Below are 121,896 nucleotides of genomic sequence, written 5' to 3'. Positions count from 1 at the left end.
CCATGTGTTCCCCTCAGGAAGAGCACAGCTTGTCTCTGTATTTACAGCACAAGATCGAACAGATAACAGAAGCAATAAGAGGTGACGTCCAACGCCTCAGGTTATCCTTATAGCACATGTATTATCGGATGGTCTTGAGTATTAAATAAAGGCAGGATTGGGTTCAGTGTGGGGAACAGTCTCAAATGACCAACAAAGCTATCATGGAATTTAAATGAAAACAACAGTTCATTTCAACTTGGGCTTTATTTTCATGGCTTTGGCAAAATAGTCTCAGGCATGATAACATCGAACTCACCACAGTAACTAGTTAAATTATAGAATGCAGAGACATTGATAAACAATATAGGTCCAATGGGACAGCAGACTCATTTTGAAATGTGACAGTAGGAAGAGCTCAGGTAGGAATAATGAAATAATTGCTGCTGAAACTGTTTCCGCTTTCTGCAGAGGTAACCAAAAGGTAGTTGCGCCACGGCGAAAATTAAATCTCACCAGAGTTTTATCTGTCGAATATGTCACAAATACAATTTTTTTTAGTATTTACCCATTTCAGAATAAAAGCACAATCTTTTTCTCATTTTCTGTGAAAGATTATTATTTTAATATTATTAAAAACATTGCAACAGTATGTTTCTAAATTATATCCTGTTATTCAGATAAACTGTGCAGCACTAAAAATTCTCTCTCTCTCAATTTAATTCAAAGGGGCTTTTTTGGCATGAAAGTTTTCCAAAGCGAATTAATTTAATCATAATCTCTCTCTCTCTATCAAGGTGGCACGCGTAGATGACCCGTTGCCGTATTTTATAACATCCTGGATTTTGCTGCCATCAATGCATATGTGCTGTACCTGAGCTGCATACGTGACAACGTCCCTAAAAGGATTTTGAACGAGTGTGGACAACCATGCGTGTTTGACAACTACAGGTCAAAGCTAAGGCTGTAACTTCACCTTTTCTTGACTAACGTGACTTACAAATATCACAATTTCTTGTCTCTATTCAGACTGATACACATGCTGCCAGTTAAAGAAATCTTGGGGGTCTATCTAAACAGATCAACCTGTGTCAGCTGACCCACTGTCAGGACTGTCCTCAGTGGAGTTGGATGCTGTGTGGTTTTGTAGAGTTGACGTGAACTATCCAGGACCAACAACATGAGTTTACTGTCACTATCTTGATCACGCAGAAAAAGTGTCAGCAGGACCATGACAACATATTTTCTCTTCAATAAGTTCTGTCTCTATTCATGTGCTTAATTGACTTTGCAAATGTAGCATTCAATTCTACAGAGGCACAAAACAATTACTGTGAAAGAATTAAGAGCACCACTGTCCATTTACAAATTCTGCATATGCCGTAAGGCTGCAAGAAGAATAATCAGATTTCATTTCAAAACAAAAACTATATCTGTTTATATTAGCATTTCAGGTTTAGTATCAGAAACAATACTAACACATCTGAGAAATGCATATGATTGGACCAATCCCATATACTGAACACGCAAGTGCCCACGGAAATCGTCAGCACTAAACTTCTAAACTTAAACAATAGCTTCTCTCCTGTGTCTGTAGACATATGTAACATTATGAAATAAAGATTTAACAGCTGATGAAATGACATGTTAGATACATTCAATATTGAGTGAAACTAAATAACAATGGCCTCCATTTTAAAGCAGGTTTACTTTTTCATCATAACCTTTAAAAGAGCTAATGTGCCAAGTGTACTTGGTTGCATTTTGGCTTTACAGTAAGTGATGGTGTCCAAGTCGGACTAAAATGTTTGCAATGAACTTGGTAATCAGCATCGGTCAATACTAACTAATCATCAACCACAAGTTGGGTTGAATTTGAAAGAAGATATTCCAGAGAAGAGCAGTGATCCATCAGAAGAAATGAAACTTGCAATTCTTGGTTGTTAAACTCCTACAGTATTGTGTTAAGGATGCTTTGCTCATGTTTCACATGCATAGTGTTTCAATAGATCACGATGCATTACAGCCACAATCATGGAGCATTTTAAATAGTGTTGCTAAGATCACAAAAACTTTCCTTTGTCCTCATATTCCTCAAGCTGTCTCATGGGTTTTGTAAAAGGGCATTCTAGGAAACTTAAAACAGAAGAACGTGGTTAAAGGCAGATTTAACGGAACCAAGGGCTTTGAACTCGTATTCTGACACTTGAGTGCAAAGTAACTCTCGAGAACAGAGGCTGAAAAGTGTACAGGATGCAGTGAAGGAATCTTTTGGGAGCTGTTTTAAATTCTACCATGTGCATACCGTAATGACAAGGAGGATGTAGCCCGGGATGAAGGGGGTGATCAGCATGCTCCCGTCTCCTGGAGGAACGGACATCAAGCAGGTGGGAGAAAGGGCACGTCTTCCCACATGATTGAGGTGAGGCGGAGCGGTCATTGGACGTGAACGTCATGTATGAGAGATCAATGGAGTGACAGGAGCCAGTGGAGAGGCACTGCATGCTGTCAGCCACGCCATGAATATTTACAGCTTCGCCTTTTCTCTGTGTCCGCAGGAGCCCAGCGCACCCGCTCCTCCCTGAGTTTGACACATACGGCCTGTCATGTATGTAGAAGTCAATATGTGTCCTGACGAGCAGCTTTAAACAACAGACTGGTGCATACTGTGCTGTTTAAAGTTCATGAGGCATTGGGTTGCACTGAATAAAATGTAACGGTATAAAACTTTTTACTTCTGAGTTATTTTATTCAACCTTTATTTGAACAATCTCATACCAACACTGATAGTCCTTTTTTGAAAGGTCAATGTTTAAACTTAACTATTAAGTTTGTATTATTATTATTATTATCACTGACTTTTAAAATGGTGAAGAAAAAGCCTTGAACTAAATATAGTTCATGGTTCTCATATCCCAGATTTGATCTTTGAGTTGTGTTTTGGGGGAATTTTACTTATAAATCTTTAATATTGTAAGGTATAATGTAAAGTGCCATATATTGTGATTTGCTATACAAAAAAAGGGAATTGATCTACATTATTCTTAGCTGGGGGCTTTATGTTTTCTGGGTGTTTGTCTCTGTATGCTCTGACACTTGTAGGCAACACTGTACAATTCACTCTTCATCGTCTTTCGAGTTGGTCCCCAGGTTCCAACATGTCTGCTTGAATTACTCATATATTACTCATATTTTGGGGGCCGCTGTGGCTCAGGGGATCGAGCAGGTCGTCCTCTAACCAGAATGTCTGCGGTTCCATCCCAGTCTTGCCCATTTGGGGGAAGTGTCCTTGGGCAAGATACTGAACCCCCAAATTACCTGACTGATCTCATTGAGAAAGTGCTGCACATAGATGCACTCAATGAAAGTGTTTGTGAACGGGTGACAGGCAGAACCTGTACTGTAAAGTGCTTTGAGTGGTCATTAAGCCAAGAAAAGTGCTATTTAAATACAGACCATTTACCATTGTGTACCGTACACTGGCAATACAGAAATGTGTTGCTCATCAGAAAGAGAAGAGAGGGAGCAGAGAGGGAGCCATGAGCGAGCGGGTTAGGGGTGGGTTGAGATGGCGCATTTTTTAAGGCCATTAATTTTTTGTTTATTCGATTTCCAGTGAAAAAATTTGCTTTTACTTAAATAACAAAATAAAATTATTATAAAAATATATAAAAGTTTCAAGTCACTGCAGCTTCTTTCTATAATAAGCCAATATCATTTTAAAGGTCCAGTGTGTAAGATTTAGGTGAAAGGAATTTTTGGTACAAATAGAATATAAAATAATCCTAGTGATGTTTTCACTGGTGTGTTTCATCTAAATTATATGAATTGTTGTTTTGTTTACCATAGAACTTTATAGTTACATGGAGAGGGGGTCCTCTCTGTGGAGGCTGCCATTTTTTTTACTGTCGTCCAAACGGGAAAATGACAACTGAAGTTCACCACAGGTTCTCTTTCATGTTGGGAAGGGGAGGGTGAGATGAGGAGTATTCATCTGCAACATACAACTTCACCTCTAGATGTCACTAAATTCGACATACTCAACCTTTAACCCAAACAACCAAAGGGTTTTCAGCACCAAAAGAATTTACCAAAAATGTTACACTGTTGGGTTCACAATTAGTGGATGTTGTCCTGAAAGACTGCAGTAACCTCAGTATCAACATTTCTGTGACTTTTGGGATCAGTTAGATCTCAGTGTGGATGATGTCAACACATTAATACGAGGTATAAATGTAACCAGGTCAAAATGTCTTGATAAAAGGGGCTAAAATAACATTAAAGAAAGTTGTCGATGTATTATGATAATTACAAATCGTCCATCCACCCATTCATCCATTATCTATAATGCTTGTTCTTTGAGGGTCTTTGGGGGAAGCTGGAGCCAATCCCAGCTGACATTGGGGGTGGGGTACAGAACAGGTCACCACTGTATCACAGCCCCCACATACAGAGACCAGAAACAATTCACTCTCACAATCATACCTGCTGTCGATTTAGAGTCTTTGAGAACAGAATTAATCATCAAATGCAAATTCATTGCAACAATGTAAAAATCAAATTTTTCCAGTTTCTATCGTTGCCTCCATTGATTCTTCAAATGTCACATCCGACTATTATGCAGCAGGTTTCAGACTTAACAGGCTCTTTCTTATACCTGGCACAAAGCAGCACCAAGCATGTGGCAAGTGTTTTCTTCTTGTTTAAATAGCAAATGCATTTGTGCCCATCTGAGCAGCCTTGAGCTGGCATCACCGTTGTAGCATTGCTATCTGGAGGCAGCAGAATGGGATTGTGCTTTTGACCAACAGCAACATGGTCTGAAGCCTCCAGTATTCCACTGTTATTGAAAGGCTCATTATCGAGAAAGTCATATTTATTTATACACATTACACAAAACTCCGCTATCACACACAAACGGTCTTCTCATGATTCTTTAAGAGACTAAGCACAATTCTACTGAGCCATGAGCCGGGTGCAGCAAACCTTTTACTCCGGTTAACGAAAGTGGATTTGGATGCGTCCTATCTGCACCACAAGCTTAGATCGTCAAAACAGAGCCCGCTGTTTAGAATCAACATGCACTGTGGATGTGCACATATAAATTTGTTGAATGCAATTAGCTGACACTTGCAGTCAAGACCAAGTGCAATTAGAGTAAGGATCTCCGATTGGTTACATGCTCTTCACACAGGTTGTTTTGTGGAGAACATAACCACCTTGTTTTCCTCTTGAAAAGAGGCCCTCATGTAAAATTGGACCTCTTACTCAAAATGAGCCTCGTGTCTGAGCTGTGTGTACGAGTGGGACAGGCCTCTCGACTGAAGAGGTGATATTAACCCATTTCACATAAGAAGCCTCCTTCCTAATTTTGAGCGTTTCTTAGCGGAGGAGGCGAGCTCGACAGCTTCGCTGTATCGCCACTCAGCCACAGATCAAAGCGCCAACCCCCAACTGGATTAATGGGCCACTCTCAGGGTGATTACGGCACACACACTCAGGTATACACACAGCACGCTCCATGTGAAGTGGATTTCTTCATCTTGTTTTGAAAGGATTAGCCCCTCCACCACCCAACCAACCCACAATGTGACGGCAAACAAAAATCTAGACGACACCACATCTGCAACGCTCAGTTCGGATCATCTCAACCTTGAAGACATCTCAGCCTCCTACAGCCAGTTTAAGTTGGAAGCAAATGTGGAACATACATCATCCCTAATGTGGAGATATATTATACAGCAGTATTTGGTAATGGCGTGTATTCATAGTGTCAATGGCTGTGTTAAAGTGACGGGAGTTATCCTGCTAAATTATGGTTGTAATCATGACCCCTGCCATCAGTAAAGCTTCACTCTAATATCACTAATGGCCAGTGTAGGTAATTGAAGCACATTAAACATCTAAGGATCCACATGATGTCTTTCAGAAAATTTATGACAATGTTTTGTTTTATGGCTTTCCACCGGTTCTTGTCCAACTTAAGTCATTTCCATAATTGTGTCTGACACACTCTTAGTTAATGTGATGCATTTGAGAACGGCACAGACGGACGCTGTGTATCTATTAAAAAGCTTAACTGCTTGTTTCTGGATGTGCCAGCGCTTCTGTAAGCTTAGCATTCACACATAAAAGCTGGATCAGGTGAATAATTTATGATTCTCATCCCTCTCTGTGAAAGCGTAACACACTCTGAATCTGCTCTAAAAAAGAAATCATTCCATCGCTGCAGTAAATGTTGAGCAAGGCCTAAATTGTGCATTAGAGAAATTTCAATGTGGAGTTGCGTAACTTGGTAGCATCTCTACAGCAGCTGCACTCACTCATCTGCTGGTGTTTCCCAGCGCAGGAAGAGGCCGGCCAAGTTGTCTTACACATGACGGCTTCAATCTGCTGTGGGACGGCTGAATAATTTAAAGTTCTTACGCAGGACCATCTGGCAAGTCCTACGCACGCGTGCAAAGACACACAGCCTTCTTCAGATACCTTCAGTGACGCGAGAGTGGGATGAGGCAGCGGGACCCCTGCACAGGCAGATTGAGCTGCTTACCAGCAAAGTGAAATGCTGTGTCAGACTGACAGTTTATCTGGGAGGACACAGGCAATCGGAGCGGGAGCTCACATACTGTTGATATGACATGAAATCCATTTTTATTCCACACTCAAGTTGTATGTAAGCTGAAATGCTGAATCTCTTCCTGTCTCTTATACGCACACACAGACACACACACACGCACACACACACACACACACACACACACACACACACACACACACACGCTTCTGTTTGATCAGGAGATTGCAGACTAAGAGAAACATGATATAATATCATCTCCACATTGCAGAAAATGTGAGGGGGGGAATAGGGGAAAACAAAAATGCTGTATCTGCAGACAGCAGGCACACAGACACACACACACACACACTGTAAAAATGCACATACATTTTCTAAAGAGGATGTTTATTCCCCCACACAGAAAACAAGTGCGGTGGTTGAACTTTTCATCTCACTGCAGTGATGTATATTCCTGAACACACCAGATGTACATCGACCTGCAACGCTTTAGCAGCTGTCAAAAAAATTGACAGGAAAAGAACATTTTATATTTCAGGAATCAAAAAATAGGGGGGGGGGGGGCTTTAAAGCTTATAGTTCACTACACTTCCATGTCTGACTAATATTCAACAATAGATGTGACCCTGTTAGAGATGTGGAAACCAACGACTCCCTGCTGCTCCTCCAGAAACTTTTAACCACCTTCACAATGAGCTGAGCATCTTTGCGCATCCGCCCTCCTCCCGTCTCCTCCTCCCGCCCTCCAGGAACCCGCCCCGGTTCTCCCAGCGCAGCCTCCTCCAGTCAGTCCGCGGTCCACAACAGCGAGCGCCACACTGGTCCGCGGTGCAGGAGGAGGGCGCTCCAGTACGCGTGGACTTGAGAGGAACTCCTGTTTTGTTTTCCTCCACAGCGCACCGAGACCAGGCGCACGACCGGACGCACTCTGAGTTCTATCTGTTGTTGCTTTTTTTGGTGTGCGCACCTGGCTGCTCCTGCGCGCACATCGAGAGGAACCACAGACTTGGAGCCCCCTTGACTTCCACACCTCCGCCACTTGCCCCGCACGACCTGGGCGCACGATGTGGAGAAGCTGCCCGACCTCCGCTGCATCCCGGCTCTTCCTTCTGTCTGCAAGGGGATAGGCGCCGTATCCCACTGAGGATGCTGCACAGGTAAACACATCTCTTCTTTTATTAAGAATTACAATCAGCCAAAATATGCTCTTTGTGCACAAGATGCATGATGGAGCGCAGTGCAAAGATTCCACATCCACACAGTGTTCAGTGTCCATGGTGAGTTTAGTGGTCTCCATACTGTTGTGTATAATATTCATACTGAAACAAAAGCCTCACATTGTCAAGATGGAAACAATCTTCTAGACAAGAAACTTGAGTGACCCTCCTTGCAGGGTTGTTCTATTGCAGCCCTTTGATCAAACATTTGGTGGAGACACAAATAAATCTTAATGTGCACCCAGCAGAGCGTGAAACAGCTAGAACTCACACACTGTTAAACTATTTCCTGTGTATTTCTCATGAACCTTCCTCCACATCCATTGTCAGCACTGTCACAGTGTCTGTGCAACATTGTGCATGTTGCCACATTCATCCTCAGATCCTCCACCTTGGTATTTCAAGAGGTGCAGCGCTAAGAAGTCCAGTTCAACACATTTCCTGCCTCAGTGTTCACCATGTATTTCTTCCCTTGTGTTGGTGCGCTGTCTCTGGGGATTTATTGCTGTCCCAGGCGACAGGTGCTATTTCCAGTGCTGCTCCCTGTCATCATTACTCTGCATTAACTATCTAAGATGGCTTTTGTTATTAGTTAACTGCCCAGAGCTCTCTCTCGCAGAGAAAAGGCAAAGAGCGGAGCAATGAGCTCTGTAAGGTGTAGCTGCGTGTTACAGTGCATCGGTGTAACACCTACACCATGGAGACTCTTCTCTCTTCCAGTTGTGCACTGTATCTGCATCTGAATACAAAGAATCAAATGCAGTTTCTCTTTGTGCTATAATATTATTTAGTATTATTTATTTTGCTTTACACAATCGCTTTGTAATCCCAGACTGTTCTGGCCAATAGATAAATGAAGGAATCAACCAATTAGCAATTTGGCATATTTAGCAATTTCATGAAAAATCTGATTGCAGATGAAATTTGATTAATTTTGAAATTTCTGATTCAGTCTGTTACAGTGTGGTCATATTCTATCATCATTATATGTGATAAAGTGATACCAGGTAGCATTTACACTGTTCCCATGCGAGAACCACATGTAGCTGATAAATATAAATATACATAGATCCTAAGTTAAAGTAGTGCGGTGTGATAGAACAGCTTTCATGAAAGTTATAATCAGTTTTTATCAAAAAAGTTTTTTGTGCAGCGATGTGTTGCCTATCTTTAGTTACTTAATGACATTTATTGATCTAATTGGGGTGGAAAAAAACATAGTAGTTGTGTGTAGACCTTATGTAGCACAGTTTGTGTTGGATTTTGTGTTATTCTTGCTGTACAGTATATCTGTTCCAAGTATCGATTACCGGTGTCCCTGATTAGTAATAATCAGTATCTGCACTGATAAAACCTGTTTGGTCACACACTTGACCTGTGGATAAGGACATTGTGACAAACATGCTGTTGTGTTAGCAGGAGTATTGCTGATCGTCTCTGTGAGCTGAAGACAGTCGTGATATTGCCTTTAGTGTTGACTGTGATCTATGACTACTTTTTAAAACACGACCAGCATCTCCCTTCTCATTTACCACAGTAGTTCACTTTTCCTAGAGTTGGTCAATAAGAAAATGCTCATATGAAGCATTATTTGAACCTAGGGAAGTTTCTAAAATTCCATCATTTCTCTCGTGTGGACAGGTTGTAGGGCGTTCACTACCGACATCAGCGCATTTAATCACTGCTCAGTGACGCTCTTTATCCTGACTCATTTGTCCTTCCGCTGTGAGGGAAAATATTCCTAACTTCACTTTCCACTGCTCTGTCCACTTTTATTTCCCTAATATAATGGTATTCCTCCTCAACCATTAACGTAGGAAATTACACTTATTTATATATTATATCATATATAATCTTCTCTTCATTCAGTCCATCCAGACTCCGCTCACTGAACCTTTTTCTCTCAAGCTGCACACACACAGACGTCTCTGATCCGCGACATATTTTTAGTTTCTCAGTGTCCATATGTTCATTTTGTTTGTAACCACGATATCAACACTGATCTCCACCTAATGATTGATACATTTCTCTCTTTCTCTCCCACTCGCACTAACACACACGCACTGACACACATCGCCACACGCACACAAACACAGCATCATTGGTCACATCTGTAAACTCCCACTGGGTAAAAACAACATAATTTGGTCTTCACAAACACAAACGACAGGCTTGATTATTTGCATAAAGCGTCAGGAAATGTGTCTGCAAATATGTAGTGCTGCAAAAGATTCTAACAAAGACAACAAGATAAGTACGTTGGGTTCTTCGTCTTGCTGGTTGTGTCCAATGTAAAGAGAAAATAGTTGATTTTCATTCTGCACTTACTGTAATCTGGTGAAAACCAGGATGAGTCAATTAGAGAATCTACCGATGAGAGACACTACAGGACAGTGGAACGCTCACGAACAAACCAGTCTCAGGCGCTGCAAGACACTTTCACCTGTGAAGATGGAAGACGACAATTAACATGGTTGAGAAAAGGTTTTAGTAGCAAGTAACATGTATCGTAAACTGGATATGAAGCAATTTATCTCAGTATATGAGATATTCATGTTGCACACACCTAGATAAAGGAAGGATTGGTAACCGAATTAGATGATTGGTCAGGTTGCAGTCCTGCAAGGCTTTTTTTCCCAGAAGACTTTTTTTATTGACGTGAAGAGGATTTCAACAAATAAGATAAAAAGTAAAATCAGAAACAACCACACGTTTTAGAGTGCTTTGTCTGTGCATCTGTTATTATTCTATTCGGTGATGTTGACTGTCGTTATTTGGCTGTTTTGACTTTGTTATGTTGAGGCTTAAACCTCATAATTATCAGGAAAAAATACACTGAGGTCGTGACCTCAGGGTCCTCATCAGTAGCTACACTGCATTCCACTCACAGATCACATTTACCCCCAGTTATCTGCCATCTTTCAGCTCAACCCAAAGACAACTTCTGCATCACCTCAGTGTGACACCCATGCATCACAGTCTTCGAGTATTGCTCTCATCAGACGATAGCAGTAGATGAGTTCCTGAAGCTTCCAGAGGTCACGGCGGCACACACACACACACAAACACCTCACACGCACACACACCTAGCAACGGCAGCCAGGAAGCCATATTGTCCTATTCATCTTAATGACTCCAGTGGGCAGGGCGGAAGCGGACATTGAGGAAGGGCCTGAAAACGATCTTCAGTGACCTTCTGGGAGTAACAAATGGAGTGCCTCATGCCTCGTGCCTCGTGCCTGGCAGACGGTCCGGCCCAGCTCGGCACGGGAGGCTGCCAACTCCAGTAAAACTGTGGAAAGAAACGAGCGAAGGAGAGAGTGAGTCTATCTGTCTGATTTTACAGCAGCCTCTCCAGTGCGTCAGTCCGGCCGCTTCCTCACGTCCATGCCAGTTATTGCATTTCACTCACGTTCGCCTTTGCACTAATTAAAGTCATCCAGTATTCAGGCCCACCTATACTGCACCCACACGACCTTGGTTGAGGCTTCCTGGTTACTTTAGCGAGCAGGACTCTTCGGCGAGAAGTGAGGCCCTGTGACATGCTGTGTCATCACTCTAGACTCACTTTGGTCAACCTGCTATCTCTAATTTACAAAGACGTGTTTGGGTGCCTTCAACGTGGATTAATTTCTTTCTTAGCAAGCAATTATAGAGGCGCCGGTGGGGTGGGGGGGGTGCGAAGAGGAGGAGGGTGGCTCTGTGGGACTGAAATCTGAGGATGGTGCAGAAATTTGTCAGGCCTCTGTGCTGACAGACACCCTTATCCAAGTCATCTTCTCGTGGATGGTGATATATTACTAAGGTGACCGTAATCATTATTCACAGACTCGTCTTCCTCTCCCTGGCACCCCTTCCTCCTGCGTCTGATCAAGTGTGTTCTATTATCCCGCCGTAATGATTTGTGGAGGTCTGCGGTGCTGTAGCAGCTGAAGGGCGGCGTGTTGCAGAGCCTTCCAAAACAATACCATAACCCACATCCATTAACCATATGGGTTCCATTCCCCAGATTTGCTTGATGCAATTTCGGTGTCCTCCCACAGCGGAGCCACACTGCTGTCCTGGGATTCATTTAATTAGATGATTCTTTTTTTTCCCTCCTCCGCTTTCTACAGCTCGGCTTTCTAAAAAAAACACTTGTTTCAATTGAATTTGTTCTGTGGTTCAAATAAAGGCCACGGTTTAGTGTTATTCATATCAGTGATTATGAGTTTTCTTAGTTTTCTTTTTGAGGAATTTAGTCGATAAATATTAGAATATTCTGATTTCCCCAGTTTTTTCAGGACAACAGCCAAACAGAAGAATATTCAAGTTACAGCGACATAACACTGAACAAAAGCTTCACATAGTAGAGGCTGTTACTAAATAATATTTAGCTTGATTTTAATGACTGATCATCAAAGATCATTTTCAGCTGATTGAATACTAATCAAACAGTCGATTCATTTGGTGGAGTGTGTGTGTGTTAATGAACAAGGACACATAGCGCTGATAGTGGTGAAAACTCTACAGGGCATCTTTGTTCATCTGAACGATTCCTGAGAGTTTTGTGAAGGACCAGGTCGTCCACGCAGATATGGAGCAGCCAGTTAACCAGCTCCAACATATACACTCACTTCATTTCGACCTGTCCACCTGCCCGTGCTCTCAGACCAGAGTCGTCAGCCAGTGAGTCATACACTGAAGCAGAGGCGACTGAATGAGTCACAGAACACTCGGCATCCAGCAGTTGTCATTCATGTGTTTCGGGGGCGTAGCGTCGATGAGAGGACTGATGGGATAGGTTAATATGTATCAGTGGCATATTTTAGCCTGCTCTTGGTTACTTTTCCAGGATCACCTGCCTTAGCCTTAAAACATCATTTGGGACCTTTGGCATTCGATCATAATTGCTCAGAGATAAACAGTAAATGACAGTATGAAGCTGAGGCACATTGTCCTCCTATGGGAGAGACATGGTACTGTGACTATTTTGTTCTAGTGTGTTTACAGTGTCTTAGAGATGCTCTGCTGTAAAAAGCACAATGTAGTTAAAGCTCATTCATTCATTCATTCATCCCTCAGGCTTTTCAACGGACTTTCTCTCACCGTGATTCTGTCAGCTTGGAGCCAGAGGACGTTCAACGAGGACGTCATTTTTAATGTGACTAATATTAGTCAGGACAAAACTTTGGAGCTCGACACACACACACACACACACACTCACAGAGCATATACATTTTACAAGCATGTGCTTAGAAAATGTACATGGACAATCACAACTTGCTAATCAAAACTCTTTAGAGTTAGATTATTTTTTTATTCGAATTAAAGTGACCGTCTGGACTCACATGAGTCAGCAGCTTATGGAAAGCTCTCAAAGGACACTTCCATGATTTATTAATATCTGTTCTGAGTCCAGGGTAACTCCTGTTTGAATTGGAATATAATTTAAGTTTGTCATCCCAAATTGAGCATGGCTTTGTTTCTTTATAGCATATACTGGCTTCAGTAATTATTCAGACCTTTTCACTCTATGCAAACTTTGTGTTTGACTTAGTTTTGTTGAGATTTGAGTGAAAATCTGCTTTTAAAAATCTGCCTGGAAGAAACACACAATGTCCCGCAATTCACATGAGGATGTACAATACATCAGATCAAATGATCTTAAGAGGGACTTTCAAATCATGTGAAGACCTGGATGCGGAGCTGATCATGTTTTATGTTTTGTTTCCTTTCTCCTCAGTTCTTTTCCCTCTGCAGCGAATGCATTTTACAGCCTTTGACTGAAGCTGTGATGGAGCTTTGCTTGGATCCATATTTATTACTTGTGCTGTGTTTGCTCTGTAATTGACTTCCGAACACGTAAATAATGGCCGTGGTTATGGCTTCTACTTCTCGTCCTTCTTCACACTGGGCCTCTCCCTCTGACTGTCCATCCTGTCTCCTCTGTCTCACCTCTACCTCCTGTCACTGCTGCTGCAGCCCTACACAGAGCACTACATTTGAAACCGAGGAGTAAACAAGCCATAGTCCAGGTGGATGAGGTGTCTGGAAATGAAACATCGTCTCTCATCTCCCCGTGACCATTGTTTATGGGCCCTTGCTGCTCAGTGGATGGAGGAAAGTGCAGATGTGGCCAGGGGGGGGGGGGGGGGGGGGGGGGGGGGGGGGGGGGGGGGGGGGGGGGGGGTAGTCGTGCTGAAGATGTAAACAGTCAAGTGCTTGTGTTCAGTTTGCACGGTTAAACTCACAGACAGGGTGAGAGTAGAGCATCCTGCATTTTGAGAATGATACAGATACAGAATTTACATAATGTGATGGGACATTTTCAATAAGTGTTAAGCAAGTGATAAGCACAAAAGATGAAAAAAAAAAAAAAACCTGTGATGTAGCATATGGGACATTTTATTTTAAGCATGAAATATTAAGTTGAGTAAATTCTATTTGGAAAAAATAATTAATTCATAACTGAAGGGCCATTTACATTTTTCCAGCCACATGTTACTGTCCGCATTTAGTGGATGGAGTTCGATCATTTTATAGTTGATAAATCCAACGCCAACAGTATAAATGAAGGAATGAATGACTAAATGAATAAATCTTAAATAGTAAACTTTCTTCTATCTTGAACTTGAAGTGTTTTTGCACCATTGCCTTATCGTAGAGCCCCAACACTCACACACACACACATAAAATAAAAATGTTTTACTTAAAAAGTAAAACATAAATGCACACATTATCTGCATTGTTTATTCTGTAAAATGAATGTTTTAATATTGTAGCATATCCGCAATCATGAATGCAAAACGGAGGAATGTATATACACTTTGGGTTGCGATATGTGGTATGGACCGTTATATGGCCTGTGTACACAGTCCTATTGATTAAATTTAATGTATTACTTAGAAATTTGTCTGAAAACCCTCCTGTGTCTACAGGCTTTTAGGCTTTAGATGCCCTGGGGTCCTTGGGCCTTAGAACATTTCGGCCAGTTGGTAATCCAGCTTTGTATTGTCAAATGTCTCTGATAAGCTAAAATCCACCAATATTACAGAGCCCTCGTTTCTTTCTCTGGATTTCTCTTCACTCTGAGCTCAGCGTTGCGTCAAGTCTTGAACTGTTTTCTGAATTATTTCTTCCCCATTATCGGTCTGACTCTTTCATTACTGCCTGTACGTCTAACCACGTCTGTTACAAACCCAGTCAAGAGTGAAGAAAACTAAGACCAAAACCCTGCAGTCCTCCTGTCCTGTCTGTGCGAGTGTTTTCACTGAGCACTGTGTGTTGACAAAAAAGCTGATGTCTGTCCGCCCCAGCTGTCTGCAGACAGACTGCGAGGCTGAGGCACCACTTTTCCTTCCAGCTTTGGCTTCTGTTGTGCCATGGCTTCCTCTCTCAAGCCATTCTCTCCAGAGAATGCTTTCTCTCTCAGTGATAGCCCCACTGCAACTGCTGAATCACGGCCATTAAAAAGACCTGCCATTCGGGTTTTATCGTCATGCCTGGACATAACGCTGCCAATGCTAAATGCAAAAATCATTCATAATTATATTTCAGCAGAGTAATGAGATCTCTTACTAAATGAGAGGCAGGCCCATCGAATTTTTTGGGAAGTGGGGTGATTTAGAATCGGTTAAAAAAAAAGACAGAATGGGACTTTACAAGCTAAAGGACGAGATCATTATCATTATCTGACATAAATGTACAAATATAAAAAAGTTTTTATTTTTAATGGGTGAGCGTGAGGTCAAACATTTTAAGATTGTCTCATGCATTGTCCCAGCTGAGCTACTGTATATCTAAAGCTTTGACTGGCACACACACGGTTGTGCGAGTGGCGAATGTCTGGCCGTCTGTGTTTGTCTGCACACAGCACCATTGATCTGGGCCTGATGCTTAATTTTCTGCAGCTATCTGCTGCTATCAATTAAAGCCTTTATGGAGAGTTGCTGTCAGCGTTACCATGGCAACCAATGTCTTTGGCAGTACACGGCATCTCCTTCAGGGCTGCGGATGGAGCGCTCGCAAGTATCACTGCGTAGAACATTTTAAAGATTCAATATCTTCAGCACCTGGGGACAGAAACAATAAGCATGAAATGCTTAGCAGTGTTGGCAAACGTGGTGTTTGTGGACCCACTTTCTCGTCAGCTTCTTGGCTTTGTGTGAGTTGCTGAGGCTATTTCGATTCCTAACGGATAGCACTGACAATCTGAGAAAGTTCCAAAAGTGTCTAGCAGGCAGGCTTAGTAATTTACTGGAGGCAAGCCCACAGTTATACAGCATATACTTACAAGTTATCTGCTCACATACGTTTACAAGTGGCTTTAGGATTCTGTCAAATAAAAAATGTCGGCATTAACAAGTTCTTCTCTTCTACATCACACTTTATGACCGGTCATGACCTGATTGAGTGGAGAGTTTTACATTAGTGCTAAACTGAAATATTCTGAAGAGATGGATCCGAGCCACTGGTTGTGTTATGCTTCCAGTTTAAGAAATAAGACATGGTCTATGATCTGATACACATACAAACAAATACGTTTATTTGAATTGGCAATGATTCAAAATGTGATTTGCTTAAATTCAGTAGCTTATTACGTGTTCATTAAAATGTATTATTATGAAGTAGTTCAAGAAATAAGGTAAATGGTAAATGGTCTGTATTTAAATAGCAGTTTTCTAGTCTTGATGATGACTCAAAGTGCTTTACAGTACAGTACTCATTCACATTTATATAAGTTCAACTCAAGAATTACAGTTTGCCGTCAAATGTCAAGGTCGCTGTAACCTCACAAAGCACTTTATGCCTTGTGAATGCATTATCTCAGAAACGCCTTCAGGGATTCATTTCAAAGTTGTTGCAAACATTCACTTTGACTCACGGATTAACTGATTAGAATTTGGTGTTTAAAAATCAAACATATAAGAAAAGACTGCACTGACTTTCTTTTGGTGCCTAAAATCCTAGTTATGGCCCTGTCAGGTGTCAGCTGATAAACAGTGGTCAACCTCAACCATCCTGTTAGAGGAAGGAAGCATTTCGAGTGTGTGGCTCTGTGTCTGTGGGGAGGGAAGCTGATGAGTGGTAATCTGAACCATCTTCTGAGTGAGAAAAGCGGCAGCAGCCTCTTTCTCTCCCAGCGCTGAGTTATAGCTCTCCTTTATCTGATGGAGCACTTAGTCTCCAGCCCAGCCATGTTTTCAAGTATTCTTTTCACTTATGCCAGATCGATTGCTGTGTTAATGATGAGTCATATTATTGAATGTGATGACCTGCGGCTGTATTCTATTACCTTGCCTTCACGCACAGGTCCTGTGATGGAGGTTCAAGTAGCCAGAGAAACGGGCGGGAGGCAGAGCTCAATTAAAAGTAATGTTTGCATGCATTGCTGCCAAAGTGGAAATGTTGAGCGCGTAAAGAGTTAATGCTTTATTTGTTTCTGCCACTTGATGATTAATGATTGCTTTAAACTGATGCTAAGATAAAAAAAAACTGCTTTACAAGTGGCAAGATAATAATTTACTGAAAAAGTGCACTCCCCTTTTTAATTCATACTGATCTCATTGAGTCTGTCGGGAATGTGTGGTGAAAAGTCTCCGGTCTGACCGAGGGGTTTGTATCCTCATTCATAATGTGCTGTGACAAAGCAAGATGTGACAGTGCATTATAAATAGGCTCTGTGCTGTTAGTGCTCTGTTTATAAAATGAGCAGTTAAAGCTCAATTTTTATCAGCTGAAAGGTCAAAGGTCAGTGAATCTATTCACACTGACTGCCACAGGGGACAATAAAACCCCAGGATGGAGACGTCTCTGCTGCTCACATGTGGACGTCTCAGATGATGCTGGAGTGACTTTCATTTATTGCCAGGCTGAATTATTCACACGATAAGAGCTAATCAAACCCTTTTATTAGAATTAGTCGTGTCAGGCTGTTATTGCCTCGGTTCTCTTTTTATGCATTCTTTCCCTATGAACCTGAAACTGGTTTAAGATTGTATAAATTATAGATTCACTACCTTGTGTTACAATGGAGTCTTAGAGATAAGGAAGCTAGATTAAACAGACAGAGACAGACAGTTTTATTCAATGTTGTGGTTCATGGTCAGAACTTAAAACTATGGTGGCCTCAAGGGTCAAAGCATTTTCACGGAACACAACTTCATTTGGCAAAAACATATCAATTCACGAAACACAACGAATCAGGTCATCCCAGGTCAGCTGGGGTCTTTATGTGAGGAGTTTGCATGTTCTCCTCATGTTTTTGATGGCTTTCGTATCCAAGTTCGTCACACAGTTCAAAGACATGCAGATGGGGTTAAGTTGATTAATTAATCAAATTGAGTCTATATTTGTGTACACTGATGACCTGGCCAGGATGTACCATGCCCATCTCCTAATGTTACTTGGGATTGGTACTGATTATATAATGCATGCAAAGATTCTTGAGAATTTGTCTTAGTGAAATAATAAAATTACATATGTCACCTATAAATTCAAATATATATTTTATATTTGTTTGCCTGCCTTTGGTTGAGTTCTGCAGCAACACTAGTTGTAAAGATGTGTATGTGTGTGTGTGTGTGTGTGTGTATGTGTGTGTGTGCGCATATGCAGCCCAGTACCAGGATGAGAGGACAGAGATTCATTGCAAAAGTGGGTGAATGGAAATAAGGCTTTGTAATGAAATATGGCAAATTATGCAACAAAGAGGCTGCCCCAAATCTAACCTGTTACCTTTTGCAGTTGTGGTAAATAAAGGCCGAGGTCGTTATTGAAGCATAGACTTCAATGAGTAGTCAGCTATTTGCCGACAGACAGACTTTATTTACCATTCCATTGATGCAGACTTTCCTTTGCTGATGGATTTATTTCGAGGCACCTCAGGTTTATTGCAGTCTCAGGTCAGTTCTCCAACTCTGCATTCAAGTCAGATTTCAAACGCTCGGAGGGATTTAATAAAGGAAGTGTCAAAGGCCATAAAGGCAGAAAAACTAGAAATATTCTGAAGTGAAAATATGAAAAACCTATTAATGTTTAATGTGTCCCACTGTGTAAAGGCTGCTTGAAACAGGCTTTTCCATTTTTTTGGCCAATTAACTGTGTCAATAGTAATCATGTACAGACCTTCCTGCTGCGTCAGAATGATGGTCAATTTTAGAGGCAACAAAACCGAGGACTGGTTCTGGTTTTGCTAACCAGACAGTGTCTTATTTGAGATGTGTAGCAGCACACTGCTGCACTGCTGAATGTGGAGCTTGTGGGTGTAGAATAAAGAAGGGAAAGATATCAGCATATCATTGTGCTGTAGAAAAAAAACACCACTCTGTGATATATACCAAGCCCACCCAGTCAAGCTGCAGTTGTCTGTAGACACTCATATAATGTAAAGAAGACTTTGAGGGAGTTTAATTTTGGCTGAATGGATATTATTAATGATGTTACTTTGTATGATTCTATTTGTAATCATCTATTTGTGTTGCATAGTAGACCAATGAATCTAACTCAGGTAAACCACACAGTTGAAGCCATGACAGTGGATGATGCCTATAATACGGAAGTTTCGGCAAATTGTAAAATGTGGCTGCTTCTCTCACGTCTTCAACCCAGCAGCACCGAGGGTCCATGCAGTCACCCCAGTTTCAAAGTGGGAAACCAAGATTAGTGTCACCGAGTCAAATCTGAGAGTCAAAACACACTGCGAGAGGTAGTTTATGTTGTGGTCCAGCAGAGGGCACTGTTAAAATTAAATATTAGCTATTTGTTATTATTTTTTTATATTTAGGCTGAAAAACACTGTTTACCCCTGAAACGCCAAAAGTTTTGTGGACTCAAACACTTCACTCACCTCTCCATCGCCACAGTGGTGAGAAGATAATGAGTGAACGTTCATTTTTCGGTGAACTATCCCTTTGAATATATATTTTGATGGAGGTGAGTCATTTTTAAGGGAAGAATAAGTAACAGATTTTTTCTGCATGTTATTCTGAATTGTTTTCCTCTCTGAACATATACAGTGATTGATTCTTTTGTTTCACAAACAGACCTTGTTTCTAATATTAGTCTTTACAGAAGGCCTAAGTTCAATCCAGACAACTTTGACAAATACATGTTCTGGTAGTTAATGTTTTCAGTATTGCATCTTTTCCCTTGTACTCTTTGAAAAAAAGAAAAGCCAGAATGGTTCAAATAATATTCTCTTCTCAAAAATACACCCAACTCTAGCTGGATTCCAAAATCCAAAGCAGAGCAGAGTCTTGTGTCTGCTGTCAGTTTCCCCCTTAACAAGCTGTCACTTTCCACCGTAACTCCATGAAATCTTCAGTAGTGAAAAAAAATATCCAACATTATGCAACCCTTTTCAGAATAGAGAAACAGGTGGGAAATGGTTTCTGTGTCCCCTCAGGACAAGACTTTCTCCTCCGAATCACATACAGTACATCACAGCACATCTATGATTTTTTTGTCACCGGATAGAATGAGGTGGAAATGTGTTTCAAGTCAGGGTACAGAAGATCCTCTGGGATGTAACCTAGATGTTTTATCTGCTCAGTTCAGCTCTGCTGCCATATCTCTGACTCAATGCTGCTCTGTTGACCTTGGGGGGGAAACAGAGGAGGATGGGACACATATTAGCCCGCAGAGAGAAATCCCATAAGCTTGGAGCCTGTTTGTTTCAGGTTGTATTTGCTCACACATGGGGAGAACATTTGAACGAGCACCTTGAGACTATCTGTCTGGACGATGCTCCTCTTGGGGAAGCTCTGGTTGTATGCTAGATAGTATAAAATCTCTGAGACTGCAGTTATAAGTGCTGAAGGAAACATGGCCGGGCCACAGTCCTCATTCTTCAGCGCTGTTCTGCTGAGTCTCTGCTTTCACTTTGCTCTCACCTGCACTCAGAGTCCTCGCTTCAGTTCTGCTTCATTCAGCAAATACATCGTACTTTATCACCTCGCTGTAATTTACCACTAAATATATCTAAGACATATTAATGCGTGTGCTTTGTATTAGTATCATTACTCGTTGTGTGTCAAAATTTCAGCATCTCATTAGACGGTTATCCTTGTGAGTCAGCACACAAGCAAACAAAGACAGGGACCAGTGGACTTAGCGTCTTGATGTTGTTGCACATTTCTGATCCATTGTTAGCAAGCATTAGCTCGGACAATCAAGATATATTATTAATTATTTCAGATAAATTACTTGAATATTGCTGTCATCCTAAATGTCTCGCCAAAACCCATTCAAAAATCTGGCAGTTTAACAAAGTCTAGATTAACTAAAGTGGAGTGAATCCTCAAATATTCACATTAAACAACTAAATCTGATTCGACAGACTAAATTGTTAGCCGGGTTAGTTTAGAGGATTATGAGTGGGATTGTAGGCTGCTGCACACTAGAGGATTTTAAAAATGTGAGAGACCACAGACATAATGACAGATTTAACTGACTTGTGATCTTATTTCCTTCAGAACAAACACACTGGACCATTTGGCCAAAACGTCAGACCACACACTTGCCAATACTAGGAAACATTTCATAGTGGTAATTCCAGAGACTTGGAATCTCAAATAACTCACGAGACTCTTCTTCTTCAGTTTTTCATAGCAAACAAAACAAACATGGCAGAGGACCGATGTTGTGTGTCTATTTTGCAGCGATAAATAAAAAAGGAGTATTATTTTTGTATTTAGTCGCAGCTGTACAAGAACGCAACATCCGGTTGGTGACGCTTACTCGTCACCTTGCTCTCATTGGCTAAGGTGGGTTTCTGTCGGATTATCGTGAATATCAATGTTTGATATTAGTGATTCGAGATCGGGGGGGCTCTGAAGTAATCGGTAGCATTAAGATTATTTTGTAAAATCCTCACACTTCTGGATTTTAAAGAATATTAGAGACTGAATCAAATTGGGCCATGAAACTAAATGATTTGGCCAGAAAGAGGCCAAAACCTTCCCCAGAGACGAGGGCAACTTCAGAGCTGGGAGAGAAACAGGATTCATGTTGTACTTTCCGACCATTTGGTCAATAGTTCATGAAAAATATTGATGAGTGCATTTTAAGTTTGGCTGTTCAGCCACCATCACAACGAGTACCAAGGCCGACACTATGGGGCCGAGACGAGTGAGAGCCTCCAGACTGTCTGGGGAGTTTCTCCGACCAGCCCCTCAGTAAAAACTCCGAATGTCTGAATCAGTTGATGGGAGAATCCTTCGCAGGATTCACCGTGAACGGGTGAGCTAGTGATTTCTAACATGCAAGAGATGAAAAAATGAATTAAAAAACATACAAACAAAAGGAAAACGAATATCTCAAATTAAAAAACGGTGCTTCACACGTAGAAGACACAGACAAAGATACCAAGAGAGCTTTTGTTAAAAGGGCTGACCCGCTATAGCGGAATCACATTTACATTTATTACATCACATCCTGCCTCGGCCCACAGCACCACCCCTCACCTGAGCGCTCCGGAGATGTCTGTGTTGTTAATGTGTCTGAGTGTCGAATCTCCTGCTACGTTGTTTATGCGTGAAAGGCAAACTCCAGAGAAAGTCCTAGCCCTATTGTGAAGACATCCTCCGAAGTTCATGTCAGAAAGGACTGAATATGTTCCCTCACATTTATATAATAATCAAATGCTTTTATTGTTTTAGAAGCTTTTGACTGTCTACGCCAAGAAATGTCCCTTTTAACCATGGGACATCCGTGTTGTACTAAACTCCTTCAAGACTGCTGAGGGCCGAGTTCATTCTTTTATTCACCACAGTGAACAAATGCAGCCATCTTTCATCAAACATTTGTGCGGAGGGTTCTTCTTCTCAGGCAGGAAACATGAAAAATGAGCTTACCGATATCTGTGCTACATTCTGTCACATCGACTTCATCCCGATGAACACACGGCAGAGCTTCAACTGTACTGACATGGACACACACAGCAGGAGAGCCTGTCAAAGGAGGGACTGAAGCCCAGCCTCAACACAGGGACACTCCAGCGTCCACGTCCACTGGAGGCAGAGGTTTGGAGCAGAATGTGCTCACCTTAACCACAGTCTTTCTTTAACCTTATCCACGTTGTTTTAGGTCATTTATTTAGCTATGCCAGTTATCCTTTGCTGAGGGATTCCCAGCTGACATTGGGTGATAGACGGGGTGCCCCCTGGACAGCGTGTCTATCAAAGTGCTGACATTTGGAGACAAATATTTATTCATGCTGTGGGTAATTCTAAATCAGCTGGTATGTGTTTGGACGGTGAGAGGAATCCAGGGCTTCTGGAGAAACCCCCCTCAGACACAGGGAGACATGCAAACACTACACAGAGTATTAACCCAGAACCTTATTGTTGGGAGGCAACAGTGTGAACCACTGCATTTGCTGCCTGTAAGACACGTTGGACATATTAGACCTATAGTAACTGTGGTGCTGGAGGAAGAGGCAGCATGAGAGTCTTCTGGGGATCATGATTATTCATAATACATTCCATTCCACAGTGAGATTCTGCCCTTTACCAAAGTGTTAGACTGCAGACAAGAGACAATCCCAGTATATAATTCTTGCAGAGCAGCATCTCTTTTTATTTATAATACATGTATTTTTTTTGCAGAGTGATAAATGTGCTGCACAGCGAACGCCTACAGTCCCAGTGGCATGATTATTTTCCACTCCACTGATCTGACTTGGGTTTAATGAGGCTGACACCTTCACGCTCCACATAATGAACCCACCTGTGACTTCACTCACTCACGCAGTTTCGATCTTAACGTGTCTGTGGGAAATACGTGCTACTGCATTGCATCATGGACATTGATCGCACCATGCTCTCACTAGACACGCGAGCCTGGGACTTCAACTCTGTCAGGGGAAGGTTGGTTCTGTGAGTGTGTTTTCATCTGTCTTTCTTTCAACATATCTTTTTGCCTCTATATGAAATTAGATTAGTTGAGTGAATTGGCCCAGAGTCAGCTTATGACAAGATAGTCCTCAAAAAGGTTTATAAACAGGACTCTGAGGTGTCTCCCTGCTCAGATCTTTAGCTGGGAAAGAAAAGCTTTTACCTTCATGTTAGCAGTGCCAGAAGGATTTGACAAAAAGAGAGAAAAAAAAATGTCTTCTGACAGACTGGAGGCGCATTGTGTGTTTGGAATTAATACAATCAAAGTTCCCTCCGGGAAGTGTTGAGTAAAGTCTGCTGCACTGTAAGCTGTGAGTGATTCCAATCACGATTCTTTAAGAACAGTTTGCTTGTTTTCTGTTGTTTATCATTCTTCATCTGAATTTGTTTTTCATTATGTTATTGCCTGTAGGGAGATTCATTACATTTGGCCCAATTCCCATTGACTCACAGATGACCTGATTAGAATTTGGTGGTCAAAGGTCACTGTGACTTCTCAGACATGTGTTTTGCCTTGTAATGTATGCAATATTTATTTCAGGAACAACTCAAGGGAATTCTTTCAAATGTTGTGCATATGTTCACTTGGACTGATTAATTGATTAGGTATGGGTGGTCAAAGGTCAAGGACACGGGGGCCTCACAATACATGTTATTGGCTTCTTAAATGTGATTTCTCAACACTGCCTTGAGGGAATGTCTTCAGCTTTTGATCAGTTGGACTCAAAGATACATCATTAACATTTCTGTGGCCAAAGTTAAAGGTCACAGTGCCCCTATATGAATCTGAAAAAAGAGCATATATAGAAATATGTTCACAGAAACTGCACTGGTCGTCGGAGGCATACAACCACAGTGTGGTAATTCTAGTTTTACTGAACATTTCATTTCTCCCCAAACACTTTCTTTTTTCCATCCGGCTGCTGACATCCAGCTGAGAGGAGGTGATGCTGAGTCACATTCAGCTCCCACATGCACACACAGCAGTGAATGAGTGCCTGACAAACTTTAGTTTGACATGTCCTCATTAGAGTCTGACCCACCTTACTGTTGCACTACTCAGGGATGAAAGCCGTACTTCTACAGAGACACTAGAATTGACCATAAATTCAAACATAATTTAGTAATGGATAGACACAGAATTTGTCATCAGAAAGCATCAGGTCGAGGAGAAATGAAATTGTCATTGCAAATGTCGTGTGCGGTTATAGAGTCATGCATGAATAACTCCACTCGCTGAGGACGACTGTGAGGTGAGGCTGAAATCACTGGAAAAGCTCATAATTGGGCCCTGGGTTTCTTGGCCCCATTTGACATAGCTGCACTGATGTATGGTGTCAGAGCTACAATGAAACGTCTGTTTTAATATAATGAAAATTCATCATCAAAATAGTTGTGGAAGATTTCCTTATCATTCACATTCTTTTTCAAGCAAATATGAAGGAAGCATTTGCTCCTTCAGTTTCCTACTGAAGAAATCCAATGTGTCTCTGGTTTTACAATACAAAATACACGTTTTATTGAATGTTTTTGAATGTCATGCTCTCAAGCTCTTGTGACTTTTTATTGTTTCCAGAATTTTTAAAAGACTCAATAATTACTCCAATGAAATCATTATTTATTATTGATCATTATCACTAGTTTAACGTTAATATATCTCTCCATGTTTCAATTAATTTGGAATTATCCTTCAAGAAAGAACTTGGGTAACACTTTATATTAGGGAACACACAAAGTGAACATATCCAAGCACTTGGTTGTAATTCATGTACAACAACTTCCTTACTTACCATCAATTAGCAGTAATTAGGAGGTTATTAAGGGAAAACTGTTAATCAATGGAGTAGTTGCAGAATAAGGTCATTAATATGTGCTTTATAATGACTAATAAAGAGCCAATATGCCTCTAATATCCATGCTAATAAGCAACTAGTTAATGGTTGATATGTGTTCCCTAATATAAAGTGTTACCAAACTTGTAATGGGCCTGTAATAATGTGAAACAACTTATTGCTCAATTTAAATCAGAGAAAAGTGTGAACAGTCTGAAGTGGACACACATATATTAGGAGATGAGAAGTTAAAGAACCTGATTTCTGTGGAAGTAAATATGAGTCAGGTCTGGCAGAGCTGCTGTCCGTGGTGCTGAATCAGCCTCTTCACACTGCAGGCCGACACACACAATGAGAGATTAAGAGCTGAGGGCAGCGTGCTCAACGGCTTTGTGTCACAATGATGAGTTTTACCTTTTAAGAAAATTGATTTAATGATTCTTCGCTTATCACCGTTGACAGGCAGGTATTTGTACAGTCAATAAAAACATATTCTTAATCCAAACATGGCAGCTCATCAGCATTGTTGGTCAAATTGCTGTTACTGTGCAGAGAATGTACCATAAAGCAGGCTTTGTTTGATAAAAACACTATAGTGAGTTGGATTCTGCAGCCAACGGGCACTGCTGCACTTCCTCTCAGGTGTTTTTGCACTCCGTACCCTGAGGCAAGTTTTATTTATCAAGCATTTAGATTCAGGTTGTTGCACAGGAACATTGAAAACACGGAGAGAAAACGAAAAGGACTTCATTTAAAAGCAGAAAGCAGAATTGTGCTGTTTTTTCAAGCACAATAAAACAGATAAAATATTGTAGAATGACAGGTAAAGTGAAGATAAAATAATAACAAATTCTAAATCTTTAGCAAACATTAAAAATAAGTTTCGGTACAAAATATATATGAACATAGAAATATGGAAAATAATAAATAAAAACAGAATCAGGGAAAATTATGGCATTACCACTGGCATTACTCTCCAGTGATCTCAGGGGTCTTGCAAGGTTGTGTTGGACTATCATGTTTGTTATGTATACAGGGGCAGCTCCATTAAGAAATTACAAGTGATCAGTATTCGCTAAGCAATAAGAGGAGATAATTATGTATCGTAAATAGATAAGTTCAAATGTGACATGAGCTGCACATAAAGTGTTGTAGAGAGCAAATCAATGGCGATCAAGGTCTGGGTTGTGAGACAGAGTTAACCTGAGCTTTGTGATCACTGGTATTCCTTTTTAATACTCCGTAAATAAAGTGATCGCTCCAGACGTCATGGATGGACGAGCCTCCAAAGTGACCATATTTTATGAATCCATCTTGAGTCAGTGTTAGTTTCAGCAGGATCCCCCCCCCGACACACACACACACATAAGCCAAGTTTCTTCTTCCTTTCTGTCATATAACAGACCACATGAGATTTGTTTCTGTTGATGATGAAACAGTTCAATATATGGGAGAGTTGTTTCTATCTGACAGTGAGATGACAGGATAAATTTCAAATTGATGTTTGTGTGCTGTTGTATGCAGCTGGCGTCACTATGTGGTTAACCAAGCTTACACAGAAACTGTAAGCAGGAGTCAGTCTGGCTCTGTCTAGATTGTAAACTTGTGTCAGGATCCAAGTCGGATCCATAAAGCTCCCATGAAGCTAATCTACATGCAAACAGAGGACTCCTTTTAGGAGTTGACTTGCAAATCACTGTCATGATCATTTTATGGTTAATTTTCAAAACTTCATCCAAGTTGCTATTATTCAATAATCTTAATTCAGGTCCAAACACATAATATCAAATCAAAGACTAAAATACACAAAGTCAAATTGAAGTTCTAAAAACAGACGTGAACATGCAGGAGTTAATCTTAAACAGGGCTGAGTGCTGACTCCAGCTCTGTACTTAACCTGGAGACGTGACACTGGCACCAGTTTACTTATCACTCTTTTATAAACAGAGCAAAATCAATATCTTTAAAATATGTTAACCCACACCTTTAAAATCATCCTGGTATTTAACATCAGGAAGTTGTGCTTATGTGTAGTTGTCACAGCAGGCGGTGAGGTGTCAGTGGATCACTGACTTGATGTGTGGCTGTGATTAACACTCCCCCCCCCCCCCGCACCACCACACAGCTCATACCCTCCACATTTATTTGTCAGCACAGCAGAGCTTTACTTAATGAGTTATTCATGCCTTATTAAACTTACAGTCATAACACCGGGAGGCACTGGGGAGGGAGTTGTCTCGTCCTCACATGGTGAAAAATATCCCTTTCAAGTTGCTAATTTCTCATCTTGACTTAGTTTTGCTCGCAGGATGTGACATGATGAGAAAGTTGGAACAAACTTCCAGGAGAGGGGTTATTGCCAACGGCCTGTCTGCCTGCTGGCCAACTGTGTTACTTAATAGGTTTGCATCAGTCAGGCAGACGGGGCGTCAACTCTGGCTCGCATACCCATCCCCATTTATCTTTCCTGTTGATGTGCATTTACAGAGCTTCACGCCTGATGATTTCAGCAATCTGAAGTTATCACCACCTCGCCAGCGAGTGCAGTTATGCCAAACGCGCCTGCCAACTGGACTTCAGCTTCTCCTGCCACTTCTTATCGTTAGGCGCGGCTGTCCGCATCAGCGTACAGATATGATCTCTGCTCAGTGTGCGCGTTTAAAGGCAGACACAGGAGATAAGAGCGTCACCTGAGTGTGGCGTGATGTTGCACCATCTCAGTTTGGATGATCAAAGACAAGAAAAACAAGATAATTGGCACTCTCCCGAGAGTCAGAGCTGCAGGGTAGATCCAGCCTGTTTCAAAACAGTAAATATATTCTCTTTGAAATTATGCAATGCTTGAGTATGCAGTGGTGTACAGTGTGCTGCTGAAGAATGAAGCCAGAGAAACAATGGTAAAATACTGAAAGTTTTCACTGAACTGTAGAATAAGTTGGACTCTGCACGATACAAAAAAAATTCATCCGTCTTGTTAGAATCTGCTGCTTTCCTGTGTGTTGAAATGAAACTTTAGTGTCTATTGTTGTGACTCATGAGCCCACAGGAACTGCTGGATCCAGATTAATAGGGCCACACGGCTTGCTTTACATGTTTCCTCACTCAACTGTACACTCCCTCAACTCGACAGTTGTGCTGACTATTTTTCAAACCACTTTATGTTTTTACTTGTTTTGCAGTCATTGAACTACATTTTTAAAAAACGGGCAAAAACTTTATGCTTGCAGAAAAACTGATCTGCTGGGCCCCTATTAAGTCTGTGTTCCTCCCCCTCTCTGTGCACAGTGTGGAGCGTTCCTATGCCGGAATATTATGTGCCCGCAGGTTGGCTGAGTAATTTGTAACACAAATGAATTGAGGAATATGCAGACTCTAAGCATAATATCATCTCAAAAAACATGAAAAGTCGAAAGCTAAATTTTGTCATAGCCGCCTACATGCTCTCATGAGGTAAAATGGTATTTATTATATTTATTAATGTGGTATTAATTTATTTTTTTACCCATAATATATAATGGTTATCCTGTAAGGGCTCAGTGTGTAAGACTTATGTGGAAGGGAGATATTGGCAGAAATTGAATGTAAAACAATCCTAGTGATGTTTTCACTAGTGTTTCATCTAAATTGTATGAATTGTTGTTTTCTTTACGATAGAATGAGCCCTTTATATTTAAAAACTTAATCTTTACATCGGGAGGGGGGGGTCCTCTCTACGGATATTTTTTAAAGTAGTCCAACCCGGACAGACTAAACCCCTTTTGAGTGTTTATGACAACTGAAGACTGCCACAGGTTTGTCACAGGGAGGGTGAGGTGAGGGGTATTCAGCTGCAACATGCTACTTCACTGCACCTTTAAAGACAGTCCATTCAGTGTTTAAATACATGTACAGCCAGTTGAATTACTGCTAGCTGCCATGCAGGAAAAGTGAGGCTTTTCTTCCCCGTTCTCATCAATCACAAAAAAGATTCAGTCGTAGATCCTTATATTTATATTTTTAATCACTGTGTGTGGTCTGCAGCCTTTAAAAACAAGAAACGACCCAGTTAGCACCTTTTCTCCGAGCCCAGATTTTAATTAAAGGTCTGGAAGGCAAACTGCACATGAAGCATTTCTCTACAGATGCTTATAAACTGTAAGAAATGGACGTTGACTCCAACAGATGGACATCATTTCCGTGTAAAAATACAAATGTTTTGGTGTAGAATTGATTTGCTTGGTGAGGTGTGAAGTGATACGTGTTGGTTAAGCTGCCTTGGGCAAATAGGAATAAATAAGATTATTTATTCCGATTTTAGATTAGAATAAATGCATAATTTTTTTAATTCTCAAAATCAAAGCCAAAATATTCAGCAATATTATGAATGCTTGTATTTTGTTCTTAGTTAATAGGGTGAAATATGCAGAAGTGTTCCAACGTCAGACGTGGTCTGACGCCCACACTTAAAAGCTAACAGGCCCAACACCTCTGTCTCTGAGTCTGACTTTACCACAGTTCCCCGTTAATAATCATCAGGTCTGTGGCAGGAAATTGGTTTGAATAAAAAATGCATCTGATAATGAACCTGAGTTTTATATTTGAACAGAACTGATGCACAGTTTCTTTGATCTCACTTTCTTAGTTGGTCCCTGCTGATTTTAACAAGATGAATGAGATCGGAGCAGATGAGAAACCTGAGGTGGGGTAGACCGTTTATTTTAGAAACAATCAAACGTATCTTAAGTAGCAATTCATCGATGAGATATTTTACTTTAAGATACTGTTTCTGATGAGTTTGTGCAGCTATTAGTTATCAGATGATTGATCACAATAGCTGTCTTGACTCTAGGCTGGATCATTTATAATTGTCTCTCGGGTTGTTGGAGGTGATGATGATGAAACATCCATGAACATCAGTCATGGTTCTTTCAACAGCAAACACTAGTGAGGTAAAGGGACTCTCTCCATAAATAAACTCACATTTTGGGCAATTTAAATGTCAAAATTACAAACGGTGCCTTTGCACTTGTTTGATTTGATGTCTGTCAGATAAAGCTTGAAATAGAGAAAATGGCAGGAATCAGGAAGATTGTGGCATGAAGATGAACAACCAACAAAACTCCAAAATGAGGATAAAGGCAGACTTTGCATCTTCATAATCCACAGAGAAAATATATAAAACACTATGTGCTAACTGATCCTAAAAATAGCTGCAAAGCTTTCCCATCTCTCCCTTACTCTGAGTCAGTATCGCCGCCTGTCGATCCAGCCCCTCCAACACTGAAGGTGTTATAAGGTCACTCCTATTACATGAATGTAATCATATCTGGGGAAGGGACGAAGACGCCAAGCTTTAATTATGTTAAATAAACTTTTTCAGTATCTTGCCCAAGGACACTTCAGAATGTGGAATGGGGGAGACTCCACCCCTGAGCCACAGCCGCCCCAGTCACGTCCAATCCTGATGGAGTAGTTAGGTCTGTGGGAGAGGTTAGGCTAGTCTCATTAGCTCAAGATGGATTGTAACTCTGAGATCACAGGCTCCTGTGGACACTGAAGTCAGCAGTGTGACTCGCTGCTATTAGCTTGCTGATGTTAGCATTTCGCTGGAAGTACAGCCCCAGAGCTGTGTGCATGCCTGGAAACAATAGATTTTCTTTCCATTCATCTCACTGTTAATGCACTTTGAATCACCTTGCATATGAAATGCTCTGTATAGATAATGTTGCCTTGCTCTTCAGCGATCTCCATCAATCACCATCCTGCAGTAATGCATTTTCAAACCCTTCCCTCTCATTGTGCAGTGGAAAAGCCACTGTGAGAAGAGAAGTTTGTTTATACAAGCGTATTCAGATGCAGTGCAAGTGCCTCCGGTCCCCTGCCACTCCAGACTTGCCTCCAGACACAAACCACAGTTAAGCACAGGTTAAGAAGGCACTTTTAAATTTCCACACATTAATCTTCTGTGTGAGCAAAGCAGACAAGCACAAACGGGGGGTGGCTTCTCAGTTCTAATGGGTCCAAATGTCAGGAAACAAGAGTGGGAGCAAGAGCACGGCAGGCTGCTGTCATACTGGTAATAGTTGAGTGGCAGGTCCTGTCTGCCACAGGAGCCGGGCAATTATGTGGGCAGACTATCTCTAATGAACACTTGCAGTCGCTGTTAGAGCTTCCACGTGTGTCCTGGCAGAGAGGGTGGCAGCGGATGCTCGTCGTCTCTGTAGATGGTTACTGTGAGGGGTTATGAGAGGTGGTGAATAAAGTTGGTTTACAAGTTGTTCTACAAATAAAGGGCTGTCAGTCTGATTATCTTGGACTGTTTAAAATGAGCACTACCCCTCCCATTACAGTATCAACAGAACAGTTTCTCATAGAGCTCAACTGTTCTCAAAAATATAGCAGATTGTATAATTGTATGACACAGACCAATGATTAAATTATTGATAACCACAGCACACCTAATATACTCCTGCATCTCTAATTAGTTGTAATGCAAGGAATTACTTTTCAATTATTGCATGCTCCAATGAGGAGGGTCTGATCATCGCTGCTTTCAGGTCCTAGATTTTAAAATCTATCTCAGATTTCTGCCACAACGCAGATACAGTCCAAAAAAACGGTATTTACAGTGCATTCACTCGGGTTATGGCAACTCTTCCCTATATTCTATCTGGATAAAGAAAAAAGGCATTTCAGTCAGACAACTCATGTTAGTGTTTGGTGTCTAGGCTCTGACTCAATCACTCCCCAAATATGATTAATTAGATATGATGGGAGTGACGAGCAAATACTTGTAACCCCCCCAGTCGGAGCCTACAGGTGGATGCAGGGGTGGTGGAGGGGCTGAAGTAACTGGTAGTGATACTGCAGCAGCAGTGCAAGCAAAGGGGTTGATGGGAAATTTGTCTCTACTTAAATAGGCCGTCTAATAAGGTGGGTGATGACTGTGGAGGATGAGGTATGTCACATGTTGTGTGTCACATGATTGGAGCAGCGCAGCTCGAGTTGGCTGCCGGAACATGCTCGCAGGCTTCACTCCATTTAAATGCGAGGTGCAAATGCATTCAGACATTGTGTTTGGAATGCACTCAGATTCTCCCATCCATTCTTTAAGCTCCTATAGAAAAAAGCCACATTCAATGTTAAATGAGGATGACCCAACACTGCCTCTTCCTTCTGCCTTAACAAAGCCAAGCAAAATTCTAGTAGTAGCCTGGGACGCACCACTTTTGTTCACCAAACCCACTAAATTTTATATCGGCATCCAATCGTAATGTGAGCAGAATGAGTACCTACCAAAAAGGACGCTTTTGAATACCAGGTATCAATGCAAAATCCCTCAGTCTTTTATCCTTATCCAGACAATGTGTCCATATTAAGTGTAAATGTTACTCATTCGGCACAGAGCTGAATAAAATATTGAAGATTCAAAAGCTGTGAAAATGAAACCAAAACCATCAGAAAGACCAAAACCCACCAAAGATGAGTGAGAAATATTGTCTCCCTGTGTGAACTGACCCTTTAAAGAACAAACCCGCAATCAACACATATTCACATTCTAATCAGGCTGCCAGACTTATCATCTGCGTGGTAGATGAGGTATTGATTACTGACAACACTGTCCAATGTTCATTTATTCATCCATTGCATCCCCATTATGCTTCCCCATGCATCCTTTAGACCTCAAACTCTATTAGCAAACAAGACAATTGAGAACAGACCTCTGCTTTGACTGGTTGCGTCTACATGCCAAACAAATTACATCAGCCAATATCATTACCATGCATTAGTGTGGAAATCTGACACAGCTTAGACAGAGGAAGACAGAAGTGCTGGATGATTATGTGGAATCTCACTGCAGGCCTATTTGTCACACACACACACATACACACAACTGAGCAGAGGAGCATGGAGATGATGAGGAGACAGAGCAGGTGGGGTTTATCCTCAGTGAAGGCGGTGCAGTCCGACTGAAGGATGCTGCAGGTGACAGGGCAGCACAGTGTGATTGACTGCATGCCCTGTGGAAACTGTCACCGGGGGCTGAGGAATAAAGCAGAATAAGCCCGGTGCTATCGCGCGTCACCATCCCCTGTGTGGAGGAATACGCGTGTCAGCCCAGTCTGACAGACTTTTTTGAGCAAATGTAATGGTGCCGTCTGAGATAGTGTGGGATTACATTTTTCATTAAAGCCTGGAATGTTAGCAGCTCAGCACATCAGCGAGAGGTCACATCATGTAGTGTGATGCCATAAAGTACATCCAGCACAGGCAGGTAGGGAAGGTCAGATGTTGGTCACTACAGAAACATTTTATGGTGGTTTTTTTAAGATTCTGCTACCACATTGTTATTTAGACTCTTTTGTATCATTTCACATAAGCCTATAAGACTGATCGGGAAGGCCAGCTCAGTTCTGGGATTCCCCCTTGACACTGTGGTGGGGCAGATTATGTTGAAGCTGTGGCTCAGGGGTTAGAGCGGTCGTCCTCTTACCAGCAGGTAGGGGATTAATCCCTGTCTTCCCAATTCCGAATGACGAAGTGTTGTTGGGCAAGATACCGAACCCCACAGTGACCCTTCTCATTGAGAAAAGTAATGCACATATGCACTGTATGAATGTGTGTGTGTGTGTGTGTGTGTGAATGTAAAACTGTACTGTAAAGCACTTTGAGTGTTTATTAAGACTAGGAAAGCTCCATATAAACACAGACCAGACTATTTACCATTCTCTGATGGACAACCAGTCCCACCCCCTGCAGGACACCATCACAATACTGGGCAGCTCTCTCAACTTTGCAATATTCATTCTGTCAGTGCAATAAATTGGTTCATGTGCACTTCATGCACTGGACATATCTTCATCTTTTTTTACATTTTATATATTAGTTTTATATATTTATATTTTCTATATTTATTTACACTCAAGTATTATTAGTCTTACACTTAAGTATTGCATGTTACTTATTGATTGAATTCAATAGATCCTAGAGTTTTATTTTAATCTGTACACAGTCTGCTAAACATGCCAGATTTTTTAAAATAAAAATCCACAGTCCACCACTCTCTGAAATCAATGGAAATGTTGCAAAATGCCCTATTTTGCAACGTTAAAGACAGTGAAACAAATATGTATCTGCACCAAAATGTAATGAATTCCTACCTGACCCATGTAGCCACCAAGTTATATGGTAATCTGTCCAGTAGTTTTTGTGCAGTCCTGCCAGCTAACATATAAAGATACAAACAAACAACACAGAGGTATGGCAGAGGTATAAATCTCAGATGTAAAACAAGATATCAAGCATAAATATTACTATTAGGCGAATCAATACTATGTTTTTATAAGAAAACACAAGACCAACTAGTTCCAGAGCCAGTGTGCAATGACAGCCAAGCCTACAGGTAAACTACAGGTTCTTGTCTGAGGACTTTAAGCAGCACCCAGGTGAAATATGGAGACTGACCATGAAGGGCCGTGAAAGTAATGAGCAAAATCTTAGCCCTGCACTTACTCAAGAGGTAAAAACTCACCACTTATAAATCTAGATATAGAAATATAGCTGTGGTTTATAATTTTAGCTTGCCTCTGCTCTTCAGAGACTTCCATCTGATGATCCATCACAGATCACAGTAACTCACTGCTACTGTTGTAAAATACATTTACATTAACTGAAAGAAACATTGGGTCACATCAGGATTCATTTGAACTTGTCAGTTTTTAAGAAGGTGGCAGATGTTAAAGTATCCTCAGGGTCCATTGTGAAATGATTTCCCATCCGTCTCAGACTCTCTGTGAGTTCATTTTCACACTGTGAAATGAACTGTACAATAAATGGAAGGTAAGTAATGTATGCATGTAGCATTGGATAAATGTATCGAGTTAAAGTTTATAAAATGAACCTTGTTTTAGTGATTTAATGATTTGTCAATGCATAAATAAAACTACCACTCCCACTCAGACTATCAATTTATGTAACAACCTCAGACACGAAGCTGGTGGACTCAAAATGCATGACTCTGTGGCAGTAGTGAATATAACAAAGGTTTATTTCTTGAAAAGATGCACGAACAAAAGGCGCTCTCTAGGAGGATATGAAAAGTAACAATAAACACTCACAAAACTGAGAACCGAAAAAGACCATAAAATTGAAAATGACCATAAACTTGACCTGACAGTGATACTCCAATAAACACTCGTGGACAGAACAAGAGGAACTGGCACAGGAAACAGGGAGACGAGGACTATTTATACATGAGGAAGGGGAAAACAGGTGAAACCAATCAGGGGCGGGGGAAGACGATCACAAAGGCGGGAAAATCACACAAAGGGAGGAAGTCAGGGTCTGAAACGAGAGGGAAAAGGTGAGTACAAAATAAAACAGGAAGTGCACGACGAGACTAGAAGTGAAGTTTAACTAAACTAAGGCGTGACATAACTCTAAACATGAACATGAATACAATTAACATAATTGAAAAAAGTACAGCATCAAACTGTATTAATTCGCTGACTTTAGGAGAAGCCTTTAGGGATTATAGGAAGTCACTGTAGCGTCCTGTCTGCCCTTTAGAAGTAGCTCTGCTCAGAGGGCGAATATAATTTATCGCCTTATAAATGCAAAACTAGATTATGTTCTTTACAAATGTAAAGAGAGTAGTAGAGAAACATACATATTGCACCGTTCAGCATGTGACAATTCAGCATGCTTCCTCCAGTGTGTTCTCATGTTGCCAACAAATTTGTTTTAAAAAAAATCTAAATTGAAATGGATTGTCATTGCAACACCTATGCAGTAAATGGACTGTGAGCTCATAAGGGATCAGTAAACCAGGCGCCACCTTTCACTTGCTGCCAGACAAGAGCAAATGAATCATTTCAACCTTTTTAAGTCTTTATGGAGGCTGCCAAGCAATCGTCTGCCCTCTGTTATAAGTCTTCTACTTGTCTGGAGGAGACCAACCATCTTTTATTTGCCCAATTTCAAAAGGCCGTCTCATGGGACTGGGTCATGCACCCTCCTCAACGTCCCATAGGAGGGACAGCCACTGGGAGACAGATAAAGTTGGAGGATGCTTTCTTGATGAATCCTTGGCTGATGATGGTAGAGTGGGCGTTGCTTGAAGGTTTGTCACTTTTACAGCTGACCTTGAGCATAGGTCCTCTCTGTAATTTATGACAAATAATGTTCTTAAGAGTCCCATTTCCAAGATTCACTGTCACTTTGCATTCAACCCTTCCTCTGCCTCAAAAGACAATCTGCACTCCTGACAGGGCCGTCCCATAAGAAATATTACTTGGTGCCTTGGCATTCTATCTAATTATGTGAAGAGGGAATTAATACCCTAAAAAGCTGCTGTTTTTGAACAGTTATTGCAATTCATGCTTCTAGTACCTCAGGCACATAAGACTGACTGACTTGATGCTTCCTGTGTGGAAGCCAACATGACAGTTAAATGATGTAATCCTTGCAGAATATTCAAATCCTTCTCCGACCCAAGTATCATTGGCAACATGGCGAGCTGGAGCTGCTATACTTTTGTCATGTCTTGGCTGAGCTTTTTGCTCTTTATTACTGTCACTCATATTTGTTCAAATATAAAATTACCTTTCTGATCACTTTTTGACTTTTTTACGAATGATGACAGTGTAGTACCAGTTATGCTGTGGAGAGAAATTACCCTGATGGCAAAGCCTTTGATTCACAGGCAGGTACAAGCAGCCAAAATGAGTTTCCTTCACAGCTGGCTCAGCACTGACTTTTTTGATTAGTCTTGATTAAGGTGAAGCTTCTGATTAACTAGCCGATCTGATTCCAACACCCATGGACACTTTGGGGAGTAGCCCATAAAGTAATGTGTACAAGTAGCTGAATTGAGGTTTATTCACAGGAAACTTGCCTCAAAAACACATTGTAGAGTAATGCATTATTAGATCTGGGTCAGATTTTCAAGCAAGTACAATACAGCTGTTTAGAAGAGTTGGTTTCAACGCCACAAAGCAGCAGCTAATCCTGATGAATTAAGGAACCTCCAGAGTGTGAGCTTACATATTGCATAATGGTTGTGGGTGTTTTGCTTGTTCCGATATCTGATACCAGCTAATAACTGTGCTGGTCTTTATAATTATGTAATATCAGACATTCAGATGGTTAGGTGCTAAAGTTTTCGGGCGGTTGATAAGGATGCGGTTTGGGTGCCTTGGTTTTAGAGACTTTCCAAACACATTCAAGTTGAAGGCGAGCAAGGTCAAACCCCGAAAAAGCTGATGGTGGACTGCATCACAGTCAGCATGAAACTTTTTTTGTAATTTCCCAGGAGGAGTTACTATCTAAGAACAAATCATACTTGCATTGAATCAAAGTCGTAGGTGCGGTATGGGCATGGCATAGCCACGTATCCTATCCAGTATCCTGAGATGCATTTCCTGAGAAATGTAACTAGTCAGGTGGTCACACACATCATCTGCTCCAACGACTTCTCTCTTGTCTGTGTCTGCGTTCTCAGTATACTGTTCAACAGCCTGGTTTCAACTCCAACTTGATCCATTCTGTTTCCATCTATATTGTACACACGCATTGACACAGAAACTGAAATCGACTCTTCCGAACCTTGTCTTGTCACTTATCTTGATTATCTGTCCGTCTCAAAATGGCATCTGTACTGAAGAGGGAGACATCTCTAATGACGCCACAGTTGTATTTTGAAATGTACACTGAGGCTCACTGTGTTTGACTGACTCACAATTATTTTCACCTTTTGGACATTTCTATTTCTATTTGTTCTTCCTTTCACTTTCTTACTGCATGGATGCTGAATGCAGGCTTTTACTGAGGTCAAGGTTGGGAGCGTGCATCGAAATCTATTCTCAATAAATTGTCATGTAACTTTATTAGTTCAGCTAACTTCTACTATGCTCTATAGAAATGGGCTGGAAAGAAAGACATAGTATAACCTGTTATAACACCTTACTATTCAATCATCACAAACTGCAGCTTCCAAAATTAAGTTATATTAAGTCAAATCAACACCTCTAAAACTATTTCAGTATGACATTACCAGTGTAATTGGGTCTGCATTAGTTAGGGTTAGCTAGATAGGTCACATGCCTTTTCAGAAGGGCTTGAATGATGTTAGGAGTCACAGAGCCAGCGTGTTAGAGCAGACACTATGCTGCTATGTTACGTGTCACATCTCAGTAATCAGGAACACTTGCTTGCTTCTTAACGTCACACAACAGAGGCATTATGCCAGCGTTTTTTGGCTAAGTATCAGCGAGCACAGTGGTCATAATCAGTGGTCGCTTAAGTAACAATATGGCAGGATCTGTGTTTAATATCTATTTCAAGTTGCCATATAGAGTCCGCCCTTTTCTAACTGAGATATCAAACACCTGCACATGGCGCCACACAGCTCGGGCTTTGATGAATCTGGTGAGTCTCATCCATTAATAAACAATTGGTCACAGGCGGACATCTGCTTCCCAGGGCTGTATCAGCGCATACACAGTAACTTGATGCAAGAGGTCTAAAAGTGGACTCATGTGGTGACACTGCAATTTTTCACACAACCAACCTCTCTCTCTCTCTCTTTCCCATGCTCCCCCTCTCAGCTGGATGCCAGGTCATGTTATAAATTAATGCATTAGCGCTTTTGGTTTGGCTCCCATGGCCTGATAAAAACAGGTTGCAGAAGAGCGAGATCTCCACAGCTGTGGAGGAGGGATAAGAGCCAGTGGACACGAATGTTATTTGTCATTGTTAATTATTTTACTGCTACAGCCCCACAAACAACATCCAAACTAATTAACAAACACAACTAGGAGAGCAGCTGGGGATGTCATGGACGCACTGACACAGGGGATTGTCTCTGACGTTCTTGAGAAAGAGTTTGACTCCAGAAAGCTGAATGACTTTATAAAGTAAACTTTACTTTGGGAACAACATTTGACGACTTATAATCCTTTTTATAATCCAAGAGTGTCATTTTTTCAGTGCAGACAAGTAACTGTCTTTGCTTTGTCTTTGCTCTATTTTTAAATGATGCTTCTCTTAATGAGAGCTGTCTGTTTATCATATTATTATTTATATTGCAACAGTTCCAATCCACAGATGCAGAGCCACATTCACTGAACACAGTGCAGGTTAATCACACTTCAAGTCTCTGGTGTCCACTGTTAGTGGCGTCCTTGCTCTGTGGTGCAGTGGTTTTGATTTAGTCCTCACAGTCAGATGTCCACATCATGTCTGTTTTCTTCAGAGTGAGCTCTGAGCAGTTCAACTCGAAAGAGAAGTGGCAACAACTGAGATGATCTAAGCTGACTTAACTTGAAGTAAGACGTTGGGAGTAACTTTGTGGTTAACTGATACTACGAAAGGAAGTCAGGTTTAAGCTGTGGTCTTTACACTGTTTAACATGCTTTGTTTAAATACTGTAAAGAAGATCCAGTCTCCTGCAGTGTGACATTGATTTAAAAAAAAACTGCAATGTAATGTATACAGATCACTTGATATTGAATGTGTTTATATTTCACCCTGATTTGCTGCAGGTGAACTTTCCATTGTGGTTGCAGCTAAAATTAATGTTAAAATCAAGTAAATACTCACATTGCCGTACTCAGACAGTCTAAGGACCTGATCTACTAAGATCCCAAATAAAGAATGCATGTGCATTATAACAGATTGCACATTTGGTTGGTGGGTGATCTACTCAAAGTAACTGTGTAAATGATGGTAGAGGCACTAGTATGTAAATGAGTGTTTCAGGTGCGTTACTGGTTTCCGCCATGGAGCATTATGGAGAGCAGAGTGACTGCAAACGCAAAGCGAAATTAATCTGACGATGGCCATCAGTGCCCTTCAGTCAATCCAAACATGCTAACGCAAGCAGAGAAAACACATTCTCAGATCCTCACAAGCTATTTCAAGAAAGCAAAAAGACAAAGGGACAGCACCCGTAAACCTTGTCTGAGTAACACATGTCAACAAACTGACCCAGTTTCTAGCAGTGTAAGATAGTTTGACTAATACAAAATTCATGGTGCAAACTAACACAATTCAGCAGTAACACACAAGCAGCATGGCTGGCGAGCCAAGTACAGCCGCCATGACTGGCAGGCAGGCTTGGTTTATATACTCCTCAGGTTCCTGGCACAAAACTGCACAGAAAAAGGGTTGGGTGCAAGAGGTGGCCTTAACACTTGTGGAAGCAGGACAGGCAAAATAACATAAATAAAGACTTTCAATCCAAGCAGCAGTAAGGCATGACAAATTGACAGTGAGGACTGGAATTTATTTCGTGTGTACAAGAGGAGTTCAAGATGGAGAAAAAAAATGTGAAGGACAAAGAATGAGAGGCAGGCAGGAGAAAAAAACAGGAGAGCGATCAGAATCAAACACAACACTGAAAAAAAAATCTCCTTTTGACTCACGTTGTGTGCCAGCCACGGGGAAACGCTTCTGTTCTGTTTCACCCATGTACAACATGGCTGTTAATAATTAGATAGGACATGTATGCAGCCGATTCACCAGCAGAACAATCTGTTGCACACAGAGCGGTCTCCTTTTAATAATTAAAATGAATCTACTCTTGTGCATATTTGCATAAATTAAATGAATATTTGTTCTGCAAGGCTTGGCAAACACATGCCCGTCGCCGCAGTGTGTAAGCATGGACATGATTGGCAGAGTCTGATGTCCTCCAGGAGCAGTAATTTCCACACTGCGGCAGTGACACAGCCCAGTTTCACTGCTGTGTGTATGTGTGTGTGACCCTATCATGTGTGATTTACTGGATTTCCTCTACATGCAGCCACTTTTTTATGTGATTAAAGTGGTGCACAATCCTTTTGGGTTACGTGGGCCTGTGGGGTTGGACCCTGCAGCCCCTGACCTCTGGGCCGTCTGTAATCACAGCATATCCTGGGGGCCATCTCTATCTCTGCCTCACCGTCCCCTTTGAGGGCAGAACCAATGAACTGAGGCACAATATAATTCTTATTGATTGCTCTGTGCACTGACTTCAAAATTGATGTTATCATATTCTCATAATTGGGTGTTGCTGCACTGCATAACTCTGCATGAGATAATTTATAGTATGATTTGAAGCAGACAATCAAAAAGAAGTGGCCTGTGAATAATTTATGTCTAGTTTTGGAATAATATTTTTTTTCTCAGAGGCACAATTACTGCCGTGTCCTTAGTAGGTGGGTCAGGAAGGCATGGACTCTTACTACATACATAAAGTATATAGTTTTAGAACAACCAATTTTCTCAATTTTAAACCAAGCAGTTCAAGTCCAGTAATTGACTAAATAACTTTAAATGGAACAAAGGTCATTTGTGAACTGAGGGGAAAAAGGAAATAATGTCATGTTTGTGTGAAACAAGGCTTTTTCAGGGATTAAGACACTTTTAATCTAAGGCCTTCCTGTGAACAATAATTATTTTATTTTTGCTGATACTGCACCCACTGATGCAACATTAGGACAATTCAAATTGTAACTAGACTGGTTTGTCAGAGGGTCATCCTATAGCAACGCAATGAGCTAATGCATTAATTAAATCACAATTAGTGTAAATTATGTACAATCATAACGAGTTGACAGCAACAGTAAATTTATAAGTATATTTTGAAATTACTTTTATCTAAAAAGGAACAAAACTATGTGCCATGATTAGAACCTTTCGAACAAACAGATTTGTTCTTATAGGGGAACTTGCTGCATTCACCAATTTCTTCATATATAAGGTAATTCAGATAATATGGACCTAAACTTCAGTCTGTTTATTTCCTTTTCTTTATCACATGACTTCAATGGTCCAGACCTGTTTTCGCATGAAATTAGTCTCCTGTTATTCAGATGATGGTTTTCTCAAAGAGATTAGAATAGATAGGTTTAAACAATATCGAAATAAATATATATACAGATATATACTGCATGTGGTAGAAGACAACTAAAAACACAAAATCTAATTTCGGTTGAACTTTGAAAGAATGTGTAAAGCATTGTAACATTTTACAATAAGGCTGAAATCCTGTTAAAAACTTGCTAAACAAACGAAACACATTTTATAAAATGTCTTTGATTCAAAGTGTGGTCTTCAAATACAAAACATCCTTAATATCATGACATGATAAAATGACAAATGCATTTTTGCAAATAGAAAACCTTCTTATAAAAGAAATACACAACATATTGCTTGCGCATCATGCTTCAGACAGATATAGAGCATGTCTTATTGAAATATATCATGTGACATTTGGCACAATCAGAGCAGAGCAAGTTGAAAAGCTGAAGATGACGGCGTACAGCTGAATGTAGGACAGCGGTAAATTTAGGTCCAGATCTTTGCTTCTTGACCTAGATTTTGGCTGCAGTGAGATTTCAGTTCAATGGGGCCTTTGTCATTGAATGCATGTTCCCACGCAAGAAATCTCGGTGTTGTCTTTGATTCTAGTTTAATGTGGGATTCAGACTTCTGCTGTGTTCGATCATGTACAAAATTGTAGTTTCATTTCTTCAGACATCCTTATCTCACATGCTGCTGCTTCTAAATGCCGCTGTAAGATTCCTCTCTGGCACCAGGAAGAGCGACCTTATCTCTCCTGTGCTGACCTATTTCCATCTGCTACCAGTGAAGTTAAGATGATTTCAAGATTATTTTATTTGTACTACTCCACAACAGGACCCCTCTGATCTGATGACCAATAACGTCTTCCAGCGTTTGTCAGATTCTTTTCTTTATGGCTAATACTAGAACCACAAATCCTGGGAACTGTTCTTCTTATCAGCTTCACACTTGGCAGTTCTATTGTAAATGTCCCAGGGAAGTAAAGTTGGTGCGATTTAGACACACAACACCTTCAGTATTGATAAAAAAGAGAACGAACAGGTGACTAGCGCTCTGGAGTAGTCAGTGGGGGTAGAACAGTCTGATAACAGTCCGTCTGATAATTTTGGCAATTTGATAAATTTTATTTCACCATAATGGACTGACTCAGGCATTCATGGGAGCTGTTGGTGCTGATCTCCATCATGGCAACATTCATTGAATCATTTCCTCTTCAGCAATTTGTCTTCAAAGTAAAAACACATCTGTTTTGTTGCTGCATTACTTTATATTGAGCTGAATTACATAGCTTTTATTTTGAAAATGTTTAATTTATGAAAAAGTAACAGCAGTTTAGCAAGTCATTCAAACGTTTATATGAGCCACACACGTAAAGAGTAATTAAGCAAATTCAGTTTCATTTTATGAATAGCATAATATACTAAAATAATAACTCTATATCTTCGTTGCAGATAAACCAGGTAGGATGAACGCAAAGTTTTCTAACTATATTATGTTTGAGGAGGACTCATTAATGAGTAGGAGTATTAACACAGGCCTATTCCAAACAGGCAAGTTTAGAATGGCTACTGGACCAGTTTATTCGGAATGATGCATTCAGCACTTATGTTTTTAAGTTTATTCATTATAATCCTATCTCTCTGTAAAGTGCTTTAACACTTTAACATTTGTGGTTTTTACTTTGATTACACGTTGATTATTCTTTCCTCCACTGTGTTCGCAGTACTAGGACGGACATTCTCCTCATCACTCAGCCCAGTGGGGCACTGACCTCCTGATCTTAGTATTAGTGCTTTGCTCCTCCAAGCAGCACAATTACGATAAACTCAACTCTCACACTTTCCTTTGAACCACAGGAGGACGAGCTCCGTCTCCTAACCTGAAGGAGACCACGTTCTGTGAGGCAGTTATTTGAGGACAGAGTTCCTCATGTGCAGCCTTGGCTCAGCGGTGGTCACTGTTTACATAACCGGGTTCTGACTTTCAGATTTAAGACCCCTCTCTATCCAGGCGTCCACACACTCAGTGGGCTGGTTTTAATTAACTGAGGAGAGGAGCAATTTCACACTGACGCGTTGTGTTTTATTCTCATCTGTGGGTACATTTCAACTTAGCACGCAGTTTCCCCACTGGATGCCAGGCTCTGCAGCCCATTTGTCATGCAAACTAGAAACTGGATGAACCTTTCCCTGGGCTGAGGGCTGAAAATCAGTCAGTGGGTTTGTTCAGACATTTTCATGGTGTGATAGTTTGTAATTCAGGATGGGTGGAGGCACTACATTTTTCCATTTCATTTTCTGCTCTATGTAATCCTAATCAACTTTCCCTTGTAGAATAGATCTAACATTTGTGATTGTACATTTGATTTTAGTGTGAATATCTCTTTCTGCATTACAGATACAGGATCTGCATATGTGCATAAAGAAGTATCCAGGTGCTAAACACCACCTCTGGCAGTCATGAGGAATAGAGGGTATGTATTGAACTCTCATTCACATGATACCACATCCGCATCCAGCTTGCAGCCGAACAAAATGAGTTTTGCCGACAAAGGGAGATTTGTATTGTATGGATGTGGCCTTTTTAGTATCTTGTATTCCAGACACTGTCCAGAAGCACATGGCAGCACTTTATAAAGGTCAACTCATCTCAGTTCTCGGCGCAGTGAGCAGAAGCTTCACAACACACCATATACACACTCATGTGCAGGAATGGTAAATGGTTTGTATTTTTATGGCGGCTTCTAGTCTTAATGACCTCTCAAAGTGGTGCAGTTTTGCCATTCATGCATTCACACGTTGCATCTATGAGCAGCACTTTCTCTATCACATCACACACAGCCGGCACAGCCATCTGGGGCAATCTGGGGTTCAGTATCTTGCCCAAGGACACTTCAGCATGTGGAATGGGGCAGACTTGGATCGAACTGCCAACCTTCTGGATGAGCCACAGCCGCCCAAAGTAGTGCACAAAAGTTATTTATCTGTGCTAAGACGATTATTGGAAGGACCATTTTCAGCAGACTGGATTATTCCTTCAAGGTCCAGTGTTTAAAGATTTAGGTGAAAGGGATCTATTGGCAGAAATTGAATATAAATTAATCCTAGCAATGTTTTCATTAGTGTAGTGATAATCTAAATTGTACAAATGGTTGTTTATTTACCCTAGAATTGCCCCTTTATATTTAAATACTTTATATTTACATCGTGAGGGGGTCCTCTCTACGGACACCACCATGTATTTTACAGCTGTACAGACTGGAAAAACTAAGCACCTGTTGAGTTTCATAAAAAAGTCTACCACAGGTTTTTTTCATGTTTGAAAGAGGAGGGTAAGGTGAGGGTCATTCAGCTGCAACAGGCAAACTCACCACTCAGTTCTACACACTGAACCTTTGAATAAAATCCTTTCCATTTGCTTTCCATTTAGTTGTTATGAAAGTGACACTTTTCAACCTTTTTATTCGAAACATGTTTCAGATTCTTTGGCTAAAAGGCCTAAAAAATATTTGTTTAATAATATATTTGGTTGTTTCCTTGGTCATTAATGTGACTTTGTGGAATATTCAGGAACATTTTTTAAAATCTGCACAGTGAGGGTGGACCAGCCTTGGCCTTTAACTTGTTTACCGGTCTTGCTTTCGGTGACTTGACCTGCTGCTGCTGCCTCGTGCTGTTAGTTTAGTACTAACCTCAGCTAGGTGGGGGTGGAGTTGAGTGTAGGTAGACAGAGCAGTAAATCCACACCATGCTCATCCATCAATGTATGTGTGAGTTTCTTTGCTCTCTCGCTCCCTCTCTCTACCTCTTTCCCTCCAGCTTAGCTGAGCTATGTCCCTGCTTATACACATTCTGTGGCACATGATTAATCCTACCTCTCATATCTCTTCTCATGTGTCAGCACCTTTGCTGCTTTATAGGCTTATTCTGAAATGAAGTGACAGTTTCACCCTGAAATATCATCAAATTAAGACTGCTGGCATGTGTAAACAACGCAAATATACACTGAGAGCCATAAATCAAATGTAAGGGCAATGCCTAATTCTCACATTAAAAGTTTGTTGACCCTGTAATTCTGAGAGGTTGCTTTGTGTGCTTGGACATTTTTAGCTGGTATAACGTTAGTTATATCTCAGCTTCTCTCAGCTGAATAGTCATAGTTGGTATTTGTGACGCTGTATGCATTACTCCCTGAAAAGCTGTTTTCATAAATCACACATGGATTTATTGTGTGGTCACAGATAAAGCCTGGCATTTGGGAAACAATGGATGTTAACAGGCATTTCGCTCTAGTGATTGCTATTATGGGCAGGATAATATTATATGACAAGTAACAAAGGTGTCAAATTAAAATACAGTTAGCATTCAAATTTAAACTATGAAAACATAAAAGACAGAATCCCCCAAAATTTAATCTTATGGTTTTAATGTATAGAGTACTTTAACCTATATTATTATTTGATATTCACCATTTTGCACATACATTAAAGTTATCTTTATGTAAAAAAAATAACTATAAAATCTAATCAAATTATTTTGATACTTTGATTTTTGTGCATATTTTGTAATTTTTCCAGAAGAATACAATAACTTTTTGGGGACATACGATATTTTGTGGAAACTGACTGATCCAATCACTAGCCATGTGTAGCCTAGACTGTTTATTTCAAAGTATTCTCCTGCCTTTTTCAACAAGCCCATGTATTACAAGTTGGTATGTAGCCAGTGCATTTTCAGACGTCTGTCCTTTCACAACATTTTAACATGGAAGATGATCCCTTGTGCTTTAACTTTGTGCTGTGACCATTCTGCCCCAGTTCTGAACTATGAAGAGACTTTTTGAGGGATTTTTTGTTTACTTTTGTGAATCTCTGCCAGATGTTATGGACTTTGGGTTTATATTTGGATTTATTGACCTAGATTGTTTGGGCAATTTTTTTGTTGAATTGAATAATTTGATGGTTTGCCTCCTTGAGAATTCATTCAACTCTATAAATAAATAACCTAGAAACTCAAAACTTATATATATATATATATATATATTGTATTATATATAATATATAAGTTTCTCTCTCTCTCGCTGGCTAACGTGCAGACATATGCAGACACTGATGTATTTAATCCCTGTGTTTCTCCTTCCTGGGTATAATTTTGGTTCATCATTTGCTCTCCTCTCAAAGCACAAGCTAGATCGCTAGGCAAACTAGTTTTATATCAGAAAAAGTAAGTTCCATTCTCTAAACGGAGGTCAGCATTGATGCCCTCTAGACATGATTTCATTCAAGTGATTGCAGTGTTTGCTAAGTCATTGAGAACTTCCACACGCTCAGTGTTATGTCTCTCCCTCATTATACAGAGATGGGGTCTTGCAGAGCAGTAAATCCACTCTCCCTCTTTCCCTCCAGCTAAAGCAGCTGTCTCTCTTTCATTGATCCAGCTCCGTCTATGGCAACTGTTGAATGTTAAGTTATTGGTACTGAAACCATGAATTATTTATAGTGCCCAACCACACAGATGTTCCATCAATCAAATAACAGCACTGACAGCATCAGTCAAAGCCAGAAAGTCAAGCTAAGTACCCGAATCACAGCAAACACAAGGGATGTGTACAGATGACAGAGCAAAAATGTGTTTTCATGTAATTTTGAATTTAAAGGTACTATAAGTAAGTACACACTTTTTTTTATTGACAGATGAGGGCAGATTGTAATGTATCTTTAAAAAAATCTTGGTTGCTTGTGGACTGATTTTTATGAAAAGAACTCTGTATATTTTCCAGGAAAATCCAATGCTCTCTTCATATGGGTAGTGCTTTGTTCACGAGACCAGTCAATAAGAACGTTTCCTTCTTGGGAGGGTGCACGACCTTGGTATGTCATGTTCAGTCTTGTGTATGTCATGTCACTGTTTTTATAGCTTTTATTGTTTATAGCTTGTATTGTTTTGCCCAGGATGTTTGCTTGCGCATACCTACTGAGTGCAAACACAAACGAGTGGGAGCGAGAGAATAAAGACATTACAAGGGTTTTTGTGACGGTTACCTTCAACACCAGAGTATTAATATTTATCCCTTTATAGTTTTTGTCAGGCGTATGGGGGAAAAAAAACGCAGTTTCAAGTAACAATTAGTTTTTCAGGTTTGTCGAGCAAGTGCGTCACTTGAATGGTGATGAAGAACAGGAAAACTATCTCTGGAGCTGTGGAGATCTTTGTAGGCAGCCTGCTAGAATAAGTGAGCGGAAGACCAACCGGTGGAAGCAGATGGCTGCCAACATTTCTTCCAGTTAACGAGGGAGTTTTTTTCTCCACAGTTGCCAGTGCTTGCTCATTGAAGGAATTGTTGGAACTGTTGAGTTAATGTATATTATGATTTGGCGCTATACAAATTCATTTGAGTTGAACAGTTCTCTGAAAATCTCATCTAGCTCCTTGATTCTCAGGCTGACTCCTCTGCATATGCATGAAGTCAAACGCAGTGGATGTAATATGACAAGTGTCATATAACCATGCACATATGGGCTCAACATAATGCACACATGCAGACATCTACTCAAATGTGAGGTGCAGCTCTGAAATCAGCTATTCCACTGTGTTTAAATCATCACCTGTCAGCACAAATCTAGGCTGCTTCTGAAGGGGCTGAAATTTACATTTTCAGACTTGCCATAGAAATCACCTGTCTACCTGTGTGTGTTGCTTATTGCACTATATAGGAAGTCAGCAATTCAATCAAAGATCGAAACATTCCTCTCTTCAACAACATATTCGACAATAACATGACTTAATGTTTCCCCACCCTCACAGAATTTATTAGCAGCAATTGAATTTGTTGTTGAAGCTCTGAAATGAAATGATTCATGTCCTATTTCTTAATTCAAAGGTTACTAGAAGCCGATAGTTGTTGTAGTTTGAAGGACAAGCTGCCATGTATTTCCTGTTTGACAAGTCTGAAAGGACCAATGTCAGCTAGTGTGTCCATCAAGTCAGGAGCAGAGAGAGTTCATGTTAAAATTAGAGCGCAAAAAAGAAAAGAGCCATCACACATCTAGAGTACAGTTTAGCCAGGGGCCTCTCCAGACTAAATCAGGAGGCAAACTTCTAACATGGGTATACCAGATTAATTCTTTCTGGTCATTCACATTGTTTGTAAGAAATAGGATTCATGTATCACATGACGTTCTGCTGTTTTAGCATTTCTAATTAAGAAATAAAATATAACGAGTATCCAGGCCATTGGTCTGTGGCTGTGAGGTGGGTGAGGTTTGCATCTTTCTCCCAGAGGCCCCACAGATGAAAGCAGATCAATAGCAGGACATCCTCAGAGGAACCATCATTTTGATCCTGGTTGTGACTGCCTGTCCTCACTCATGTCTCTGCCTCCTGTGTAGGCCACTGGCAACAAGAAAGTGGAAATAATTCCAATGACATAATTACCTCTGATTCAATGCAAACACCAAATGCCACCTTACATCCAGGGCGCTCCTATCAGCCGCAGGGCATCAAAGGTGGCTGCCCTGTCGTGGCTTAAATGTTTCAGGGTGACTATAAAAGCCGGATCGCTCACTGCTCACACACCTTCAGGCACCCAGATATTTCAACCCGACACAATAGAAGATGTTGTGTAGTCGGCTTATTTATGGATTGATGCGGCTCCCTTTCAGCTCGCAGGGCAGAGCTCTGCTACGGTCTAATGAGGCAGAGGACAACCTGAAATCAATACCTGCTCCCAGCACAATGGAACAAGAACAGTCCCAAAAGAGGAGTCCAGTAATTAAACGAATTTCACAGCACATAACGTCTGGCTGATTAAAGGTTGGAGAGCAGGAGGGTTGTTTTGTAGAATCCGTCTGCATATAATATATAGACGCCTATTTTTAGCTCTGACTTTTACCAGCCGCAGAACCATTTTCGGGCCTTTTTAATCTTAACATATACAGGCTTAGTGCATTTTCTGTAATAGGCTCTGATGCCAATCCCAGATCTAGCACAACTGAATGCGAGTGGCGTAGTATTTACCTTGACAAATACACGCTGGACATGCGCTGGCTTTAGCGCTCACTCACCGATAATAAATGGGCGGCTTTTTAGCTGCAAACAGGTGTCTGCTGCTGCTCAGGACTTAGAGTGTGTCTGCACAGCAAGCCTTTTCAGCCATATTGTTCAGTCAGACCATTTCGGATCGATGGATATCCAAAATAACGCTGCCCACTTCACTACTCAGTACATGATCACACTTTCATTACAAGGCAATCAGATCCCTCCTGTGTTGCTTGTTCAATGAATCAGATATCGATCATAGACGTATTTCAGCTTTAATTTCTACACTGCGTAGCTTCACTCCAAGCGAGTCCACCCTTGCCTCGAATCTGGGAGGAAATGATGTACGATAAAATACTGCTCAAGAAAAAGACAGACACCACTATCCATTTATTCACCATCACTGTCACTAATAGTTCTTGTTTAATCGTTAAAATGGTTTATTCATGTTTGTGTTTACAGTGATTATTGTAGAGATGTCCCCATTGTGAAAACGTATGAAATAAATAGAAGAAATGTGCTGATGAAAGCCACACAAGATGCCATAATTGAAGTTAGTGATATTAAAGCACATAAAGGCAGGGTCATGTCAGCCAGCGTAACTGCCGTCACCCTTACTGTATACATAACAAACTATTTCCACCGGGTTACACAGGGAGCAGGAACACTCACATAAACCACTGGTCTTTTCACAAGCCCTTGACTTCAGTGCTTTGGCATAATGAGAGTGTCACCATATAAGATGTGCTCACAGGACAATAACTTGAAGGAGAGTAAAATGTGAACATCAAGCTGTTTGTATGCTACTTGAACTGCTGCATTGCTGAAACACCTGCTGGGCATGGGACAAAATAAAGCTCCACCATCATTATTTTTCAGCAGCATTAATCTTTGGCCATGCTGATATCAGCCTGTATTGTGCTGATGGGGTGATTCCTATAGAATATAGAAAACAGTGTAGTTCAGAGCTAAAGGCTAAAAAACAGGTCTGCAGCAACACCAAGGCTTTACAGTCTCTATAGCCACACATTTCCAGGGCCACAAATATAATATCTTTGCAATTCTTGTGATGCATCATATGGTGCTCTGACTCAGTCTATTTCTAGAATCATCTGCTGTAAAATGTCAATCTGGCATAGAGGTCAATAAATTTAATCCAAAGCCTTTAAAAGTATTTTTTATGAAGACAAAACTACAGCCTTGAATCTAGTTTTACTTGTTTTAAGCTGTTTGATGTGCTCATGAAACAACTTGGTTTGCTTTAGAAAGTTAGAGCACTTCCTTGAAAATCAGATTAAAGCCTCATTTACTCCGTAGGTGCTTTGGAAATGTGATTAAACTCGAATAAATTGTGATGCGTCATGTCTCAGACTGGCTGCTGGAATCACATTTACAGCTGCGCGTGATGGGACTTCACAGCACTTAATTCTAATATCAAGTCCAGAGTGTGGTTAGCTAGACATGACATCATCAGCCTGTGTTGCCGGTACTGTGAGATTTATTTACCTGAAACTCTATGAGATTACGCTGAGATCATTATTTGAAACTCTATATATGTGAGAAACATTCACACCCAAAAGAAATATGTTGATTACAGACACTATCATGGCCCATTAACCCATGAAGAGAATGGAAGCAATTCTAAATGGGATGTCATCTGCCTGTTTCCATTCTGTAATGTATCTTACTCTCGCTTGGCCCTTTGGAGAAAATCGATTCATTTTTCAAAAGAATAGTTATCCAGACCCCCCTGTGCCACTACAGTTCATCAGGTTTAACTCTAAACCTTTAGTCCTACACAGCCAGTCCACTTCCGCCCCGGGGTAAATCACCATGGTAACTTGTGCTGGACCACTAAACCTGATCTGGGGCGGTTCAGAGGATCAGATGAAAACCTGTCCATCAGCCCAACTGCTGACCAATCAGATCACTGGTAAACCAGTCAGGGAGGAAGTGAGAAACGATCGAGCTGAGCAGATCATTTTATAGACGACTGAATTAGTTTAACTTTCAATGTGTCCACTTTTTTAAAACAGAGCTTCCAATAAAAATATGGGGAGAGTTTTTAACACAAAATAAATACATCACGATTGTTGAAGCTTCATTTGAATTCAACACTGTTCTTTGATCGTGACAGAATTCCTGACAGTGTCAGTGCTTTGATTCTCATTCTTTGAGTGCAGCTCAAGATACATGATGAAAAATAAAAACAAATCCATCTGTTGTCTTTTCTTAAAATGATAGATCCACACAATGTTCATGATTACAAGTTAACAATCCGATTGACCTCATCACACATTCACTACCCCTCTTCCCTCCGCACCTGCAGAAACACTTTGACAGTACTTTGTTTCTATCTGCATCACATGTTCATAATAGCTTGTTAATCATCAGTCCTTTGTGCTGTCCAGAGACTCATCCATTACTTAAAGTCACCCTCACAGGAATGTCAGTGTCGCTGTACAGGATGTACTGTATGTGCACATTTCCTTGCCTCATAACAAAGCCCATCATAGACCAATATACCACTGGAAACTTACTGGTCACACACACCGAGAAAGGACTTCTCATTGAAGCAGGAGACATCTTGTGTAGCTTTGACTTTTGAAGTTAGATATATACATAGATTACATTAGCACTTTCATTTTTGCCAATAAGGGAGAACTGGCAACAGCCATTGTTTTCAGGTTAACCGTTCGTCCCAACGCTCTGTGGGAATTTTTTTTTGGCTCATGAACATGTTAAGAAAGCTTTGAGAGGATCAAATGTGTTCAATTAGATCCACAGATTAGCTGATTAGATTTAAGTTGTCAAAGGTCAAGGTCAGAGTGGCCTCCCAAAACATGTTTTTGGCTTCTCAAATCTGGCTTTGAATTTTGACCACTTGGACTCAAAAGTCACGTCAAAATAGAAATGAAATAGAAACTGAAACTGCAATGGTTGGCAGAGCCATACACAGCGTGGTATTTCTAGTTTCAAGTATATTTTAACTATGCAATCAACGATGTAACTCAGTTATAATGCAGAGGATGTTTTATGTCTGGGAATCCTTATATATATAATACTTGCCTTTATCTGAGAATTGATGGAATTAAAAATTCATGAAGCAAACAAAGTTTCTGACCAGGCATTGCTGAAAGCAGCAAGTTCAAATTGTCATTTAAATTAGATTCTTCATAAACATAAATAAACAGGAATAACATCCCAAGTCTACATTACTCCTTCAGTCCAGATTTCCCCTGCAGTCTAAACAAGGTATCTGCATCGAAGCACTGCAGAAGTGAGAGAAATGAATAGATTCAAGTGTTCGACACGGAGAGTCATGTTGTTTTGTGGTGTGGTGTGTATTTATTTATTCTTTCACTGTCTCTACCTTGTGTGTTATAATGAATACTGTTGAGATTAAAAAGAGCCAATATGTAGCTCAGCCATGTTCAGTGAGCTCTGTGTTGATGCACAAAAGAACACAGACGGGTTCGTTAACATTCAACGTCAACACATGCCATCTAATATTCATGATCCTTACTCGCTGCAGTCTTCATTGGTGGTAACAAGGCATTTCTGTCTGCCCGCGCTCTGATGGCAGTGCTCCTGCCCTCAAAACACACACACTCGCACTCACACACACAGTCCATGCCTGTAATGTGAAACTGTGGATTTTGCTAAGTTAAGGCAGTCATGAATTATTAATTGTAATAAGTAAAGCTTCCAGGCTTGTGTTTTATTGCATCCTCCTTCGCCGCTGTGCGACATCACAGAAATGGCAAATGTGTCTGAGAAAGACAATAAAGACAGAGTTGTGCTTTGTTTCATCTGTAACTGAAGACCTCTCCACACTCCAATCAGACTCCCAGTGTCTGGCTGTGTGAGACCTGGAGCATTTTATTTTCTTCACCTTCATCTCCTGCATTATAATTGCATCAAGTGTTTATTTAAGGGCAACAATACTTTGCAAAGTCCAAAGGCTAATTGCAAACCACTGAAATGGAAGTGTGTGTAGCTTAAGGCATTGCGAAAAACACCTGAAGATCTCCAGCACAGTTATCTTTGTCTTTTACAAAAGATGCATTATCATCTGTGGAGTGCAAGGGCTTGGTTTTTCAAAAGGATTTTTCCGTTATTGTAACTTGCGTAAATGCTTTCTCTTAAGAAAGCTTAATCACGAGAGGGAACTACAAAACAAGTCCAAACTCACAATGGATCTGAGCGCAGGTGTCTGTGATTTATTATCCTTATCCTTAAAGCTAATATAAGCCTGAGTTAAAGCAAGTACAACCTATTGTCAAAGACACAAAAGTACAAACAGTACTCATATACTTTCCATATGGATTTACACTAACTCTGTTCCAGAAACTGCAGGGTCAGGTATAGACACAGCACAGACTGTGAGCAAGTCTGGGTCCCAGGTAGCAGCAAGGGTGAATAAATATTGTATCATGACTGACATTCCAAGGACAGCAAAACATAGGTGTGTATAATGGATTGCATTATGAATGTAGAATCAGTATCTGAAGTGTGTAGTAAACTATATGCTCCTGGCATAGCTGAAAATGTGTCATTTTTCCTGCTCACGAATTATACACAAGATTTCACTGTGATGTTATTTGTCAAGAAAATAAGTGAACAGACAAACACAATGATTTATTGGTACACTTTTTCAAGACCCAATGATGAATTTGTAAAACTTGGGCAACAAGTTTCTTCTTTGGAGTTGTGTTTCTGCTTATCTGAATAAATGAATGGTTACTCAAGCTGATTTACGTTTCTGTTTAATGTTTTGCACTAAACATAGAATTTATTCCCCTGTGCACAAAGTGCAAGTGTTTGTCGATACACAGCCGCAGTGTGTGAGCGGCGCGTGATGGCTGCGGCAGGGTTTGGGACTGCTGCGTGACGCGGTTGTCTGTTGTTCACACAGGCTGGTCTGCTGCAGAGTTGCATTGTGAGGTTTCTGGTATGATCACTATGTTTGTAAAGGTACGACTATGATATGAAGCTGTGCATCTTCTGGTGAAATAAAAATTAACACCTTGTTAAACCAAATGAATGGATTCAGTCAACAGAAACGGAAGAGTGCTTTTACCTTGACACTTTTAGAGAAAGCGTTGCAAACATTTATGCCAGTGTGGCCTGGCATAGCTGCCAATACTACAAAAGACTAGATGGCTGCTAATTTCTTACAGCTAATTGCTTAAAAATATTAATTCTCCTCGTGTTTTCCCTTGAATAATGGATGGTCTGGGTTTTACCATGGACCAGGCTCTTAATTTTGGATTAACATGTGTGATGGAAATCTGAAAATACAAGAGGCTGGATACCAAATTCGTCTTTGTGTATTTATTAGGGGCTTTCTGCAGAAAGGATCAACACAGAGAGTCACAGGGATCTCAGAGTGCCGATGGAGAACACTCAAATGCAAGCTTATATATAGGAGAACTAAGGCTGTTTGACTGAGCCAGTTCAAACATATTTGCACACGTTTCCTTGATAAGATAAAGCATAATCCCTTGGACAGTCAATAAGTAATAGAAAGGTCATAAAGGTAATAGAAAGGTCATTCAGGTTTCAGCTCTCAAACAGTTCAGGTCTTAAAAGTCTCATACGGTATATAAAAGTTACTTTTCAAATGCAAAATAGTTTCCCACCACGCTTAGTTATTTTTCCGCTACACATGTTTTAAATAAATATACAATCAGTTTATGGTGTATTTTGATAATAATAATACATTTTTTTAAACAGCACCTTTCAAAACCAAAGCTTCAAAATGCTTTACAAGATTCAAAAATTATAACAATATTAAATTGTTAAAAATAAACCCTAACAGTCAAAAATGGGCCATTTGATAAAGTGAGTTTGAGGAACAGATTTAAAAGAAGATACTGAGTTTTTTCATGAGCAGTACATCTATCAACATGGTGTAAATGTTTCAGGTCGAACATAAATGTCAGGATAACAGAAGTCAAAATTGCAAAAATGTCCCACATTACCTGAAATTAGCCGATGTGTTTTGTCACTGTGTCCTTGAGCGTGACCCTATTCTTCCTGTACACTTCACAGTACATCTCTCTGGATGAGTGGCTGCAGAATATAATTGAAATTCCGAGGATGATCAGACCAGCCAATCTGTGACTGACATGAGACAATAATGTGACTTGAAGACTGTGATCGACACAGCTCTGGTCTGGAAACTCATCTAGCTAATGTGAATCTCAGTATCAACATCATTAACTGCAATGAAGCTATCACAAGCTACATTGTGTTCACAGTAAGGATGTGTGCAGACTGCAGTGCTTCCATCCAAGTCTCTTTAGTAATTCAACTTCTGTGCTCCTTGCAAACTGTTTCCTGAACCCACAACAGAAAATAACTTTAAACCTCAAGGTTTCATTGGTATAATGACACCTTATGGATAAAATGTATTAATACTTTGAAAGATCAGACTAACAAAAGAAACCACAAACAAACAGCTGTCTACATAGATGTTTCCAATACATACAGACCTATCAATTATAAAAATCAGTTGTTAGTCACAGCCCTAATCGGTTCAGTAATAATCCATAATTGCAGGAAAAGTGTTTTTAACATGTTTTTTTTAAATGAGATGTTTCTCTGATTCTCTGATTTGGATAATTATTTTACAATTAGTGATTTTTCTCTCCCTAATTAATTTGGCATTGCAGAATTTTTTATGCAGCCAAGCTGTACTTCTTTTAACAAATAGAAAAAGAAAGCACAACTTCTAACAATTAACTACTTATGTATGTACTGTGAAAAAGTGTTTTTACTTAGACTAACTACTTGATTCTTGGTTATACTTCTTATTAATATGTTGCAAACAGATATGAGAATGGTATCAGTCTTTCCACCGAAAAGCAATTATCCCAAAACGTCTAACTAGTCCTTCAGGTAATATTTGCAAACCACCTTGGACAAAAGCCAACCATTACCACCCACTAATATCTGGCTTTTATCTTCAGTGTGAAAGAGACGTTCTTTGCCAAGTCAAATTATTCTTTTGAATTAAGAGCCTCCTGCTCGGATCAGCAGAAATGTAACCATGACACCAGGGTCCTATACCACGAAGCAGAATTTGCAATTATTGTGGTAACTTCAGGTCACTTGAAGTTTTCAGTCCTACAACACTTGTTCCCTTCTTATCTGGGTAAATCACCATGGTAACTTATGCTGCTAACAGCTAATAGAGATAAAAGATCAACCCCTATAAAAGCACAGAGCACTGACCAATCAATTCCTTTGAAACATGACTTCACTGTTCTTAGAGGATCCCAGGAAGGGTCTCTGAGGAGGACAAGGGTCATCAGAGAAATCCTTTGCTAATGAGCGCCTTTATGAAAGATGTAAATGGTTTGAATGGTCTGTATTTATACAGAGCTTTTCTAGTCTTGATGACCACTCAAAGGGCTTTACAGTTCAGTTTGCCATTCACCCATTCATACAGTGCATCTATTAGCAGCACTTTTTTCTATGCGGGGCAATATGGGGTTCAGCATCTTTCCCAAGGAAACTTCAGCATGCAGATGGGGAAAACCGGGATCAAACTGCCGACCTTTTGGTTGGAGGATGACCACTCTACCCCTCAGCCAAAGCCGCCCATTAGATTGAATGATATCCCAAAGTCAGCTGCTGGAGCTGTATACATACAACCTGACAAATGTGCTCATACTGCCACAGACTGCACAGCTCTATGTTTCTTTGCTTGTGGGAGTTACTTGTTGTTGTTTTGCTCTGAAGTGCTCTAGAGCCCACCAGGGTTGCACTTGAAAGAATAAGGCTAAAACTCTCATCCACAAAATGAGAATCTGTGTAGATTACACTTTAATGTTATGGAACACAAACAAAAGTATAGTCAGAACTACCCTTGTCCTAATGTAAGGAGAGTTTTACTATAAAGACATTGACTTACACATTCAGGCTGTTTTTTTTTCTGGATAATGCGTTTGCACTTGTATTTGTCTACTGACATCATACTTGACCATGACAGTAATTGGTCATAGGCAGTAAAAACCACCCCTTTCATATGAACACGCTATATTTAAATAAGGAAAACTTAGGTTGAACTACAGAATTGATAACCAACATCGTGCTTCCACTTAGCCTTATTGGATTTGTTAGGTTAAGTCAAGACAGATAACGGAAAGATATCCTGTGTGTCTTGAACTGAAATCGTAATACAGGCCCGTGGGTGAATATGCTAACTCTTGCCCACTTTCTTATGCTGTGAGAAAAAAATTGTGTGGCAGTAATGACGTATTCCAAGCAGCCACTGGCCAGGTGGTAGGTCATCACTTAGACGAACACACCCGCTTACTCTATTTCATACTTGTTTTTGTATGATGATGATTCTGATATAGTTGATATTATTTATTACATTTTTCAAAACTGGCACAATATGTCGAGAAAGAAGAGTATTGGACCAGCCCAGCAGTCTGAGAAAGGGTTAATGAAACACTGAAGACAGCTTTGTCCTTCTGAGTTGTGCTACTTGCCAGCACTCCAGTGGAGCAATGATCCCGGGCAGTGATAGGCCTCTGCTGAGAGAGGTGGATGAAATTTTAAACACCCAAGCTGTCATCTTTATGCAAAGCAGAGCAGAGGGCCTGTCAGAGGGAATCACAAGGTGCTTGATGGTTGGAAACAGTTAAAAGGCTTTTGCGTAAGTGCTGTGTGGCTAATTAGCCGCATGCATATGTCTTCTCCCACTGCAGGGCTGCTCCTACACCGGGAGCCTCCCTTGCTTCCCTCAGCCCTGTCTTCAACAATCTGCAGGACATTCACACAGACTCTCAAACTCTTGCTAACATCATATCTGCGTCAGTGTCACTTACAGTTGAGAACAGCGGATGGACACGCCTTGGCTCTTGATATGGTTTCCAAAGGGAGCATGCATACTGTAAAAGAGCTGCTCTGCAAGGATGGGCCAAGGTTGCTGCAGTTCACACCAACAAAGAGGAGCTGATCAGAGGCTGAGCTGACAAACAAGGAGGTGAATGGTGTGAGAATGCTGTATCTCAGGGAGATATCTCAGCAATCCCAGCAGTGTTTTCATGACTCAGAGACTCCTGCCTTACACATTACTCAGCTTTAACCTCTGCCTGCCACCTCCCTCCCTCTGTTCTCCCCCAGGGCCTCTGCTAGTCCAGCTATGAAATGAGGTGACAAGATTTTTCCTGTGTGGATGGGCCCCCCTTCTTCAGCCGTAAAAGAATGATGGCATTTGGTGTGTCTGTGTGTGACCTTGTTTTATACATTTGTGGTAAAACTGTTACAACTTTGAAGTTATAATCTTTAAAGCTGGACCAGTTTTTATTTTTCACACCAGGTCAACACTCTGCAACTCCCCAAAACTCCACAAAGTGATTTCCAATCCCTAATTGGAAAATAAGTATTGATGGTAGGCAATCAGGACCACAATAATGTGTGATCAATTGACTGACGTTTGTCAGAAATATGAAAAACATCATATAGGATATTTCCTGAGATGTGATGCCAGGGACAATGTTTTTCCCACAGCTCTAAATTAGACTTTGACATCAGACACCAAAATGAGCACTTGACTGGTTTATATTTAAAGATAACCAGAACCGTCGGGCACTAAATAAAACTGGATTACCAGGTGCCCTGGTGGGCTACGTTGGCGATTACACAGGGCTGTCTAGTAGCAGGGGGCTGCTGCCCTGCTGTGCCCATTATTTAACCTCCAAAATCTTCTTTCAACACACATGTTGACTTCAGACAGCAGAATATCAAGTTATCCTCTCCCCCTCCACCTGAGGCTATATACATAAATATGTTTTGTTTGAAAGGCATCAACTCTCCACAACTGTGTTTTCGTCTGCACAGGCAGAAAAAGAGACCCTGACCACTGCTTCCCTAAATGGGTATTTGCTGATTTGCCAGCCTCCTATCACATGACCCCCTTCTGGAAGAAAGTCAAGAACCATTTTGAACTGAAGCAAAACATTTGAAATTGTTGAACAGCAAGGAGCTGATTAAGATGTTCTGAAAGCATGAGAGAAATCTATGCGAACTAAGGCATTAACGATTACAGACGAGCTGTCCAGTGACCTCCTCTTGCACTGTGGGAACCTCAGGGTGTAAAATCAGGACCTAGGTCGTCTTGGTGATGCAGTTGCTGTGGGGACAGAGCATGCTGCTAATATGGTGTAGACTCGTTCAGTGTTTTACTTTGGTCTTTGTCATGTTTACAATTATCAACAACGCAGTGTCTTGACCAGAAGTGTGCTCATTGCTCATGAACTTGAAATGCTGAGTAAATCAGACTTCAACTGAATATCTGGATAGAGAGCGTCTCAGAAGGATGTCTATTCTTGTAGCTTCTGCTGTTTGTACATGTTGAGCAGCAGAGTGCCCCAATGTGGGGAGCAGCATGTCGGGGTAAAAGAGGAAAATCAGAAGCCACAGAGGCAAGGTGCTGCAGGGAGTTATGGGACTTGAGTGAAGACACGACAGGTGGAGCTCCGAGGCTTGGCAACAACGTCTGTCTGTCTGCCTGTAGGGCCACAACCACACAACAGCAGTCCCCTGTTCCTTCCACAGCTGTAGGTTGAACCTGTTAGGACACAGTCTTTTCTCTAGGCGATGGGGAGGGGGTGGTGGTTCACCGGCTGTTAGAGTCACACAGCTGCTTCAGAGACCACTCTGCTAGCAGGTGTTTGTACCTGATGTGATTCAGGATCTCCCAAGAGGTGGAGAGACCAGAGAGTCCCTCCCATCACACACACACACACACACACAAACACACACAGCTTTTCCACCATAACCCAAGCCCTCCGCTACCAAGTGCACTTAAAGGTTCAGTGTTTAGAATTTAGTGACATCTAGAGGTGAAGTTGCGTGTTACAGCTGACTACTCCTCATCTCACCCTCTCCTTCCAAACATGCCAGAGAACCTGTGGTGAACTTCAGTTGTCATGAAAACTCAAAAGGTTTTAGTTTGTCCAGTTAGGACGACAGTAAAAAAACATGGCGGTCTCCACAGTGGGGACCCTCCTCCATGTAAATATAAAGTTTTTAAATATGAAGAGCCTATTCTATGGTAAAGAAAACAATAATTCATACAATTTAGATGAAACACACGAGTGAAAACATCACTTGGATTATTTTATATTCAATTTCTGCCAAAAATCCCTTTCACCTAAATTTTACACACTGGACCTTTAAATTTAAGAGTAAAAACAGATCTTCTTAGTTAATCTTACAGGGATGCTCTGCTCGAAAAAGTTGGATTGCTCCCTCTGAGTTTGAGGTGAGTTGCTCCCCAAAGTGAAAAAGTTGAAATATGGTTTGTATGCCCTGGAGGCATTATGTTTTGGGGTTGTCCATCCGTCTGTCTGTCCGTCCGTCCGATTTCTGTGAACATGATATCTCAAGAATGCCTTGATGTAATTTCCTCAACTTTGGTACAAAGATTCATTTGGGATCAAGGATGATTAGATCAGATTTTGATGGTCAAAGGTTAAGGTCACTGTGACCTCACAAAGCACATAGCTTTGCCTTTTGAAGGAAGGAATCCTTTCGCATTTGGCACAAACATTTACTTTGACTCAAGATATAAATCACTTGATTTTGGTATCACAAAATATGTTTATATCACAAAATATGTTTATATCACAAAATATGTTTATCGTAAGATCAGCTTGAGGGAACGTCTTCAAATTTGGTACAAATGTTTACTTGGACTCAAAGATGAACTGATCACATTTTGGTGCCTGGCAGTCAAAGGTCAAAGTGAACTCACACCCCTGTGAAAGTGATATTAGGACTGCCCGTAGGGAATTTCATTATGTCTGTCACAATTCACTTGGACTCACAGATTAACTTTCAGTTGTCAAAGGTCAAGCCCTCAAAAGGTTTTGGGTCTCTTGAATGTGATGGTTTGAGTCTGCTTGAGGGAATTTCAACTTTTGATCAGTTGTCAATTGTCTTTAAAGATGAAGTGATCACATTTCTGTGGTCAAAGGTCCCAGTGACCTCATACGACTCTGGAAAACAAATAATGTAGAAATATGTACATGGAAACTGTACTGGTTGTCAGAGGCATACCGCCACAGGGCAGTAATTCTAGTTTTCACAGGTGAGGAGATGTTGGAGCAGGTAAAGGACATGCAGACCATTGTGGTGTCAGCAGTATTATAAACAGGGAGTTGAGCCGTAAGACAAATCTATTGATTTAACAGTCAATTATGTCCCTCATCTATGGTCATTTGTGATCTTTGTGAGTTTTAGTTTGATAGCATTTAACAGTGCATATTTATGCCTATTTGAAATTTCCCAACAAAATCACTCAGAATGTGTTATTGTAGGTTTTACCTTTAGCTCCCTGGAAGCAAGGTTAATGGCAAGGAGTTGCGAGACTAAATCAAAATTGTAAAGCTCCACCAAAACAATTAGGTAATCGATGCTAAAAGGCTGTGTGGGGGGATGGGAAGGGACAGTTTATATAGTGGATTGATCAGAGACTTTTAACTGAAATCAGCTGCCTGCTCCAACTAGAACACAGAGAGTAAGGTTATGGGTGGCAAAACCAACACAATAAACAAAAAGAATCTTAAAAGCTCTGTAAAGCTGACAGGGTGCTGGTAGTTATTTTTTTATGTGGGTCACTCGATTTCACATATTTAGATTCATATTTCAAAACAAAAGCCTTACTCTGTGCAGCTTTGATAATGTTGATTGATTGAAGTGATTCCCTTTGGTCCTGGTTGAGATCCGACCCCAGTGTTAGCCAGTTGCTGGGTGCAATGAAAATACTTGATTTTCTCGTCTAGATCAAGTGCAGTTTTGCTCACCTCTCAAACCTACCTCGGGAGTGTTTTATTCCATTTTGGCATATTTTTAAAACCAGAGATGGCATCTGATGGCATAGTAACTAGCAGTTTGATGTTTGAAGTGGTATGTATTGTATGCTGTCTCACACCTCTTAAAAGGCTTTATCTCAGTATTCATCGGAACCTTTCGAAGGAGCGCCCTCGTCTTTGTCTTTGTGTGCCTGCATATGTGTGGGTTTTGTGTGTTGTGTGTTAAAATGGGAGTAGCTTAACACTCTACACAGAGCCTTGAGATAAAACAGCAGAAAGCTTGAGGGGATATGTCTCCCAACTCAAAGTTTATGACTGCCAGTTTATTTTGTGTTTGAAGGTCACTGTTGGGAGTAAAGGCAGATTTATTGGTTTGGAAGTTCTACACTGGGTTGACATTCTCTGCTGTATTCCTGGTTTCAATGTCGTCACATCAGAGTTTTGTGAGACACACTCTTGGGCTCATTGTTAAATTTAGTAATTGGCCAGTAGGTGTTGGGGATAAAATGAACTTCACTCAGTGTTCACATGGCAGGTGTCTTAGAGATGTAGGATTTGTGATAACTGTCTCTATAATGAGAAAGTGCAACACTAGATCATCCCCTTTTTCACATGCTGACAAATCTGAGTGTCATGACAGCGCTGTTATCATGGTACTCAAGTTTGTATTTTACTCAAGGCATAAAAGAGACAGTGTGATACAGTTTGAAGTCTATCAAAATTAGTGTTGCATAAGTCATATTCAGTAAACTGTTCCCCCGGGCATTTGTATGTTATCTTCATTCAGGTCATATCTAACATAAGACTTTAATCACTCTAGGAGAGAAAATTACAACTTGAACTTAAATCTGAACTTGTTTCCAGTGTCTTGAATGAGGTAATTTACTGAGGAAGTACACTGTACATCAGCACAAAAGAACAGGAAATTAAAAGATTCAGCAGAGAATTCATAATTTCTTTATATTCATAGGTTAGAATGACATTGTATTTTTGCTATTGTGTTGTATTTATGACTATATTATGTGTCACTCATTTCAGGTAAAAAAATTAATAAATAGATAATCATGATGTTCTTTGGTATATTTAGCATTTGTTTATTCTGGATGTCTTTTGATGGACAAATATATACAGAACTATTTATAAACACAAAAGTTTTGGAAATAAATTACTGGGTGTCCTCCTTCTTTTTTTCCCACTGTCTTTGTCCACCAGCCAAATTCTTTGGTTTTTGAGCGATGGAGGTAAATCGGTGAGCACAGACCTGTCCAAAGAGTACCTCGCCTCTCACACTGGGATTGACGAACAGTCCACCATATTGTAGTGTTCATGGCCATGTGGTTAAGATGATGAACTAGAAATCTATTAGGGTATCCCCACATGGGTTTGAATCCTGTGGAAAAATTTTTGATTTCTTCAGTGTTTAGAAACCAACTCATAACCATACAGCGGCACCATCCTTGTAGAGAGATGCTCTTACAAAAGGGAAATGTTGAGTTCTGTATTTCAAATACATAGATGCACACAGCTTTGCAAAGCATGTGCTCTGTCAATAACATTAGGTGCATTAGGTTAGCTTATTATTCTCTTCTCCTCATGGGCTTCTATTCTTGTCTCCTCTTTCAATTTATTCCACAGCTAACTTCGTCATCAAACATCCAAATTTCTTGTTTTTGGGGCACCAGTGGTAGAGAAGTGGGCATAGCTGCCTTCCAAGTTGTCGCAGGTTAGATTCCTGGTCATTGCGCTTAGTTTTTGTCTCAATCTCTTTGATGTATTGTTCCCCAAGGGTTGTGTAGGAACATCGTTTTGTTTTCAATCCACTTACAGAAAGAACACCAAGTGGAACATGAGGAGATATCTGTTTGATTTGATTTTGTATTAGATTATGTCAATGCTGCACAACAAAAAAAGTGTGTGGTGCCAATCCAGGCTGAGATTGGACATGTGTCGGGGTACACTCTGGACAGGTTGCCAATGTATCACAGGGCTAACATATACAGTCAAACAACTATTGACACTCACATTCACCAAAGACTTTATTTAATCTCACCCCTTATTTGGAAAATAATTAATTAATAGGATGTTGCTCAGTGTTAGGATGCATGCTTTGAATGTTGCTCAAACTGGATAGGGGTCAACCGTGAATTAGTTTGTTTTTCATCAGTGTCAATACGTTGATTGTGTCAGTCAGTTGACAATGACGAGAAAAAAAACTAGTGCATTGTTGAGCCCTAACTTTCTATTTTGAAAGATTATGAATTAATATATAGAAAACAGAGAACTCTCTCTGTACAACTATGAAACAAAGACTCTGTCCCTCACACACATACAAACACTCTCTCTGACATACTACCGCTATGTACGTATATATATCTTACCATGATGTTTCTTATAAAACACATATTGTCACAGGATAAAATGATGGCAGTAGACTTGGAGCCTAAGGGATCTGTAGTGATGGGTGATAAATAATGTAGGTGCAATATCACAAAATGGACGCCTAGTTTAGAGGAGTGGGGTGGAGGTCGGTTAAGGGTGGAGCTCTAAGCTGAACAGCAGAATCACTCCCTTGTGCATCAATAACAATAATAAGGCACATAGTGGTGAATTATTCATCAGTGCTCTACCCTCTCCATGTCTCCCTCCACAATGTCCTCAGCTTACTTAACTCCAGCATGAAAAGCAACATCCATCCGTCTCCATCCAACTTTGAAGAATACATTTTCACTAACAAAGAACCAAATGTATAATATTTCTTTTGTGCTTTTCTTACATGTAAATGTTTTTTGATGACTGAATAACTTAATCCTTCATTGCCTTGGAGTGTGCACCAGTTCTGTCACAGTTGTAAGGCTGTGTGAAGTCGACTGTGGTGGTGACTGCCATTTATAGTCAAGGCTCGCTCCACAAATCAAAGATGAACAGTCAGCTATGTGCAACAATAATAACTGTTCAAACTGTGAAGGAAAAAAAGATCTGGGTCTTGATTTTACAATTTTCTACAACATTGTGTGTATGGTGTATGATGACACTACTCATCACCTCTGTTGCAGAGAGGAATAGCAAATCAGCCCAAAATGAACACTTGAGTTGAAATCACCTCAATCACCTCCCATTGAAGTTTGAAATCTCTGGGGTTGCATTTTAGTCAGGACTTGCAGAAACAGAGACGCCTGCGCATAGGCTACGGCCTAGCTCCGACACAGAAGCATAACCTTAATACATTGCCTTTCTTACTCCAACAGAACAGCAAACAAGCAAAGGTTTGTGTGTTTATAATAAACAGACTCAGAGCTGCAGGTGAATGGCTGCTGTGTGGGAGGAGATAGAGGCGGGTTCAAATGTATACATTAATAGATCTGTAAATACTCACTGAGATAAAGGTGTATAATTACATCCAAGCCATTTTAATGCCATGAATGTATTTTTTTCCATTGAAAAAAACCTCTTAATGTGTAATTTTGAGGAAAATAATATGACCTTTAAGAAGTTTAATCAATGCCAGGAGAGGAAATCTAAAATTGTAATAAGGCTTTAGACTTATTATTATGACCATCACAGTTCTTTAGTTCTGTCATGTCCCTGTTCATCTGTATGGATACTGTGTGCCTCTATAAACATTAAGAAATCAACAGCCCACTGTTACAGCAGAGCCCCTCTGAGTTATGTGGGTTGCAGAAAATGGAATTGATCTGACTTGATAGATTTGTGCACAATATAGCATAAGTCTCTCCAAGGATTTTTCCTGCCACACCGGCAGTTGTTAATACTGTTGCTGCTCTTATGACTGAGGCCCCAGGCCCCACAGTTTACAGTAAATGTGAGTGAATGAAGGGGTTGGTGGTCTTCTTCCTACAGCGGTAATTTCACTCACACCATAACAGGATAGGAAGTAATCTAAGATGCAATGGTATTTTATCAGTCCCCACGAGTGCTCATCTAAAATTGAAGTGTAGATTGTAGAATTTCACATGTTCCTGAATTTGGAAACTAATTAGTTCCTATCAGGCCTGTAAACAGTAGCACTTTTCAGTGTTTTAATTACACATATAAAAAGCCAGTCAGCATTGCCTACTGTTTTTTTTGTAATTGTTTTCTGCCGCGCTCCTTCTGAGCCCATTAGCCCAGAACACTGAGCTCATGTATAGTTTGATCAGTAATGACATGTCACTGAAAACTGTGTGTGTGTGTGTGTGTAAATGGTCTATATTTATATAGAGCTTTAATAGTCTTGATGACCACTCAAAGTGCTTTACAGTACCAGTTTTTGCCACCCATCCATTCACACATTCATTCATACAGTGCATATATGTGCAGCAATTTGGGATTCAGTATCTTACACTTCGGCAGAATGGGGAAGACTGGGATTGAACCGCCGACCTTCTGGACCATTGCTGAGCCACAGCCGCGTGTGTGGGTGTGCAAATGTGCTTGTCACTTCTTTCCTGTTTTGTGTGTGGTCAAAGTGAATGAAAGCAGGGTGATGTGAGACGTGTAGAGGTCAGGAGCTGAGATGAGAGAAAATGAAAATTTGACAGAGGAGTGTGATCTTTGTTGGAGTGGACCGGAATTTTAAAATGATTGGAAATGTTATTTTGACATTTCTGACATGAAATGCTTGTAAAGTTACAGAAACAAGGATGGGGATGTCAGTCATTTTGCTCTCCTACATTTGACACCTGAAGTTTATTGATCCCCAGAGGATGATTCTTAATGATTTTTGTGACCCACTGACCTTTTGTTCAGAACTATCATTAGATCACAATTTCCACCTGACTAACACTTTAAAATTGGTCTCCATGTTCCCATTAGATTAACAGTAGATATTCATGGTTCTCAGAAGATGAATATTTGTCCATGGGACCTCTGGATTGTTCCTCAGTCAAGTCAAATATGTTTCCATATTTCTTCTACAAGACGTTCTAATGGTTAGTAATGATTAGTATGATATACATTGAGCCCATTCATGGTTCAAAGAGGATAAACCAATTTAAGTTTAAAATCTCCATTGTGTTAAAACTAAAAACCAGTTTATGTTTCTAGGTTGGAGCATGTGTAACTTTTGCACAATAATGGTCACCTTGGCCAACAAATGCAGGATCATCACTATATCCAATAGTGCAACACTAATCAGAAAACTACTTTATGAATTCAACTTTTGACTTGTAAGATGAAGAGAGACTCACTTCTTCTATTTCTTCTCTGACACAGTGCCACTTTAAAACCTCACAAGGTCAATTGGCGTCCTGGTAATGCTGAACACCCATTAAATTTCAATGACTTCATGAGCCTTATATCACTGCAACCCTCAGGATGAAAGACTTTACATTATAATAACTTAGTTCATTCTTTGCATCACTGACTATATAGATGGATGACACGTCTCCACTTCCTCCCACTCCAAAAAAAAGCCAAAATAGCTCAGATACAGGCGCTGCCAACCTGCCCTGGTGATGTGATTTTGGAACCAGAGTCTGCACAGTTGTGATTAGGAGGGTCGAATGGCTTTATGACCTATACTGCAGCCTGTCACTAGGAGCCAATCAAAGTGTATTGGCTTTACTTTTGGGATCTATCACTTCATCCATCTTGATGTACTGTATAAAATGTAATTTTTAAACTGAGCACTAGCATAATTCTTGCAAAAGTCCCACACTAATGCCATCTCCCCAGAAAAAAAAAAATCAGCAGAACTTTCCAAGCACTGAGGTGTAAAAAACTTTTCAAGTGCGATTTTTCTGATCAGACACCCTGTGCCCATCTACTGCAGTGAGATTTCCCCCAAAGAATATTACTGACAGTGCACTTCATTCTAAAGCATCTGCAGACATTTTTTATTTCCCTTGCTGAGCAGTTCTGTGATCACGGCATCATGCCTAACATCTGTGAAAAACATTTTTACTATTTTCTCAATGCTGCTACCCTCTGGTTGTCTGCTCATGACATGCCACTGTCTTTAAGTTTATTTACTGAGTTTATTTAGGTAACACTGCATTCATTAAGGACACGATAAATCCCTTCTACACTTTGGCAGGAGCAGAGGTGTCAATTCACAAGTGAGCAGCACGAAACACTTTACCAGCTCTGCAGATTAGCAGATAGTAAATAAAAATTTTATTTCCTCTATAGTACTGCATATACCTCTCACTAATTGTATAGCAGAGTTAAATATGCACACACAAAATTCATAGGTTTGTCCAAGTGCATAGTTTATAAAAACAAACTGCTCCATAATTGATAATTCTGTACAAATCCCCTCTTGTGCTCATGGCCTAGCACAGCTGTTCTGGCTGCAGCTCCTTGACAGAGCAAATAATTAATTTCCATGTATGCTTATAAATAAGTCATAAAGAATATGCAGGACGTGGTACTTGCTATTCATTAGTAGGACAGAGTAGTGTCTGCAGAGAGCTGCTATGGGTCTCTGCAGGTCAAAGACTCTGGAAACTGTCTACACAGTCCAAAAGAGTTTCCATTTTAATGAGTTTGAGTGTTTAGTATTTAAAACAAGACTATGCAACCTGTGCTGAATAGTAGTGTGGCCTTAAAGGGATAGTAAAAAAATGTAAATTCACTCATCATCCACTCACCACTATGCCGATGGATTGGTGGGTGAAGTGTTTGAGTCCACAAATCCCTTTTGGAGTTTCAGGTGTAAACAGAGCTGCAGCCGAATCCGATTGAAGTAAATGGTGAAATACACCTCAGACGTAATAAAACAACAGAAAAAAGAAATAACCATACCTCATTGAAAATCTTTACTGATGTACATTCGATAATTTGTTGAACGAAATGATTTTGGGGGTTGTCTTGATTTTGCTTCTCCATTACACCTGTTGTCACTTTAATTTGCACTAAAGGTGAAACTGATTCATTTTCACTTGTACTTCTTAAATGGACATATTGATATCCCTGAAATTTAAATGATACTCCAACCATTAAGTGTTCCCTTAATTTTTTTGAGCAGTTGTATATCTTTGGGCTTTGTTTAGGGTGATATTCAATATCTCAACAGTTTTGAAGGTAATTTTTTATCAGCTCGTAAACAAAAGTTAAAATATTGCATGAAAAATAAGCACAACAAGCTCACTATATTACCTATAGTATCAAATTAGCATTACTGCTAGTCCATAGCTAATAACATTACTTTGTGGGATTATAGATTACATTTAGCTATCATAATGCCACATGTTTAGGCATTAAAGCATATGTTTAAGACTCTTTGCAGGGTTCAGGTTTCCATCAAAGTCAGCTAGAGACATTATAAACAATGGCAGAGATGCATATATATATATATATATATATATGGTGATGGAAATGCAGTGAGCCAGTGATAATCTCCAAAGAAGATGGTTTGTAGGTCACATACATGGCTCCAGACTAACTTTGTTCAACATCATCCCTAAAATCAATTTTAACCATCGAGTGAATGTAAACCGTCCCAAAATCATTGATGTTTCTTTACTTTGTTAGTGGCAAAATAAAAACACAGTTAAAATGTTGAGAAAATAAATTAATAGATTATTTCACTCTGTTCAAGAAAAATATCTTACACTGGTTAAGACAGAATTGTGTCATACTGTGTCATAAACTGAACTGGAAATTTAAAAAAAATAGGACACAGAATTTACTCACAGAACTTGAAGGGAGAAATCTGTGTTTCAGTCTCAGTCTTTGTATTGAGGTCTTCAGGTTATAACAAACGTGGTGTCTGTAAACTCCTAAACAAGAATTAAAAAAATCTTCATTCCCTGGAGCCAGTACTCCACCACTGGGTCACTGCTTTCACTGTGCTGTGCAGGAAGGCCATGAACAGGAGACAGTTGAGCATCTCATTGGACAGACAGGACCTCCAGTCTGACTTGATCCCCTTCATACTGGAGAAGCCATTCTAACAGCAAGGGGAGTTCATGGGGAGGACGAGGGTGATCTCTGCTACCACCAGCGTGTGCTGGAATTGGCCTGAATCAGACGTTACCACAGCACTTGGGAATTTGATTGCCTGTAGTGACGGGCAATTAGTTTCCGTGTGCAACTGGAGGAGGTCATTTCTATAGCAGTGATGCACCCTCAGTCCTGCTGGATGCTGTGTATTTCCCTCTACCTCTGTTAGGTGTTAGCTCCATTAGCTAAACACACCAAGACGCTATTTATTTTTCCTAGGATGCTAAGGCAAGTCAGTTCCAACTAACTAGCTCTTTTGATGATTTCAATACCCTTCTTAACATGCCAATTCTGCCATCACCACATCCATAAGATAACACTTTCTGAATAAACTCATAACATACATCATAAAGTCTGTAGCAATGTGTTGAATTTTTGAATTCATTGTGTATTGAATCAATTATGGATTCAACCTTTTATTACCTATAGGAATAAAAACTATTTTTCAAAAACAAAATCTAGGTTACAATCTAAGTGAAAATATAATCACATTTTCTTGAAATACATTAAGCTTAAAGAAGGTGGATTACTTTAGAAGTAATGTGTCCTGCCCCTAAAGGAAACAGAATGGACAGTATTTCCATTGGAACCTACTAAATGTATGGCTCCCTCTTGTTTCAGAGATACTGGATGTAATGAAAAACATTTCTTTTCCAAATGGGACTCCACAAACAGGGCTGGCCCCTGGCTAACTGGCTTTATTCTTTTGTTCTGTCAGACTGATGAAATTGCAGATGCTTTGCTGGTCTCCCTTCTTAAGTCACCACAAGGCAATACGAGTGAAATGTTTTCCAGTCACACTGGGGTCAAAACCTCTCTCTCTTTGTTTATTAGATGGTCTTGAGGATCTGCTCTATTGGTAATGAGAGGCAGTATTAAAAGGATGGATTTGAGTGCAACTGGCCCTTATGTAATAGTGCTATGACTTCAGTATAGATCGGTTATTCCATGATGTGATTTTCCCAGTCACACTGTGGTAAGCCCGCAGATGTCAGAAGTTATTGAGCTGCAAAAAAAAACAGTCTGTTCTCTGCAGAATTAGCAAACATTTCAGTATGAATGGATACAGTGCCCTCTTTTGGAAGAAAATATTTAATCTTGTATATTTTATTTTAGGATCAAAAGAGCAATAGGCAATACATAATGTGACCATCAGTGCACTTCTTTTGTAAATCCATATCTGTACTTTTTGGGGTTTAAGTTTTGGAGATTTAGATTTTTAAAGTCAAGAGGAAAACCGATCTAATATCTAATAATAATAATATCTTATGATAGTGATTTTACATTACAGCTTGGAGCATAGGGATTTAGTCACTCTGCAATATAACTGGGGGCCAGGCCGTGCTGAGCTTTAAAAGTCATTAAAAGAATCTAAAGATCAATCCCGAATTTAACTGGCACCCAATGAGAAATTAAATGAAATGAGCCCTATGCTTGGTATTGGTTAAAATGCCAGGAGCAGCAGTCTGCAATAGTGGTAATATTGATGATAATAAAAATAATAATGATATAAAATAATATAGAGTCACCAGCAAAAATAATAAGTAATACAAAAAGAATGATTGATGATAATGATTGTTTGATGATAATGTACTTGTGGAGATTTTGAAAAGAAATCAGGGACCAGATTTTGTGAAATGTTGTTATATAACTGAAGGGAGATTCCTGTGTAGTATATCAAACTTTTAATATTACACATTAGTCATTAATACTCTCAAAGCAGGGCTCTTACAGTATGTCTGTATATAAGATCTATCCTCCAGTTGTCAGAAATAGACAAATAAAAGAACGTAACAAAGTGGTGTTGAGCGTTTTCTGTAATGGCACTGCAGCACTTTTCAGGCCCGTTTGAATTGGGCTTAATCACTTGTAAGACTTGATTGAGTGTGTGTTAATAAACATTAGGCTGTCTCTCTTCTCCTCGTGATTAGTAGTTTATGTGCTCTGCTTTCTGCAGGCTGAAGACGCAGTCCTGAAGATTGATGGAGGGCCATGCTATTCAAACAGCAGGCATTGCTGAGACAAAAGCTCTTCGTTCTGGGCAGCCTCGCTATCGGAAGTGTCCTTTATCTCGTGGCTAGGGTTGGGACCTTGGATAGGTAAGTCATCATTGGCACTCTTAGGAATACTGCATATTAAAAGCATCTTTATTTAATCTTGCATCGTTATTTAATATTGTGTGGATAATGTAGCACAGGTTAAGTAAGTTCTTGAAGTTATCTAAATGTACTTCTAGAACTTAGCTGGTCTTAGGACAAAAGGTGAAATTTGTACAATGTCATGTCTGACACATACCCAGTTTTGCGAAAGGAACAGAAAAGAAATGCCTCCTGAGAGCCCAAACTCAGGGCAAGAATTTCATCAGTGGAGCAGCAGCAACAGAAGTTTATATGAAGAAACTGGAAATATTGAAACAACATTAGGAAAAGTTGTTGAAGAGTTGTGCTTTCAGCTAATTACCGGAAAATGTCACCCCACATATTTGGGTTGTGGCTCTTGAGGAAGCTGATAATTATCCCATGTGTCGCTTCCTTGTAGTGACTGACTCTGACTCTGAAGCTTCCCTCAATTTTATGGACCTTTTTAGCATCTCTTAAGATCTCTTTGGTTTTATTGCCTGCAACTTTACAGCTACTTTCAGTCTGCTGCTCTCATCAATGTTGTTTTTAGCAATAATAGCTCTTCCAAACCCATGCTTCTCTAGCACCAGACAGTGGAAACTGGTAACAACCATATAGTAAACATGGTGGAGCATATCACAGCTACAGAAGCTGGTATTTTGGTGCTGACCTGTACAGAAAAGTACTTAGCAAGGGAGTTTTGGACTTAGTAGCCTAGTTTGTTACTTGATTGGCCAGAAACCACAAACACAACTCCAAAGTATTGCCAATTTTAAAAGTGTAAATAGATGTTTGCTAACACATGACACAACACATAATACATGATAATACATCAATGCTGTGTTGTCAGGTTTTTGTGAAGAGAATGCAATTATGTTGCATTGTTCAAATTTTTGTACTTTAATAAGAACAAGAGGAAAAAATAATAGCAAATTAAAAATAATAATATTATATGTCATTTGGAATATAATTATGATTAATAATTACTTCTGTAGATATAATGCATTATTAATATGGACCATATACTGTCATTATCTTGCTGAACAGACAAAGAGCACACCTAGAATCTGTTTTGATTTAAACTTAATTTTAATGCAAATGAGCTAATGGCTGTTTCAGGGTGTGTTGTACAAAACCAAGTTGCACTCCTGTTTTAACCAGGCAAGACATTTCTTTACAAATGAAGCTAGGAGTCATTGTTATAAAAAAAAAAGTTATAATAATATATTTTTCAATCCTCTTGTTTTTTCTCTTTCAGGCTACAGCCCATTTGCCCCATTGAAGGCAGACTGAACCCGCCTGAGCCAGAGCAAATCCCTCTCCGCACCCTGCAGTTTAAGCGTGGCCTGCTCCATGAATTACGAAAGGGCAATGCCACCAAAGAGCAAATCCACCTGCACAACCTGGTACAGCAGCTGCCTCGGGCTATCATCATCGGGGTGCGCAAGGGAGGCACCCGCGCCCTGCTGGAGATGCTCAACCTGCATCCAGCGGTGGTCAAGGCTTCACAGGAGATTCACTTTTTTGACAATGACCAAAATTATGCCCGGGGAATCGACTGGTACAGAGGGAAAATGCCCTTCTCCTTCCCTCACCAGATCACCATTGAGAAGAGTCCAGCGTACTTCATCACAGAGGAGGTCCCTGAACGCATCTTCAAGATGAACTCCTCCATCAAGCTGCTGATCATCGTCCGCGAACCCACCACTCGAGCTGTGTCTGACTACACTCAAGTTCTGGAGGGCAAGGAGCGTAAAAACAAGACCTACCACAAGTTTGAGAAGCTGGCCATCGACACCAACACCTGTGAGGTGAACACCAAGTACAAAGCTGTCCGGACCAGCATCTACACGAAACACCTGGAGCGCTGGCTCAAGTACTTTCCTGTGGAGCAGTTCCACATTGTGGACGGGGACCGTCTTATCACGGACCCACTGCCAGAGCTGCAGCTCGTCGAGCGCTTCCTCAACCTACCCTCAAGGATCAGCCAATATAATCTGTATTTCAATGCTACCAGGGGATTTTACTGTCTGCGATTTAACATTGTCTTCAACAAGTGCCTGGCAGGCAGCAAGGGCCGCATCCATCCAGAGGTGGACCCGTCAGTGGTGACGAAACTGCAGAAGTTCTTTCACCCCTTCAATCAGAAGTTTTACCAGATCACTGGTAGAACATTCAACTGGCCATGATGAGCTTTGAACCTCTCAAATGAGATTCCTGGATTGGTGTGTTCTTTTTTAAATTAAAAAAAAACAACAAAAAAAACACCTCACTTCAAGATCTCAAAAGATATTAATAGCACTTTGACTGAATTTGATACAAAAACAACATTGTGACCAAATATAAAAGGAACGTGATGTGAGTTTGTTTTTACATGTGTGAAACATAAAACAAAAGGGTTTGATTGGTTTGACTAAAAGATTCAGTTCAAAGCACTTAATCTCACGAAAAATATTCATTGTCTGTCAATGTTCCCTGAGGAGAAAAAAAAAACTGTTCCAAACTGTGATTATTTTTGTTGCTTTATAAAAAAAACTATCAAACACTTACATTTATGCTGTTAAGATAAGCTTTTAGTGTGATGCTTTCTTTTCATCATAAAACCCCATGAGAAATGACATCTCATGAACAAACTGTTCATTCATTCCCCATCATTGCTGTGATCGGTCCATTAGAAGATGACCTCTTTTCTTTCTCTAACGTCATTGAGAAAAGGATCATCACAGTAGAATAAAGTGTTTCAAGTTTGGCTCAACACCTTGAAAGCATTTTAGACTTGAGCTTGTGCTTTATTGTAAGTATGTTGTTTCTACCCCTACAGCATTCTCATTGGTTAGCGATATACCTGGCAAAAAGCCATATTGAAATGTCCTGTCCGCTGCCGTCAAACCAACAGCTTATTCTTAGATGATGAATAAAATCTATCTGTTCCTGTGCAGATATTTATTCTGTATCATGTGTGTTGTTAAAAAAAGGTTAAATTAAAAGAACATGTAGACATTTGTCAACTGATTTATTGTGTGTTGTGGTTTACATTTTGGTATTGAAAGAAATCTTTTAACATTTTGGGAAATCAATGAGAAGATAGTTACGACTGTCCCATGTGTATTCAGTATAGTCTGGAGGGGATCAGCTTAACTTTTGAGCTTTGGACAGAGCCAGGCTAGCTGTTTCACAATGATTCCAAGTCGTTTTGCTAAGCTAAGGTTTGTATTCATTACACACACAAGAGAGTTGTAGTCTATTGGAAGAAACTGGATATAAAATTTGTAATAGCTGTTTCAGACATGTACTAAACCAAGGTTATTATAGTTTTGAAATTTTCATTAGTTTTTATTTCGATTTAGTTTTTCAGTTTGCTTTTTTATTTCAGTTTAGTTTTAAAGAAGTTCAACAAGTGATTTTGTAGTTTTAGTTTAGTTTTTATTTCGATTTAGTTTTTCAGTTTGCTTTTTTATTTCAGTTTAGTTTTAAAGAAGTTCAACAAGTGATTTTGTAGTTTTAGTTTAGTTTTTATTTTGAGGAATCGACTAGTTTCAGTTTAGTTTTTATTTAGTTTTAGTTTTTCCAGGTATTAAGAGAAAGCTTCGACTTGTAGAAGCTGAAAAAGGATGAAACAATGTGTGACACCAAATATGGTTTATCAAGTCCTTTCATTTCATTCTTTAACCATCACCTGCAGGACAGGCAGGAATCGAGGGGGAAAAGAAACGAAAACGAAGCTGAATTTATCTGCAATTCAGTTTCGTTTTAGTTAGTTTTGCATTGCATTCAGTTAACTAAATTATTTTATTATTGCTAGTTTTAGTTTTAGTCTTAGTTTTCGTTAACTATAATAACCCTGTACTGAACTGAAGATAATCTGACATTCTCCAAAGGGGCTTTTTGCGAGAACGTCAATGTCAGAGAATCCAGACTTTTTCAGGAGTTTTTCCAACCAGCGCCCTAGAAAATACTCTGCAGAATGTCAGATGTAAGAACACAGCAGGAGATCATCTGCAGGATTCCCTGTGAGTGAGTGGGTGAGTCAATGATGTTTCTAACACGCAACCGACAGAAAACTGTCAGTTTTTCTGAGATTTTTAGAGCACGTCTGAGGAGAAAATCTGCAGCTATGTTGTTCACATGTGAAACACAAACTCCAAAAAAAGTCACATTTTATGGACAACGGTTATATTTGAAACTAATTGATTTGTTTTTGTTCCCTTAGAATGAGCCTTTTATATGCACATCGGAGTCTGTCTGTATGTTTCTACAGTACTCCAGAATGGCCAAGGTGAAGTGCATTCATCCATCCACCCATCTTTTATCTATACTGCATATCTTTGGAAGGCATTGACTATTCAGTTTTTTGGAAAATACAACTTCAACACAAGAAGTGACTACATATTTCACACTGAACCTTTAAATCATGCTAAGAATTAATCTAGTAAGAAAAGAAGAAGAAGGTTCTGGGTTTGAAGTATTTCTGTGTGGAGTTCTCCCTTTGCCTTCGTCCAATCCAAAGACATGAAGGTTAATATGTGACTCTTGTTACCTGTTGGTGTGAATGTGAGTGTTATTGGTTGTTTGCATCCATATGTCAGATCATCGACAAAACAATTCAAATTTGACTTGAAACAGCATCATTTACACCATGTTTTTAGCCTAAATGTCCTCTGTTATCCTTCTCCTAGTTCCTGCTGAATTTGAATGTGAATGTGAATGGATTTACAGACACTAGGATGACACACGCGAGCAGTATGGAGGCATGGTATGTATCACTTTCTGTTGTTTGAAGAAGAGGTCACCATTTACTTCAATTGTATTGGATTTGGATGCAACCCTGTTTACCCCTGAAGCTCCAAACGTTTTTTGTGGACTCAAACACTTCACCCACCCCTTCATAGTGGTGTGGAGATAATGACTTTGGGTGAACTATCCCTGCCCCTACTTCTTTATATATTGACTCTATTCTGGATTGAATAGAAAGATCTTCCTTTAGTTGTTGCCACTGTTGACTTGCTCTCCTCCACACTATGCTGTTGCTCTCTGGTTTGGATCATTTGACGCTGACCTCCTCAGTTCCAGCCATGATGATCTCAGCATGACTGTGTCCAAACTTCACAACCACTTCAGTATAGTGGTCCTGAAGTATAACCACAGACTGTTTGTAAGAGTATAACCACAGACTGTGTATAAGAGTATAACCACAGACTGTTTATAAGAGTATAATCACAGACTGTTTATAAGAGTATAACCACAGACTGTTTATAAGAGTATAACCACAGACTGTGTATAAGAGTATAACCACAGACTGCTTATAAGAGTATAACCACAGACTGTTTATAAGAGTATAACCACAGACTGTGTATAAGAGTATAACCACAGACTGTTTATGAAAGTATAACCACAGACTGTGTATAAGAGTATAACCACAGACTGTTTGTAAGACTATAACCACAGACTGTTTATAAGAGTATAACCACAGACTGTTTATAAGAGTATAACCACAGACTGTGTATAAGAGTATAATCACAGACTGTTTGTGTATAAGAGTATAACCACAGACTTATTATTAGAGTATAAGCATAGACTGTTTATAAGAGTAGAACCACAGACTGTTTATAAGAGTAGAACCACAGACTGTGTATAAGAGTATAATCACAGACTGTTTGTGTATAAGAGTATAACCACAGACTGTTTGTGTATAAGAGTATAATCACAGACTTATTATAAGAGTATAAGCATAGACTATTTATAAGAGTATAACCAAAGACTGTGTATAAGAGTATAATCACAGACTGATTATAAGAGTATAACCACAGACTGTTTATAAGAGTATAACCACAGACTGTTTATAAGACTATAACCACAGACTGTTTATAAGAGTACAATCACAGACTGTTTATAAGAGTATAACCACAGACTGTTTATAAGAGTATAACCACAGACTGTTTGTGTATAAGAGTATAACCACAGACTGTTTATAAGAGTACAATCACAGACTGTTTATAAGAGTATAACCACAGACTGTTTGTGTATAAGAGTATAACCACAGACTGTTTGTGTATAAGAGTATAACCACAGACTGTTTATAAGAGTATAATTACAGACTGTTTATAGAGTATAAGAGTATAATCACAGACTGTTTATAGAGTATAAGAGTATAACCACAGACTGATTATAAGAGTATAACCACAGACTGTTTATAAGAGTATAATTACAGACTGTTTATAGAGTATAAGAGTATGATCACAGACTGTTTATAGAGTATAAGAGTATAACCACAGACTGATTATAAGAGTATAACCACAAACTGATTATAAGAGTATAACCACAGACTGTTTGTGTATAAGAGTATAACCACAGACTGTTTGTGTATAAGAGTATAATTACAGACTGTTTATAGAGTATAAGAGTATGATCACAGACTGTTTATAGAGTATAAGAGTATAACCACAGACTGATTATAAGAGTATAACCACAGACTGTTTGTGTATAAGAGTATAACCACAGACTGTTTGTGTATAAGAGTATAACCACAGACTGTTTGTGTATAAGAGTATGATCACAGACTGTTTATAGAGTATAAGAGTATAACCACAGACTGTTTGTTTATAAGAGTATGATCACAGACTGTTTATAGAGTATAAGAGTATGATCACAGACTGATTATAAGAGTATAACCACAGACTGATTATAAGAGTATAAGCAGACTGTATATAAGGCAGGACTCGGCCCCGCCCCCGCTGCAGCTGCGCCTCCCACTGGACGTCGCTCTGCACCGTCTGTCTCTCCTGATCGCGTCCATTCATCTTTACGTCTGCTGAAGCTAACTCCAACCAACTTTGAGAGAAACACAAAGCCCCCCGACATGGCGTACACGACTGCGGGGGGGACGAAGAAGAAGGTCTGCTACTACTATGACGGTACGGGACATCCGGCGCGTCTGAATGGAACTCGGGCTCGGGCAGGCTGGCGTTAGCCGCTTAGCTAGTCCGCTTAGCTGGTGCTGCCGCTGAATGAATGGTGTCGCACGCTAGTTAGCTAAGAAGCAAGCTAGCGTTAATGACCGTCGGTTAAGTGGCCTCTGTGGTCACTCTGCGTGTTCAGTGGTTTAAAAAGCATTTAGCAAACCGAACATGCACTTTGTATTTGACGTAAAGCCAAGCCGTTAGATGCGCTGCCATGTTTGTTTTTAGCTGGACGTTAACGTGTGTGTAAGTGAAACCACACTGTTCATTTTCGTTATCGGTTGAGCTTTGTATTCGCGGCCGTGCTCCAGGCTTTGTGCGTGGTGTGTGTGTGTGTGTGTGTCCTACCCTCTTCACACACAGTCTATGGTTCTACCTCAGCGAGTGGATGAAAAGAAAGAGAAACCGGACATCATCGAGTGTCTGTCTGAGCCCAGCTCCATTTTACTGGAGAGGAAACCAAGCGAACAAGGAAGCAAACGATCAGGTCCACATATGCACATAGAAATAGAATGTCCCATATGCATGAGAATCTACAAACCCTCCTGACTGCACATGGTATCTGCTGTTACTCCCTATGAGCTCTCAGCTGAGCCTGCAGCTCTGTTGTTTTGCTGTGGAGCGGTGTTACGAAGTATCAAGTGAGTTTAACTGTGTTTGATAGATATTAGATGGTGCTTTATTGATCCCACATTGTGTTGGGAGTATTGTGTTCCAGCAGCAGGTCAAGGGCATTGCACATAGAGAGAAGTAGCAGGAAAACTGTTCTGAAAAATGTAAATAGCTCAAAATAGAATGTAATAAAGATAACATTTTATAAAAATGATGCATATAAACGCATCCCATAGTAAACGATACACAATAAAGTACTATAATAAACCGTAAAGTATAATAGAACAAAGAATAAGCTTTTAAACGAGAGACTACATACAAGAGATGACAAACTATGTACAGAGGAGTGTTAACATGCACATGCACATTCAGCCTCTGTTTGAATTGTAACCTTTTGAAATCTTGTCATAAGTCAAATGTTATCATTGGTGCTGATCTTATTTTCATCTCTCTAGGTTTCACTGTGACCTTTTCCTTTGAGACTAAGCAACTCAGTGTGACACCTTAAAGGACAAGGCTGAATAAATACTGTTTTGCTGAAATAAATTTCCATAATGCCAAATCAATAAATGAGAAATGCTAAAATGAGAACTATATGTGTATTATTCCACTGCTGAAATAGTCCCATCAAACCTACCTGTTAAGGTAATGTGCTGTGTAATAACTGAACACAGTATATATACTGAATATATATATATTTCCTCAGTTTGACCCAATAGACTTGGGGCAAGTTAGAATTACAGTCACAGACTCTCTTCATTGGATTTGTTGACCTTGTGAGTGCATGTGGAATGTAGAATTATAATTTGTATGTGAAACAGTTGGATTGGCTTCAACATGTATCTATGAATAATGGTCCAGTTTGGAGTTATAGAAGTGCTCATTAGCATGGGACTTGCCTTCATTGGGGCAAACATCAACACAATACCAATAGTTGAATATGACATTAGATTGATAGATGAACAATATTGTTTTTAGACTGTACAAGAAATATGTATACTGTTATCTCTGAATGTGGGTTTCAGATGTTTTCAATGTTTCTGTTGCAGGTGACGTAGGAAATTACTACTATGGACAGGGCCATCCCATGAAACCACATAGAATCCGGATGACTCACAACCTGCTTCTGAACTATGGACTGTACAGGAAAATGGAAATCTATGTACGTTTCATTACCGCGACATTCACAATGTACCCTACCTATTGAAGCAGAACCTGTAAGCAGACCAACTGCTTCATTTTTTGTTTCAGAGACCACACAAAGCCACAGCAGAGGAGATGACCAAATATCACAGCGATGACTACATCAAGTTCCTGCGGTGCATACGGCCTGACAACATGTCCGAGTTCAGCAAGCAGATGCAGCGCTGTGAGTAGTCTGTGGGCTCCTTGCACAGGGTTCTCAGCAGGCCCTCAACTTACAACTGTCTTCATTTTGATTCACTTGTTGATTATTTCATAGCTTATTCATTGCTACATTTAAACATTGGCGGATTGAGACCACTATTTCAGAGTTCAAGGAGACTTCATCAATTCCAAATTAATTTAGTTAACAATGGCAGAGTATAAATTGGATTCTAAAAAAACTCACAGTGGAGACCCTATTAAGAAAATGTTCTTTTTGGGTAACAGACCTAAACTCTCATCTGGGTCACGTTCTCCAGATTCTTTGGGCCTTGGTTCACAAACAGGTCCCAGTGTCTCTCACACGGTCTTAATTTATCACAACCAACACTGCAGGACAGTCTGGACATGTTCAACTCTGACTCACCTTTACATCTGTCCCCCTGTAAACTATGACAGGAGGAATCAAAAATGGAGAAATGGACCAATCGAAATATAATGATGTAGTAACCCAAAGGTTTCTGTACTTTTACAAGTACTACCTCCTAGCAGGGACTTTTTGGGAGGTGTAAAGGTTTCCCTGGGAAATATTTCCTTTGGGGAGAAGTTCCTATGTTGTGGCCACAGTTATAGTTTATAGGTATATATTGATCAGCTGAGATGTATTTAAGCGTCAACAGCTATAGCTCTGCCTGTCTGTCCATCCAACACATCCTGTGGCTGAATCCACCATGACACAGCTTTTTTTTTTTCTTGCAGTCAATGTTGGAGAGGACTGTCCTGTGTTCGACGGGTTGTTTGAGTTCTGCCAACTCTCTGCGGGTGGCTCTGCTGGTAAGTCAGAAGAAAACAGAGTCGTCTTTCAGCAGATGTTGTCCATGTATGTGCAGGCTGCAGTGTCTGTCTCTCGCTGGGACTCGGTGTGGTCATTGCCACTGATTGCTGGTTTGGTCCCTGGCTCCTTCAGTCTGCATGTGTTCATAAATTGCCCTTGACACTGGCCACTATCAGTGAACACCCTCACAACTGTCATCGGATGTTTTAAATCCTGATTGCCGCATTGACGTACATGATATCATGTTTCACTCAAGTCCTGTCGACATCCAGTTAGTAAGGAGCACAGACAGAATCCTATAAGTTGTATTTTTTTTATAATATCCATGTTCTCGTTAGACCCCAACCCTTCGAGAAAGAGGCTAATAAAGAAAACTGGGTTTTTTTAAGGAAGGAAACATTGTTGGGAAGATTAGCTTACTGTCACTATTTCCTCTGTAGTTGTGTTCTGAATGATGTGTTATCTGTTGCTGAACTTGTGCTCACCACAAGTTGTAGTGGTCAGATGATTCATTCTGTGAATAACGTTTAATCCTTGGTTGGATAGCACAGTATACAACTGTGTCAAGCTAGCATAAACAAGTTCTGTACAGTCCCACATTTGCAGAATTTCATTAGAATCAGTCTCAAAGTGCATGAAATCAGGCCATGACACACACAAGCTGGAGCTCTTGTTGGGAAATGAGAGAAGTATGTACACAGTCATATATAGTCATATACATTTTTATGAGACTGTAAAAATTCTGTTCTGTGTTATGTTCAGCTGGTTCAGTGAAGCTGAACCGACAGCAGACTGACATTGCAGTGAACTGGGCGGGAGGACTTCACCACGCAAAGAAGTCTGAAGCCTCTGGATTCTGCTACGTTAACGACATTGTGCTGGCCATCTTGGAGCTGCTCAAGTGAGTGTCACAGACAGCTCCATGGAACTTGACTTTTTTAGAGGGCAATTACATCTAAATGCATGAAAAGCATAATCTCCATCAAAGCATTGCCTTAGGGACCTTCATTTTCAGGTTGTGAAAATACAGTGTTCATCAAACTAAGTATTATATAAGTAGCATACCCTCTCTTCCAGGTACCACCAGAGGGTGCTCTACATTGATATAGACATCCACCATGGAGACGGAGTGGAGGAGGCTTTCTACACCACAGACAGGGTCATGACAGTGTCTTTCCACAAATACGGGGAGTACTTCCCTGGAACCGGAGACCTCAGGGTGAGCATCGGTGTTTGTTCTCACTTAGATACAGGTCGTGACGTTTACATGAAAGCAACAAACATGAGATTGTTACTTCGATTGTAAGGCATTGAAGTAGTTTAAAACAACAAACTAATATGAATTTTAAATTAATAAAAACGCAAAGTAGTCCTCTGATTAAAAACGGATCATTTAGTTACATATCTTTCTCTCTGTGTTCTACTATATTGACCTCTTTATTTAGGATATTGGAGCTGGAAAAGGCAAATACTATGCTGTCAACTTCCCTCTGCGTGATGGTATTGATGATGAGTCATACGAGCAAATCTTCAAGCCTGTGAGTACATTTTTTTTAATAAGATGGTAACACTTTTTTATATTCCATGACACATGCAACTAGGTGTCTTAACAAACCAGTCAGCCATGAAAACCACTTGTCGACACCTTGCATCGTTTGTAAGAAGTTGCACATGGAGCTTTAGCAGGTTGCAGGGATAAGGTAATGGCAGTGGCATATGCAACAGGGGGCGCTGTTGTTTTTGACAAGCCGTATTTTTCATGAGTGACTTTATCACTATCCCAGAAGCAGCTATTTTTTTCTTCTCCAAAGACAAATGGAGCATTAAAGCTACTGAGGGATTTACAGTTCGGGAAAAAAATCATTTGAACTATATTCCAATATAACTGATTAAAAGGATGATGCACTCTATCTTTCAACACTTCCTGAGTGTGATTCTTCTGTGAGCCTGCAGGTGATGGCCAAGGTGATGGAGATGTACCAGCCCAGTGCTGTGGTTCTTCAATGTGGTGCAGACTCTTTATCAGGGGACCGCCTCGGCTGCTTTAACCTCACCATCCGCGGTACGGACACGTGAACACAAATCTGTCTAAAAATGACTCACATTTTCTAAATATTCAGTTTTGATCTGAGATTAGACTAAAAACATGTGAGTGTATTGTGTAGGTTTTTATTTGTCATGGTTACATGGTGTCTTTTGGGTCACCCAGGGCACGCCAAGTGTGTGGAGTACATGAAGTCCTTCAACCTCCCAATGCTCATGCTGGGTGGAGGAGGATACACCATCCGTAACGTGGCCCGCTGCTGGACCTACGAGACGGCTGTGGCTCTGGATACAGACATCCCCGACGGTTTGTGACTGATTTCATGACAATGAATTTGAAGAATGATAAAAATGGCAGTTCAATAGGCCAGTGCAGTGTTTCTCAATCTTTTTTGCATCATGAGTGCTGTGGCATCCCTAACTGAACGTGTTTAAGTTAGGACACATTCACACAGCTACAAGAATGTGGCCACATGTGTTCTACACTGCCTCGACAAATGGTCACAATTGTTTGATCTTAAATTAGTCCTCAGTGCATCTTGGGTGCGTTCACACTCAAACTAAGAGCTTGTGATCGGATCTCAAGGGATGTTGCTATCGGCTTTCGTGCTTGACTCCCCCTCCCTCTACAGTTCACTCTGAGTGTTGGGGTGTTGGATGAAATCGGGGTGTCGGTGGTGAGAGAATGTTAAATGACCTCACCGGGGAGCTGAGCCAGCAGAACGTCTGTTCCACTGAGTGTGTGCAACATAAAGACAGGGTTTGTAATCACAGGCTGTTGAATGGGACACTAACTGAACCCTCCACTCATTTCATTTCATCCTCCCCTCACTCAGGATGAATGTCGGTTATAAATCCTCAGTAAATCATATAAACAGGTGGGTTTTTGTTGCTTTTTCACTCTAAACGACCGATCACTTGACGCTCAGTCTGCAGCGTATATCTCTTCTACAGCTGTGTTTATCCTAGTTCTCACAGATGGGTTACTCTTCTCAATGATGTCTCTGTTACAGAACTGCCCTACAACGACTACTTTGAATACTTCGGACCTGACTTCAAGCTGCACATCAGCCCCTCCAACATGACCAATCAGAACACACAGGAGTACATGGACAAGATCAAGTATGTGTGGAGTCATTTAATAACTAAGAACTAAGCTGCTGTAGATTTCAAATGTATCATTACTGCTAGTTTGCAAACCTTACTGTGGTGAACATCTTGAATATCTGGATTTTTCTGGAGCTTTCAGTCACATCTCATGGTCTTGATCAATGGATTGGTCAGTGTGAGGCTGAGAAACTTCTGGTCGTTGGTCTTTTGTTGAAAATCTTATTAAATACCCACAACCCCCTCAATGGGTATTTATGAACATATTCCTTTGAATGTGCTCTATTACCGCCCAGCTGCTCTGCTCTGAAAGTCGTCACATATGTCTGTGAAGTCAAATGTCACATTTATCTTGGAACTTCCGTCCAGTTCCTTTTGGTGTATTAACGGTAGAGCAAAGACAGATTCCTCTCAGGTCGTCTGTATGAACCAAACATAATAAATGCACACTGTCATCAAGATTATGGATGATGGCAGATGCTGACTTCACTTTTTAAAAATTCAAAGTTTATACATCAGTATCACAGACTGCTGTCACAGCACTTGAAACAAATATCCCTGTGTCCATGTGAAAGTGAATCTGATGGTTGCTTGTCTAAACTCCTGGTGGGTGACCTGAACACATTGGTTTGTGTGAACGTGACTGTTCAGGCAGCGGCTGTACGAGAACCTGCGGATGCTTCCCCACGCTCCTGGAGTTCAGATGCAGGCCATCCCAGAGGACGCCGTCCCAGATGACACCGTGGACGAGGACACGGAGGATCCTGACAAACGCTTGTCCAGTAAGACGATCTCTCTTTTCCCCCACACTCTGCTTATTATTCACTAAATAATCTGCCAGTGTTTATTTGCAGGAGTTCCAACATTTTATTTCGGTTTGGGTCTCCAAAGAAATGTACTGCAAAAAAAGTTGAACTCTTTAACCCTAAGTAGAAATAACAAAAGAGATAAAAAGTGTGAATGTGAGCTTTTTGGAACATTTCAGTTTATATACACAACAGCAGTGGTCCAAAATACCAATACCACACTGTAAGCATTACTCTGTTATATATAAAAGTCCTGTACTTAAACTGTTTTGTAAAACTCTTAAAGTATTAAAATGAAAAAGATCTTAAAGCATAAAAAGAAACATATCTGTGACTGTTCTGCTATCATATATTATATCATAAGAATATTATCACTCATGCATTAATGTACAAACTGCTACACAAGCCGTCTGACTCTTATGTTCCTAATCGGTGTCCTGTTGTCACGTGGTTGCAGTCCGCGCCACAGATAAGAGGATAGCATGCGATGAAGAGTTCTCTGACTCTGAGGATGAGGGCGAGGGTGGCAGGAGGAATGTGTCCAGTCACAAGAAGGGAGTGAAAAGGCCCAGAGCTGATGACGATGACAAGGAAACAGAGGAGAAGAAAATTGGTTGGTACTCTCAACTTGTTTTTTCAAAAGCAGTGGAAATGTTCATTTCTACACGTGACCTTTTTTGTTCTCGGTCTAGTTGCAGAGATTAAAGAAGAAGAGAAAACCAAGGAGAGCAGTCCTGAGAAGACAGAGATAAAAAGGTGACAAATCTCTCTGTTTATGTTTTCACAAAGATCGGTATCATTTCTCTCATTTGCTCCTTTTTAATTTTTACAGCATTCAGTCGCCATGAGTTTAAGACTGTGTTCACACCTGACTGGCATTCCGCTCACAAAAGTGTATCTTGCTCTCCAGTCTACACTTAAGATTTATTTCAAATCAAGGGCTGAATTATCTCATTTACAACAATATTTAGACATTGAATTTAGGGATTTTAAAAAAGTGAAGAAATATTCATATATCAGCCTCCTGACTCAGTTCCACATTTAAAGGGGTTTTCCTGACCTATGCCACATCCTTCCACCAAGTTTCATGGAAATTGCTCACAAACTAATTAACATACAAAAACCTTTTTACCTCCTTGGCTGAGTTAAGAAGTTGTCTCCAGTGGTGACACCTCTGCTCATACCATTAAAAGGAGTAAGCTACTTTACAGCTTCAGGTTGTTTGTGACCAGTAAACAGATTTCTTGTGTGGGTCAGTTTTCATGTGTTTACTTTCCACAGCCGGTGTTTAGTTAGATTCTCCATCGCTGCTGATTACATGAGCACTGAGAACTTTCTTATTAAATGTAGCATGACTTTGTCAGTGGCTTGAATGATCTTTGTTTTGTGTGCAGCCATTGATATAGTTTATGATAAAAGAGGATTTTCTGCTTTGGCCTGAAGCATCAGGTGTGACCACAGCCTCAGCAATACTTATATCATGTTTTTATAATTACAGTTGTTAATATATTCATAGGATAAATGTATAGAAGGTTAGTTTCCTCTAATTGTCTCTCTGGAGTGTATAAGTAGAAAGAAGTTTCATGGTCACCTATCTGCAGTTGCATTGCAAATGTTTTCATTTGGCCAATTGATATTTAAGCTATTTGTACAAATTCGATTAAAAATTGTGCGACCCCCCCCCCCCCAGCTGAGTTCAACTCTCTTGTCTTATCCAGCGTGAAGACCGAACAGACCAGCAGTGACTGAGCGGTTCTCAGACAGACCCTGCGGTGCTGTCCACCCTCAAGGATCCAACTCTGCCACGAATCACCGCCAGACGCATTATATTTATTGTGACTCCATTTTCTACTTGTAAATCTCTGGTGAACCGTCAGCCTCTCTCTTTGTGTAGTGCACCAGCGGCTCTCCTGAATCCACTACTTGAATTTGACGTCCTTTGATACCTGTTTGACTCCAATGTGCTTGATCTTCTGAAGAAAACTGGCTTGTTTTTAAAGACACTGCAGGTCGTCTGAAATGGAACCTGCAGTGACCGCTGAATTTTGATATATTGCATTTGTCAATAAAACTTTTTATACTAATCTGTTGAAATGTGTTTTGTTGTCACTGCTGTGCTCAATAATCTGAGCCGTGTGATACAAATGTGCAGCCACAAGGTGGCGCTTGGACCTAAGATATCTGAAGCAGCAGGTGCAGTGTTGGTTGTAGGAGCCACTGTGGTGTGGTTTTATATATAAATAGAAAAAGACCAAAGTAGAAAATAGTAAAATGTGCCTCACTTTCTTTTCACTGTTACATATTTAGGGAGCATTAGTTTCTAGTCTCTCCAAATCTTTTGCTAATGTACGAACATGAGCTTCCATCAGCATTGATTCCTTCATAGCTATCTGACGAGACATGTATTAAATTATTGACCAGTTAAATAGTAAACATTTGACTTCAACATTTAGGTTTAAGCTGTTAATCGTCTCCACATGCAGAGATCAACGCTGAGCCACTCTGGTTAGAATGGCCATCAGCAGTGACTGAATACCATGGTGTTGGAGAATGAAGCAGACTGCTTTAAAATGGTGCGCGGTCACTTGTAGAAGTTGGTTCTTTGGAGTAACTTCCTCTTTGTAGCTGGGATCTCCATTTGCAGTTTTGATCAACGGCTTGAAATAGACTGACTGCTGGTTTCAAGCCTTTCGCCTGCTTGCGGTTCCTTGAGTTTCACTCTTGATTTTCCTCTTGTTGACAGAACAGTGAGAGTAAGGTTCTGTATACTCTGTGAACAGTGGGCCTCAGCTGAGAGTGAAGCTTGAAGAGAGTCACCCCCCCCTCCCCACACCTTAGTTTACTTGCATAGTTTCACTCAATTTGTTGAGCTGAAGCTACTTAGTAGACAATTGAACAAAGATAAACTAAAGTTGCTGTTTGAAATTACTTCAGACTTCTTCAGATGCATAAAAAGGCCTGTGCTGGGCATTTATCAGGAAAGTGGGGAAAAAAACATTGAGGCTGTTTTGATAATCAATGTCATATTTGTTTCACCTCAGTGAAAACTGCTCTATTACATGCTTTTGTCATTTTTCTGTCATATCACTGACCTCTGACTTGGATATCTGAGCAACTACAACGCAGCCGCCTTGACTGAATGTAAATGTGGGACCAGATCACATCTCCTCTGATTTCACTTGCAGGGTATTTGTGTATGTGCCAACGTTAGTGTCGCAATCGCTGATTGTTGTCCTGGTTTGAGTCCCAAAGCTCCAATGACAGGAAACTTGAAGCCTCCTGGGCAGCAGTGGCTCAGGGGGTCTTCCCCATACCGTGTGCCAAAGTGCCCTTGGGCAAGATACTGAACCCTAAATTGCTCCTGATGGCTGTGCAGCTGTGTGTGTGTGAACAAGTGACTGTACTCTACACTATGAGGTCATCAAGACTAGAACAGTGTTACATAAATACAGATTAATCCTCCCTCCCCAGTCAAAACTGTCTTTTACTTCCTCCATTACTTTATCTCACTGTAAGCTTGACTGTACAGAGTGGTGTGTGAGTTTGAACGTTCTGTCACTTACATCTCATCATCGTCTAAGTAACATTTGTATGATGGATTTTATCACTATGGGTTTGCAGCCAGGCTCTGTTACTGTAAATTAAGTTTGCGTGACATGGAGATCAAATCCTATGGGTCAAATAACACTGATGAACTTTTTAGTGACGTCAGAGACAGTGTCCATCTGTCAAACCTATTTTTATTATTTCTTATGTTCAGAATTTTTCATCTCGGGAGATGGAGATGTCATTTTAAAAAGATTTCTTTTTAACTTTACAAGTTTTTTTGTGTCCTGAAACCAGAGGGGCGGAGGCTGTTGCAGCAGCTTATTAATGCTCACAGCTGTAGTCAACATCCACATGCAGGTGTAACGCCTTCGTCCATACAGAGAAAGTTGCAGTTCAACTTATGCCCTTTATCTTTTCATATATTCATTCTCTGGGCTTCATCTTGACTGCACAGACTCCCAGTATATCACTGAGCCTGGGGGGTCAACAGGGGCAAATTCACAAATAACGACAGATGCAGCTCAGATTTTATTCACATTTATTTTTGCTTTTAGTGTGCTCACAGAAAATTAGAACACCTTAAGCAGAAAAGTTTAATAGCATTTTTTGTAAGCAAAGTTACATTCCATCTCTAAGTCAAATTGGCCAAAGCTTCTCCAGTATTTACAAAAGGAAAGGAAAGAGAGAGACAAGATGCTACACAAACATATGCATCTGATAGGTTTCAGTAAATTTTGTCAGAGACCACTGAAAAAGCATTGCCTGCTGTAATCAAAAAACATACCACAGTATATAAACAGTTAACCATTCCACTTATCACAGCTTGGTTTTTGAATTCAAAATTGCTGACGGTCTTTTTCCGGGGTGACTTTTTATTTGTGTTTCTTGCGCGTGTGTGTCGGTTGTTATCTTACAAAAAAGAGCGGGTGGAAAAGAGAGCTGCTAACTTCATGTGCTTCTTGAGCTCCAAATTTCATTTTGTACAATAATCACAGTTAAAAACACCCCTCCTATACATACTTACATTTTTTATTAAGGTCATAAAACCAACAATAAACAATAAAGCCTATACAACTTGTATTTCTACTGAATCACTGACTGGTACAGCTAATGAGAAGTGAAAAGCTCCTATGAGTTTATATGTCCTAAAAAAATCCTAACCCTGGGATGCTTCTGTCGTCTTATCGCAGGAATGACTTAGTGTTGTAAACCGCATGGTGTATGTAGGTGTTGGTCTGATCGTTTTTTTTTAGACTACTCTTTCCATAATAGTCTGCTGCACATTTCCCAGGACCCCTCCTCCCTCCCTGAACTCACCTCCCCCCTTCATTTACAGCTCAACCCCCCGTCTCCTTCATACCACGGGCATGCCCATACCATTTTGTTTACACTTTGTATAAAAATTCAGAAAGAAAATTTTAATACTGATGAAAAAATATATGGCAGAGAGTGGATGTATTTAATCTGCTGTACGTATCGAAGCCACCCACCGTCCTAGCCCGTTGGAAGGGGAGTAACAATGGACTGTGATGGGTTTTGTGTGTGGGGGGGGGGGTGGAAACCAAAAATTAAAAATTAAAGAAAAGCTTTAAAATATCCCTGCTTGTAGACAAGTTCTTCAAAGCCAGGACCTGGCATCACTCCCACATACAAACAGGGAAATGTTCTTTGATTATCTTTTTTTCTCCTTTTTTTGTTTTAATTTCTTCCTCTCTGCAAACTTATTCGGCAGCCTCTGCAGCTGCAGCAGGAGCCTCCGCTGATGCTGCTTCCTGTGAGGCGGGGGCGGCCTCCTCTGTTTTCGGTGCCTCCTCGACTGTGGGCTCGGCCGGCTTCTCCTCTGCCTTTGGCTCCTCAACAGGAGCAGCCGCCTTGGCCTCCTCCACTGGCTCCTCTGCTGCCGCTGCTGCTGCTGCTGCCTCTGGCTGGGCCTCTACCTCCTCCTTGGCCTGCTCTGCAGCAGGTGCGGCCTGCCCCTCAGCGGGTTTGGTCTCCTCGCTAGCGGCTGCTGCTGCTTCCTCTGTGCCCTCAGCCTTGGCCTCTTCTGTGGGTGCTGCCGGATCAGCTGCCGCCTCCTCGTTCTCGGCCCCATCTCCCGTCTCCTTTTTGGTCTTCTTGAAAGAAAACCCGCTCAGCTTAAACGACTTCTTGAAGGAGAACTTCTTCTTCTTCTTCTTGGGGGTCTCGGTGCTGGTGGAAGGCGTAGCACCATCCTCTGCCTTTGCTGCCTCTCCCTCAGCAGGAGCAGGGGATGCCGCCTCTACCTTTTCGCCATCTGCAGCCTCGGCCTCAACAGGGGCGGCCTCGGCCTTCTCAGCCTCCTCTTTGGGGCTCTCCTCGGCTGTGGCGCTGCCGTTGGCCTGCACCTCCTCTTTGCCGTTCTCAGCCGCCGCAGGAGAGGCGTCTCCATTCACTTTAACATGGCCGTTTTCCTATAAAAGAAAAACAACGTGGGTTACAGCCATGTAAAGAGCTGGCATGGATTCAGAACTCAAGCTGCACAGTGCCACTGATGGACACCAGGGGCAGCAGACACCATCGAATCAGCAGTGACAAAAGCAGAACTCGGCTCCGGCCTGGAGTCAGCTTCTAGTTTCAACTCCTCAGAGCAAAGAGACACTTGACACGGGAATAAACGCGCACAACGCGCAGTCACGTGTGACACTAAGATAATGCAACGTGTTTCCTTTTCTTTCCTCCCTGGATTTCATTCACACACTGAGCGCAGTGCCTCCGCTGGATCGCAAGGGGTCGGTGCGAGGCCGCTCCAACTGTGGCGCGTCGGAGCGAAGCAGCTGCTCATTAAAACAGCAGATGCTCATTAGTCCATCACAGGGCGCACACTCACTTCCTGAAAAATGGATCACATCTTAACCAGTTTGACCATTTTACCTGTTTTTAAATGTCGAACTTTTAAAATCTGCGCCGCTCTCAGGCAGAACAACCCTCTCTCTCTCTCTCTCTCTCCGGGGCGCACCACTGGCTCAGATACGCGCTCTCCTCCTGCGCGGCACAGACGCATCAGCGCCTTCTCCACTTTCTAATCGCGCATCTGTAACAAAAGGCGTGGTGCTCCGGGCGCACTCGGCCTTTTGTTGGCGGCATCTCGCCTCGTTCAGCAGCTTCCAAATTACGATCGAGAGGCAACTTCATGATCCGCTTTGCACGATCACCCTAAACAATGTATCTCGGGGAAGGGGTTCACCAATCGGCCGTTCAGCGTGGGTTTCATTCAAAGCGTGTAGTTCAGAGAGGTCCACAACAAAAGCGGCGCCTTCATCGTCTGGATTAAAAACCGTCTTTGGTCACATTTCTTTCATTCATTCGCGCAATTTTACGCACAGATTTTCCACCGCGTGGAAATGTGAAACGATCAACTGTTGCTCATTTAGTGGCCTCTAAAGTATTCATTGAAAATAAAAAAACAAGTAGTTTCCATTTTGTTTAACTCTCGCCGCAGATCGCCATTCAATCCAACCACAATTACGCACGGATTGCTCCCCCAGTGCGCGGACCCACCATCCCCGCCTCCCTCCCTCCCTCTCCCACCGATGGATGCAAGGAGCTGGATGTTAAAATATCATTTACCTGTCCGTTGCTCTTGGTGGGTGAAGCAACAGCCTCCCCCGGCTTCTCCGCTACGGCTTCAGCCTTTCCAGCTGCCTTGGCAAATTGCGTCCCCATGCTTCGCTCCAACAAAGAAACTCCGATCCCCCCTTAAAAAAAAAAATCCCGAACAAAGACCCACAAGCCTCTTTGTTGAAAGCTCTTCTTCGCTGCTGTCTCCCCCTCTCTCTCTCTCTCTCCCCTGTGCACAAAGGGAAGATTCACGGGGAAAATGTAAAGCAAAGTCCTCCTGGTATGAGCGGAGTAGTTTTTAATAGCAGGGACGCGCTGGCAGGTGAGGAGCGGTAATAAAATCCCAGATCGGTGGCCGCGTCGCTGTAGGCAGGCTGCAAAATGGAGAAATTTCCCTTGTTGCTAATAAGATGCCGAGTCCAACGCCCAAGTGCAGAGATGAATGGAGGCTCCGAGCGATGACGGCACCGCACTCACACTCAGCCAATCGCAGCCCCCCGCTCCGGGACAGGGCGGGGCTTTGTGGAAAGGGAGTGAACAATAGATTGTGGCGCTGCATTCAAGGTACGTAGGAATACTCGCAGTTCAACCGGTGACTGGGGGCCAAAAGCATCATGTCTCTAGAACAGTTTTTCATCATTCATTTAAAAATGAACGAAATAGGAAGTATTCAATACAAGGATACATTTCAGAAATATATTAGTTCCAAAACAGTTTTATCTAATCTGAATGCGATAATGTAAACTTAACTGGTTCCCTGACTAACTTCCTGGAGCTATAATTTAAAACCATTTCAGTTTTCAATATATATATGACATGTAGGTGTCACAAGATATTAGATTCAGGTGTACATTTATAAAATGTATAAACATATGTCAGACTCAACACTAAAAGACCTGAGGCCGATCAGACCAGGTGCAAAATGCTGTTGGCACAAACACCTCTGCAGTGATTCTGTTCTGAACTGAATATGATCCAACATGTGAAGAGATCAATGCGTGAAGCGAATCCACTCAGATCCACTTGGATTAGGACACAATAACCAACAGACTGATTGGACTAAATATACAGTCATTTGATGGTTGGTCATTGGGAACCAGGTGGACCCATAAACATTTCTAGAATACAAATAATCCAGTATGTTCTACAGGTTAAATGCTGTGTTCAACCTGAAAATCCAAATACAGAATCTGAACTCCATGGTGTGGGATAGCACTTAATTTGGTTGTTTGATATCCCAAACCAATTTCAAAGTCATGATCCTTATTCCAAGTGGGATCTCTGTTTGTAGAATTTGTGTGTGGATTACTTTCTGTGGCCACCACTGCTTTGGTTTATGTCTTTGAACAACAACAGTTCTTAACATCATTTTCATATGTTGTGAAAAACTTTCAGAGAGCCAACACTGGTGTCAATGTGCTGTAAATAAAAACCTGAGATCGCCGATCAATACGTGATGTCCTGCCTCTGTCTGTTTTACCAGCCCTTACCTAGAATTTACATTTGTTGTAAACGTGTCTGAGAATTGTGCATGTGTGAAAGGCAAACGGTGGAGAGAGTCTGGACCCAATTCTCCGGAGTTCCTCTACAGGTCTGAAAATGGCTTTAATTTAACTAACCAATCAGGAAGTAAGCTACCATCTGCCTCTACTTTTACTTTGTCACATGCATTAGGATGTGATCCAACACACGTCTATCACAGAAACAGAAAAGATTGAACCCAGGGTGAAAAATTCTGTCAGTGGAGAAATAACAGTATTTTTAAAGGACAAAGATGGAACACTGGGAAGATAATGATCAAGTTTATCTGGTTTCAGGAACTTTCTCAGCCAAACAACAGTTGAACAAGCCCCCACTGTGTTTGCATGTGTGTGTCGAGGTGGTGGAAAGGTGGGGAGCACTGGGTTGGAAGTGTGCGTTGTGCGGCCTTGTCGATGGCCATGTGATGTGCCCCATGGGGAAGGTTGTGAGTGTTCAAACAGGTCCCTCAGCCCACATTTGCAATGCAAATCCAAAGAGACAGTCAATTGTCCTCTGCTGCACCGAGATGAGTGGAGCTGGAACAACCAGCCCAACGGCAGCACAGGAAGTTTCAGTTAGCTGCTTTTAAATGTTATCAACTGCAATTCAAAACACCCCGAAATCCTCACAATAGTCAATCACTTTCTTTTCATGACCTCTGGTGTGGTCCGGCCTGTGTGTCAATGAATATAAATACGTAATAATACAAAGCTGCAGCTTCAAAACTTGGCATAAAATTGTCCTCTTACCTTTTCCTCTGGAGCTTTCAACCACATACTGCGGCCTTCCTTAGATTTGACAGACTGTATCCTCTGGTCTGCTCATATTCAGACTAAGTTTGCATTTGAAACCAGAGAGACCTCTTTTTTTGCCAAACCATTGAGGTAAAAAATAAACATTCATGGTCAACTGCTCAATAGACTCAACACCCATCTTAAACCACCCAAGTATTGTTGTTATTCATACTGAATACACCATTTAAGTATTCACAGAGTTTTAGAGCCGTTCAAACTGAGAGGTTTGGAAACACTGTTTTCAAATGAAATCGTAGTCGTGTGGATGTAGGCTGAGGTTAACTGGAGTAAGTTAACATCAAACTATTATCACTCACAAAACAGAGATCGAAGAAGATTTCAGATCAACACGTTTTAGGCAACCCTACAGCTGCATGGTTAGGGTGCATAGCCTACTACATGGCCACATACAGGGCTGCACCCTTTATTGGATGTCATTGGACAAAAAAAGAAATGTTCAATTGCATGAAAGTGGATATGTTACCTGAACGTGTCTTTAAATATTTATCAGTCCACAGTTAGATGCACTCTAAATGCAGGCTGTTTAGTTATCAAGTAGGGTGGAGGGAGCATCATGAGTTGGGCTGTTTCTGACTCTGGGTGTGGACAACTCAACATCAGGACAATTAGAGGGAGAGTCATTACCCTCAGTTCATCAGTGTGTATTACAGGATAATGTCGGGGTGAGTGTGAGATGTTCACACCAGTTCACATAATTTACAGGCCTGAGAATTACCTGAGAACATGTCTGAGCTGAAGAAGTTCTCAGTCAAGATCTGTTGTTGAACGTTGTACAGGCTTGATCCTCTGATACTGGAAGAGTTTGATTTTATTGCTACCAAAGGAGGTTCCAGTTATTAAACCATAGGGTTCAGCTCCTTTTTCCACCAGCACTGGGAATGTTTAATGGGTAAAGAAACAAAATATTCTAACTGTGTGTTATTAGCTTAAGCATAGTGTGTTTGTCTGGAGTTGAGACTTTGATGAAGATCAAATTACTATTTATGACCAGTTATTTCAAATGGTTAACATTCTTCTTCTTCCCACTCTAAGTCCACTTTGGTTAGTGGTTTTTTCCTGTCATCTTATTCACTGAATGATTAATCAGACATACAAGTAAACATTTTCAGGAAGAAACTTACATAAACCACCACTCAGCCAGTGGAAAAACTTTTAACTTTTGACTTCTGCAATAAAGGGAAGTGAAAAGATTTGAGCTCAAATCATGGCTTTAATGTCAGTTCCCTTAAAAGAAGAGGTTTTACTCTCACAAAAGTGTTGAATTAAAGTTTGGAAAAGTTGTTCACCTTGGTGGGTAAAGTGTTTGAGTCCACAAAACACATTTGGACTCTCAGGGGTAAACAGTGTTGCAGCCAAAGTGACCCCTTCCCCAGACATAATAATATTAAAGTTTTCTGGTGTGTCCCTGAGTGTGTTAGAGGAGGATAACACAGGATATCTCGGCTTAAAACAGGGTGTAAATGATGCTGTTTACAGTTGAATATGAATGTCGGGGCTTCTGGAAACTTGGATCACACCACACAAGCAGTATGGAGGCATGTCATGTTTGTTTTCTGTTGTTCCGAAGAAAGGAGAAGAAGAAAAGACTTCACCCACCCCCTCCTTCGGCATAGTGGTGAGTAGATAATGAGAGAATGTTCATTTTTCAGTGAACTATACCTTTACAGAATGAGGTCTGACTGTCTGCGTGGCCTGTAACAACCGTATGGACCATGGCACGAGCGTGCGGTAACTTCTGGTTGGTGTTCCTGTCAGTGTCTGAGGCGCCTCGGTCAGTAAATGTGTTTTTAAAACTTATTTTGAGGCCGCAAGATTGAGCATGGCAACACTCTCACACTTGCCTACATGTCATGAAAACAGCTTAACTATATACAACTCCCACAGTGGTTCAAATGATTTCTGGAGGCGATGCATTTCTCCAAAGGAAGTTGTGGGTAAGGATTTGTTCTCGTGCTAATTACAGTATATTAAGTTTCCCATCAGCTCAGTGGTTCTGAGACACCTGGCTGTCATTGTACACCGCTGACTGGCAGCAGATGATGACATCACTGAGACTCTCATGAGTTTCATGTAGGCTACCTGACTATTTCTTTCTTTTTCTCTTAATGCCACTTTATGCTTGAGCTCCTGGCATGTATAAAAAAGGCGAAGTATCAGAATTTGCATGTAAATTTTTTTAAATAAAGCATTTTTTCCCCCAAGAGGAGCACACTGACCACAGAAATGCCAGAGTAACAAATATCCCGTCATCAAATGATTTGGGGGGTTCCCACACAATGTTATCACTCATCAGCAGCCCAGCTTCCAGTATCACAATGATGTGTTCACAACAATTCAGTGTTTGCCAACTGACGTGGAGTTTTAGTAAACATGTCTTTGTTTGACGAGACACAGAGCTCAGGATGGCTGAGGACCACTGGCATGTGTCCCGACAGGACACACAGAAAGTCGTCCTCATGCGCGGCCCCACAGTCCCTGCCTGTGACACAGCTGTCTGTCTGCTGAGTGACAACCTCTTCCATCTCCGCTCAGTGTCCTGCTCTGTTGTCCGACAACTGAAGTGTGACCTGGTGATTTCATCGCTGCCCATAAACCCTTCATGTCAACCAGCAGTCATTCCCAATCTGCTGCCCTGCTGATAAAATCCGGATTTTATAATCGTCTGACAAAACCAACATTAATTCCGATGAATGAAATATTCTGGTGAGATCTGGTTTGTCTAACTTTACTTCCCCTCAGCGTGGACTCTCATTGGCTGAGTTTACTCAGTACATACAGGAACACCAAGCCAGCAGAAAAAATAATTATAAAGTGAAGACGTTTTTTTCCGACAGTGTAATGTAATCATACGTTTGTGATTATGTAATGTTACAGATTAAACTACCCTGTAATTCATAGTAGTTAAAGTAGTTAAAGTAAACTTTGCCTCAACTGTCAATATAACATCAAATTTTCCTCCACTGCAAAAATATATAAGTAACATGCTGTTGCAATCATTAATTACTTCAACTTTTGACTCTTGAACTGTTTTGTGCTGTTCCAAATGAATTCCATTTGGCTCCTTCAGTTTCAGGCCCCTCCTACTCGGATGCTTAGAAGTGTAATAAAAAATTATTTTTTTCTATTATGACAAATCAAAGAGAAAAAAAATAAAACATACATCTGCTATTTTATATTTGTATTTGTTTCAGCCAAACCATCAGAATAGAACCTGGTGTATTGAACCTCACTGATGTATTTAAAAAACTGCTCATAATGTTTCTTTTTACTGTATGATCTCAACAATACTTTTCTCATACAATATATTACCTCTTTTAGTTTTCTGATACTGTATTATTATTATTATTATATGTTTACTGACCGTCATTGTCTTATATGTTCTGGTTTCAACTATTTCATTGACAAACACTTTGCATTTCATGCTATAAAAGGTGTTCATTAAATACAGTTCAATATTACTATCAACACATTATTATCACATTATGGCAATGTCAGTTAGTAAGGGTTCCTCAACTTGGTGAGCATGTGAGCCATTTTAATCCGCATTAGAAGATTTCAGTAACACATAAAAAACCGGCGGACATGGTGTGTTGGCAAAACTGGGCTTGTTTGATGTGATCCCTGCCCCAGGGCATAGTCCTCCATGGGTCATATTTTGCCAACCTGCACTCTCTCTAATTATCTGGAAATCAAATCTTCACCTGACCCGTTATCATCAGTCTTGTGACCTGGTAAATTAAACACACAGGCTGCACAGTCACTCAACTTTAAACCTCCTCCAGATTGTACTCACTTGCACGGCATGTGAGGTTGTCAGCTGTTTAGTGTCCACACTGATCCATTTTCATTTTAAAACCTGAAAAGATCTATGATGTTCAGATGCAAAGTGACTGTCCTGCTGCTTTTAGTCGGCTGCCACCGTGAGGTGTCACAGTCTTTTCCCTGCTAAAGTATTTTTTGGTATATTTTCCTGACTCTAGTTAGGGGTTAAGAATAGAGGATGTTGCACCTTGTCAAGCCCTACAAGGTAAATTGTGATGTGTGAATATGGGCTATAAAAATAAAACTTGATGAATTTACTTGATGCATCTGCGTTTTATTTCTTTTCCCACACCAGAGCATTAAGATAAACATGTTTTTGCATGTGACACATCATTTTTAAAGGTCAAATCTGCCTCTGAGTGTGTGATAATCTCACTCAAACAGATTTAATATATGCAAAGTCAAGCAAATAAGAGGTAACCAGTATCCTGTGTCCTCAGTTGACATAAACATGACACGTGCATGTGCTGAGTCCGCATAATGAAGATGGTGAATAAGAAACTGGGGGTTGTGACCACTACGCACACACTGCTGGCTCATCACCACCAAGAACAGCATGTTTTCAGTCCAAACAGCAAATCCCAGGCCTTTTCTTTCCCGATGTATTTCCTCAGGCAACCCCCCCCCCCCCCCACACACACACACACACAAACATTTAACAGGGGAAACCTCAGAGACAGTAGCATGTGAGTGATCCCTCTCCATTTACGCTGCTGATCGTAACAGAGCATGTCAAGAAAATAACAATATTCACAACATTGATGAGAAAAGGCAGCTTCTCACATATACTGACAGTTGTGTGAATGTTTTTAAATCAAAAGAATATTTCTGACAGGAAGCATCAGACCAGTTATGACAGTTGAAGTGGTTTTTTTTGCCTTGTGCCATATGATATTGTTAAGCAACCTTTTCCATTTTATGACAGCACGTAGGTCAAACGATCTCTGATTTTTGGACACGACTGATATGAAACTGTGTTTACACAGATATTTTTTTGTCTTTTCCCTTAAGCCCAGAGGCCTCACACTCAACTCATTCCCTAACTGGGGAATGTGCAGAGGTCTGGGGAGACAGCATCTAACATATTGACAGTAATGTATTTAAAAACAAAAGAATATTTCTGACAGGAATGAAGGGACCAGTTATGACAATTGTAATAATACGTTCTACTTACTTACTTTCTAGGAGATGATACAGAAGTGGAAATAAATTCAGTGACATTCTGACGACTTTGCCTTGTGTCCAACAAATTAAACATATTTCACATCAGTTGTCCATGACCTAAATTTTAAAAACAAATTCACTATGAATCAATAAGTAGAACTATTTTCATCACTGAATTAAGTTTTACAACAAAAAATACCAAACGTTTGTTGCAGCTGCAGACTGGGATAGAACAGGGACACGACTGATGAAACTGTGTTTACACAGATGAAGATATTTTTTTGTCTTTTCCTTAAGCCCAGAGGCCTCACCCTCAACACTTTCCCTAGCTGGGGAATGTGCAGAGAACTGGGGAGAGAGTTGGAGCCACTGAGTGATGGAGGGATTTGAATGGCGTCGCACAGAACAGCAGGGAGGAGCCCATTGACCTGTCTGAAAGGGACAAGGACAGGGGAGAAAGGAGGCTCTTTAAAACTCAATCTGGCCAAGCGTAAATGTTTGTCCTCAGCTTTTCTGCTGCCATTACAGGAATGCTATTAGCCAGGCCTATTGTGCCTTGTGGGAATAGCCTGAGTCAACCTGGCTGCTAAGACTGGAGATTTGTCTACGTGCTTGGTTTACAAAAGGTATAGGAATCGAACACTCGGGCCCGCACAAAAGCTGCCGAAACGTGATCTTCTTTCTCACAAGCTAAAGTTTTGTGTGAGGGGGGAGAGGTAGCTGCTTCCGCTGGCTCGTATAATTGCAGGTCTCCACTCCCCACCGTGGCTCTGGCCCCGGTTCCTGCTCCCGTTGCTTTGTTTCTTCCTCTGCTCAGGTCCCCCACCCTGACTGGGAGCATTCAGGGAATATCTCCGTCTGTTTTGGGTGTGCCTCTGTACTCTACTACACAGATGGCGAATCAGGCACCATGCAAGTAAAACACCACGCTGGGCTTATCAGTGACCTCATGCTCTGCGCGGCACTTTTATTTGCATACACCCCGTGTAAATAAGGGCTGTTTTTTTTACTGTGGGTGGTGGTGTCAGTGTGTGTGGAGGGGGGGGGGGTTGCCTCTTCCCACAACTGTACAATGCTATTTTAATTAAATCAACTTAATAACTCTTCTGTAAGTTTCATCTAACATTTTAGATCATGCATTTATGCTGAAATTTGTCACTTAAGTGATGAGTTATAATATATATAATAATATAGTAATCGATTAATCGTGTGACATTTTTTCAAGCAGAATATGTGAGCTTCTAAAATCCATGTGCTCTGGGAAATCATTGTAAAACGATTAACAAGCCTCAAATATAAAGTTACTCACATCCCCTTTCACTTCAGATTTTTCCAGAAATCCTTCTTTTTCAAATTTAAAGGAAATTGTTGCAAACTTCACACTTGTGTCATGCTATGCTCGGTATGCTCATAAATGACTGTATCATAAGCAAATATGAACATGCACACGGCACATAGTTCAGCATTGTTGTACTGTTGTTTGTTTTTGTACACCTGAATACCTCTGTCCACTTAAATCTGCTTCCTTGTGATATTAGGGCTTTTACATGATGTGTGTCTTTCCATACGTGCATTCGAGAGGCAAACCATGGCGGAGATATTCTGTCATTGCCCCAGAAATTCTCTCTGAAGCACAGGTTTCATAAACCAGACCTGAAATTGCTAAATATGAAGCTGCCTGTAACTGCTTCGCTTAGCTTCATGCAAAGACTGGAAACAGCTTATTCTGCTCAGTAGAACCTCTGAAGCTGGTACTGTGGATTCTGGCTTATTCCTTGGCTGGGACCAGCAACTTCCTGGAGCTCCCATCAGTTGCCTGGCAACAGAGCCAAGAAACAGTACTAAACATTAAACTCACAAAACAACAAAATCAAAATGTTGCACTGCAGTTTTTTGTTTTGATGAAACAAGACGTCAACAGTGTTAATCAGTGAGTGTCGGAGTCAAGCAGTTTCCTGTTGTGTCCACTCTTTCGGCCGGAGATTGACACCACTCCATGCTGAGCTGTCTCACTCTTCTCATATGAGTCTTCTACAGAACGTGAATATGTGTATTTTCTGGTAACTAAGTTAATAACTTCCTCTGTGGAGGTAAGAAACTGCCATTGGACTTAAACAAGCTCAAGTCTAAGCATCAAGCAAAGAAAACGTTTCCTACATCTGTGAGTGAGGTCAACTGCATCCCAAAAAAATCCCTCCACCCATGTACTGCAGCCATTCTCCCTCACCTGGAAGTAAAAGGGGGGAGAGGAATAATCCTGCATGTTCTCAAAGTGGGCACGGCTGCATCCTTTGAACCCTCCCCCAGGGCTAAACACCTTCTCCGTTTCTGTCTGCAGCACACGTGCCTCCTCCACAACCTTTTTCTAATAGCAGGTCAAAAGAACGTGTGAAAGTGATGGGTGACAATCTGTAGTTAGTGGTGAGAGCAGAATAAATCATTAACAACATGCATACAATTAGGGAGAGTAACCCACAGCTGATCCAAGAGAAGTGGAATCAATCATGTGTTCCTGACGTGATCGTTCATCGTTCTCCCTTTAAGGATGTGATTTAAAGCAGGCGAGAGAGTGTGAGTGGTGGTGTGCGTCTGTTCTGCTGGGCTGTTGTTTGTGTGTGTGTGTGTGTGTGTGTGTGTGTGATGATAAGACTTTTGTCTGTGTAGATTGCTGTGTCAGCACAGACTGCAGCCACAGTGATGCCACTGGCTGACACATGCAGCAGGAGCGGCACGTGTGTCACAGAGTGGATGTTTAGTCTGGGCACCACATGCCCAGCGTATGCACTGTATAAATAAATCAGTCAGAAAAGCTTTGTTACTCCATTCTACAACTCCAAATCCAACTTATCTCAAAACCCTCACAAGTTAAACATGTTTTTTTCATTCTGGCTTAGTGTGACTGGACAGTTTCATTCATGAGTCACTTATATGGAACCAGGTCTGACTCATTAGATGGGATAATAACAATCTTGTCGCACCAGCCATCGTTTGAAGGTGAATTAGCCCTTGTCTCCCCTCTGCAGAACACTGTTTACAGTCTGACTGGTTTCTTTTATCACACTCAAACGTTTCTCTACGCAAAACACAAACAGGGTTACTTTTTATAGTTGTATTAGGTCGACAGCACATTTGGACTTATCTTGATTAACAGCTATCTGCAAATTAAAAAGCCGATAGCTAATACAGTTCAGTCAATGAGTTCTGCCTCTTTTGTTCTCCACACTGACTGTTGACCTCAAGGCAACCAAAGCCTGCTCAAACTTGATTGGTAAAACTAGAAACAGAAACCAGAAGGACCCAAAATATTGTCCCTCGCAGATAGATTCTGGATATTCACACGAATAATCTGTTTATAAGAGATATGGTTAATCATTACTCCCTTTATGCCTCATCTTTTAACTTGATGTTTGACATCTGAATGTGTCGACATTTTACATCTGGTAAATCAAGAAGAAAATGAGAGACCACAGCTGTTTAGATATTGCTGTTTGCATAGGTGCTAGTCAGATCAGCTTCTTATCCTTCTGTTATAACAGTCATTGTGACTGGAGTTTTCCATCGTCCATAATAATGTGAGAGTAGGGCAGCTCATGCCTGTTTTTGCTTCCCTGGGAAACATACAGTCTAAATAAAACTCAGTGAAACATACAACTAAACTCAGTCTCAATAAAATCAAACATGAAGCAACTACCCAAACTAAAATTTCAGCGGAAATGACCAAGTGCTGCTACATCGGTGCTGCTAGTGATGGTAGTTAAACTCCATCCCCATCATCTCGTCAGAGAGCATTCTGATACTGATGGAGACGCTGTCTCTTCTACAACAACTTCAAGTGAAGATGTCGACCAGGGTGAGCACTTTTTAATGGCAGAACTTTGTAAATGATCTTAATAACATGCAGGGGAGTTATTTATATTGTTAGGTGACCTTGAGTGCTGTGAAAGATGCCTAAAAATAAAATGTATTATTATTATGATTAAGATTATTATTTGCAAACTGTAATAATTATCCAGTCACATTAGCAAACTACCCCTTGACAAATGTTGCTAATTTTATAATGGTGGCACACTCTGGCCTACACTATCTGCTAAATCAGCTGTTCCATGTGACAGTTTACAAAATAAACTACTGGCCCACAGACTACTTGCAAGACACGAGAATAATCATCCATTAGGATATGGATTGAGGAATAGTTGACTCAAAATGCATAAATGTGTGGTTGTCTCTCTATATATAAAGTGTCTGGGCCACTAGTGATGCAAAATGTTAGCAAAACGCCCAGAAGTTAAGTGAAAATGTAAAGATTATATTGTTCATTTCTCTGTGAACAAACAATCCTAGAGTATTCTTACATGTCACTGTGTGAAACAAAGCTGGACAGGCTGCTTTAAAAAAAACATCTGGTATGCCCACTTCTCCAGCTGCCACAACACCACTGTGTCTATCCATTCTTTAGTAGGCGGCCATGGATCAGGAGGTAGAGAGGGTTGTCCACTGACCAGAAGGTCTGTGGTTCGATCGTTGGTCAGGCTTAGGTACTTATTTCTAATTCTATATGAATGGGTGAATGTGACTTGTACAGTAAAGCATTTTAAGAGGTCTTTAAGACTGTAATGCACAATATAAATACAATCCATTTATTATTTACAATATCTCTTTATCCACAGTGTCTCCGTTGAGATCTGGTATTAATTTTGGAAATGAATAAATAAGAAATGTCGTGAGAAATCTGATCACAAGTGGACAGTTGAGCAGTTCACAACTGACATTTGTCCACACATGTCTCCTGTGATCACACAAATCCATAATTTCTGTTTGCCATCACCAAATAATGTGTTTTTTAGCCAGTCAATACAATATGTCCATGGTCAATGTGAGTTTGTGTTGCTGTGGAGAGATGGAGAGAGAGGGAGAGCCAGGAAGGGCTGAATCAATACACAGATTTACTAAATAACTTTATCCATTTAAAATGAAAATCATTATGTGGTGGTCAGTGTAAATACAGTGGTGGTGGCCACAACTAAATCAATACATGTGAGACACTGAGAAGTGTGAAAATACCTCATTGTGAAACTGCAGCAAGTCAGACAACATCAGCTGAGGAGGTGGTCCCTCGATGCATCCAGACCACCTCCCAATGTGGTCTGAGTCTACAAGTCTTGAATCCATCCTCAGTGTGTCTTTGTGTGCGTTCACACTTGTACTTACAGCTGTACACCGGTGGTTGCTGATCAGTTTGCATAAGAGCTGTGAGCAAGTCAACAGCTAATGTGCTTTGCTGCAAAGATGTGATATTTGAGGTGGATGTAGTGATGTCAAGTCACATGACCACCTCAAAAAGTCTGGACATTTCCCTCCCAACTTAAAGCCCTTTTCCAATGATCCAAAAAGACATGCTAACATCTGGCTTCTGTCTGCAAGGGGAATTTAAGTGAGAAAGAGGTATTTAATGAATGAACTGTGGGCTGTGTGAACTGATGGGAATCAGAATGTTACCTTGATTTGCTTTAGTGAGCAACAGCAACTGAAAGTGAAAACACAAAACCGTAAATGGAAGAAACAACAGAAATGATTGGGCCACATATGGTCAAGACTAAAACTTGTGTGCATCAGTCCACTTAGAAAAGGAGGAATCAAACGGACCTTAAAGCTGATCTGGTTACAGGTTGTAATCATGACCCACATCAGACCCACTTTAAATCTGTCTAAGGGGAAAGCATCCAGACAACTAGGACACTGTATAAGCTTTTTGGTTTTATCAGACTACAAACTTTTATTTGTGTTGTTAATAGCAGCCGTAGTGCTGGTTCAACCTGCCAACACTTCACAACACGATCAGGTTGAAAAGGTTTTCGAGATGGAAAGACTTGTCAATATGAAGATGGCAGAGAAGCATCAAAATGAAGCATCAACTGTCAGACTAAGATTTAAGTCCTTGAGTTGCCAGTGGGCTGATCCAGCCCAATCCAGTTTCCCTCCTCAAAGTCCTGGAGCGAGTTTACATGTCTGCAGTCGCTCAATTTATCGTCCTTCCACCAGTTGCTCCCAATTAATGACAAACGCGTGGCGAACAGCTCTGACCCCAGGCTCAATAAACAGGACTGCTGCTGTGTGCGCTACATCAGATCAGCAGCATTTGAAGCAAGAATGTAAGGGTCAGCAAGAAACCGGACCAAAATCACAACCGTTAACCCCTCCCCCCCCACCCAAGCCTCAGTCATTTCAACTTGGAGGACCTCCTGCAGCGTCAGGCCAACAGTGTGAGCTGTTATTGGAAGTCTTAAGGGTCTGCTCTCCGAAATGTGCCTCATTTATCACTGTTAACGATCGCAGTAGTTTTACTGATGTGTAACGTTGCACTGGGGATAATTTGGAACACATCAGCCTGTGTGGGGACAACATATGATTATAATAAACTTGTATTCCAAAGTGTTGCTCCTACGTGTGAAGTGGCTGGAGGACAATTCATCTGGGTTTCAACATGTCACCTGCACTTTATCCCACTTTGAACTCACATCCCTTCATCCATTTTCTACCACTCACATGGTGCAGGGTTGTTTGCGATGGTGTAGCCCTGACACTTTTTTACATAGTGGATAATAGTTTTTAAATGTATCACAACTGCTACGTTCACACCTACCATGAGTTGCGACTCTAAAACAAAGAAGTTTGGAGACTGTTTTAGTTTGAAAACTCCACGTTTGTGATTTACTATGGACAGACGGAAACTGGAATGTTTGGTAATGATGACTCAGTCACCTGCGGAGAAGTTTGTCTGTAAGATCCATTAGTGGATTCTAATGGATCCAGCCATTAGAATCCACACCAAATCTTAATTCCTGTGTGGATTGATGTTGCTGTGTAATTATATTGTTAGTAGATTCAGAACCAATAATGGCAACAAAAAGCACCATGCATACATTTGTTAACTTTCCCCTCACTCAGGTCAGCCGGTCTGTAGCTTTTGGGCTGTATACAATGACCTGGGCATGTGGAAGACATCAGCTGAGTAGTTTAATCTGATCCAGGTAGGTCAGGGTGGTGGGTGCCAGAGCCCCTGTGCAGGTCTGTGTATTGCGTGTTTCTTTTCATTGGTTACTGATAATCACACAGAGGCCAGCTGGGGAGGAGTGAGGGGGATCTGAGAGGAAAGGCGCTGTGGCTGGCAGCCAGCTGGCAGCGTGCTGGCCTCAGAGGGGTTGTTTTGGGTGTTGGAGGAAGCACAGATCCTGGATATGTGCTCCAGGCCACAGCACTGCCCTGCTGCACCTGGTATTTTTACACCAACAGTGATTGTGGCAGTAGTTCAGCTCAGCCCACATTCACAGCACATGATGCTGTTAATCGTGCTATAACTAAATGTGCAACAGAAAATTATGTAATAACAAGGACCTCAGGCTTTTTAAAACTATCTGTTGACAGACTGTTAATGTTAGGGTTTGCACCTTTGCAGTCACATTCATATCACTATTTTTGAAAGAAAGTGGAAATCCTTACAAATTGTTCAATGCTAACAGAGTTGAATGAATCAAGATGCAATCAAACGTGGAAATAGATTATTTGAAAGCGATGTTATATATCAGATGCCACCATTAGGTTACGTGAAGCAAACAATATCTTTTGCAAAATTAACAGACAAACTTACAAATGAAACTTAAGGAGTTCGGGGCTTCAGCCAAAATCAAAAGATAGAAAGAGAGGGCCTCTATGAGCTTATTACAATTTTTTAAGGTGGAAATATATTTTAAGGGGGGAATCACAGACAGAGGGTGTTTAAAACATACAGATGTCATTCATGTCATAGAGTAAGATAAGAGCAAATCAAGTTCTCTTTTTGTACAATCTTCTTGTTCATTGTTTCACCACAAAAAAAATAGGAAAGGAATTAGGAATCAGGCCAGTCCAAGTGGTCTATTACAAAAGGACACGTTCACCTTTACATGTAGCTAAAGAAGGTTTAATGGAAAACGACTTAGAACAGAAATAACTGATGTAAATCTCTATGGTTGAACTTAACACCTGTCAGGATGGCTGAGGGGATCTAAGGCAGATGTAAAGACACGCAAGGCACAATGAAGACAGTTGCTCAACCCACAAGCCAGCTCGTAATAGATTAATAGACAGTAAATGTGTGCTACAAATGAGATGAGGAATCTGTTGTCAGTTTCACAGTGAAGCCATTTCATAAAAAGTCATTACGGGAAGGGGCGCATGAAAATAACTTTGTGTGCTCTCCAGAAGTTCGACACATGGTGGTCCCAGCTGCATATCTTTAAGCTAAATCATATCCAGACAGGGGTATAGATACATGTTTGCTCCAGGTGTCAAGAGGTCCTATAGTCATGGTTCTCCAATCCATTGGACCTGGCCTTGGTGAACATTGGGTAGCACTCAATATTTGGACGCCACTGTTAAATTTTGAATAAAGCTAAGCATTCTTTCACTTTGCTCTGGTATTTTAAAGATAACACTGGTATCCTTTAAGGACATGTGATTAATCTATCGAGTAAACTAAGAAACACCCATTGCTGTGAACCAAGACAACCATGTCAAGCTAAAAAATTACACAAGAACATGTGATCAGTTACATCATACTTACACTGACATGCAGTCACCCACAACACTTCCATATGTATAACAATTTTCAATGGCAATGTTCTTACTATTTTTGTTGGACTTATTGTTGGGTGACAACTAACATCAATGTGCATTTCCATCATCTACTGTGTCTTCTTCTTCAAACTTCGCTTCTCTGCCTCCTGGTCCAGATCCGTCATAAGCAATGTTCTTACTATCGACTACTCATTGGACTACAGGGCCACACTGCTCATGTCTTTGATACATGCACACCAAGATCAAAGAACAGTTTAAATTGGAACCAGCTTCCTGTTAGCAATGTGGGTACAAGTCCACAAGGACACAAACAATTTATCTGAACATTACATGCCAGCTGTTTCATTCATCTTCAGCTTTCTTTTGCTATAAATATTTGAAAGGATGTATATGTTGTTTTGGGACAAACGTTTTTAGTTTCCATTGACTTGTGCTAGCCTTGCCAATGCTAACGGACATAGAGGATGCAATTTCTCTGAAGAAATAACAGCGGGGTGAAAACATCCTGAATGTCTGATTAGTGGTCCTTAGAACGTTTACTGATTAGTGTGTTCTAAGAATGCCAAGTTGTACAGATATTGAGATAATGGAAATCCTGAAAATACACTATACTTTGTATCCATGGGATTACATAAATAATGAATACAAAGTCAATATTAAGCAGAATTGTAGATACCATCAGGCACCGGAGGAAATGATTTCCTTCCACAGACAGAAATCAATGAGCTCCTCTGCATTAGCTTCTGTTCACAGGTTTTATTTATAGGTGAACAGATGAGATTAAAGACACAACTGATGAATACAGATGTACGACTGAAGAAAGCCTTAACAAATCCCAACAAATGGCCTAAAGGTTTTTCTTGTAGCAGTTTATTTTTAGAAAAAGATCTGTAAAATCACCTTAAAGTCGGGGTGAGGTATATGGACTGTATTTAACTTTTCGAGTCTTATCAACCACACTAGCATAGCTGTGTAGCCCATAGATTATACAGAAATATTGTGTAGCCGAAGTGGTATCCCTGCTATATCACCACCACAGTTGTCAGATGACAGGTAAATTAGCAGTGTTTGTGCATATATCCATCAACCCACAATCTCTGGTTCAATAATGTCAGCACAGTCACTGTAGAGATAATATCATTTGCCAGAAATGGGACTACTACGACCTTCACAGATTCACTGATGTCAGAGCAGGATTGGAATATTTCAAAGCCGGTATCATTCTGCACATCCTGTGACATGGAGGTGTGACACCTCACCTGTCTGTTCACCAGAGCATCCTACACTATACCAAGTGTGTGGAAGATGGCGTGGATCTTAGTCTGAGACACTTTTAAACTGAGTGACCAAAAGGCGTCACCCTCTGTATGCCCCTCCACTAGTGCAAATATGTGAAAATGACCTTAAAGTGCTGAAGTGCAACACAGAGTGCTGAAGACAATACCATGCTTGTGCAGAAACATTATCACAATTGTTTCTAATTAATTTTCTGTCCATCTACTTCTGTCAAATATGAGCTGCTTGCTTTTTAATTAAAGGTTTTATTTTTGGTCATTGTGAAAGATTTGTTATTTTCAGGTTTTGTCCAATTGATCATATTATGTTTCTATCAGAGGAACTGAATCTGATTTAGTACATTAATCCATAATCTCTCCAGAATTCCTCTCTCTGGGGACACACACTGTCCTTGTGTTGACTGAGAATGGACTGTACTAACGTTTGGTGTGTTTAGGTCCAACAGCTGCAAACCTGTGGCAGCTCCCGAAAACCCCTCCTTGGCATTCCTCTCACTGAAGATAAGAAGTGATGCTGCACAGCACAATGAGCACATTATGTCCCATCACGCTTGTAATTCCCTTTGACGGATTGGAAGGAAATTCTTCGTTACGTGACACACTTGCACTGCTGCTCATGCCTGGATATAATCCCACGTCCGCGGCCACTTTTTGCGTAGGGGTTTATGGGAAACAGGTTGAACATGTGCCCCCTGTGCTCTGCAGATCATCAGAACTCATTCAGTCGACTGGAATTAGACAGTTAATCTCAATTGGGTGTTTTCATCCTCGACAGGACCTTTTAGACATCTTTCTGTTGTGCTCCATCAGAGGCTAATTGTAAGCGCTGTATGACTGGGAATGTGAGCTCTCCCCCTCTTTCACTCAAGGGCATATGTACATATTCTCTGTGGAATGCCGGAAAGGCATTGTTGTCTTCTTTTGAAAGGTCTTCTGAGGTCTATGAATGTTATGTTCCCAAGCCCTCTGCATAGAGCAACTCACAGTCCACTAATTGCTGTAGTTGGAGTTTTCTTGCAAAGAATAGTGAGGATGTGGTCACAGTTGCTTGGGATTTGTCTGGACGGATAAAGGCATCAGTGGGCATGTGAACAATGTTGAAGAGGGACACAAAAGGAGCAGCTAGGAATTAAGGGACCATTAAAAATAGCATGGCTGCTGAGCTGACAGTCATTTACTTTGCTCTGGAAAGTCACTCACAAAGATAGACCTCATTGTATTAGTCATTAGACTCTGTATCTGTAATGTTGCACTTTCACTGTGTAAAAATACAAGAGCGAATATCCATAAAGAAAAGTTTCTTATAATGACAAAGAAATACTGACGATCACTTGCGCACAAAACACTTGTCACAGTCAAGTTTACTAAGCATAATCATGGCACCAAATCAGTATTGTTCAGAAATATCTTGGATTTGAAAGCAGCTTTTCTTCCATTATTAGGAACTTTTTTTCAGGACGATAACCATAATAACTGATAATGACTTGCACCCACATCCCCCCTCTTTTTTTATCCAAGCTGTCACAGACTTTTCATTTAAATAGGAAAATGAGTAGTTACATCATATCCAGTGTATCCGGAAGATTTACTGAAGACATCTTAAAGACATGCAGAAAACTATTAAGTCTGCGTCAGATGAATAGACGCTTTATATCAGCTAATTTTGTTTTGCTGCTCATTTCTTGTTTGCAATAGAAGGTCTCCAGGTTTCCCCGGTGATAGGGCCTTTGCTGGTTACACAATCGCCTTGTGTAAACGGGGAATTCAGTGTCAAGTGACAACAATGTTGGCTGAGAGTGCCTGGCTCAGCAGCGTCTTTGGGAAAGAAGAGAAACTGCTCAAGGCTGTCACAGCCACTCATCCATCCCCATTAAACAGAAACAATACGTATTTTGGCCTTGGTCTATTTTACATCCATGCAGTCTACAGCATTAGATGGTATTTTTCATCTAGCTTTTTTTAAAATGATCTTAGGTTGATAAGGACGTGTTTGTTGTAACCATGGTAACAGACACCAGCCTTTTGAATTTATTACTTATTCAAATGTTAGACTTCATGATCACCTTTAGCACAACGTTGCACAGTTTTTCTTCATATTTAGATTATTTACTGCACAGAATGTGAACTTAGTTTCCGATCACAGACTTAATAAAATGTCAGTTTCATTACAATACTTATTCCATGACACTGCAAGTGCACATCCATTTACTTTAAAATTAATTTGGTGCCCCACATTTCAAACACTAGCTAAAACTTAGCACTTACTTATGGAGCTTTAAGACAAATCTTATCTCATTGTTTCGCTTTAATGGCCGACAACTTTAAAATGTCTCATGTTTCACACTTGTCCTGTGTTTTATTTGAAGGTTTTTACATCCATAAGAGATATCAGTGGTTATAAATATGCAACAGATCCTTCAGCCTGGTTCTGGTGCAAAAACCTGCTCATCATCTGGTGATGACTGTCTATGCTGTTGCATTATCCAGGTCCAATGCTGCAGCTCATGCTCAATGTATGGCTGCAAGACCTTCGGGGCATTGGAGTCAGCCAGGGGGAGAATCTGAGACCATCGGGAATATCAGGCAGGTGAGTAATAAGGCAATAGGGACAGCAAGAGTGGATTATGGCATATTGATTACCAGGAGACGTAGGTGTCTACTTCACATCGCTGCCATGCCATGTCGGGATTTAAATGGGATTGATCAGGACTGCAAGTGAGAGACCTGCAGCGGCGATAAGATAAATCCATAGAAAATAAGTCTACAGGCATTTGGGTGACAGGCATGACAGCGTTGACTGTTTCATTGTTACATCACACTCCTGGCAGCTCATTTTAAGGCACACAGGTTTGTGTGCATTTTAACATTGTTGAAGCTCTTTGATACTTTGACAGTGTATATAACACTTAGACTGCATAATGATGGAAATCTCACTTTCTCCGATATGAGACCTTTAATGTTTTTGTTCACTGCTCTCAACTTGGTTGTTTTCAGCAGCAGCAGGCAGCTGTTTTCAGCAAAAAGGCTCTGATAAACCACAAACAGAGCTAAAATAAGCATGCATATTGGACTTAAGCCATGTTCAGGCATGGTGTTAAACTGTGTCTCAAGTTATACATTTGCATTTGAGGAAGTGGGAAGTTTAGACCTCACTTTCCTGCTCATAATGCAAATGTAAACATATCATTTCTGTTCACAAGGACCAAGTGATGCTGTTTCTATCCAAGCTTGTTACCCATATTAGACTGACATTACAGATAGTTAGTTTTCAATGTGTTTGAGTGTTATGCATGTGTGTGGGAGGGAGAGAGAGAAAGAGAGAGGGAGAGAGAGAGAGAGAAGAGTCAGGAGCGGTTGATCGAATCAATGTGCTGTAGAGTTTACCCATTTAAAAGAAATCTATTTCAGTCAGACAACCCATTTTCAAATGTTTATTGCAATAGTAGAACATGTTAGTGTTTAGCGTCTAAGCTCTGACTTAATCACTCCCTCAGATATGATTACATAGATATGATTGAAGTGATCTGCAAATACTTATAACCCCCCAAAACCACGCAAATTCAGGGCCTGACATTATTAATCGAGTATCTTCAATGTGCGCCATGCACCGTCACGGTATTGGCCTGCAGGAGAATATACTACCTAATGAGACTGCCATGTGTTGGCCTGCACCAGCCTCAGTGAGCCATTCCTCATACCTCCGCGGCCATAGGGGAACATACTACCTAGTGAGACTGATGGGCCTGGCAACCGCCGACTTGAGGCAATTCCCCGTAGCTCCTCGAAACCAAAATTGAACACGTTAAACCCAACAAACCCCCTGATATGCAACGTTATCATTAGGCAGAAAAGCACATATGCTTACAGCATTGGGGGTGCAGCAAACCATCTGATGAGCAACAATAGCATTAGGCAGCAAAGCACATACATACTATTCAATCAGTTTTTTTGCTTGTATAGTCCATATTTACAAAACACGATTTGTCTCATAGGTGCTACATCCTCTGTCTTTAACCCTCAACAAGAGGAAGGAAAACAACCGAAAACCCCATTAACAGAAGTACCATAGATGCTGCGACATGTGTGCAGCAAATCATCTGATATTACACGGTAAGCATTGATGATGGAGGGCTGCGGTTGTAGCTGTGCAACGTCTTAGGGAGGGAGGGGAATAGGGTTCAGGTTTTAGGCCGCAGCTCTGGCAGAGATTGCGAAGCTTTGAGGAAATCTAAACATGGGTTTTCAACCATTGTTAGTGAGCAAGACAGCCAACAGATGGGTTGGGGAGCAAAGCAAGTGTTTCATCATAGAAGAGGAAGGACAGAAAGCAGTGTTACGCTTAGTAATGATAATTTGAGTGTCTTGATTAGATCTATCAGTCTTTGAGTGCTTACAAATGTTGAGTACGTGTGTTCTTCTAAGGTTAGAGAAGGTAAGGTCATGTAGAGGATTAAATGAGAGAATGCCCTTTGCAGGATTACTGGCAAGGCTGCTTCCAACATCTTAAGAATGAGAGTACTGTGCCTTACCTTGACAACAACTTAGTAGTATTGAGATAGAAAACCGAACTAAACAATGCATAAGATGGTTAATTATTGGGGCTTTTATAGATTATTTCTATTGTAGCAGCATTAACGCGTGACAAAGTAATTTGTTCCTTGATCTATCTACTGCTCTGTAGAAGGCAGGTGAGGATAATGGGGTAAAGACCATTGAATCTGGAGTAGATGTTAGGGGAATTCAATGTTTTGGTTGGCCAGATCATTTTTTGGGTTGCCCTATTACTCACCTGCCTGATATTCCAGATGGTCCCGCAAACAACAGAAGGGGGGATCAGTACAACTGAGGAAATATGAAGTAATAGTGAGAATGGCCATAAACAAAACAGGATTTAATATCTTCTCTGATGCGAGACAACTTGTCTGACAGAGATCCTTGACTATAATATATGATTTAGAGTAGAGAACACTGGCTTAAGAGGGCCGAAGCAACTGTTAACAATACTGACGCAGCAGCAGGGCAAGCAAAGGGAGTGGTGGGACATTTTCTCTGCTTATATAGATCACCTAATGGGGTGGGTGTGTATAATAGATGATTGTGGAGAGTGAGGTATGTCACATGATGTATGTCACATGATTGGAGCAGCGCAGCTCGAGTTGGCTGCCTGAGCTAGCTCACAGGTGTCGCTCCATATGTGCTGATCATTGTTGATATTATGGCAGAGGCCTCGAATAAATTAATGCATGGGCACTGAAAAGAGTAAAAATACTTTGGGTTCATTATGAAAGTGTGGGTCAGAGGACACCAGCTGAGAAGCTGTCCTAAAATGCAGATCAGGACACATTAGTGGTCACACTGGTAAAAGAATGTGGACACATTCATCATAGCCACCCGTGAATATAGTCTGAGTGATCAGATTAAAAACTCACCCCTCGATGCATCCAGGGTGAGTTTACACATGTACTCTGTCCACTTATGATCGCATCACTCATGATCATATTACCAGGTCTGAACAAGGCCTTTTATTCATCAGGTGGACAGAAGTAAAGTTCTGAATGTTTGCCCAGGAAACTTTTTGTGTGCTACATGTGTCAGCTATTGGCTACCCACATAGTAAAACTGTTCTGGCCCAGATTTGGCCTGCATGCCACATCCCACACATCCGGCCTACATGCTGCCGGGAATGATGGCACTTGGGCAGTCCGCTCCTGTGTGCCAGATATGGGCCACAAGCAAGCCATAGCAATGCTGCATGTCCACAAAAGACAGCAAACTAGTTTTGTGCTGTGCTATTTGAGCCATATTCCCCATCTACCACTTGGGCTGCTTTAGGTTCACATCCAGATTACAAACCTGCCTAGAGTGCAACATGTTTGCCAAAAGTGACCCACATTTCTTTGGGGATATTTGGGCCACGCTTGCTATTTCATGAGTGGGCAACTTTAAGCTCACATCCATTTTGTCTGGGCCTCAAGGAGGCCAGAAGTTCTGCATCCACATCTGTGTGCTGTCTGGGTAACAAGTTCAGCTTAAGGGATAATATGTTAGTGTTTTGTTTACATTCTGCTCTGTTGCTCAGAAGGCCACAAAATCAGTGATGAATCATGAATCACAATTAAAATGATTTTTGGTAACACTTTATATTAGGGAACAGATATCAACCATTAACTATTAGAGCCATATTGGCTCTTTATTAGTCTTTATAAAGCACTTATTAATGCCTTATTCTTAATGACCTTATTCTGCAGCAACTCCATTGATTAACAGTTTGCCCTTAATAACCTTCTAATTACTGCTTATTGATGGTAAGTAAGGGAGTTGTTGTACATGAATTACAATCAAAAACTTTGTTCCCTAATATAAAGTGTTACAGGAATTTTAAAAATAAAGTCATTTCAGAGAAACAGTACAGTTCCATCTTTTAACTTGTATTTGAATAAAAGTTTTTAAAGTTAAGAGTGAAGCACTGATGTACTGCTATTGAGCCTGCTCAGTGACTCAGTTAACTCCTGAAGTAACCCGTAGTTAGTCAATTATTTCCCTTGTCAAGGTTGTGAATCAGAATGACAATGGCTGCACTGTGCCAGTTTAACTGCTCCCCCGTTTGCTTTCCAGCACCTAATTAGCATTTTCCTTTGAAAGGGTGACACTTAAAAGGAAGGAATAGCAATCCATCTCTCATCTGGGGCTTTTGTCTGTCTGTGGCGATGGAGAAGGAATGGGGGGGGATTGTTTCCTATACTGTCTAATATTCAGCAGGGGTTTGAATTAGGTTTTGCTGATGCAGGAGCAGTGGCTGTGTGTTGTGTTTATTTGCTGGGAACACTATATGACCATATTAACTGTAAGGCTTGGGGCTTTGGACTATGGGGTTAGGGTTAGGTTATGATGCTCACTTTGATGTCACTAACAGAGAAGAGACCTAGTTTCCACACTCCCTTGATTTAATTTAGTGTCTGTATCTTAAATATCTTTGGATGAAATGTTCCTGTCCCATTTATGATATTTGAAAAATGTATTGCAGATACTTACTACTTATTTAATTGCATATACCTATACTTATAAGAACAGAATCTGAAATAAACAAATAAAAATATCACCAATCAAATTGAGTGAGGAATAGCTGAAGTTTAGGAGATACTGTGTAACTTATTAAAAACTCCAGTTTCCAGTTCAAAAAGTGCATGGAGAATTGTTTCCTCCTTGTCCCCATTCTTAAAATGATTCCTCACTCAAAGTCTTTGTAGTGAGCTACAACAAAGTTGCCTGACAGGTGGCTGCTGGACCTCATACATGGTGTCAGAATGAAATGTGTTGCAGAAATATCATTCAAACCAACTTCCTGAATCCTACTGTGCAAACATAAATACAAACACAGGTGAAGTTCTCAAAAATGTTTTTTTACAGCAGATACTGTGTATTATATATATCACCGAACATGTTTGTCAGTTAAAACCAATGACTGCAGCAGCACTCTAGTGTCACATCAAATCAGAAAAAAACAGCATTGCATTTGAATGCATCCAACTGGTTACATTTACAAATTCAAAAATGCTGATTCTCATTTTATTTGTTAACAGCAACTACAGTGTAATCCTGCAATCCTGCCTGGCTTTGCCACTGGCAAAATGGCAAACCATTTTGTTACAGCGATCCATTTATGTGTGAGCCGCTATTTCCCAGCTGTAGCTTTCACTCCTCCCCATCCCTCCCCCCCCAACGCCTTGCACCATCTCTGCTGTAACTTGTGCCTCAGTCTGCCTCTGCTCGAGAGAATCCTGGTGACCTAGATTCAGCAGGAGTTTACTCCCGGCTCCAGCCCGTGCTGTTTGCGCTTGTCTGCCAGCGCCAAATCCATATTGCACTCGCACATCAGCACCCTGACCCACATCTCCATGGCAACAACTCCACAACGCCCCGGCAAGGGGAAGGAGCACAGGGCTTGAAGTGCAGAGTTTGGGAATGCTTGTACCCCCTCTCATATTGTTTTTTCTTCCTCCACCCCCACCCTCCTTTATTCTCCCTTTCATACTGCATGTTGATGAAGCATTACCAAACACGAAGAAAGACTTAATGTCTTTACAGCAGTCTGTTTTTCCATCTTGACGTGAACTTTTCATTTCACTGATGCCGGTGATAGATGTCAGAGATAGATTTGTCTTGCTTCTGTCTCCTTTAGCCAAACTGGTGACTCCTGTTGCTACTCCCATCCTGTGCCATATGCTCCCTCAATTCACTGCCAGTTGCTTTTTTCCACCCCACGTGTTGAGTTGCTCTATTCCCTCACTCTATCTGGCTTATTCTGTTGCTCATGACCAAGCCAAACCACATTCAGAAATTCTGTTTAATTTTGTTTAAAACAGAACAAAGTGTTTTGTTTGACATTTCAATAGAACTGACTTTCATTCAGAGCCGGGCACTGGAAACAAACAGACAGTAACGGTTTTTGCTGTGAGCTAGCAGTTTTTCACCACTCACACAAGGGAAAGCTGGCAGTTTGGGTAAGGCTCACATTACAGAGTTGGCCTGTATCATGGTCTTCGACTCTCTGATCAACAGAGCCCCTGGAATAAAACTGGCCCCTGCTTAATTTAATCACAATAACATGCGGTCACTTTACATTTTCACTGGGAGAAACCTACCCTGCCAGCTGCCATCACTCTGCTCAGATAACACCAGTGACAATCAGCACTTTGTTTGTTTCTATGTACCTGCTGTGGCAGTTTTCTTACGTGGGTAACACCCAATATGCTGATGCCTGTGACAGTCAGCTGGGACCCACCCTTTTGGATGTTCACAATGATACTAAATGGAAAAATTTGGCTTCGTGCTAAAACTGTTGTGCTCTCTGGACATAAAAGTTTGAAAGTCCAGACTTCAGGCAACGAGACAAAGAAAACTATGGATATGTGCTTGACTTTATCGTATCCCATTAGTTTTATTCTTTACAGACTAAAGCAGGAACACAGACTATCCCAGGTGTCTTATCATAAGGACTGAGTCAGCATGCACTATCCAACTATCCTGGGTTTAACATGCATAAAAACAGGTTCAGCTATGGGACCTTTAAGAGTTGAAGAGGATTTATGACTTAAACTGATGAGCCAAAACGTTATAACGATGACAACATCATTTCTCAGCTGCACATTCATGATAATCAACTGTACACCACATCCCAAAGGTGTCCAGCACTATTCACATCTGGTGCCTGGGGATGTCACTGATGTCACTGTAATGGTCATGAAACCATTTTAAGATTATTTTTTCTTTGCGAAATGGAGCATTATCCTGCTGGAAGTAACCATTAGAAGATTATAAACTGTGGCCATAAAGAAATGAACATGTCAGCCAGCAACAATACTGTACTAGACAGGCTGAAGCATTACACAACCACCAGTAGACTGGACTGTTCATGAAGTCAGGTCCATGGACACATGCTGTCGATGGCAAATTCTGACAAGGCTATGTTTTTCCAGTCTTCAGCTGTCCAGTTTTGGTGAGCCCATTGTACTAGCTGACAACACGAATGAGCAACGGTGCAGCTGTTTGCCTCAGTCATAATGAAATAGGATTCCTCTCACTCATAATACTGGATTCTTTCAACCCCTATACCAGCTCACATCTGTTTTCCCCCCATGTACATTTACTAGGGAAATCACAATGAGCCAATGTGGAAGACCCCCCACCATTACACACACATACAAACACTCACACACACACACACACACACACACACTGTCCTTGGCCTTGGGGTCATTGGTCTGATATTCTATCCCAGCCACCCCTCTGTTCCCTAAACAAGCTTTTCCAGTCTGTCAGCCTTAATCCATGGCAACAAGAGAAATAAAGGTCCACAAAACAAAGCCTCCAAAAACATTATGTTGAGTACAAATCTCCCGAGAGTGAATGCAACTAAATGCCTTTAGTTGTGTCAGTAATTCAATAGTGAGGTGGCACCTATTCCCTTTTCAGTACAACTCCTGAAACTGATCCTTAAGACTCAATTTCAGCCAAAGGCATCAAACACAGGAGCGGTCAGAAAATCTGAAAAGATTTCACAGATTATATAACCTGCATAAAACACAGAAAGTGAGTGGATTCAGAATGCTGCTCATAACACTTCATTGTACAGAACGATAAGAATAAAACGAAGCTAAGAGAAGGATGATGGAGGTTTGCAAGAGACAAGATAAGTTGTTGACCATTTGCCGTGAGGCTAATTTATGGGTTTGTTTTAAAACCATCCTCATCATCTTTGTTAAGCAGTGTTACTGTAGCCTTCTGTGATCCAGACAAATCACTTGGTGAGTCTCACAATGTCATTGTGGATTGCTGACACTAAGAAAATGAGAACCAATTAGTAATATACCGGACTTAACCTTCAATAAGAGTAAGGAAAAACTACCCAAAAACTTTTAACAGGGGAAAAAGAATGTAGAAACCCCAGAGAGAGCCACATGTGAGGGATCCCTAGGATGGACAGAAGTGCAACTAAGAACATCAGAAAAATAACATTATTCACCATATTGATGAGAATAACATAATGGAAAGTGAATGAATTGAGGAGTTATTGTCAGTAATAGTATGTG

The 121,896-nt window shown here is 40.7% G+C and overlaps 3 protein-coding genes across 4 annotated transcripts; 2 read left to right on the top strand and 1 right to left on the bottom strand.

The window, feature by feature from the left end:
• The first annotated feature begins 7,322 nt into the window (after positions 1 to 7,322).
• On the top strand, positions 7,323 to 75,511 carry LOC109632423 (heparan sulfate glucosamine 3-O-sulfotransferase 5). 2 transcript variants are annotated; one of them, XM_020091681.2, is made up of 4 exons: positions 7,323 to 7,710; positions 44,705 to 44,780; positions 73,084 to 73,225; positions 74,505 to 75,511. In XM_020091681.2, exons 3-4 carry the CDS (start codon positions 73,119 to 73,121, stop codon positions 75,433 to 75,435), a joined length of 1,038 nt encoding a protein of 345 aa, XP_019947240.1. In that variant the 5' UTR covers positions 7,323 to 7,710; positions 44,705 to 44,780; positions 73,084 to 73,118; the 3' UTR covers positions 75,436 to 75,511. The 2 variants fall into 2 exon arrangements, with proteins under 2 accessions (XP_019947240.1, XP_069371161.1); XM_069515060.1 differs by lacking the exon at positions 44,705 to 44,780.
• Positions 75,512 to 79,974: 4,463 nt separating this feature from the next.
• LOC109632588 (histone deacetylase 2) lies at positions 79,975 to 89,033 on the top strand. Its single transcript, XM_020091953.2, has 14 exons — positions 79,975 to 80,157; positions 81,864 to 81,976; positions 82,066 to 82,183; positions 82,918 to 82,992; positions 83,756 to 83,894; positions 84,071 to 84,212; positions 84,439 to 84,531; positions 84,947 to 85,055; positions 85,203 to 85,343; positions 86,050 to 86,158; positions 86,795 to 86,925; positions 87,407 to 87,562; positions 87,642 to 87,705; positions 88,668 to 89,033. Exons 1-14 carry the CDS (start codon positions 80,103 to 80,105, stop codon positions 88,696 to 88,698), a joined length of 1,476 nt encoding a protein of 491 aa, XP_019947512.2. The 5' UTR covers positions 79,975 to 80,102; the 3' UTR covers positions 88,699 to 89,033.
• Positions 89,034 to 91,019: 1,986 nt separating this feature from the next.
• marcksa (myristoylated alanine-rich protein kinase C substrate a) lies at positions 91,020 to 94,576 on the bottom strand. The gene is made up of 2 exons (XM_020091849.2): positions 94,087 to 94,576; positions 91,020 to 92,930 (listed from the first exon to the last, which is right to left on the bottom strand). Exons 1-2 carry the CDS (start codon positions 94,180 to 94,182, stop codon positions 92,220 to 92,222), a joined length of 807 nt encoding a protein of 268 aa, XP_019947408.1. The 5' UTR covers positions 94,183 to 94,576; the 3' UTR covers positions 91,020 to 92,219.
• Positions 94,577 to 121,896: the final 27,320 nt, after the last annotated feature.

Source organism: Paralichthys olivaceus, chromosome 19, assembly GCF_024713975.1.
Source record: "Paralichthys olivaceus isolate ysfri-2021 chromosome 19, ASM2471397v2, whole genome shotgun sequence".
NCBI lineage: Eukaryota > Metazoa > Chordata > Actinopteri > Pleuronectiformes > Paralichthyidae > Paralichthys > Paralichthys olivaceus.
This window is presented reverse-complemented; position numbering and strand designations above follow the sequence as displayed.

Coding starts and splice junctions, on each gene's coding strand:
- LOC109632423 (XM_069515060.1), top strand. CDS start 73,119: ATGCTATTCAAACAGCAGGCATTGCTGAGACAAAAGCTCTTCGTTCTG. Junction 73,226..74,504: donor AGGGTTGGGACCTTGGATAG/GTAAGTCATCAT, acceptor TTTCTCTTTCAG/GCTACAGCCCATTTGCCCCA.
- LOC109632588 (XM_020091953.2), top strand. CDS start 80,103: ATGGCGTACACGACTGCGGGGGGGACGAAGAAGAAGGTCTGCTACTAC. Junction 82,993..83,755: donor CTCTGCGGGTGGCTCTGCTG/GTAAGTCAGAAG, acceptor TGTTATGTTCAG/CTGGTTCAGTGAAGCTGAAC. Junction 86,926..87,406: donor TCCTGACAAACGCTTGTCCA/GTAAGACGATCT, acceptor ACGTGGTTGCAG/TCCGCGCCACAGATAAGAGG.
- marcksa (XM_020091849.2), bottom strand. CDS start 94,182: ATGGGGACGCAATTTGCCAAGGCAGCTGGAAAGGCTGAAGCCGTAGCG. Junction 92,931..94,086: donor CCACCAAGAGCAACGGACAG/GTAAATGATATT, acceptor TTTCTTTTATAG/GAAAACGGCCATGTTAAAGT.